Genomic DNA, 144179 nt, shown 5'->3' with positions numbered 1-144179 from the left:
CTATATAAGGAACATGTTGGTTCACCCCTTAGCCTCCTTATACTCATCCATAACCTCAGAAAAAACCCTAGAACTCGTATTCCCTCCATTATTGGGTGTGTTTGACCTTGGAAAGCTTATTTTGGCAAAAGAAAGGCTTAAAGGAGAAAAGAGAAGTTGTCAAGGAAGAAGAGGAACGATTGGAGCTTGTAAATCTGAAGAGATACCATCCACTGGAGCTTGTTTGAGGTATAAAGCTTCTTGCTTGACAATCATATTGTGTAGATCTATGTATTTTGAAGCTTTGACACCATTCTTGTCCCAAAAGTCCTCACCTTGTTGCATGTTCCGAATTAGTCAAGATTATCTGTCCTTTCAGACCTTTGGAGAGGTCTTAAGTGAGAAAAATGAGGTCCCAAGGGCTGTAGTTGTTCCATGTGTGAGATATATAGGTCTTAATGGATTAAGACCTTGGATTAGGAGCTTAAGGACGTCCCAAGTGATAAAGTTTGGGACTTTATGAGTTCTAATCATTTTTGGCTTAAGGATCTAAAGTTTGGGCTTAAGAGCTTAAACCATTAAGTCATTATGTGGATTTGTTGAGCATCAGAGTTACGCCCCACGTAGCCTTAGAGTACGCCCCACGTAACGGGCCAGTGCCTCGTTTTCTTTTTGTGAACATTGCAGTACGCCCAGCGTACCATAGAAAGTACGCCCAACGTACTCCCCCTGATTGGATCTTAATTTTGGGCCTTTGAGTTTGGGTCTTTTGTGGGTAGTTGATTATTGGGCCAAGTCTGGGAATTTATGGATAGAGTATTTTGGGCCCAATTATTGTTATGGACATTGGATCTAGGCCCATTTGGTGAGGTGGGCCCAATTTGGTAAATTGGGCCAATGTTGGACTTTGTATGAGATTTGGACTTTGGTCTTAGTCCCATAGGTGGATGTATGATTGGCCTAATGTTTATTTTGTTATGATGGTTAGTTCGGGATTTGCGGTGAGTTGGTGATTCGAGAGTCTGCTTCTTCAATTTAGAGTATCGGCATTCACGAGGTGAGTTATCCTCACTATATCAACAGGGTCTAAGGCACCAAGGCCGGCCCTTATCGGATTGAGATCCGGGTATTTGTGGTTATGTTATTGCTTTGATATGTTTGCATCATGGTAGCTAGGATGGTATATGATAGAGAATCGATTGAGATCGGTATCCTGAGAGGTAGGGTGATGCTATGCTAGTGACCGGTTAGGTCGGTATCCTGGTTAGGATGATGATATGTTACGTGATCTGTTTGATCGACTTGTTGACTGTAAATTGCTATATGATTGTATGTTTATGGGCAGATGGTTGTTTGGACTGGAGTTGGGTTGAGGCGGGTCCTGCTTTGTGCTGTAGGCCAAGATACCCAGGGCGGACCGGTTGTTCCGAAGGCCCAGCTAGCGGTCCGGATAGGCTGCAGGCCCCAAGAGGGCGGACCAGACGTGCCGAGGCTCGGAGAGTGGACCAAGCCGACTGAAGGCCCGGTATGGGCAGACCAGTCACATTGTAGACTCAGAGAGTGGACCAGGTGGATTGAAGGCCCGGTGCGGGCGGACCAATCACACTGTAGACTCGATGTATGTAGCCAGACTCGGAGGGTGGACCAGGTGGACTATTGGCCAGTGCGGCGGACCAGTCACACAGTAGACCCGAAGTGCATGGTTGTTCTGTGATTGTACCGCTCCTCATGTTTTTGGTCGTGATGTGATTCTGGGAATACTTTAAATAAATTGTATTGAAAACCTTTTTGTAATAATATTAATGGAATCGGGTGGTTTTGAAAAAAAAAATTAAATTGGTTGGAATTTTTCGGTCGTTACAGAGGCTCCAGTGGTTCGGAGCCGAGCTTTTCAGCTGACAGCCGAGGAGGCACACGCTGCACCCGATGTGGTGACGGGTATGATTCTTTCCCTCTGATTTATTTGTATGATGTTATGATATTGATATGTGCCCTGTGTATATGTGTTTAGGATCGTTCCATGTGAACGGTATCCCAATTCAGGTATTGTTTGATTTAGGTGCTACCCAATCATTTTGTCACACCCCAAAACCTAGAACAGCAGAATACATTCTGGGGTGGAGGACATCATGTACAGTATCATAACAATGCATAATAGTAAAAGCAAGCAACAGCATCCATTGCATTAATATAGTAATTGTAATACAAGCGTGTTCTATACAGTTTGTTAGACACCAAAAGTATAATCAAAATATAAAGAGGGGTCTTGTATTCACTCCGTCTTCTCAAAAACTGCATCTGTACCTGTCTATTGCCGACCTAAGAATACAAGTTATTTTGAAAATGAGTATCATCATAAAGTTGGTGAGTTCATAAGAATTTAGTGTCGTTGCTTGTATAAAAGTGTTTACAATCACGTAATATAAAAGCTGTGATTAATGTTTGAAAATAGTAAAATCCCTTGAAAATCCTATATTTTCCAGATTTGCAAATTTGTAAGTTTGATCCTTTGAGTGTGTAAAAGTTTTCCCATTGAGACTTTTAATCAAGAAAATAAGATTATAGATTTCATTCATGTAAAGTAAATGAGGAAAGATAATATCTTATTTTAGCAGTTTTACTGCCAGCTGGATATAGTAGTGTTGCAAACTTCAATTTCGTGATATATGTATATACATACGTAGTGTAGTGATGTTTCGTCACCCCTGGGCCTCGTCGGCTCGGATTGTAGTTAGCAGTCGGGATGTAATAGTGTCTGTCCTGTATAGATCTATACATGTAGTGGTTGCTTTCCCTTCAGGAAGCTCTGGTTACACGGTGTTTGCACAATAGAGTGTCGTATAAAGGAATAGTGTGTCACATTTTGGATTATTGTATTCTCTTGTATTATAGTATAATGAACTTTTTAGTATAGGATATAGAGTGTTCTATCTAACATGTATTAACTCGTAATAGTAGTAACTATAGTGAGCATCATAGGGATTGGTGTAATGAGCAGTAGTCTTAACTATACATATTACAGTAGATTAGTGTGGGATTGTATGCCTTTGATTTACGAAGACATTGAAGTTATTGAAGACTTTCATATCTATCACAAATATATATGATATATAACTAAGAATTCAACGACAGTCGGACAGATAACAGTATACCCTAAGACCACAATCAAACAAGAACAGGAAGTAAGGCGAGCTATCAGTCCTAAGTCCTTCAAGTCTTACTCATATAAATATATTGGTGTAGATATATTTTAAAAGAAAAGAGGTTTGAAAAACAATTTGAAATTAGTTGAATAACAATTTAATATAAAATGCGTTTGATAGTTATTTAAAACAGTTTTGTTGACAAGAAGCTAAGAGTATAGAAAATCCTTTTTGGTTGCAAGTTATGAATCACATGTGATTGATATTATAACTTGTTGTATTCAACTTTTATCCCCTCCCCACCATAAAAGCATTTAAAAACATTTGAAAGGTTAATTATGGGGTATGAACTCACTTGCAGCGAGTGGAGTGGATGGAATGTCAAGTAGGATGCTAGGTGTCAAGTAAAGACTTGAACACACTCTATGACCCTAGAAACATATGAAGACATATGTTTACATATAATTAGTGACTAAACACTAATTAAACAAGTATAGACATCCTAATGCGAAGAGAACGCTTTGGTCTAGTGTTAGGAGGCTATTAGGTTGCAAGGAAGGAGTGTAAGGCCTCACTATGGAGTTTACTCCTCAAATACTCACCCTAGGTGAGTTTACGGTTAAGGGACCAATTCCCCCATGAGTTTACGGTCGTAAACTCATGGGAGGAGTGTATTTGTGTGCTTTAAGGTCTCTTGCATCACTAAGAAGGGTTCTAAGGTTAAATCCATGTCTTGGGAAGTGGTTAGGGTTCAAAAGGGGCACTCCCTTGGAGTTTGCGGTCCTTGGACCACTCCTTGGGAGTTTACGGTCGTAAACACTAGGGTTTACGGCTGTAAACCCTTTGGCACACTATTTCCTTCGTGTTTCGTGGTCCTAAGCTCAATCATACAAGTTTCTAGTCCATGAAACATGCCAAGGAAGGAGTTAGGGACACCAAAACACCCTTTATGGTGTTTACGGTTTTGGTGTTTATGGTTCATGAATGTTCATGGACTGTAAACTCATGTTTACACTCCAAAAGGCACGATTTTCGGTTTCTAACTTCATGCATGTAAGTTTCTAAGTCAAAGATGAGCATTAGAAGGGTTTTGGAGGGATTTTGGGGCTTCAAAACCCCCTTTATGGGAGTTTACGAGTTTGGGAGGTGTTCCTAAACCGTAAACTCGAGTTTTTAAGGTGTTTGGGTGATTAAATCCCTGGTTTGTATGAATATAAAGCTAAACAACAAGTTAGGGAGTATTACTTATGATTTTGGAGCTTGAATGAGATGATTCTTGACAAAACCCAACTTCTAGAGAGAGAGAGTGTAAAGAGAGAAAGCTTTAGGAGTGGGGAAAGCCTCAAATGACGGCCACTCAACCCTTATATAGGGTCTGAGTTGGAGGCTAGGTGGGGATCCACCCCATACCGACGTTAAACGGAATTTAATTTTTTACCCGATTAAATGGTCGTAACCCGGCTGTGTTTTTAATTTATTTCATTTAGACAATAAAATAAATCATTATTTGATTTGTCTAACCCAAATGTTAACGGAAATCTTAATAACAATAATATAATAAAATATTCTATTAACGGAAATGGGTTACCGCAACGGAATAAATTTTGGGTTGTCAGATCATCCTCCCGTTAGAGGAAATTTCGTCCCGAAATTTAGAATTCAAGCAGCTAAGTTATTACAACACAACTAAGCGAAGAGATGACGATATTTAAGTTTCATTTGATTCTCGCGCTCCCAAGTGAACTCCGGTCCTCGCTTGGTGTTCCAGCGAACCTTCACAATTGGGATGCGGCTTTGTTTCATTCGTTTGACCTCTCAGTCCATAATCTCCACAGGTTCTTCCACGAAGTTAAGGCTCTCGTCGATCTCGATCTCATCTAGTGGAATTACGAGAGTCTCGTCGGATAGGCACTTTTTCAAGTTCGAGACGTGGAAGGTAGAGTGTATGTTACTGAGTTCCTGGGGTAGATTAAGTTTGTAAGCTATAGGGCCGATTCTGGCGAGAATCTCGAAACGCCCTATGTATCTTGGATTCAGCTTTCCACGCTTTCCAAAGCGTATTGTGCCTTTCCAGTGTGAGACTTTCAAAAGGACTCGGTCTCCCACCTGGAATTCCAAAGGTTTTCTTCGTTTGTCTGTGTAGCTTTTCTATCGATCTCCAGCGGCTTTTAATCGTTCGCGAATCTGTACAATCTTCTCGGTCTTTTCTCGAATGATTCCCGGACCCATGAGAGCGCTGTCAGGAACTCGTCCTTTAGCTAACTGAGTGTCACAGAGGGGATCTGCACTTTCGGCTGTAGAGGGCTTCGAACGGAGCTGCCTTGATGCTCGTGTGATAACTGTTATTGTAGGAAAACTCGACAAGGGGTAAGTGGGTATCCCATGCCTTACCAAAGTCGATCACATAGGCTCGCAGCATATCCTCCAGGGTTTGGATAGTCCTCTCACTTTGTCCGTCGGTCTGCGGATGGTAGGCTGTACTCATGTCCAGCCTCGTCCCTAAGGCGCGTTGTAGTGATTGCCAAAATCTCGAAGTGAACCTACTATCTCTGTCGGAGATTATAGATACAGGGACACCATGCAGTCGTACGATTTCCTTAATGTATATCCTTGTGAGTTTCTCCATCTTATCTGTCTCTTTGATGGGTAGGAAGTGCATGGACTTGGTCAATCTGTCGATGATGACCCATATGGTATCAAGCCCACCTATTATCTTGGGTAGCTTGGTTATGAAATCCATAGTGATCCGCTCCCACTTCCATTCAGGTATCTCCGGTTGCTGTAATAACCCTGATGGCTTTTGGTATTCGACCTTGACCTTCGCGCATGTAAGGCATTTACTCACGAAGGTAGCAACCTCTACTTTCATGTTAGGCCACCACTATGACTTTTTAAGATCCAAATACATCTTATCTAAACCTGGATGAACGGAATATCAAGAGTTGTGTGCTTCCTTCATGACCAAGTCTATGAAACCACCGTGTGTCCAGATTCGGTCCATGAGATATAAGGCTCCGTCACCCTTGACCTCCAAGTTCTTATCCATTCCACGTGGGGATTCTCCCACCATGTTCTCAGGCTTCAGAGCTTCGAGCTGAGACTCCTTAATCTGTGCGGATAGATGCGAATGAATAGTCATTGTTAATGACTTAACTCTTTGACCAGAATATTCCTTTCGACTTAGGGTGTCTGCTACTACATTGGCTTTTCCCGGGTGATAACGAATCTCACAGTCATAATCGTTGAGTAGCTCGACCCACCGTCGTTGTCTCATATTGAGCTCCTTCTGGTTCAGTATGTGTTGGAGGCTTTTGTGGTCAGTGTATATCATGCTCTTCGTACCGTACAGGTAGTGTCTCCAGATTTTGAGGGCGAATACAACTGCTCCTAATTTAAGGTCGTGTATGGTGTAGTTAACTTCATGTGTCTTTAGCTGTCTTGAGGCATAGGCGATGACCTTACCTCGTTGCATCAAGACACAACCGAGCCCCTGATTAGACGCATCGTAGTATACTACAAAATCTTTTGTCCCCTCGGGGAGGGACAGTATTGGTGCGGTGCATAAGGCTCGTTTCAAGGTCTGGAATGCTTTCTCCTATTTCTCTCCCCAGTCAAAGGTCATGCCCTTTCTGGGTCAATGTGGTAAGGGGTTTCGCGATCCTAGAGAAGTTCTGAATGAATCTGCGGTAGTAGCCAACGAGGCCTAGAATTTGACGAATTTCTGTAGGCGTCTTCGGTGCTGACCAGTTCTCAATAGCTTTAATCTTGGATGGGTCCACGTAGATTCCTTCTTCGCTAACCATGTGTCCCAAGAATTCGACTCTTTGGATCCAGAATTTGCACTTAGAGAACTTCGCATATAACTTCTCGGATCGTAGGGTTTCTAGGACACGTTGTAGATGATTGCTATGCTCCTCCTTACTCCGAGAGTAGACAAGTATGTCATCAATGAAGATGATGACGAACTGATCTAAGTAAGGACGGCACACCCTATTCATTAAGTCCATGAATACTGCGGGTGCGTTGGTCAGTCCGAAGGGCATCACTACGAACTCATAGTGTCCGTAACGAGTTCAGAAAGCTGTTTTCGGAACATCCTTCTCGAGTACTCCTAATTGATGATACCCGGACCTTAGATTAATCTTGGAAAAGTAACCTGCCCCTTGCAGTTGGTCGAACATGTCGTCTATACGAGGAAGAGGGTAGCGATTTTTGACCGTAAGTTTGTTGAGTTCCCTATAATCGATGCACATCCGTAAGGACCCGTCTTTCTTCTTTACGGACAAGACAGGTGCTCCCCAGGGCGAGAAGCTTGGTCTTATAAAACCCTTATTGAGCAGTTCGTTAAGTTGACCGGACAATTCTTGCATCTCAACCGGTGCTAGACGATAGGGCGATTTGGCTATAGGGGTAGCTCCTGGAATTAAGTCGATCCTGAACTCGACCTGACATTGCGGGGGTAAGCCTGGTAACTCTTCTGGGAAAACGTCGGGGTAGTCGCATACTACGGGGAAGTCTTTTAGATTTTTCACTTTCTGGCTCGTGTCAACGACGTGTGTAAGGAATACGCGATGTTCCTTACGTAAGTACTTCTGGGCTTGAATACTCGAGATGATACGAAGGCTCATACTAGGTTTGTATCTGTAGATTAACAGGGTTTCGCTATTCGGTAGATTTAGGCGGATATCTTTGTCGAAGCATAGGATATCAGCGAGATGGAGACTCAACCAGTCCATGCCCACAATGACATCGAAACTCTTGATCGATACTGGTATGAGGTCGAGTGGGAATGAATGATCATCTAGCGTGAGACTGCAACCTATGTAGATTTCGTTATAGCTCTCTGTCTTCCCGTTAGCCATTTCTACGACGAATGTTTCTTTTAGCGGCTGTGGGGATTGCTTAAGTAAGTGTTTAAAGTTTTGGTTGATGAAACTTCTTTCTGCTCCACTATCGAATAGGATACAAGCATAAGAGTTATCAAGAAGGAACACACCCGTGACTACTGTGGGGTCCGCTACTGCTTCATTGTTGCCAATAGCGAGTAGTCTTCCTGATCCTCCCATATTCCCGGCCTTCAGACAGTTTTTCTTGGAATGACCTACCTCACCGCAGCCATAGCAGGCCTGGCTCACTCCTGAGCTGGGGACTTGAGAGATAGGTTTGGGTTGATCCTTGCAAAACCGGGTTGTATGGCCCTTCCGGTCGTAGTTTCTGCAGTGCAATTCACGACAGGGGCCGTTATGATGGAAGGGGAACTTGGGGCACTTGGGTAAGTTTCCAACATAGGATTTGGTTCGCACAGGGGTAGCAGGAGTGGTAACAGCATGGACGGCCACCATCTGTTGGTTTTTGGAAGAGGATTGAGCTTTCTTACCCTTCTTTTGATCCCAACGCTTCCTCTTGTTGTCGGTTGATTTGGGTGGTGCAGTGGTAATCACCGTGGTTGTTGATGGGGTGGAGGGAGTTTCATGATCAATCAACCTTTGGGCCAATTCCTTGGCGCTGTCAAAGGTCATAGGGCGTGATGCTAAAACGTTCCCTCGATATGGGGGCACTAAACCCAGACGTATCGTTCTATCTTCTTGCTTTCAGTAGGGATCATGTTAGGACACATAGCTACCAGGTCGCAGAACCTAGCAGTATAAGCTATTATGTCGATCCCCTTCATCTTGAGGTTCCAAAGTTCTTCTTCGAGTTTCTAAACTTCACCCCTAGGGCAGTACTCCCTCATCAATAGGTCCTTCAGTGTGTCCCAGCCCATGACATTCGCTGTTCCCAAGGAGAGTGATTTGATATGGCCATTCCACCATGTCAAGGCCCTTTCAGTGAAAGTGGCAGCAACGAACTTTATGTTGCTTTCTTCGGGGCATGAGCACATTTCGAAGATAGCTTCAGTCCTTTCGAATCATTAGGAGAAAGCAAGGATTCCTCCGGTTCCATCAAAAAATGTCGGTTTGCAGTTCATGAAATCCTTATAAGTACACCCCTACGCACGTGAGGGAATTTCACCATGTCTGGAGTTGATGCCCATTCCAGACAAGTGCTCTACCGAGCATAGAAATATAAAAGGCTATTCCTTAAACAAAAGGGGAAAGATAAGTAGATATCCTCTACTGGCGACGGGTTCTCATTGGGCAAACCCTAAGATTAGCCAGTTGGCGTGCAACTTCCTGAAGATGTCTTTCCTGAACCCTTTGACACGCTTGGAGTTCCCTAACTTCGGCTTGGGATGCAGCTAGCTGTTGCTGCAAAGTCTCATTGGTCCTCCTAGTCCTATTCATGGCTTCTTCCAGTTGGCGGATACGAACAGTGTTAAGGTTGGAGTTGGCATCAATTTCCACGACTCTTCCAATGGTTGCTTGAACTTGCTCGGTGTTCCTAGCAATCCTACAGACCATGATGGGCAAAACTCGATCCATTATACCTCCCTCCCTTAAGTTCTAGAAGCTTCGGTCTCCATTGAAAGGTAAGGGCTGACCCTGCTCATTGCTCCATTGGTTCAAGGTTATTGCCCATATGGGGGTGGGACCTTGAAATGTCGGACATGAATTAGGGTTTGGAGCTACTGGGAGTAGGTTGTTAACTTCTGTTTCGGAGTCAGAGTTATCTGAAAAGCCTTCAGCACGGTGATCATCCAAAGGGATCGGGGGATCATCTTCTGGCTCCTCATCGAGCCATCCTCCATTGCCTTGGTTCGGATAATACAGATCGTCGGGAAGGTGGAACACAGCCATGCTATCTATGCGAGAATGGGGAAAGAAAGGTTAATAGACGTACTAATCTAAGATACTTATAAGATGATCGTTACTAGCCGACCCAATACTTGCATAGTGCATACCAATTACATGTAACCGAAGCAGGATAGACCTTCGAATAAGTGACCCTAACTCTAAGTCCACAATCAAACAAGAACAGGAAATGAAGCAAAGGTCACAGATTCTAAGTCTATAGCGCCCTAGTCACATGTAACCGTGGTGTATCCACTTAGCAACTATTTCCCTACTAGTAACGACCCTTTTTAGTTATCAGATATGAAGCTAATGAAATGCAGAATACTCCTATAGTATTCTTGTTCTAACGTTCTTGTGGTAGTGTTGTTAAGTTTTTAGACTTGTTGCAACATCACAATCACTCTTAGGCACATGCTAGTCACTTCTAGGAAAATGTAGTTGATCAGGCTACATCCACCCAGATGTGACTATATGTCTCTAAGCCTAATTGTGCTGCTCAACAATCTTAATACTTTTGTTCTGTTCTAGTATGATACTGGCCGTTTGTATTTATGAATGTATATATATATATATATATATATATATATATATATATATATATATATATATATATATACACATAATCAAATATTTTAGTATTTAAAAGTATATATTCTTGGTCAGAGTGTTTTAGTCCCGAAGTGTTTATAGTTCGTATATCTTTTATAGGTTGATATACTTGATTCACTATAAACAATGCTCTGATACCAATCTGTCACACCCCAAAACCTAGAACGGCGGAATACGTTTTAGGGTGGAGGACGTCATGTACACTATCATAACAATGCATAATAGTAAAAACAAGCAGCAACATCCATTGCATTAATATAGTAATTGTAATACAAGCGTGTTCTGTACAGTTTGTTAGACACCAAAAGTATAATCAAAATATAAAGAGGAGTCTTGTATTCTGTCTTCTCAAAAACTGCATCTGTACCTGTCTATTGCCGACCTGAGAATACTAGTTATTTTGAAAACGAGTATCAACATAACGCTGGTGAGTTCATAAGAATTTACTGTCGTTGCTTGTATAAAAGTGTTTACAATCATGTAATATAAAAGCTGTGATTAATGTTTGAAAATAGTAAAATCCCTTGAAAAAACTATATTTTCCAGATTTGCATATTTGTAAGTTTGATCCTTTGAGTGTGTAAAAGTTTTCCCATTGAGACTGTTAATCATCAAAATAAGATTATAGATTTCATTCATGTAAAGTAAATGAGGAAAGATAATATCTTATTTTAGCAGTTTTACTGCTGGCTGGATATAGTAGTGTTGCAAACTTCAATTTAGTAATATATGTATAGACATTCACTTCGGGAAGTTAGTTTAGCCTTTAATTCTTAGTGTGTTAATTTGGGTACGAATTTGATTTCTCATGTAACCAATCTTAGTGATTGTAGAGTGTCCGATGACCTTCCCGGTTATATGTAGTGTAGTGATGTTTCATCACCCCTAGGCCTAGTCGGCTCGGACTGTAGTTAGCAGTCGAGATGTAATAGTGTCTGTCCTATATAGATCTACACACGTAGTGGTTGCTTTCCCTTCAGGAAGCTCTGGTTACACGGTGTTTGCACAATAGAGTGTCGTATAGAGGAATAGTGTGTCACATTTTGGATTATTGTATTCTCTTGCATTATAGTATAATGAACTTTTTAGTATAGTAGATAGAGTGTTCTCTTTAACATGTATTAACTCGTAATAGTAGTAATTATAGTGAGCATCATAGGGATAGGGGTAATGAGCAGTAGTCTTAACTATACCTATTATAGTTAAATAGTGTGGGATTGTATGCCTTTGATTGATGAAGACATTGAAGTAATTGAAGACTTTCATATCTAACACAAATATATATGATATATAACTAAGAATTCAACGACAGTCGAACAGATAACAATATACCCTAAGACCACAATCAAACAAGAACAGCATGTAAGGCGAGCTATCAGTCCTAAGTCCTTCAAGTCTTACTTATATAAATATATTGTTGTAGATATATTTTAAAAGAAAAGTGGTTTGAAAAACAATTTGAAATTAGTTTAATAACAATTTAATATAAAATGCGTTTGATAGTTACATAAAACAGTTTTGTTGACAAGAAGCTAAGAGTATAGAAAATCCTTTTTGGTTGCAAGTTATAAATCACATGTTATTGATACTATAACTTGTTGTATTCAAATTTTATTCCCCCCTCCCCCATAAAAGAATTTATAAACATTTGAAAGGTTAATTAAGGGGTATGAACTCACCTACAGGGAGTGGAGTGGATGGAATGTCAAGTAGGATGCTAGGTGTCAAGTGAAGACTTGAACACACTCTATGACCCTAGAAACATATGAAGACATATGTTCACATATAATTAGTGACTAAACACTAATTAAACAAGTATAGACATCCTAATGAGAAGAAAACACTTTGGTCAAGTGTTAGGAGGCTATTAGGTTGCAAGGAAGGAGTGTAAGGCCTCACTATGGAGTTTACTCCTTAAATACTCACCCTAGGTGAGTTTACGGTTGATGGACCTATTCCCCCGTGAGTTTACGGCCGTAAACTCATGGGAAGAGTGTATTTGTGTGCTTTAAGGTCTCTTTCATCACTAAGAAGGGTTCTAAGGTTAAATCCATGTCTTGGGAAGTGGTTAGGGTTCAAAAGGGGCACTCCCTTGGAGTTTGCGGTCCTTGGACCACTCCTTGGGAGTTTACAGTCGTAAACACTAGGGTTTATAGCCGTAAACCCTTTGGCACACTATTTCCTTTGTGTTTCGTGGTCCTAGGCTCAATCATCCAAGTTTCTAGTCCATTAAACATGCTAAGGAAGGAGTTAGGGACACCAAAACACCCTTTATGGTGTTTACGGTTTTGGTGTTTATGGTTCATGAATGTTCATGGACCGTAAACTCATGTTTACACTCCTAAAGGCACGATTTTGGGTTTCTAACTTCATGCATGTAAGTTTCTAAGTCAAAGATGAGCATTAGAAGGGTTTTGGAGGGATTTTGGGGCTTCAAAACCCCCTTATGGGAGGTTACGATTTTGGGAGGTGTTCCCAAACCGTAAACTTGAGTTTTTATGGTGTTTGGGTGATTAAATCCCGGGTTTATATGAATACAATGCTAAACAACAAGCTAGGGAGGATTACTTACGATTTTGGAGCTTGAATGAGGTGATTCTTGACCAAACCCAACTTCTAGAGAGAGAGTGTAGAGAGAGAAAGCTTTAGGAGTGGGGAAAGCCTCAAAGAAGGCCACTCAACCCTTATATAGGGTCTGAGTTGGTGGCCAGGTGGGGATCCACCCCATACCGACGTTAAACGGAATTTAAATTTTTACCCGACTAAATGGTCGTAACCCGACTTAGTTGCAAACTAAAATTTTTCCCAAATAAATTTGAGGGTATTACACGTGTTTTTAATTTATGTCATTTCGACAATAAAATAAATCATTAGTTGATTTGTCAAACCCAAATGTTAACGGAAATCTTAATAACAATAATACAATAAAATATTCTATTAACGGAAATGGGTTACCGCAACAGAATAAATTTCGGTTTGTCACACATTTGTCTCTCTTGCGCTTAGCAAGAAATTTCATGAGTCTTTGGGCATGGTGGACTGGCCTCTAGAGATTTAGATTGCAAACGACCGATCAATGCGAGCATCAGAGGTCTACCGAGATTGTGTCATGAGGCTGTTCGAGGAACGTTACCTGGTAGACCTGGTTCCCATACCGTTGCGGGGGAACAAGGTTATTATAGCCATGGATTGGTTGAGCCCCAATGGGGCAGTGATAGATTGTGCACATCAGCTGGTATGGATCAGGACCCCAAGTGGGGGAGAGTTGGTAGTTCAGGGCGAGAGGCCACCGCGAGGACCAGCTGTATGTTCAGCAACGAGAGCCAGGTGCTACCTTCAGCAGGGTTGCGCAGGGTATATCGCATATGTTATGGACACCCGAGAGGTGGGTAAGGTGATAGTGGGCGATGTACACGTGGTGCGGGGGTTTATGGATGTATTCCCCGAGGAGTTGCCTTGGATACCTCTAGAGAGGCAGGTGGAGTTTAGGATCGACCTGGTCCCTGGCGCAGCTCCGATAGCCAAGGCGCCGTATCGGTTGGCTCCTCCTGAGATGCAGAAGTTGTCTACACAGCTGTAGGAGCTGTTAGACAAGGGATTCACTAGACCGAGCAGTTCACCTTGGGGAGCCCCGATTCTGTTTGTAAAGAAGAAGGACGGGTCGCATCGGATGTGTATAGACTAACGGGAGCTGAACAAGGTAACGGTGAAGAACCGTTACCCACTCCCGAGGATCGATGACCTCTTCGACCGACTTTAGGGAGCATCTTGGTTCTCCAAGATTCATTTGCGGTCAGGGTATCATCTGATGAGGGTCAGAGAGGAGGATGTGCAGAAGACTGCTTTTTGTACACGCTATGGTCATTATGAGTTTGTGGTGATGCCTTTCGGGCTCACCAATTCTCCTGTCATGTTCATGGATCTCATGAATTGCGTGTGTCAGCTGATGTTGGATCGGTCTGTGATTGTTTTAATTGACGATATCTTGGTTTATTCCAAGACGCGAGAGTAGCATGAGGAGCACTTGCGTGAGGTTCTGAGTACTTTGAGGAGGGAGAGCTTATATGCTAAGTTCTCCAAGTGTGAGTTCTGGTTGCATGAGGTGCAGTTTCTGGGGCAACTTGTCAACCAAGACGGGATATCAGTGGATCCGGCCAAGGTGGAGGTCGTGATGAGATGGGAGGTCCCGAGGTCTCCATCCGAGATTCAGAGCTTCCTAGGATTAACGGGCTACTATCAAAGATTTATTCAGGACTTCTCCAAGATAGCCATACCTCTGACCAGGCTGACGAGGAAAGTCGTGGTTTTTCATTGGGGGCCCGAATAGCTGGCCGCATTCGAGACGTTGAGACAGAGATTGTGTGAGGCACCAATCTTAGCCCTTCCAGAGGGCATGGAGGATTTTGTTGTGTATTGTGATGCATCCATCTTGGGTTTGGGCGCAGTGTTGATGCAGAGATGGCACGTTATTGCTTACGCTTTGAGGCAGCTGAAGCCTCACGAGGCGAACTACCCGACGCATGATTTGGAGTTGGGGGCTGTCGCGTCCGCCCTCAAGATTTGGCGTCATTACCTCTATGAGGTTCGTTTTACCATTTACACGGACCACAAGAGCCTAAGGTATCTCATGGACCAGCCGAATCTGAACATGAGGCAGCGTCGGTGGCTTGACGTGGTAAAGGATTATGATTATGAGATCCTCTACCATCCAGGGAAAGCCAATGTGGTGGCTGATGCGCTTAGCCGCAAGGCAGCACCGATTCGAGATATCTGCCTGAGGATGACAGTGGTGACTCTGCTTTTGGAGCGGATTCGGGAGGCCCAACAGGAGGCTATGAAGGAGGAACATCGGAAGAGTGAGCGGATTGTGGGGCATGTTTCCTCCTTCGACTATGATAGCCGAGGGTTGTTGACTCTTCACCATAGGGTGTGGGTCCCTTATCATGGAGGCGTACGTCAGGTTCTGATGGAGGAGACGCACATCCCGGTTCTCCATTCATCCCAGGGCAATGAAGATGTATAGGGATCTTCGTCTGGACTATTGGTGGCCCTGCATGAAGCGGGATATCGCTTGGTACGTGGAGCGATGCTTGACCTGCAGGAAGGTCGAGGCCGAGCACCAGAGGCCCCACGGCAAGATGCAGCCGTTGGAGATCCCGTTGTGGAAATGGGAAGACATCACGATGGATTTTATCACCAAGCTTCCCAGGACCGTGCGGGGAGTGGATTCGATTTGGGTCATCGTCGATCGATTGACCAAGAGCGCCCACTTTATCCCGATTCAGGAGAGCATATCGGCTGAGAAATTGGCCGATATCTATATCAGGGAGGTTGTGGCGCGACACGGAGTGCCAGTTTCGGTGATTTCGGACAGAGATGTATGGTTTACTTCCAGGTTCTGGAAGAAGTTCCATGACGAGCTGGGTACTCGTCTGCATTTTAGCCCTGCTTTTCACCCGCAGACAGATGGTCAGAGTGAGAGGACCATCCAGACTCTGGAGGATATGCTGCGGGCATGCGTTCTAGACTTCGGTGGTAGCTGGGATACCTATCTTCCTTTGGCTGAGTTCTCATACGACAACAACTACCACGCGAGTATTGACCGTCCTCCTTTTGAGATGTTATACGGAAGGAGGTGCAGGACCCCGATATGTTGGGGTGCGGTAGGACAAAGGGTCAAGGTGAGCACCAAAGTGGTGCTCAAGACGACCGAGAGGATTCAACAGGTTCGGAGCAGGCTTCAGACACCTCAGAGTCGGCAGAAGAGTTACGCCGACAAGCGTCGATCAGACCTGGAATTCCAGGTCGGGGATATGGTTCTCCTGAACGTGTCGCCATGGAATGGCGTCATCCGATTTAGGAAACGGGGCAACTTGGGCCCAAGATACATTGGACCTTTCAGGGTTCTGGCCAGGGTGGGCAAGGTGGCGTATAGGCTGGATCTGCCAGCCGAACTCAGTCAGATACATAGCATTTTCCATGTTTCTTAGTTGCGAAAGTGTCTGGTGGACGACTCAGTGGTGGTACCCCTGGAGTTTGATTTGAAGTGATCATATACCGAACCCTAACCCTCACCTTGTAAACTTGAAGCGATCATCACCCTCAGAGCATCATATACTGAACCCTAACCCTCTCCTTGTGATTTGAAGTGATCTTGTGCTTGTTCCTTGGAGTTTGAAAAAGAGAAGGAAGGAAAGACCAAAAGAGAAGGTGAAAAGCAAGAATCTAGGACTTAATCCTGAGTTCATTGAGGTACAATTTGGATCTATTCTGTTTCTATGCTCAAATCCCCATTAGAACACCATTAAGCTATCTTTGACCCATTTCCAAGCTTGTCAGTGGTATAGGGATCATAATGGGCTGAATAGCTGCTAGATCTGGCTATCTTCGAGTTCCAGAAGCCTAGATCTAATAACTTTATGGGGCCACATTGCATGAAAGCCCTAGATCTACCCCTTTTTTGTGTGTTTTGAGCCTTAGAATCCCCATGGATGATTATATATGAGTAAAGTTGGAAACTTTACGTGTTAACCGAGTCCTAGGAACCCAGATCTATGAATGGAATGCACTGGATTCAAGCAGAATGGAGTGTAGAGAGATTGTATGGATGCGAATTGGCGAGTTGTTCTTCGAACTCGGCGAGTCGAATCATGAGTCCCCGATTTTTTCCCCTTTTCGAGTAAGCGAGTAGAGCAATGAGCCATAGGTGGACTCAGTGGGTTGGAAGCCAGACTCATCAATGGAGGGACTTGGCGAGTCAATGCTCTGACTCGGCGGGTCCAAGGAAATCTTCATAAAACTTGGTGAGTTGTTCATCAACTCGGCCAGTCGAGGACAGAACGTGTTCATCGGATGAATATTAACTCGACGAGTTGTTCATACAACTCGGCGAGTTGGATGGAGGACCATTGTGCATTCAGTTAGGAAGAGAACTCATCGAGTTAATGCCTAAGTCGACGAGTAGAGACTGGAGTAAGGTCAATCGGCCGGATATGGACTCGACGAGTTGGCAAGCCAACTCGGCAAGTCGGGTCAACTGGAAGTTGACTTTGACTTAACTTTGGTTTGGAATCGGTCAGGGGTAAAATAGTCATTTTACCTTGGGATTAGTATCAATGTCTAATTAAGTGTTTTATGGGAATATAGTCGGGGGATCACTGGAGGCCGGAGCAGTTGTCAGACATTTGCGGATCAGCTTTTCAACAGTCAGCCTTTTGAGATGAGTTACCTTCCAATAAAGGTGGGTCTAAGGCCACAATACCGGCCCACCAAGTAGGAGTATTTTAGAAGATGATTGTCTTCGTGATAATTATCTTGATATGGATACGTGTTTGGTTATGAGATATTTCTGTATGATATGTTATGTGTGTGATAGGGATAGTTTTTCCCTGACAATGGTCTTTTAGGATGGAAGAGTACGTCAGTACTCGGATATGCCTAATCGTATGCTTATACCTTGTTGTTATATGTTAGTAGTAGTAGGGGGTGGAATAGACCCCATTTACCGATTGAAAGATACCGATGATGATTACTGGTTGTAAGATACCAAAGATGATTACCGGTTGAAAGATACCGATGGCATTGAATGGTATGTGGTATGATGGGGGAACTCACTAAGCTTCGTGCTTACAGTTTTAATTGTGGTTTTAGGTACCTCTTCGTCAAAGGGGAAAGAGCCAGTGGCGTAGCGGCGCATCACACACATGATTTCCGCACTGGATTTTCTGGGATCGTACTCTGATTTTTTTGTTCCGATGATATCGTTTTGAGACATGACCTTATGATTTATAATTAATGTAACTTTGAAAATGTTTTAATAACATGCCTTATTACATGCTAAATTCTAAAAATGAATTTTTTTTGGCCTCGAAATTTAGGATGTTTCACTATTGCAAGCAGCTAAGGTAAGGGATTGTCGTTCCCAGTATAGATCTATACACAACTATCACGCTCTCCCTACAAGAGACTCTGGTTATATTTAACAGGACTTTCATGTGTACTTTATAAGGTACCGTGAAGACAAAACTCACTAAATTTGATCAACGAGTTTACATGTTTTTGTGCCAAAAATGTTTGTCTAATGATCATCCCCTAAGACTGGGATAGCTATGAAAAATGACGTGAAATCTTTAGATATGCATTTGATAATATTTTACCCTTTGCTCAACGGGATACAAATGGGTAAAGTTTCGTAAATTATATTTGTATATTTTTGATGAAGAAGGAAAGTTTTTAAACAAAACATATATATGCAAATGGTTATATATATGTATAAATTTTAAAAGATGATTTGGTATGTTTCGTAATTGTTGTTCATATTCTTACGTTCTTATTAGAAACTTTGCATGAAATACTCCTTAAGTTTGATAGTAAAGATCTTTTTGTACTTATCACTTTTGTAAAAATTGTAATTAAACATATTTAAATAACCGTGTTTTAACTTCCTTAATGTATAAACATTGCTCAAAAATGTTAGACGGTGTTAATAAATCTATAAACCACTTTTGACAGTTATACCCTTTACTGTCCCTGTTTTTAGAAAACTTATAGAAAAATCATCGTAAGTTAAAAATTGAATCCGTCACCTCTGAGAGTTTATAAAACGAGTCTACTTTGTTCCTAATTTTTAGTCTCAAACTAGTGTGAAAATGAATATCTTCACAGACTGATCCGAAATCACTTCTGAAATGACAGGCAGTTTTATAAAAATCGCCACAAATTGTAGAAAAATCATATGAATGCGTGCGAGTAGTCCTTAGAAATTTATAAACCTGAACTATTTGCATATTGTATATTTTTGAAGGATATTAAGTTTAAGATGGTCAAAACAGTCCGTGAACAAGACTCAACTTTTCTGTAGAAAACGGTCTTTTAAATTTAAGTTATGTTTAGTGTTCTAACGTGTATTCCCCCCCCCCCCTTAAAACTTGAAGAAAACATGAAAATGTAGGGGTATGAACTCACCTTATGTGAATACTTGAAGAATGGAAGGTTGAAGATGAAGAACTTTTGGGTGTTGGTTTGATGCTCCAAAACAGCCACTGTTTTGGCTATGTTGCTGTCATGAAAACTTCACAGCAAAAGAGTAAGAAAAAAGGGTGGCTTACTCACTGTTTTGAATCTATAATTTTGAGTAGCATAACAACTAACTTCCAGGGGTATTTGGTGGTAAAAATATCAATCAAAAGGAAGGTGTAGATGGGTGAAATGGTGGCTGAAACACAAAAGGGACAACAACCCTTTAGTTCACGTTTTTGATGGCTTTGGAAGGAAGTTTTTGTGGCTGAAAATGAGATGAAGGTCAAGAGTAATTCCCTAGAGTATTGGCTGGTCAAATGAGGGTAAAATGAAGAGAAAATTTAGTGGATATGAAGGAGGAAAGAGTGGAAGAGGATAAGGGGACAAAACCTAGACTAGCTTGTGATGGGATATGAGTTTAAGTGATGTGATCTTGTCTAGCCACTTACTTGGGTGGTTTCTTAGAGATAGGGTTAGTTAACTAACTAACTACTAGTTATTTCGTTAGTTAGGAGTTCTAGTTAAGGAGAGGGAAGGTCTTAATCTGGAAAATTAGAAGAGGGATTAAGAAGCATTCTTAGTAAAATGTCTTAAGTGATTAAGCACTTATTAGTTAAGTTGGCACTTATCTCCACCAATTCTCTTATCTTAATTGATTTATACATCATATTCCTTACATGAAACCACTTTAATTCATGACCCATAACTAGTCATTCACTAGATAATAATACATATGTACAAATAAATCCATGTATACTTAGTATAAAATAACAATGTAGTTTTTTTTTTATTTTTTTTTTATTTTTTTTTTGTATTTGAACTTTAATGTTTATGTTTTATTCAAACACACTTAAATACATTCTAATTACACATTATAATAATTCATTTTATATTTTTATTTATTTAAATATAAAATTTATTGACCAATGTATAATTTCGTGACATTTAACCGGTTAACCATATCGTTAAACACTTTTTGTCACTTTCGTTCGTATATTTGTCAAATTTAGATCCTCCACAACTATTAAGCACACGTTTTACATAGAACCTAACTTACTTATCAACTAGAGACATGTTGATACAAAAATTAAGTTTGTTGCGTTCAAATGATGTTATATGCTAATTTTCCAAACCGGTGATGGTTCGTAGTCATACATCATAACGAAATTTATCAATAGCTACTTGTTTTATATTACACAAGAACTTATTTAGATAAAAGAGGTTAAATTCCTTCAACCATTCTTGATAAAATACTCATATTGCTTAATAATCAAAACATAGCATCGTACGATCGTTCCTATTTTTACCAATTGTTACACATTTCATGGAATAGACTTCGGTAGCTTCTTCTATAATGCCAACATAATTTGTAGCATGGGATATGGTTGCAGAAATTTGTCAAGAGACTACACATTATTGGTGTTGAAAGACCACTGAAGTTGTCACAATAAGTCAACAATGTTATATTCCAATAACATAAGTTCTATTGAGTCATAACATATTGACATCAAGTTTCCTTCTATATATATATATATATATATATATATATATATATATATATATATATATATATATATATATATATATATATATATATATATCACATATGAACAAACTCCATAAAAACGGATTTGCTCATAAAAGGATTACCCCCTAGGTCTTTCATAGCATACTACATACGTTGGTGTGATATTTGGTTTTAGTGGGAGTTGTATGGTGCTTTATGTGTTGTTTAACAACAATTATGTTTTTCTGTACATAATTGAGAATTTGGTTAACTCCATTATTAGTTGCACTTATTTGAAGTTTGATCTCACTTCAAGTTAAAGAGCAACTCATTGGAAATCTATTTAGATTTTAAAACCACGCATCATATTTAATCTAGACTAAATTGCAAAAATGGTCCCTGTGATATGCATTTTTTCGGGGTTTTAGTCCAAACCATGATTTTTTTGGATTGGTGGCCCTTTTGAGCTACTTTGCTTGCAGTTTTGGTCCATGTCCAAACTAAAAAGACTATTATACCTTTAATGAATTTATTTTTTATTTTTCTTTTACTTTTTAATAATAATATTGTTATTAAATATAAAAGTGGGTCCACTTAGTTATATATATATGTGTATATATATATATATATATATATATATATATATATATATATATATATATGACCATTGATATGTTTAGTTACGTAAATTGTAACGAAGGCCGCTTTGATACTACACTATTATAATGAGTAGATGAGATTGTTTAAGGGTACCAATATTATGATAACATTTATTAAAGCGCTTATACAGTTATACGTACATTTATATATTTGTGGTCCAGTGGGAGATTGTTAGATAATTATGGGACCATATCATATATATATATATATATATATATATATATATATATATATATATATATATATATATATATAAAAGGAAGAGTTATATGGAAAATGAATGATTAAGGCAACACATATTTGAACCAATGAAAACATGACAACACATCGCTTCCACAATAACTTCCACAATATATTACTTGTGAAGAAAGAAATGGACACGTGTCATTTGATTATTGGTTCCGGTAGATGTTGCCATAGTTATTTGTTTTCCATAGAACTCATTTCTATATATATATATATATATATATATATATATATATATATATATATATATATATATATATATATATATATATATATATATATATATATATATATATATATATATGTATATATATAGGTTCAAATGTGGATTGGCATCTATTGTGCGAATGTGTGGATAGTGTTATTCTTTAAGAATGACAAAAAAAATATGTTGTTTGGTAATATGAATATGTTTAATCTTATATAACTATTGTCATTATCACTTATTCTCACTATTTAAATTGTCTACAACGTTATTATAGATTTTATTTATTCATTTTCATTCTGTCAAAATATTGGCAGAATGTTTATTGAGTTGTATTTTATAAAAATGAAAATGACTAAAAAACGATGTGTGAGAACAAAAATAAATAAGAATTAGTGAGAATGCATGAAAATGACGATAGTTGTGTGAGGTTGAACGTATTCACGTTAGCAAACAACCTATTTTCTTAGTAATTCTCATAGTATAACATTATCCACACGTCTGCATAATAGTTGTCCATCCACATTATAACCTAGCGATATATATATATATATATATATATATATATATATATATATATAATGTTAGGTTTAAATCCAGTTATTATGATAAGAATATAAATTGTTGATTGATCGATTTATAGAATATTTACATACCTTGTGGGTTGAGTTCCCGATTTGACTCAAGATCCCTTCCATCTCTCACATTAGGGTTTATCTCCAGCTATAAATACATGTGAGGAGGAGCAAATCAAGACATACGAAATTACATAAAAAAAATTCATGAGTCTCATTGCTGAGGGTTCTTAGAGGTAGTATTGAGATTAACTGGAACACCCAACCCTAATTTTTCGGATCTGTTAGGGTCGAATTGTTGTAATGAGTCAAAGTTTGTCTTTAGTGTCTTCGAAATTTTTTTTAATATATTTTACTAGGGCATAATATTCGAAGCATCATGTTTAATCCTTAGTATATTTTCTGTACGCTTCCTTCTCCTATAAATAAGAGTGGTTACTAGTGTCTTAGTAATGAAGTCTTTACAAAATTTTCACTTGTACTCTGTAAAACTTAAAAGCGTAATAGAGCCAATCAGATCATATTTACATCAGTGTTCAAATCTTGCAATCATTCAAATTTTGATTGATTCAATTCTCGATTCTTTGTCTCATCAATTGGTATCACAATTGGTATCAGAGCAGGAATCATATCTCTGATCTGATTTTCACATTGTTGAAAAGGTTTTTGAATCAACTTTTTGATTCAAAAGTTTCCGCACTTTTTGAAAGTGAAAAATTGTCTAGATCTTAGTCTATGATTCGATTCTGCACTTAATTTTTTGAATCAAGTGTTGTAAGTGTGATTTTGATTTGAATCATATAGTTTGTTGTCAAATTCTCAAAGTTTCTTCAAAAAATCTCAAGGATTTATTCCGTACATCAATGGTTTCTTTCAATCTGAATTCCATGACTTCATTTTCTCATCTCCTAGGATCATCCACCAAAATTCCTATGCTCATCCGTGAGTATTACGATCAGTGGGCTGATCGTATGCAGGATTATCTCAATGGATTGGATGAAGAATTGTGGAATTGCATTTCTGGCAATCTCAATCCACCTTCTAATGTTCAACCAATTGGTTCTTTGTTTGGAAATTCTGAAATTAAAAATCAATTTATTCGTCCGAAAAAGTTGGAGAAGAGGTGTGTAAGAGAGCTAAGAGGAGCTTTGCCTCCAGTTGTTTACAACTATGTGAGGAGTTGTACAACTACAAAGGAAATCTAGAATAATCTCAAGGAAAAATTTCAGGGAAGTGAGAAGACAAAAGTTAACTCTATGAAGCAATGCTTAGTAGAACTGAAAGACTTCAGACAGAAAGATGGTGAAACAATTGAAGTTTATTATGATCGTCTTAATGAATTGATCTATCGATGCAATCGATATGGTATCACCAGATCAGCCAAGGAATTCAATCTGATTTTTGTTATGGGACTTCGTAAGGAGTGGCGTAGTGTGAGCATGATGGTTAAGAATCAATAGATCTTTGATACGTCAACATTGAATGACTTGTACAATCAACTGAAGACTCATGAAAGCGAAGTGAACGAAATAGCTGAAGAATCAAAGGCTATTTTGGGAGGTCCACTAGCTTTGGTTTCGAAGTTCTCTGAAAAAGAAGCTGAGAAAGACGCTTCGAATGAAGATGAAGGATTCATCGTGAAATCAGATTGAGGCAATAGCTTTTTATTCAAACAATCATGTGAAAAAGTTCTTCAAAAAGCCTTTTGAATCCGAAGGCAATGTCATCTGAGACAAAACGAAATTTTTTGAATAAAAGTGCTGGGGAAGAGAAAAAGAAGGAAGAGATGAAAGATATGAAGCTTGTTGAAGGAAAAACTGAGAAGAAGTTAAAAGGAAATGTTGGGATTGATTTTCATTATTGCAATGGTGCTAATCACCTTGCGAATGACTGTATGCTTCGAAAGAAGGATGAAAGAAAGAATAAGGTCAAGGATGAGGCGTACTATGCTGAGAAGTTGGAGGTGGTTCATGCGAAAGCCAAAAATTTGTCGCTAGTTGCAAAGGGTGCAAATGAGGATGATGAAGGTACTTATCAAATCTGGTCATCAGGATCAGATGATGAGGAAATGCGAAATCCAACCCATGGAGCAATGTTTGCAAAAATGGAGGAAGAATCAGAGGAGGAGACATACAAAGTGCATGGAAGATGCTTCACATCAAAAGCTGCTGATAAATCTCCGATGACCACAAAGGTACGAAATATTCTTGAATCTTTCAATATTCCAGTACGTGCTTATAATTCTGAATTAGTATCTTTTGATGAAACTATTACTTATTTTGATTCAATTGTGGTATCTGCTAGCAATGAGGCTAAGAAGCTGTCTATGCAGTTGCTAGAGACACAGAAGATATTAGATTCGAAAATCACTAAGATTGATTGTTTAGAACTTCAAATAATTAATATCATGGTTGATAGGGACAATTTGTCTAGTGATAATAAACTGTTGTTAGCACAGAGGAACATTTACTGTAATGCTGCTAAAAGAATGTATGGGAAAATAACTGAACTTCATCATTCATGCAAAATCAGTAAAGAACAACATAGAAAATTGCTGCCATTTTTAGCTTATGAAAGAGCTAAGGTAGATAACATTTCGTATGACTGTGAAAAGGAAATAGCTGATTTTAACAATGTTCTGAATGATAAGTATAGATATGGAATAGTCATAGTTGTTGAATGTCTTGATTCGGATGATTTAGTTAACATTGTAAATGATACTTTGACTAAATCTGAACAAATTCACATTTTGAAAAAGACTGAGAATTCAACATCTGATTCTCAATCTAATTTTGCTGATATTGAAGATAATTCTGATAATATTAGTGAAATTAGTGTGCTTGAAGATGTTGATTGTTCTAAGTTGTCTATTGTTAATGTTGCTTCGAATTTTAAAGGGAAAGAAAAAGTTAAGGATTTGATGGTTGACAATGAAACTGATAAACCCTCAATTTCGAAAGTTAGTGAAATGAACTTCATGGATCTCAAAGATTACCAAGCTGATGATAGTGATGATGAAGATGTTGAGAAAGTTTCGAAAGAAAAGGCATCCTCAAAGGAAGAAGAAATTCCACGAATAGTTGTTGATCAAGTGTTTGGTGATACACAAAAGTTCGAAAAAGTAATTAAAGAAAAAGGAAAACATTATCTTGAAACAAACATGGTGGTTTATCCAAATTTCAAAGCACAGATGATGTCATTTTTCCGAATCAACTTTTCGTAACTACAGGAAATATGGAGAATATCAAACCAGAGTTAAAGAAGATGGTTGAGGAGGATAATTCAAAAACAACTAAGGAAGGTTTTTTTGAAAATCAAAACATAGTTGAAAACAACTTAACAAAGAATTCGTATATTTTTCAACGACAAAAACCACAAAAACAATGGGTTGAAAAATCAAAAGTTAAAAAAGAGAAAATAATACGTGTTGAAAAGGAAAAGGAAAAAGTTGTCAAATTAAACTCTAAGGAATTTAAAGATCAAATTGACAAATTTTCGAAGGAAAACAACATTTCAAAAAGACAAGCAAGAAAGAAAATGTTTTGGCAAAATATTGAGTCTCAAAAGATGTCTGAATCACAATCAACCAAAAATGTTTACAAAACTAAAATGGCTTCTTTTTCAAAAACCCAACAATCATCTCAATCAAATCAAACAAGGTCTGAAGTAAATAAGCAACTAAAGTTTTCGAAAGTTTCTGAAACGAACAAATCAAGAGATTTTTCAAAAAGATCTAACTCAAATCAAAAAGTTTTTCAACGTCAAAATTTTAAATAAAAAGTTGATACATCTGATGCTTACTCTGATGTTACAAAACCCAAAGTTGATTTTGTACCTCAAAAGCCAAATTTTCCTAATTACACAAAGAAAGAAAATATGAGGATGTCTTGGGAAAAAGGAATGACTTCAAGGAAGAACATTGATCATTGGCTTGAAGGAAAAGGAAAAATGTATCAGTCGAATACATATTCAAAAATGAAAATTCATGAAGCATACGAAAAGTATGTCAATACTTTTTCGAATGGCAGCTCATCATCTAAGGATTCGAATATCTCGGTCAAAGCTTGGAGACCAATCACAAAAGCGAAGAAAGTTCAATCTCAAACTCAAAATGCGAAGGGTAATGTCAGTAAACATTCACAACTATCAAACACTTATGGTTCAGTTCCTTTAGTTGATGAAGTGAACTTAATTGATAGTCTCAAAACCAAAGTTTGCGATTGGGTTAAAAGTTCTTCATTTCATTCGAAATTGAAATCTAATTTCCAAGGACCCAAAAAGCCTTGCGTACCTAAAATTTTACATTGATTGCAGGTATTGTGTGACGAGCAATATGATAACAACTGGTACATTGATAGTGGTTGCTCTCGTCACATGACTGGGAAGAAGGAGAATTTAAGAGATTTTCGAAGTCTCAAAAACGCTGGGGTAGTAAAGTTTGGGAACAATCAGAAGTGTCAAGTCATGGGATATGGGAAAATCACAAATGGACAATTCACAGTGAATTGTGTTGCATATGTTGAAGGTCTTCAACATAACTTGATTAGTGTTTCTCAACTTGTTGTGGGCATTGGCAATCAAGTTCTTTTCAACGAAGAAGGAAGTGTTATTTCGAATGTTAACACAAACGAAATATTACTGAAATCTAAAAGGAAAGGTGACATGTTCACTCTGGACATCAATCCAATTGTAGGCAAACCAGCACTATGTCTACTTTCGAAAGCTACATTTGATTTAAGCTGGTTATGACATCGAAGACTTTCACATCTTAACTTTCGAAACCTAAATAAACTTGTGGTACAAGATCTGGTAAGAGGTTTACCTGTACTTAAAGTTGACAATGACTCTTTATGTGCAGCTTGTGAAGTTGGCAAGCAACATAAACAAGGTCATCCAATAAAAAATGATTCGAAAATTATTTCACCTTTGGAGTTGATACATATTGATTTGTGTGGTCCTTCGACTTTTCAACTCTCAACAATAAACGGTACATTTTAGTTATTGTTGATGATTTTTCCAGATTTATGTGGGCTTATTTTCTCGGGCTCAAATCTGAATTTGCACAAATTATGATTGACTTCATCAAAAAGATGGAAACCACGTTGAAGAAGATTGTTCGAAAAATCAAGAGTGATCATGGAACTGAATTTAAGAATAATATTCTTGATTCATTTTTTGTGGACAAAGCAATTTCGCATAATTTTTCATCTCCATACACACCACAACAAAATGGTGTTGTAGAACGAAGGAATCGCTCACTATGCGAAGCAGCAAGAACCATGTTGGCATATACGAATTTAAATCAATATCTATGGGATGAAGCCATTTCAACTGTATGTTTCGTTCAAAACAGATCGTTTATTCATCGTCGGTTTAATATTACACCATATGAAATTCTGAATAATCGTAAACCTAATGTGAAGTTCTTTCATGTTTTCGGATGTAGGTGCTTTATTATGAATCTCAAAGATCATCGTTCAAAATTTCAAGCAAAAGTTGATGAAGGGATTTTTCTTGGATATTCGCACAATTCTGTTGCATATCGAGTGTTAAATAAGCGAATACGAAAAGTGGAAGAAACTTTCAATCTCACATTCGATGATTACTATGTTAAACCAAATAAGCATAGATTTACAAATCATCCAATTTTACAAGAAACACAAGTTGAAACTGAATCTATACAAATGGATGATACTGATTATGATTTGATTTTTGGTATTTCAGATCATGCAGTTAATGCTGAAGTTCATGCTCCAGATAATCACATACTAGAATTTACAAAGCTAACTGATGATTCACCATTAACTCTTCAAGAAGGCGAAACAATGCTTGATAATCCACTGGAGGGGGAGCAATTGGTTTCGAATACTTTAAATGATGAAGAGCATTCTTTCGAGGGGGAGAAAAAACAAATGAATGCTGAAGTTGAGGGGGAGCATAATGTTGATGATGCTTGTTCGAATGCAGGCTCAGAAAATGATGAAATATACGAAGATGCACCTTTGGAATTTGATCCAGCATATCCACCCATGGAAAAATGGACAAAAGATCATCCGAAGGATCAAATAATTGGGAATCCACAAGAGGGAGTTATGACAAGAGCTCAAATTCGTGCAAAGAATGAGGTATTGAATACTCATCAAGAATTTTGCATGTTTAATGTTTTCATCTCTAAAATTGAACCAAAAAAAATTAAGAATGTAATGGAACACTCAGATTGGGTTGTTGCAGTGCAATCGGAATTGTCTGAATTCGAACGAAACAAGGTTTGGAAATTAATTCCTAAACCTAAAAATGTTTCGATTGTCGGGTTAAAATGGATTTTTAAAAATAAAACCGACAAAGATGGAAATATCATTCGAAATAAAGCCAGACTTGTTGTAAAAGGATATTCACAACAAGAAGGAATTGATTATGAAGAAACATTTTCCCCTGTCGCAAGACTCGAGGCAGTTCGAATATTTTTGGCTTATGCAGCTCACAAAGATTTTGATGTTTATCAAATGGATGTGAAATGTGAATTTCTCAATGGGGAGCTTGAAGAAACAGTTTATGTGGAACAACCTCCAGGTTTTATTAACGAAGAATATCCTAATCATGTTTATGTTTTAGATAAGGCAGTTTATGGTCTGAAACAAGCACCACGAGCATGGTATGCAACACTTACATCATTTTTGAAACAATCTAAATTTAAAAAAGGATCAATTGATCCCACATTATTTCGAAAGAAACTGGGGAATCATCTTATGCTTGTTCAAATTTATGTTGATGATATTATTTTTGGCTCGATTGACCCTGCTTTGTCTAAAGAATTCGAAGATTTGATGAAAAGGAAGTTTGAAATGAGCATGATGGGAAAAATCAATAATTTCCTTGGATTGAATATTCGTCAAAACAGAGAAGGGATTTTCATTAATCAAGAAAAATATACGAAAATTTTTCTAGAAAAGTTTGGATTGACGAATAGAACAATACTTCGTGTACCAATGGCAACAGGCATAAGGCTAAAACCATCATTAGACAAACCTGCTGTTGATGTAACGTTGTATAGAAGCATGATTGGATCATTACTTTATCATACAGCGAGTAGACCTGCTATCATGTTTTCTGTGTGTAATTGTGCTAGGTATCAGTCTAATCCACGCGAACCACATCTAACTGCTGTGAAGAATATTTTTCGTTATCTTAAAGGAACAATTTCGTTAGGATTGTGGTATCCTTCGAAAACTAGATTCTTCATTCAAGCATTCTCAGATGCAGACTTGGGTGGTTGTAATCTTGATTGAAAAAGCACAAGTGGTGGATGTCAATTTCTTGATGGCAAATTAGTCAGTTGGCAGTCGAAAAAGCAAACGTGTGTGTTCATTTCCACAGCTGAAGCAGAATATGTGGTTGCTGCTGCTTGCACTTCACAAATAATATGGATCCAAAGTCAATTACATGATTATGCAATTAATATGAAAAAGATTCCATTATATTGTGATTCTCAAAGTGCAATAAGAATTTGTCATAATATTGTGATTCTCAAAATGCAATAAGAATTTGTCATAATCATGTGCAACATTCAAAGACTAAACACATAGCTCTTCGCTATCATTTCATTAAAGATCACGTGGAGGATGGAAACATTGAAGTACATTTCATGAAAATAACTGATCAGCTAACTGATATACTCATGAAACCTTTGGATGAAAAGTCATTAATGCGAATAATAGAAGGTCTTGGAATGATTGACGGCAATTTTGTTCCATGCGAAAAAGAAGAATGATGGTCGATAAAGAATGAATCAGAGACGCTGAATAAAAGATAACACAAATTCATTTAGCATTCAACAGTTACTGTTCATGGTCAACTCTTCGACCGCTTCGAATTCGCATGTTTGATACTTATTTTCAGCATTGACTTTGCGGTTACTGTTCATGGTCAACGCTTCGACCACTTCGAATTCGCATGTTTGATACTTATTTTCAGTGTTGAGTTAGTGGTTATTGTTCATAGTCAACGCTTCGAATTCGTATATTTTTCACTCTTAAAGGAATGTCAAACATTCGTCTGTTTGCAACAAATTCAGTCTCCATGTTATATTTTCGAAAAATCAAAAAAATCCAAAAAGATTTTCTTTTGTTTTGTTTTTATATTTTCGAAAAATCAAAAATCCAAAAAGATTTTCTTTTGTTATGTCTTTATTTTTGAAAAATTCAAAACAACAAAAATATTTTTATTTATTTTAAATTTTTTTTTGCAGATTATGATGATGATTCAGTGGAGACAATGCAAGCAGTATAAGGGTCAGGTAAAAAAAATTCGTATGAATTGATATGTTTCTCATTATTCGAATTAGTTAGGTTGTCCCTAGAAGCATGTTGATGCATGTTGTCCAAAGCCTCAATGACTCAATGTATGTGTACGAAAGCCTTAAAGAAATTTATCATATGAAAATTTCTTCCCAATCAGGATTATATTCACAATAGTCTTTGAGCTACCTTACTCTTCTCAAAAGGAGTTAAGAGTTTCCTGTTTGGTCCAAAACATAACAAAGGTACTTTTCGTGTCTTATACCCATCTTTTTCATCCATAACATTCTTACACGATCACACACAAATACGTATGTCCGAGAGGTATCTGATTAAACCCATCGAGACTTAGATATATAACAACTCTGTGTTTATGATCTGCCATCATGAGTCCGTGATGAAAGTGAAACCCAAAAATCTTGCACATTAAGGAATTGACGGGGAACATTATTCCAGATATTTACAAAACTTTTGTTTATGTACCAAAGTTCGAAACTCCAATCATATTCATTTCGAATGAGTGGTCTTGTTCAAACATTCGAAACCCGCGATGTTTGTTACCCAACAAGATTCAGTACATAATTTTTTTTTCATGAATATGATTTCCGTGTGAGTTTCATTTGAATGTCCTAGTCATGTTAAAAAAATTTCAAAGCCGACTTGTCACTGACTACACTGGTCATACAAGTAATTTATGTTACAATTTATCACCTTATGTTTAGGTTGACATGTAACGAAATTTTGAACCTACCCACGAAGTATTCTTAAAAGAAGCCCTTTGATACTTATCAAAAAGTATTCGATTGTAATTCACGGGAACATACACAAGCTGTTGATCATCTCTCTTGATGATTAACAAAGCAACCTTTGTCCGGGGTTTAACTGCCTTCGTGTCAAATTAAATTTTTGACATCACAAAATTCCAAATTTTTTATTTTCATTGTTTCTTGTCTAACTTTCTTTGGAACACTACACACATGAAATCCTTGAGGTTCTGAGTAATACCAACTCAAGCTGATGAGTTCGAATATCTGGCATATGACTTCGCTTTTTATCCCAAAAGTGAAAGAGCCTTGCTTCCATTCGAAGGGTTCTAACGGTTATAATTCTCTTGCAGGGATAATGACAGGATGTTTATCTATGACGTATGGTATTTTGTTCGGTTTTCTAGGTGAAGTGACAGCTACTTTTTGACGCATGGCTACCTTTCCGCAGTAATGGTCCGATTTTCAAGGTGCCACATTGGATCTCGTTAAATGCATCCTGCTTCAAATTCAAAAATTCAGGGTTACATATAAAAGGGGGTTCAAGAGTGCTTTATACGTTTACGCGATCAAACTCAAAAATTCCCAAATACTCTGTTCATCATCATCTTCAAAGCCTAACAATGGCGACTTCTGCTCATGTAGATCCTTCTACTGAAGATATTTTGATCTGCACCAGTTATGAAGACACAATCCACTAACTACTATGTGGATGGTGAAGTTTCTCAATATCCCGAAGAATTGAAGATGCTTATTGTGGCCTTAAAGCATTCTGTGTTATCAACGGCGATGTTTAATTCGTTTTCTGTTCCATTATACTGGCTTTCTCAAGCAGGATCTACAGCAACATATAACAAAGCCACGGATACAATAACTTTCCACCTAGTGAATGACAAGAAGGTTAGGTTATCCAAGAAACTTTTCTGTCAGACTCTTGATATTCCAAATTCACCTCCGTTTGTTGAGTTTACATTCCCACAAATCGTTCTCATGTTCATTGAAATGGGATATCAGCCCCCATTGACAAAAATCGGTGATTTTAAGAAGTCAGGACTTCCATGTTTATGGAATTTCCTGTTTGGAATTTTTCTTCATTGTTTGACTGGAAGAACTGTTAGGCTATGGTTGCAGGTCTTTATTATGATCTTGAAGCAGATTATTTTACACAACTATGGAAGGAATTCCAAAAGGGTGTCGAACATACGAATGCTACTCATGGCATTTCGTGTGGAAGGTACTGGAGCCTTATTCTGCAATATTTTTACAATAAGGAAGGCATTTTGGTTCCAAATGACGATGAGAAATTTACTTTTCAATCTTATCATTATCGGAAGGAGGTTGTGGATGATGCTGATGAATTCTCCAATGTTGCTCGAATTATAGACGTAATGCTTAAGAGGGTGAATCCTTCGAATTCAGTGTTGGTAGCCTATTTGCAGTCCATCGACTCTTCTATTCCAACGGGAATTATGTTGCCACGGGAAGAAAAGAAGTCGAAAACGTCAAAGAAGGCTGTTCCTACATCACATGAAAAGAAAACAAAAGGTTCAACATCCTCCAAATCTCAAAAGAAGCAGACTGCAAATCTTGAAGTCACAGTTGATGAAACTCAAGTAATTGAGCCAATCGTTGAAGAAACTCAAGAGAATGTGATTATTCCTTCGAAAACTAGGATGTTTCGAAGAATCAAGATGAAATCTAATCACAAAAGCAAGTCTCTGTCATAGAAATTGGTTCGAAAACCTCAGATTACTCACCAAGGTGTTTTAATTCGTGAGGTACCTGTTCCTGTTTCTCCTGGGTCGAAGAAACGAGTAGCTAAGGATATGGAAAAACACTTGGCATAAGGAAAGAAAAAGAGGAAGACACGAAAACTTGTTATATCTACTGAATCCACAGAAGAAGATGAGAGAAACACTAGAATTCACTACTCTCATTACAAGTTCTACTCCTGAGAAGACAACTGTCATACCACCCAAAGTTTCGATTGCCGAATCAACTTTTGAGGAGGTTCGAACTTCAGGCATCCCTGCACACGTATCTGATACGGATGCAAATGTTGACATGGGTGAAGGAGGTTCGAAGAATGCAGCTCAAGGTCCACTTATCTCTACTCCCTTTGAATCAATTGTTTCTGTAACTCCATCATTTATTATTCCTATCACATCAACCACAGACTCTCCTACCTTCGAACATATTATTAATCAACCCATTACTTCCATGTTTTCTTCTCAATCCACTGATCACCCAAACAACCTTCACCTATTCACGAAAACATTGAAATAGAGACTGAAAAGGATAATGAAGGATTTGGGGGCACATTCGAAGAGTTGGAGTTTCATGACGAAGAAGAAGAATTTCCTGATCACATGCTGATGACTATGAAGTAGTATAAGATTCTTAATAAGAAATTAAACTCCATCATTCAGTCTCAAGCCGATCTTGGAGGCGGTTCATCTATTTTGAGTTTGGAGGTTGATTCCATGCTGAAGTTGTTAGAATCAACAATCATTACCAAAGTATCTGGATGTTGAAAGCTTCTTAATCAGTGATTATGGAGAAAGTTGATTACACGGATCAGAACAATCAATGATCTGATTTTATGGGAGAAGTTAAAAATCAACGATCTGATTTTATGGGAGAAGTTAATGAATTAAGAAGTATAGCAAAAGAACGACATGTTATTTTTGTTCAAGAGGTAAAGAAGGTGAAACGACCCAAAAATACGACCCAAAAAAAAGATTTCATTTTTCAATATAACCAAAAACCATAAATCTGAGTATCATATCACAAAACCACACACTATGTTTCTCAACCATAGTAAAAATACTGTGAGGAAAAATGTATCATAACTGTCACATATCCAAAATCAAGAAACTGAATCAACTCCCAGGATAAAAACTGAAGTTGTGGTGTGTGCGATGCCATCATCCCGAGCTCTTCCCTTTGCTTGCGGAAGTACCTGAAACCAAAATTGAAACTGTAAGCACGAAGCTTAGTGAGCTCCCCCAAACTACCACATACCATACAATAACATATAAAGCACATACTTGGGGCCTTGCCCCCTCCATCGGACCGGAGTCCGAAGCTGACTGACTGGGACCTTGTCCCCTACATCGGACCGAAGTCCGAAGCTGACTGTCTCGGACCTTGTCCCCTCCATCGGACCGAAATCTGAAGCTAACTGACTGGGACCTTGTCCCCTACATCGGACCGAAGTCCGAAGCTGACTGTCTGGGACCTTGTCCCCTCAATCGGACCGAAATCCGAAGCTAACTGACTGGGACCTTGTCCCCTCCATCGGACCGAAGTCCGAAGCTAACTGACTGGGACCTTGTCCCCTACATCGGACCAAAGTCCGAAGCTAACTGACTGGGACCTTGTCCCCTCTATCGGACCGAAGTCCGAAGCTAACTGAACACAACATAGCATAACATAACAACCGGCATAAACACGTAAATCCTGTCTGAGCCATGGAGGCGTCAAACATACTAACTACTGCATTGGACCGAAGTCCAGGAACTACTGCTAACTGAACGGGCCGGCATTGTGGCCTTAGACCCGTTCCTACTAGAAGGAAACTCACCTCGTGAACTGGCTGCTGTGTGTATGGCTCTGGAAGCTAACTGCTCCTGCTCTGGTATCTCCCCGGCTACAAATCCATAACACACTCAATCAAATTCTAATCACTGTACTGGGGTAAAATGACTCTTTTACCCTTGGTCAAAGTCAACTCTCCTGATCAAAGTCAACCCACAGTTGACCTGACTCGCTGAGTTGGGCCGCCAACCCGCCGAGTCCCTTTTCTCACTTCTCAATCCTACTCACTGCTACTCGTCGATTATGGCATCAACTCGACGAGTTCTCTTTCGAATCTAAAACTTTAGGCAATCTGCATCCGACTCGCCGAGTCATATGAACAACTCGACGAGTTCTTCTTCGAGCTAAGAAGATTGCCTTGGACTCGCCGAGTTGTATGAACAACTCGCCGAGTCCCTCCATTACTGAGTCTGACCTCAAACTCACTGAGTCCACTCTACCACTCACTGGTCCCACTCGGCATCACTCAAAAAGGGAAAATCGGGGACTCGCGACTCGACTCGCCGAGTCGTTCTTCCGACTCGCCGAGTCGCTTGCATGTAGCAACTCAAAACTCGATTCTGCTTGAATCCAGTGTATAAAACTTATAGATCTTGTAGGGTTAAAGATTCGTTTGAAGATTGCGTCATTGGGCTCGTCTGTTAGTCCATTTATTTTGTACTCCGGTTTGGGCCTGTCCAACCGAGAGCCTGTTAGGTTTATTATATAAGTATATGCTTGCATGCATAATTAGGTTAACGATCTAGATTACAAGAGAGAGAATTACGATAACTTTGATTTTCTTTATCGTTCCTGTAAACCTTTTAACCCTCTACAGTTGATGTTCTTGATCGAGCTCTTCTCAGGGTTTAAGTTTAATCATTCGACTCGTTTGATTCATTCTTGACTTGTTCTTTATTTTCGTGTTCTTGCTGTTTAATATTTATTTACCTATTTATGATCTAATCGATCTTCAAGATTAAGTTTTAATCTCATCAATTGGTATCAGAGCAGGAGGCTGTGTAATCGATACACATCTTTTCTGTGAAAAGGTTTCAATTAGGGTTTTTCCGCAATTACTGATATTTATTGAGCCGTCATCTCATTATTGACGTATCTTGATATTTATTGTTTTGCCGTAATCTGATTTATTACAAGTCTGATCTTTGAACAGGTTTTTCGATCATAATGGACGAGTCACAATAAAATCCCATCAATATTTCCAACAGCATCGGTTCAACCACGAAGATTCCAATCCTATATACCCATGATTATGAAGTCTGGGCGCATCACTTCGAAGACTACGTTATAGGATCTGAGGATAATGGATACCTCATATGGGAAGCAATCATTAATGGACCTTTTTCTCATTCTGCAACGTCAAGGATTATTAAAACTCAAAAGGAGTATAATGATCTGCTGAAGGATGTCAAAGATATTGTGCAAGATGAAAAGGATAAATTCCAGTGTAATATCAAGGCGTTAAGATTGATAAGATTCGCCCTTCAGTCCGACACCTTCAGGTTGGTCAGCTCATGCACGACGGCAAAGGAAGTTTGGGATAGACTTCACGAACTGTACTCTACAGACGAGGATCTTGAACATTCTATCCAAACCTTGCTCTTATCTGAGTTTGGAGAATTCAGGCAAGGAGCCGAAGAAACTGTGACCCAGACGTTCGATCACTTCAATCATCTTCTCAGCAGGATGATCAAACATGACATCGAAAGGAAGCTTATCGAGCAGAAAGTTACGTTCGTAAATGGTCTAAGGTCAAAATGGAGAGCAGTGGTGTCAACAGTTAAAGCCCATGAGCAATTTAAATCATACTCTTTGGCGAAACTGGTGGGTATTCTCAAGTCTCAGGAGAAGATTGTGCTGCAGGAAAAGAATGTTGTTTCAAGCCTAGGTTCGCTGGCCCTCCTGTCAAAAAGTAAAGCTGTGATGGAGGATGAAGACCTCAACTTGGAGGAGTATGACCTCACGTCTGAGGATTATGCTATGATGGTGTCTAACCCCAAGAGGTTCATTAAGAAGAGATTCCCCAGCAACAAAAACCGAAACTGGCAGGGGAGTTATAGTTCAGAAAAGGTTAATAATGAACCAAAGGTTGAAGAGCCCAAGAAGGAACCGAAAGAAGATGGTGATTCTGGAGTAAGCTGTTACTACTGTGGAGGGAAAAATCACTATGCTAAGGATTGTGTCCTCAAAAAGATGGCTGAAAAAGATGAGGATAAGGATGAGGAAGCTTTGCTACAGAAAAAGCTTGATGAGATGAGGAAGAAGAAATCTACCGCTAACCCTTCCATGAATGCTCTTATTGTGCAGGGTTCGGTTGCTGATGACGAGTTCGGTGGAGTGGAAGTTTGGTCAACCGACTCTGAAGACGATGAAGTGAGGAAGCCTTCTCATGGAAAGGCTTGCGTGGCAAAGGAGGAGAGCAGTGGAGGAAGGTGCTTCATGGTGTCCGATGTATCTCAGATGAGGGGATACAACACTGATGGTGGAAGCAATGAACCGAAGGAGCAGCAGGATATGTGCTTTACGGCCAAACCACTCAGCGTGCAGTTCAACGAGCTCGATGAACTGATCAAGAAGGTACAATCGGTTTTCGTTTCATTTAAAGTACCATAATCCTCATATGAGAAAGAACTAAAAAATGTTAATACAAGAATTTCTCATCTAGATAGTAGTTTAACTCAAACTCGAGTCACCAATTCTAACCTAACTGATCAATTAAGCAGGGTGTCATCGAAGAGTGAGGAGCGGCGCATGTGGATCGAGTTGAAGGAGTCTGAATCAGTTAAAATAAAAGACGAAAACATTTATTTACAAAGAGACAATTTAAAGTTGTTAAAATAGCGGAATGTTTTTTGTTTAATTGCAAAACGTCTTTATTCTAATATTACTCAGCTTCACTTGGACTGTGAAATAGGCCAAAAGATCCATCGCATGATTTTGCCCTTCCTTGAGTTTAAGGAGGATGAAATCAATGCTGAAGCTTATAATTGTGAGAGTGTGATATCATCTGATGACATTAATCCGACCTACATGTATGGACTGGACAAAATAGAATCTTTCATTAAATCCAAGGACCACAAGGACATGCTTAAAAACCTTTTGGATGAAAATGATAGACTTAAACTGAGAACCGAAACCATACAAAAATTTGACTCTTTAAACGCCAACTTGAGCTCAGAAAACAAAATTGATGTTGAAAATGCATCTGAGCTTAATGATGACGACAACATGAGTGAAATTTCTATAGAGGACACGGTTGACTGCTCAGAATTTGTAAAAAACGAACCTGAAAACCACAAGAATCTAATTTCTGAAAATTCAGTTGAGTTCGCTCGATTGTCCCAACAAAAGTCCCCGATCTTAGCAGAGAAAGCGGTTGTATATCAAAAGGTCAGGATCACTCCAAATCAAGTGTACAAGGTCACTGGAGTAACCGAACATCAGACCGCTGAACTCACAGCTATTGTAAACGAAGACAATGCTAATGGCTGCGATGAGTACTTCTGGTCAGCTCCAATAGATAATGCAAACGAAACGGTAGGCTTATCAGAAAGAACCTCATGGATGAGTAAAGGTAGATACATACCAGAACCCTTGAATAAGCCAGATAATTTCGATGAGCCAAGTACTAGTGGTACGAAAGACATTCCTCAAGAGAATGGAAGTTCGGCAAAAGAAGACATTCCCTCTAGTTCCTCAGTTCAAAGTGAAACTCCTACAGTTCAAAGTGAACCAGCCAAGGAGAAACCGAAAATGAAAGCCAATATTCATCATCAACCGAAGCAGATGAGGAATAAGAAACGTGAAAGGAACCAGAGATACAGGAAGAATCTCTCTGAAAGGAAACAATTATGGCAATCCCAAAATGCATATTTCTCACATCAAGACAAGAATCTGAAGTTTGAAAACAATCCTGTCAAAAAGCATGAAAGCCACAACAACCGAAAGCCAAGGTTCGGTTCAGAAGAGAATACCAACCGAAAGCAAAGGCTCGGTTCTGAGAATGACTCCAATCGAAAGCATTGGTTTAGTTCAGAGAACTGCTCCAACCGAAAGCAAAGGTTCGTTTCAGAAGTCAAAAGAGATCAAAACTCCAAGGTCAGTCCCACCAATGATCAAAAGCAAAAGGGTCACCTAGAGTCTCCAGCCAAGAAGTCATCTCAATCTAAGCCCACTCCTTCTCATTCATCTAATTCTTCTAATTCTTCCAATTCATCTCTATCTTGCTCTAAAGCTCATTCTGTTCGTTCTCAAAAATCTCATTCGTCAGCTGAACAAAAAGGCAAACAGAAGGTTAATGCATCCAATCCAGAGTCTAAACCGAACGCACCTAATCCTAATAAAATAAAAGTCTTTACCATCAAAAAGAAAGATGAAACAACACTTATAAAACGAACATATCTTGTTGACATCTCTCTTACTATTCCTGTTCCTATGAAAAGCTCACGTGGACCCAAGAAACTTTGGGTTCCTAAATCTGCTTAATTTTTGCAGGTTATAAGTGACGAGCAGTTCGACGAAGAATGGTACATCGATAGTGGCTGCTCGCGTCACATGACAGGAAGGAAAGAAGAGCTCAGGGAATACAGGTCTCTTTCAAACGGTGGCAACGTGAAGTTCGGAAACAACTCTTTCGGCACCGTAAAGGGATACGGAATGATAACTAATGGTGATTTTACTATAAGGAAGGTGGCTTATGTGGAAGGACTACAACATAACCTCATCAGTGTATCTCAGCTTGTTGGAGGTACAGGTCTCAAAGTCTCATTCGACGATGAAGGTTCTGAAATTATTGAGAAGAAGACGAAGAAAGTAATTCTGAAATCGGAGCGTAAGGGTGAAATGTTTCCTCTAAACCTTAAACCTATCAAAGGAAACCCAGCTATATGCTTGTTATCAAAAGCTCAATCTGACGAAAGCTGGTTGTGGCACCGAAGACTCTCTCATCTCAACTTTAAAGATATCAACAAACTTGTCACTGGAGGTCATGTTCGAGGCCTTCCATTGCTCAAGTTCGATAGAGATCATTTGTGTGCTGCATGCGAAATGGGGAAGCAGGGTCGTCAAAGTCATTCATCTATAATTAACACAAAAGTTGTCGAACCACTCGAATTACTTCATATTGATTTGTGTGGTCCATCATCTATCGAAAGGATCGGTAGTAGCAAGTATATTCTTGTTATTGTTGATGACTTTTCACGATTTACATGGGTGTTCTTTCTAAAGCTCAAATCTGAAGTGACTCATAAGCTGAAAGTGTTCATCAAGCAGATTGAAGTACAGCTCAAGAAGGTCGTTCGCAACATCAGAAGCGACAATGGTCTGGATTCAAGAACAGGGAATTTGAAGAATTTCTAGCAGAAAAGGGAATAAGTCACAACTTCTCAGCTCCCTACACACCTCAACAGAACGGAATTGTCGAAAGACGAAACCGATCTTTGTGTGAAGCTGCTCGAACTATGCTAAGTTTTCTTTCCTTACCTCTTTACTTTTGGGCTGATGCAATTTCTGCTGCTTGTTTTACACAGAACAGGTCTTATCTCAACAAACGATTCACGCTCACACCATACGAGATTCTCAACAATAGAAAGCCCAATGTGAAATTTTTCCATGTGTTCGGCTCACGGTGTTTCATCTTTAACTCTAAAGAACACCGCAACAAGTTCGATGTCAAAGCCGACGAGGGAATCTTTCTGGGTTACTCTCTAACTTCCAAAGCATACAGAGTCCTAAACAAGCGTTCAAGAAAAATCGAAGAGACCTATTACGTGACTTTTGACGATAGCTATGTCAAAAAGCTACAGGCCAAAGAAGACACAGCTGGGGAAATCTTTCCTCAAACTGGCCAAGTCACAGTCTCGATCGCTAATCTATACGAGAAATTTATGGAGCTCTTTGACAAACCAGAGAAAGCCACTCTCTCAGAAGCAGGCGCAGCAGACAACAAGGTAAACCACATGAAGCAAATTGTCGAAGAAGCTGCCAGGAGAATGAATGAAGGAGGATCGAATTTTGATGAACCTCCATCCAACGTTGCTTCAGTCGAGGGGGAGCCAAGCTCACATGTTGAGGGGGAGCCAAGCTCACATGTTGAGGGGGAACCAAGCTCTACAACTGCTACTGAAAGTCCAACTGCAACCGAAAGTGCTTCTCCAACCGAAGGTGCATCAACGCCTGAAAGTCCAGCACCACAAGAAACCTCTGAACCTCAAGCTTCTCATAGCTCATCAATCGAGGGGGAGCATGGTGATATGTCACTTGACTACGAAAGCCAATCCGAGCCAGAAGAAATGATCAATGCTGAACTAGACCCAATCTTTGATCCAAACTATCCTCCTCTTACCAAATGGACCAGAGATCATCCTATCTCTCAGGTGGTTGGTGATGTCTCCGAAAAGGTTCTGACCCGATCACAATTGAAGGCAAAACAGACATCCTTATTTTCAAAGGTTGAGTTTTGTATGTTTAACTCATTCGTATCAAAAGTTGAACCGAAGACAGTTAATACTGCTCTCGATCACTCCGATTGGATTCAAGCGATGCAAGACGAACTGAACGAATTTGAAAGGAACAAAGTCTGGCGCCTCATTCCAACTCCTCCAGATGCCTCGGTTGTTGGTCTCAAATGGGTCTTTAGGAATAAAATGGACAAGGAGGGGAATGTAATAAGGAACAAAGCTCGTCTGGTAGTAAAGGGATATTGTCAGGAGGAAGGGATTGATTATGAAGAGACTTTCGCTCCCATAGCTAGGCTGGAATCTGTTAGAATATTTCTTGCTTACACTGCCCACAAAAACTTTGAAGTTTTCCAAATGGACGTCAAGTGTGCATTTCTTAATGGAGAACTCGAAGAAACCGTGTATGTGGAGCAACCTCCTGGGTTCGTGAACGAAAAATATCCAAATCATTGCTACATTCTGGATAAAGCTGTGTATGGCCTCAAACAAGCTCCGAGAGCCTGGTATGAAACGCTAACTAAATTCTTAAAGATGTCTAAATTCAAACTAGGTTCGGTTGACCCAACCTTCTTTCGCAAAAAGGAAGGTAACCACCTTATGATAGTTCAAATTTATGTCAATGACATCATCTTTGGCTCTACGAATCCCAGCCTAACAGCTGAATTCAGAAAGCTGATGGAGACTAAATTTGAAATGAGCTCAATGGGTCGTATTAACTTTTTCCTTGGTTTAAATATTAGACAGGGATCCAAAGGCATCTTTATCAATCAGGAAGCTTACACGAAGACTCTCCTAACAAAGTTTGGTATGATGGGAGACTCCAAAGTCAAAGTCCCAATGGCATTCGGCACCAAGCTAACTCCATCTCTAGACAAACCGGCTGTGGATATCACGCTCTATCGTCAAATGATAGGCTCATTAATATATCCGACTGCTAGCAGGCCTGACATCATGTTTTCTGTGTGTTATTGTGCTCGATTTCTGGCAAACCCACGCGAACCTCACATGCTTGCAGTGAAGAACATTTTACGCTATCTCAAGCGAACCACCTCCTTAGGACTATGGTATCCTTCCAACTCAGGCTTCTTCATTCAAGCCTATTCAGATGCTGACCTTGGAGGATGTGGACTCGACCGAAAAAGCACCACTGGTGGCTGTCAATTCGTTAACGGGAAGTTGGTTAGCTGGCAATCCAAGAAACAAACGTGCGTGTCGTTGTCTACTGCCGAAGCAGAATACATAGCCGCTGCATCCTGCACCTCTCAAGTGATTTGGATCCAGAGTCAACTTCGAGACTATGGACTCAATATGAAGAAGATCCCATTATATTGTGACTCTGAAAGTGCAATTAGGATTTGTCATAACCCAGTGCAACACTCTAAAACCAAACACATAGCACTGAGGTATCACTTCATCAAAGATCACGTGGAAGATGGAAACGTCGAAGTACACTTTGTCAGAACCACTGATCAACTGGCTGACGTCTTTACCAAAGCTCTTCCTGAAGCATCATTCAACAGAATACTGCAAGGGCTAGGTATGATGGAATCAGAGTCAGTACCTCACACTACCTCTCAACCTCAAACGTAAGAAGCGAAATTAACCGAACGTTCAGGTTCGGTTAAATCATCTGACTCGCTCATCACCACAAAAGTAGTTTTCTTGGTTGTATATTTCTTGTACACAGTTGTTTATCTCATTGTTAATAGTATTTTCTGCTTCCATGTCTAAATTCCTTGGTTTTCTAAAATTTTTCAAAACCAAAACCTACCGAAGGTTCGGGTTTGGTTTTTCAAAATTCTCTTGAACCGAAACCAACCGAACGCTCGGGTTCGGTTTTTCACAATTTTCTTGAACCGAAACCAACCGAACGCTCGGGTTCGGTTTTTCACAATTTTCTTGAACCGAAACCAACCGAACGCTCGGGTTCGGTTTTTCAAAATTTTCTTGAACCGAAACCAACCGAACACTCGGGTTTGGTTTTTCAAAATTTTCTTGAACCGAAACCAACCGAACGCTCGGGTTCGGTTTTTAAAAATTTTCTTGAACCGAAACCAACCGAACGCTCGGGTTCGGTTTTTCAAATTTTTCCCAACCGAAACCAACCGAACGTTCGGGTTCGGTTTTTCAAAGTTTTCCAAAGTTTTTTTTTACTCTTTCCAAGTCTTATTTTCTTTGCTTACTTTTTATCATTTAATTTTTTATCTTTTTATTTTTTTTTATTATCTATTTCAAAAACTCCAAAAATATTTTTCTCTTTTAATTTTATTTGTGCTCGTTCGTTTATGGGGATATAATTGTTGGATTACTTAAGTGTCCCTAGAAGCATGCTGCTGTATGTGTCCCAAGCCTCATAAGATTTTGAATAATAGCCTTCATGACCTGGTATAAACAAACCTTGTCTTCCCAATAAGGCTACCACATTTATTCTAATCGTGAGCTACCTCACTCTCTTCTCACATGAGTTAAGAGTTTTCTGCTTGGTCCTTCTTTTTGCAGCTGAGGTACTTTATTTTCTTACACCATCTCCATTACATTTCTCCATTACATTCGTTTCATCAACGTAACCCTTGAGACTCTCAGAAATTACCACTGAGGTTTATGGTTACACAACAACTGTGTTTATGATCTTAGTTTCGTGCTACCACGAGCTGAGTGAAACCCAAAATTCAACACCAAATCTGAATTGACGGTGAACAATTATTTTGCTCAAGTTTTCACCAAAGAATTGACGGATGTACCCTCATGAAATCTCAAATTTTATTTTGTGTGATTCCTATGAAATTGTTAAACACCATAACATTTCTTCCCTTGGGATCCAGTTTTTAATTTTTTTTTTTGAGATTTTCTATCTTCCAAGCCAATTTCAAATTAATTCCTACCTACTTGTTCAACAGACTACACCGGTCTCACAAGTACTTTGATCACTTTCTTTCTTATTTCAAGATTAGAATTATTGCATCAAAGCGAAAGCCACCCTGAAGTAGCCTAATTAAAAGAAGTCTTTCAACATTTATTAATAAGTGTTTGATCGTAATTCAACGGGAATCCACATTAACACTTTAAGGTCTCTCTTGACCTTGAAGGAAGAGATTCGTGCCCGGGGTCATTTGTTTCGTGTCATTATTGACATCACATTTATTCCTACAAAGAGTTGCCTTATTTCTTTTGTTTTTACACTCTTAGCACGAAAATCCTTGATTTTCCAAAAATCTGGTTCTAATAATTTCAGGCTGATTTATTGCATTGGTGGTTAATTATTGAGACGTGATCAACAATCATCCACGTGGGCAATTTATTCAAAAGATGCGATTCAAAAGATAAGACGAAGGGTTGCTGACTCAGGCGGGAAACAAAAGGATTGAATTTCAACCGGTGGTACAAAAGGGGCGCGTGTGAATTTGAAATGCCCACTCTTTTACTGACATAATGGACGCGTGTGCGAATTTCAAGCGATTCCTCTCTGGCACTTAAAGGCGCGTGAGGATTTGAAACGGTTTGTTCTGAAACGACGCTTGTTGGGCAGCGTGTTCCTAGGAATCTGACACTCTCTCTCCTACGTGATCATCGCATGCCTTAACTGTCACGCATCTGTCATTCCGGGAAACCTTTTCGTATTTCCATAGAAGATTTGAACAAATTTTTCTCTCTCCTTACAATCACTATAAAAGGCAGTCTCCACTCCCATTTACCTCTTTACTGCATCCGGATTTCCAAGAGAGCAAAAATTTCCCTAAAGCTTTCCTGTTCATCTTCTTCTTCCTACCTTCAACAATGGCAGAATCATCATCCGTCCATGCCACCTCACACATCCTTCCCATTCGTCCTCAACAGTGCTTGGTGATTGACCTAACACCTCAGGCGTATGATTCTTACATGTTTCCGATCATCGAGTGCCTGAAGTACTTGCAAATCGCTCCTGCACTATCTCGGGTTGAGTCTGTGCCCATGGTGCTCCTATCGCAGGTGTATGCGACTGCTCATTACGATAAAGCAGTCGACAGGGTGTTCTTCGAGGTGTCTGATCACAAGACCTCGATTTCAAGGCAACGATTTGGTACACTGCTAGGGTTTGCTGCTGACCCTTCAAGAATCAATTCGGAGACGATTCCGGTGGGCCATCTTTACAATATGTTTTACAATATGGGGTATATGGAGGCGCTCACCTCCATCACAAAGTTCAAGAAATCCTACTTGCCGCCGCAGTGGAACGGCATGTTCACAGTCCTCTTCAAGGGCTTATCTGAACGGAGCTCAGGATCCGATGGTTCTAGTCGACTGTTCTTGTCGATTATGTATGGCGTCTACAACGGAGTCAATCTTGACTATGGGTTTGTTCTTTGGCAACAACTCATCCAGAGCCTCTCTTCTTCTTCACGACATTCAGGTGTCGTATGCCCGGTTCTGGACTCTCATCACAAAGTGGGCAATGGATAAGTTCGACGTCCCTACTGCTGATGGTGCATCGATGTCTTCGGTTGGTACTTTTCGTACCACGAAGATCATCGTCTTCGATGCATCCAAGTTTTCTTTCATTGGCTCTATTCCGGAGACAATGTACGGCGATGTTCCTTCTGACAGCAGGATCATCAGGACGATTAAGGAGTTCAAACAGTCAGGACCGAGGGAACTCACACAGGAAATGCTCAGGTCCATCCATGATGCTGACAAACCTGTTCATAGGGGTAAAAAGGCGGAAAAAGGGAAGCAAGTGACCAAAGCTCCTAAAGGTCCTTCTCCTAAGAAGAGGAAACAAACAAAACCTGCTTAGTCCCCGCAACCGAAGCGAAGGAAGACTCAACCGAAGCGAAAGCTTGTAATCCCTTCATCTTCGAGTGACTCAGAAAACGAGAGTTCGGATTCGGATGGCTCTCAACGAGGTGAAACCCCTCCAAGAGGCAACACCCCACCCCGATCTCTAACCCCAGACATGGAAATCCATAATTCACCCATTCCTTCACCCACTCACCCAATCCCTACTTCCATTCCCACCATAACCCTCACTACCACTATTCCTCCAACATCTTTCCCTATACTACCACCCATTTTCACACCTATAACCGAAACACCACCTGTAACCAAAACACCACCCATAACCGAACCACCTCAAACCGACACCCAGCATACAACCGAACCTACCCACACTCAACCACCACCCGAAACTAACCCAACCAACACTCAACCTGAACCTACAAAAACCACCACACCCCCAGCTTCACCACCCCCACCATCTCCAGATCATGCCTCTGATGGAGATAACCCATTTCTTGGCGGTGAAAACATGACCTTCGATTCGGTCTACTTTAGTCCGTTTCAGGTTCAAATTGACGATGAGGACGATGCTCTAGTAACAAAGAAGCATCTAAAGGAGCTAATCGAGAAGGTTGACTTACTTCTTGCGTCATCCACCAACTCTCAATCCTCTCTATCTGAAGCCGCACTTCAGAAGATTGTTGATGCCTTCTCCAGGGCTCAACATGATTCGGTAGCTTCAGCCACAGCCATCATAGACGCCTCCACAAAAGCCTGCGAGGCGGCGACCGCAAGAGTCGATAAACTATTCTCAGACGCCTCTTCCCTGTTCCAGTCCTTACAGGAGAGCGCTGATGCCACCAAGACAACTTTGGAACCAATCGTTCAGCAATTGGCAAAGTTCGTCTCAACGGAGTTACAGTCATTCGCTAACCTTCGCCAATCCATTAGCGATGACAACTCGGCCCTTCGTGCCTCCATTGATGAGCGCCTCGCTAAGCTTCAAGAGGATCTCGCAGCTGAAAACTCATTAATGGACGTTCTGGCAAGCAAAACCACTGCCCTCAAGGTCAACAGCACTCAGCTTTCAAACTCACAGCAACAGCTTGAAGCTCTTCGATCCGAACGGGAGGTCATAAAAACATGTGTTTCGGATGTACACGCTGCCCTATCTAACATCCTAGAAGCACACGATCGGATTCTCAATCATTCGGTGAGGCGAACCCTTGCTGAAAAACTTTCTCCCGCCATGGACCTTCTCAGCAAAATCGAAGGCTTACCTAGTTTCTTGTCCAATCCGAAACAAGGGGGAGACGGGAAGAACTCCGGATCGAAACCACCTCCTTCCTCCAAAGCTACTCACACAACCGAACCACCTCCGACTGGTCAAACTTCGGATTCGGGTGTGAAGGATAAAGGGAAGAACATAGCTGAGGAAGAAGATGAAGATGAAGATAAAGAAACCATTGCAGACATGTTGAAACGTAAAAACAGTCGCAATGTTGATTATGATATCAATCGTGTGGCGCGAGAGGCTGAAGAAGCCGAACGCAAGAAGAAAGAAGCCCACGATCTCCTTGAGAGCAGGAAGACTCTCTTCTCTGCCTGGACTCGGGAGCGAATGATTAAGGATGCCATAGATACTCCTAGCATCCTATGGCTCGAGCCGGTGATCTCCTTCGACTGCTATAACTCTGTCGATTCGCAGTTCGACATGCCGTTGACTCGAAAGGCGTTTATCTTCCACGCCTTCTCCAATATTTTTGAAGTTCCTCATCCGAACCTTGAGGTTGATAGGGAGCTGATCAAATTCTATCTGAAGGTTGCTCGTCCTCAGTATCAAACATGGAGCGCCCAGAAGATAGTGAATGTTCGGGTATTGAAGCCTTATACCGAAGGAAGATTCATCAATGTTCGGTTCAAGGTGATTCGAGGGTCTGCAAGAACTGAACATCCTATATCCCTGGCAGATCTACCGAACCTAAATCCTCATGATTGGATCGTTTTGCATAACATCCTCTTGACGAATGAAGCTGAATATGGTCCGATTATAGACCATCTCAAAAGGATGTTAGTCTGTTACATCATGGAGGTAGCCCTAATGGATCAGGAGGTAGCCACTGTCTTCAAGAAGAAACCGAAGATAGCTCCTGTGGGATCGGCCAGTGATCTCAATCAAATGAAAATGGGCAAGATCGACCCGAGACGCAATTCCGTCATGTTCACTAGAGCAGAAGGACAGAAATGTCTCTTTGCTTTAGCTGACAAACATCTTTACACCACTGCTTGTCTAGAGCACGTGTTGTCGATCATCCGAAGGTGTAAAGAGAATGCAGCGGATGATGTTAAATACTTCAACGATATGATCCAATGGTACATCAGGTTTAGACAGACGATACTGGCTCTTATCTCGCATCTGTTTAATACCGTGAAGAAGAAAGTACCTGCCACCGCTGCTGGCCCAAGTAACAAGTGAAGATCTCGCTCCAATTGACGCAAAGGGGGAGATTGTAGGGTTAAAGATTCTTTTGAAGATTGCGTCATTGGGCTCGTCTGTTAGTCCATTTATTTTGTACTCCGGTTTGGGCCTGTCCAACTGAGAGCCTGTTAGGTTTATTATATAAGTATATGCTTGCATGCATAATTAGGTTAACGATCTAGATTACAAGAGAGAGAATTACGATAGGTTTTATTTTCTTTATCGTTCCTGTAAACCTTTTAACCCTCTACAGTTGATGTTCTTGATCGAGCTCTTCTGAGGGTTTAAGTTTAATCATTCGACTTGTTTGATTCATTCTTGACTTGTTCTTTATTTTCGTGTTCTTGCTGTTTAATATTTATTTACCTGTTTAAGATCTAATTGATCTTCAAGATTAAGTTTTAATCTCATCAGATCTGGACTCCCTTAACTCGATTAGCACGTAAAGATTCTATCTTTACGTGCCCATATGCATCCATGAAGATAAAATGGCTCAAAAAGCATAATAAAGGCTAGATCTAGCGTTTTCATGCAAAGTATCATCAAAAGGCAATAGATTCGGGCTCTACAACTCCTAAATGAACAGATCTAAGGATATCTCGACCTATTAGGGCATCCATACAATCATAAGGCTTGAGAAAAGCATCAAACTAGATCTAGAAGAGTTCTAATGGAGGTTTAAAGCATAAAAGGGGAGGAAATCCGAAGAATACCTCAATGAACTCTGATTTGCCCTTGGATCTTTGCTCTACACCTCTTCTCCTTGCTCCTATCTTCTTCTTCTTCTTCAAGCCTTCAAAATTTCACACAAGAACACTTAGATCACTCAAGGATGGATTAGGGTTTTCTCACAGCTCTCTGAGGGTGAAGGAGGCGAGATTGGGGGCTATAAGGTGGTTTAAATAGTGAGCAACCCGGGGATTTAGGGTTTCTTCCAGGCAGGCAGACTCGCCGAGTCCCGAATATGGACTCGCCGAGTCGCCGACTAACACATGCTCGAAATCCCGTCCCTACTCGGCGAGTCAGGCTATGAACTCGCCGAGTCCCTCTTACAAACTTCTAATTAAATACTATGGAATCATCGTACCGGAGACGGGTCGTTACAATTCTCCCCCACTTGTCTCAGACTTCGTCCTTTAAGTCTGCTACGGCTGAATCTGCAAATATCTCCAGATAGTGTTCTCTCATCTCCTCCTCGGCCTCCCACGTCCACTCAGACCCCTTCCGGTGCTGCCACTGCACCTTCACTAACTGAATTTCCTTGTTCCTCAAGGTCTTTCTCTTCCGGTCCAGAATCGCGACCGGCCTCTCAATATAATTCAGGCTGCTATCAACTTGAATATCCTCTAGGGGAACGACTGCTGACTCATCCACCAAACACTTCCTCAACTGAGACACATGGAAAGTGTTGCGGATCTGACTAAGCTCCTTAGGAAGATCCAACCGATAAGCAACCCGACCCACCCGGGCCAAAACCCTGAAAGGACCAATAAACCTGGGACCCAACTTGCCCCTCTTCCGGAACCTGATGACACCCTTCCAAGGTGAGACCTTCAGAAGGACCATATCACCCACCCGGAACTCCAAGTCTGAACGCCTCCTGTCGGCGTAGCTCTTCTGCCAACTCTGCGTAGTCTGCAGTCTACTACGGACCTGCTGGATCAACTCGGTCGTCTTGAGCACCACCTCTGTGCTCCCGATGACTCGCTTACCGACCTCGCCCCAACAAATCGGGGTCCTACACTTCCTCCCATAAAGCATCTCAAAGGGAGGTCGATCAATGCTCGCATGATAACTGTTATTATACGAAAATTGCGCTAACGGAAGATACGTATCCCAACTGCCACCGAAATCTAAAACACATGCCCTGAGCATGTCCTCAAGAGTCTAAATCGTCCTCTCGCTCTGCCCGTCCGTCTGAGGGTGGAAAGCGGTGCTGAAATGGAGACGAGTACCCATCTCGTCGTGGAACCGCTTCCAGAATCTGGATGTAAAACGGACATCTCCGTCTGACACCACCGATACCGACACTCCATGACGTGCCACAATCTCTCGCACATAGATATCGGCTAACTTCTCTGCCAATATACTCTCCTGGATCGAGATAAAATGAGCACTTTTCGTCAACCGATCCACTACTACCCATATCGAATCTACTCCTCGTGCGGTCCTGGGAAGCTTGGTGACAAAATCCATGGTGCTGTCCTCCCATTTCCACACTAGAATGTCTAACGGCCGCATCTTGCCATGAGGCCTCTGGTGCTCCATCTTGACCTTCCTGCAGGTCATGCATCTCTCAACGTACCAGGCGACGCCCCGCTTCATGCAGGGCCACCAATAATCGGATCGAAAATCGAGACTTATGAGCCTCATCCATCAACACCTGCCGTACCCTACCCCAGTACGGTACCCACACTCTCCCGTGAAGCGTCAGCAACCCCCGACTGTCATAATCGAACGAAGCTACTCGACCCACTATCCTTTCACACTTTTGTCTCTCCTCCTTGAGGCCCTCAATCTGAGCCTCCTTGATCCGCTCCAACAATGGAGTGATCACTGTCATCCTCAAACACAGATCTCTGATAGGGGCTGCCGAAACTTTGCGGCTTAGGGCGTCGGCCACCACGTTGGCCTTCCCTGGATGGTAAAGGATCTCACAATCATAATCCTTTAGCACATCCAACCATCTCCTCTGCCTCATGTTCAGACTCGGCTGATCCATAAGGTACCTCAAACTCTTGTGATCCGTGTAGATAGTACAATGGACCCCATAAAGATAATGCCTCCAAATCTTGAGGGCAAACACAACCGCTCCCAGCTCTAAATCATGGGTAGGATAGTTAGCCTCGTGAGGCTTCAACTATCTTGAGGCGTAAGCTATCATATGGCCTCGCTGCATCAACATTGCTCCCATACCTGTGATCGAGGCATCACAGTAGACTACGAAGTCCTCTACTCCCTCTGGCAAGGTAAGGATCGGAGCCTCGCACAATCTCTGTCTGAGGGTCTCGAACGCTGCCTGCTGCTCAGGCCCCCAACAAAATACCACCGACTTCTTGGTCAGTCGGGTGAGCGGCACTGCTATCTTGGAGAAATCCTGAATGAATCTTCGGTAATACCCTGCCAACCCTAGGTAGCTCCGAATCTCAGATGGAGACTCCGGGACCTCCCACTGCATCACGACCTCTATCTTGGTCGAATCTACTAAAATGCCCTTCTGGTTGACGAGGTGACCAAGGAACTGCACCTCGCGCAACCAGAACTCACACTTGGAGAACTTTGCGAAAAGTCTCTCCCTCCTCAAAACCTCCAGCACCTCCTGCAGGTGCTCCTCGTGCTGCTCCTGCGTCTTGGAATACACCAAGATATCATCTATGAATACTATCACTGACCGATCCAGCGTTGGCCTGCACACCCGATTCATGAGATCCATGAACGCGGCTGGAGCATTGGTGAGCCCAAATGGCATCACCACAAACTCATAATGACCATACCTGGTCCTGAAAGCAGTCTTCTGCACATCCTCATCTCTAACCCGCATCTAATGGTAACCGGAGCGTAGATCGATCTTGGAGAACCAAGAAGCTCCCTGAAGCTGATCAAACAAATCATCTATCCTCGGAAGTGGGTAACGGTTCTTCACCGTTACCTTACAACTCCCGGTAATCTATAAACATACGATGCGACCCATCCTTCTTCCTTACAAACAGGATCGGCGCTCCCCAAGGCGAACTACTCGGCCGAATGAAACCCTTGTCTACCATCTCTTGCAGCTGCGTAGACAACTCTTGCATCTCAGGGGGAGCTAGGCGATACGGTGCCTTGGCTATCGGAGCCGCACCAGGAATCAGGTCGATCCTGAACTCAACCTGCCTCTTAGGAGGTATTCCTGGTAAATCCTTGGGAAATACATCCGGGTAGTCTCGCACTACCGGAACATCATCTACTGCTACCTTACCCTTCTCCCGGGCATCTACTACGTAAGCTATATACCCAGCGCAACCCTGCTAGAAATAACGTCTCACTCTCACGGCGGAACAAAAGGTCGGTCCGTGCTGTGGCCTCTCGCCCTGAATCACTAACTCTCCCCCACTGGGAGTGCGAACCCTCACTAACTGCTGCTCACAATCAATCACCGCCCCATTAGGGCTCAGCCAATCAATGCCTACTATAACCTTATTCCCTCGCAAGGGAATAGGAACCAGGTCCACTGAAAACTGCTCGTCAAACAACTGAAGCGAACACTCTCTATATACTCTGTCGACCCTCACGGTCCTGTCATCTTCTATCTCAACCTCTAATGGACAATCCAACTCCCCTGGAGCTCTACTAAATCTCTTGCTAAGCGCAAGTGATACGAATGATCGGGTAGCCGCCGAATCGAATAATACCATAGCAGAAATGTCGTTCACAGAGAACGACCCTATACAAAACATATAATCATAAGCAACAATCAATCAGTAAATAGAGATGAAGGGAAAATACATACCCGTCACCACATCAGGAGTCGCTCGCGCCTCTTCTGCTGCCATCTGAAACGCCCTACTCTTCGCCACTGGCGCCTCGGCTTGGCCCTGCCGGCCATCTGTAATCCTCAAAGTAGCAGGGGCAGGTGCAGCCACCTTCCCTGCTGCAGCTAAGCTCGGACACTGGGAATTTTTATGTCCCCTCTGATTGCATTGAAAGCAAATCAGATATGATGTTGCAACGGCAGTTGCAGGGGCCGTACAATCCCTGCTCAAATGCCCAATCCGACCACACTTGTAGCAGCCGGAACTCCCTGCCTTGCACACCCCATCGTGCATCTTCCCACACCTGCCACATCGACCGTGGCTCGGCTGACTCCTGAACCTGTGGTCTGAAACCTTGGGCTTTTTGCCCGAACTACCTGTACCCGAAACCGCCTCCGGTTTCCTCTTCTTCTCCATCTCGAGATCAATCTCCCTCTCCCGAGCCCTAGCAATCATGTCATCCAGCGTTTTACAGCTGGACCGGCTCACAAACTGGCGGATATCGCTCCGCAACATCTCATGATAACGGGCCTTCTTCATCTCCTCATCGGCTGCATACTGAGGAACGAGAAGAGCCCTCTCCCTGAACTTGGCGGTGATCTCCGCCACTGTCTCTGTAGTCTGGGTGAGGTCCTGAAACTCTCTAGCTAACTGCTGCACCTCAATAACCGGTGCAAACTCCGCCCTGAACCTGGTAGAGAAGTCAGTCCAGGTCAAGGCGTCCAATTTCACATCATCTCCAATGGTATGTCCGACCTCCTCCCACCAATCCCGTGCCCTGTCCTTCAGAAGACAGGACGCCAATCTGACCTTGTCCCCCTCGGGACACCTGCTAGTGCGGAAAGCGTTGGCCACATCCGCCAACCATCTAGTACTCGCTATGGGGTCTCGCGCCCCATGATAATCTGGAGCTCCACATGCCCTGAACTCCCTGAATGTAAGAGTGCGCGACCCCATCATGGCCGCCACCTCGGCACGGAAGGTGCCCAATCTCTCATCCATCAGCTCTAGGATTCCCTCCTTGATCGAACCGAAGATCACAGGAGTCTGCTCTATAATGATACGCGTAATCTCTGAAGAATGAAACTCTCGGGTCTGCTCATCCATGCGCTCGTCCCCCGAGCCTGAACCTAATCCCTCCCCGGCACCTCCACTGCTGGCTGCTGGTCTCGAACGCAAAACCACCATTCTGAAACACATCACAACGACATCAGAAAACTGAAATATCTCGAGGGATCATTGATACTACAACTAGCTTCCCGGTCTTGTCTCGACCTTTCTTGATTCGAGTACGGATCCTCTGCTTTCAGTAGTACGGGCCCATACTACCTTCCACATCTATCCGTACTTTCCTCAAGAACTGCCTTGACTCCACCAAGTCACTTCTACTACTACTGATCTCTTCTACTCTCATCCTAGGCTTGCCCTAGGGAAATCTCTGACTCCACTCAACCAGTCCTCAGCTGCTGAAGGCCTCCTTATAATGCTAATTAGCCACCACCTGAACACCATCACATGTGACGAGGCTCAGATAATCCTTCAGGTAAAAGACTCGTCCCTACAACGGTTGGACTCAGACAAGAGTTGCGCAATAGGGCCAATTCCAGCACTCTGAGATTATTCAACCCTGATCACATGTGGTGTGACGTATTCACCTAATGGCTAACTCCCATCACTCAGAGTCCCACAAAGCACAAAGCAAGCAGCATTCGAACACAAGAAACTACTCAAGCAATCCTATCCCCATAATGAGGAAACTGTACTAGCATACAATGCTAAGCTCATACTATCAGGCATAACCTAAATAGGCTATCCTACTGCTGTCTACTCAATACTAGCATGCAATACTCGTAGAGCTGAAACACATATAGCAGGCACATAAGGCATCCTCCTAGATCCTTAGTCCTATACTAGCATGTTGTTCTACTGAAACTGAAACTGAACAAATAACTTGTATGCGTAATTTGGGAGTACTTACTTGAGCTCGGCTGATTGCATGCACCACACCCTTATCTCGTTTAAAAATTTCTTTCTTTCTAAGTCCTTTCGAAATTCTTTAGAAAACATTTTCCTTTTTAAAAAATCTTTTTATCTTCCCCTTAGTTTGAGTTCAGATACACCTAGAAGTGTATCCGAATCGCTCAAACCAAGGCTCTGTACCAACATGAAACGACCCAAAAATACGACCCAAAAAAAAATTTCATTTTTCAATATAACCAAAAACCATAAATCTGAGTATCATATCATAAAACCACACACTATGTTTCTCAACCATAGTAAAAATACTATGAGGAAAACTATATCATAACTGTAACATATCCAAAATCAAGAAATTGAATCAACTCCCAAGATAAAAACTGAAGCTGTGGTGTGTGCGATGCCATCATCCCGAGCTCTTCCCTTTGCTTGCGGAAGTACCTGAAACCAAAACTGAAACTGTAAGCACGAAGCTTAGTGAGCTCCCCCAAACTACCACATACCATATAATAACATATAAAGCACATACTTGGGGCCTTGCCCCCTCCATCGGACCGGAGTCCGAAGCTGACTGACTGGGACCTTGTCCCCTACATCGGACCGAAGTCCGAAGCTGACTGTCTGGGACCTTGTCCCCTCCATCGGATCGAAATCCGAAGCTAACTGACTGGGACCTTGTCCCCTACATCGGACCGAAGTCCGAAGCTGACTGTCTGGGACCTTGTCCCCTCCATCGGACCGAAATCCGAAGTTAACTAATTGGGACCTTGTCCCCTCCATCAGACCGAAGTCCGAAGCTAACTGACTGGGACCTTGTCCCCTACATCGGACCAAAGTCCGAAGCTAACTGACTGGGACCTTGTCCCCTCCATCGGACCGAAGTCCGAAGCTAACTGAACACAACATAGCATAACATAACAACCAGCATAAACACGTAAATCTTGTTTGAGCCACGGAGGCGTCAAACATACTAACTACTGCATTGGACCGAAGTCCAAGAACTACTGCTAAATGAACGGGCCGGCATTGTGGCCTTAGACCCGTTCCTACTATAAGGAAACTCACCTCGTGAACTGGCTGCTGTTTGTATAGCTCTGGAATCTAACTGCTGCTGCTCCGGTAGCTCCCTGGCTACAAATCCATAACACACTCAATCAAATGCTAATCAATGTACTGGGGTAAAATGACTCTTTTACCCTTGGTCAAAGTCAACTCTCCTGATCAAAGTCAACCCACAGTTGACCTGACTCGCCGAGTTGGGCCGCCAACTCGCCGAGTCCCTTTTCTCACTTCTCAACCCTACTCGCTGCTACTCATCGAGTATGGGATCAACTCGACGAGTTCCCTTTCGAATCTAAAACTTCAGGCAATCTGCATCCGACTCGCCGAGTCGTATGAACAACTCGACGAGTTGTTCTTCGAGCTAAGAAGATTGCCTTGGACTCGCCGAGTTGTATGAACAACTCGCCGAGTCCCTCCATTACTGAGTCTGACCTCAAACTCGCTAAGTCCACTCTACCACTCACTGGTCCCACTCGGCATCACTCAAAAAGGGAAAATCGGGGACTCGCGACTCGACTCGCCGAGTTGTTCTTCCGACTCGCCGAGTCGCTTGCATGCAGCAACTCAAAACTCGATTCTGCTTGAATCCAGTGTACAAAACTTATAGATCTGGACTCCCTTAACTCGATTAGCACGTAAAGATTCTATCTTTACGTGCCCATATGGATCCATGAAGATAAAATGGCTCAAAAAGCATAATAAAGGCTAGATCTAGGGTTTTCATGCAAAGTATCATCAAAAGGCAATAGATCCGGGCTCTACAACTCCTAAATGAACAGATCTAAGGATATCTCGACCTATTAGGGCATCCATACAATCATAAGGCTTGAGAAAAGCATCAAACTAGATCTAGAAGAGTTCTAACGGAGGTTTAAAGCATAAAAGGGGAGGAAATCCGAAGAATACCTCAATGAACTCTGATTTGACCTTGGATCTTTGCTCTACACCTCTTCTCCTTGCTCCTATCTTCTTCTTCTTCTTCAAGCCTTCAAAATTTCACACAAGAACACTTAGATCACTCAAGGATGGATTAGGGTTTTCTCACAGCTCTCTGAGGGTGAAGGAGGCGAGATTGGGGGCTATAAGGTGGTTTAAATAGTGAGCAACCCGGGGATTTAGGGTTTCTTCCAGGCAGGCAGACTCGCCGAGTCCCGAATATGGACTCGCCGAGTCGCCGACTAACACGTGCTCGAAATCCCGTCCCTACTCGGCGAGTCAGGTTATGAACTCGCCGAGTCCCTCTTACAAACTTCTAATTAAATACTATGGAATCATCGTACCGGAGACGGGTCGTTACAGAAGGTGATGGAGGATGTTAACTCACAACTTCACGAACTTCATGAAGATATGAAAAAGGAAATTCTCTCTATTCAACGTGATTATGCGTCCTTGCATCAGAAGGTCGATATCATTTGTGATACTGACACTCGTTTTGTCAAGCTATATGAAGGTTTGAGTCCTCAAATAACTCAAATCTCAAAATCCGAAAGTGCAAATTTTGAAGAAGTGATAAAATTGCTCAAGGAGTTGAAGGAAATTTCAACAACACCGGTTTCGTCCTCGTCGATCACTCCAAAATTTTTATCTCAAAAGTTTGTTCAGTTCGAAGCCATACTCAACAAACAGCTAGCACCACTATTTCGCATCACAAGTCTCCTTTCCACAACAACTGCCCCTCCTGGTTTTACAGGGGTGCAAGAGGGAGAAAGGAAGTCAGCCGAAGAAGAAGCGAAAGTGGTGGGCAAATTATTTCCTTCGAACATCCCTTCAACAAAACCAGTGATTGTATCTGCTGAACCAGCGACTTCAACTATCGTAACAACGTTGCCAATTGCAAGGCCAATTTGAAAGGAATTGTAATTGGTAAACCACTGGAAACTAGTGGGAGTGGTTCGAAGCCAAAGGAGATTACTAACAAACCTGTTTCAAAAGACAAAGGGAAATCAATTCTCATTGAAAAATCAAAAGAAGAGAAGAAGGTAGAAACAGAGGCTGAATTAGAGAAAATGAGGCTGATTCAAAGCATCATGACTCAGAGGGCTAGTGATCCGAAGGGGATGGATAAAGGTGATCCAACAAAACATTATACTATGAAACAATCGATGCCAAGGTTGCTTTCAATCATATGTACTCATTCGAAAAGAAGCCAAAGCAGAGTTATGTGATTACAAATACTGATGTATGCCAGTTGGATTTCCCTATAAACGAAATGATGTTTATTATGCCACAGTTCAAAGCTGAAGGGAATTTCAAGGAGAAATATGAAGGCACACACATGAAAATTCGTTTTCATGCTGTTCTTGGTGAAGTCCCTAAAGAGGTTTGGTCATTGATTAAAATAAAAAAGGTGATAAGTATGAAAAGTGATGTGGTTTTTGAAAACATAGTTCAAAACATTAAGTATGTTGTGGCAAGGGCAAATGGAAAGACATGCGAATTCACGATTGCAGATTTTCCTTTGATGAACTTGTATGACCTTATACAAGTTGCATTGCTTTTAAAAGACAAATCCAGAGGAATTCAAGCTTGGAGTTGCTCACATCAAAATCTTCATTGAAAATTACTATGAGTGCGTTGCACTAACTGATGTGGAGCTGGCTACTGCCAAGGGAATGGAGATAAAAGGCCCAATGGCTCCTTAGAAGACTCAGACTAAATTGAAGAAATATGCCGATGGAGAAATTTGTTTAAAACCTTTTGGACTAGTCTTCGCTGGAAAGAATAAAGCTGGAAAAGCGAAGAGATTTTTGTTTCAAGCCAGTGAAGTGGAGAGATATTCTACATCTCAATATACGAACTTGATTGTCCGTATGAACCACTGCAAGAAGAACAATGAAGGAGACAAGAAGGAGTTGAAGAAAATTATCACTTGGTATACTGAGGTTCGAAGAGTTTTGCTATACTCCATTACATTTCTCACAAACTGAAAACTTCGAATTTGATTACAAAGGGGGAGATTGTTAGGGTCAAATTGTTGTAATGAGTCAAAGTTTGTCTTTAGTGTCTTCGAATTTTTTTAAAATATATTTTACTAGGGCATGATATTCGAAGCATCATGTTTAGTCCTTAGTATATTTTTTGTACGCTTCTTCTCCTTTAAATAGGAGTGGTTACTAGTGTCTTAGTAACGAAGTCTTTACAGAATTTTCACTTGTACTCTGTAAAACTTAAAAGCGTAATACAGCCAAACAGATCATATTTACATCGGTGTTCAAATCTCGCAATCACTTTTTTGAATTCACATTCTGATTGATTCAATTCTCGATTCTTTGTCTCATCAGGATCCGATGATCAAAATGAAATAAGATATGTAATCATTATTATATGTTTATGTTTTTTTTAATCAAATTCGAGATTAAAGATCCAAAGTTTATGCTTAACGAACAATCACAACTTATGTCATTTAGTATCATCAAATAGTAAAAAACAAAGTGAATTTTTATGTGTAGGAGTTCTATTCTTGTTAAGATCGACTATGTTTGAAGATGGTGGGTACTCTTTTAGGTTATTTTCTCAAAAATATTTTAATGACCAACTACTAAATAGTGATTTTATAACAACAATCAACTTGAATCGTATCACTTTTAAATTTTACAGAACAATTATGAGAATAATATGAGACAGACTTGGTTGTCTTTCATTACAAAATACTGAACTTTATTGACTCCATATAACAACATTCAACTTGGATCGTATCAGTGATATCACCATCAATCAAATTACTATACGGTTTGAGTTTATTTTTGACAAATTTCAAACCCGTTAATGAAATAACATATTCGATAAACATAAAGAATATATATGTGTAGTAAACATAAAGAATATATGTGTCAATAAATCATGTCTAATTGTCGTATAAACAAAAAATTTAGAATCTATATTGATTAAAATATGGACAGCGTTTTTCATGTTTAATGTTATTTTTACCTAAGACCATCTTTTTATGAAAAAACTTGAATATTACAATTACATTTTTATATAAACAAACATCTATTTAAGTTGTCTTAATTTATAACATGTCCATTCCCAAATCAGGTCATACCCAGTTATTTTGGATGCCGACTAAATCAGGCATCTAAATATACAGTTTGGGAACTTCTTATCAACTTTGGCCCTTGGGGATAGTTCTTGTAAATGTGTCAACCTTTGGGTACTTTAATTGATTTATCCAGCTTTTAAGGCTTTTAAGAGCCCAACTTTAGAGTTATGACATAATTAGCCGAATGTTGCTTGCAAAAGACGGATATATTTCATTATTCTATGATGTTAATTCAATGGAAAATGCGATAATTTTATCAAAACGTATCATGTATCTTAATTAACAACTTTTATTCGACCAAAAAGCACTTAGGAATTAATGTATCATCATCATGTCAAACGATGACATTGACACTAAATCATGATTCCTTTAGATGACAAAATCATATTATCAACTGGCTAATTGAATACGAAAGACATCCAATTAGATAGCAATGAACATAAGATGAGATAAGACAATCCCAAAAGATAGAAACATTTGGTGAACAAGCCTCGCAAGAAAGAAGCGCTAACTGGCGAAAAGGAACCGTTTTCACGATATCACTACAAAACTTGTAGTACAAATTAGCAGTGTTGTAAAAATTGGTCTAGGCGGCCGATTAATCGGTGCCTAGATGCTTGGCGGTCCCCAACCGCCTACGAATAAGTGTTTGAGGGTTGGCTAGGCGCTTTTGGTCAATATCGGTCAAAGTCGGACCAAATCGGTCCAAATCGAAAATAATCGGCCAACTCGGACTTCAATCGGTCCAAACAATTGTAGCCCACAATAAAGAACTCATCGGCCCAATGGAGCAAACTAGCCTAAAGCTCAACTGTCTTTATTTTTAAAGGAGATAGATGCCTCTTTTATAAAGTATTTGTGCCTTCTTTTATTTTCCCACAATCGATGTGGGATACGAGCAATACAATCTTTTGTGTAATCTTCCCCTGCTACAACCAAGAACCAGCACCTATATAGTCGATTATCACCAACTGGCAACCACCATCACTCGTAGTGGTTCACCTTCACAGCAGAGCAATCAACGCCACAACCTTCATCCGTCATCACCACCGTAGACCATCATCACCATAGTCTCACTGAACCACCTTAAAACAATTGGAAATTTCTTTCTTTCTTTTTGTTTCCATTAATCGACAGCCTCATAAAGCAATGAGATCATATAACCTTCTGTGTTTTTTCTTTCTTCTTTTTCTGTTTTGATGCTTAGATTTGTGTCTCGAATATAACAGGAAGGGAAGAAATGGTTGTGATGTTGGTTGGAATGAAAACGAAGAAGAATCATGAAAGACGCACACAAAGTTGTTTGATAAAAATCCTCAAAGACTTCATTATTATTATTGGCTTAAGAACAGGGGTTGTTTGAACAATACTTTTTACTAGAGTTTATTGAACATGGATGTTGATAGGAGAATCATATTGAGTTATTCGTTTAACCAACAATTTCTTACCAAATTGAATCTTGTTGGCTGATTATGAACATTCTAACTCGTGATTGTGTTTAACCATCAAATTTAGTTCTTCTTTTCTTTTCTATTTTAATATGTGTTACTAGTATCAACATTTAATGTTATATTATTTGGATTAATGTTATATTTATTAATTTTTTAATAATTAATGGTCCCCGATTAATCCCCGCCTAACCGATTAATCTCCGCCTAGCCGATTAATCCTTTGACCTCAGTCCACCGCCTAATCTACGTCGAGCGTTTTCTCCAACCTTGCAAATAAGTATATAGAATAGCCAAATTTGAAACTTAATAAAGAAAATATTTTTCTTACACAATATTCATTTAAAACTTTTTAATTCTTTCAAATTTAGTCTAATATATCTAATTTATTAACCTTTTATATTTAATTTGTTAGAACCAATATCAAAATATCAAATAAATTTAAAATACTTTTAGAAACAATTTTTTGAAATAGATTAGAAATATTTAAATGTATTAAACATAAAATATAAATCGACATTCATATTAACAAAAAAATGTCCAGAAAACTGATTTTTATAATAAATGATGTGTTTATAATAAATTATTTGTTTCAAGTAAATGGTTTTTTTTAATTATTTAAGGCAGAATTACATAAATTTATAAGTTACATCACAAATAATTGTTGATATTTTTCAAAAATTATCAAGTTCGAATTTTAAAAATATTCAAATAAGTAATTCATATATTAATTAATTATAATATTAAAAGTGACACCAAACCGAGAACAATTTTTAGTTTTTTTCATATGCAAACCTCAAAGTGATGTTATTGAATTATATGATTCTAATACATATTTACCTTATTATATTGATATCCAGACGAGCAGATTGAATGACCAAGTACAACCAATAAGAAAACAAAAAAAAATAAAGATAAATTCAAACAAAATATTATCTAATAATTGAAAACGGTCAAACAATCAATGCAAATGAAATATTTATAAGGAGGGGAAGATAACCTTCCTTCACTAACCTTAGAAGACAATAATTGGATAGGATATCATTCCTAATTAATTAAAAAAAAAAAATCAAATCTGAAAAATAATGTAACATCATGTTCTTCCAGGTATTTATCCTTTTTCCCTTAGTGTTTGATTATTTGCAAAGTGGCCATTTATGGCATTTTCATATTCTTAGGGGTAGCACGGGTGCGTTGGGCGCACCTGGTCTTGCGCAAGTACGTTGAGCATGCACTAGTACGTAGGGCATACGTGGCTTAGACCAAAACCTAATATTTAGGGTTTGTGCATTATTTAAACACCCTTATAGCCCCCAAAAACCTTCCTTTTATTAGCCTCCATCCCTCATATCGACCCCCTTGCAAATCCTAACCCATTTTGTCCATTTTGAGCTTTTGAGTGAGTTTTGGGCATTCTTGTTTATGAAGGAAGATCATCAAAGAAGTGGTTTTGCTCTCAAGTCCTTAGATCTAGCATATTCTCTTCGGACAAAACTGCAAGATTGGACCTTGTGGTATTCAAAAAAATTGGATGGGGTCCAAAAACTTTCCAATTTGCATGGAAAGTCCAAAATCAAAAGTTTTTTGTGGTTTTGGTCCTAAAAAATATGAAATGACTATTTTGCCCCTAATTAGGATACTGGGATTATTAGACCATTTACTATGGGTTTAAAAAAATGGATCATTGATTAGGGTTATTTTTGAAATTTATTTACTATGAGGAGCCATTTTAGCAGCAGCTCGAGTGTGTGGCTCGGTTATCTTCGTTTGGAGGTGAGTCTCCTCACTAGATCCATAGGTCGAAAGCACTAATGTCAACTTATTACTTTGTTGTGTAGAATGCTAATTGTCTTTGTGATACTACATGAAAGACCAGGATCTAACCTCTGACAATTGCATGAAATACCAGGATCTGGCCCCTGGCAATTGTATGGAAGATTAGGATCTGACCCATGACATTTGTATGAAAGATCGGGATTTGGCCCTTGGCATTGTAAGGAAAGTCCAAGATTTAACTCATGGCAGAATGTGACTGTAAGACTATGATTCGGTCCATAGCATTCGTTATATAATGTGTGGTATATGGTACTTTGGTGAGTTACACTAAGCTCTGTGCTTATAGGTTCGTTTATGGTTTCAACTACTCCTTGTTCGAAAGGGAAGGGCTCGATGTGATGGCATAGCATCCTCCCCTCATGATTTTCGCATTCCGAATAATTGTACACTGATGTTTTGAATATTATAATTGGGTGTTTGATTTTGAACAATTTATGATGACTTGATAAACTTCCAGATGAAAATTTTCATCACTATTTTTGGGACGTTATAAGTTGGTATCAGAGCCTTGGTTTGAGGGATTCGAGCACACTCTTAGGTGTGTCATAACTCCAACAGAGGAAATGATAATCTTTTTTAAAGAAAAATGAAATTGAACTTCTAAAAAGATTTTTACTAAGAAAAGGGGTGCGACACGTGCAATCAAACGAGCTCAAGTAAGTTGTTCTCAAGATTAACCATACATATATGTTATGAGTAGTATGCTTGATATGAGAATTTCATGTTAGATTAGGGCTAAGGATACCTTCAAGAATCATATGATAGAATTGTCTGATTTGTATGATGCCTGATAGCCTAGGAGAAATTGATGTTATGTATTATTTGGAATTAATATCGGCTCAATTAATTCCTAAGTGTATGCTTTCAAAGTTGTATACGACTAGGATCATATAGCCCTAGAATGATTAATTCGGCCTCTTTTCCTGTTCCTTGTTTAGTTGTGGACTTAAGGTAGACTCATCATTTAATAGCCTATGTGATTCTGTTTGTGTATAATTTGTATGCATAAAGCAACCAACGATGTTGATTCAGGTTCTTGGTATTGCGAGCGGTAGGAGTTGTAATTTCTTAGGAGACTCTTGGATATATATGTTGTTTAACATAATATTGTTATATGGTTGGTTTGGTGACTTAGAGGAATCAAGCCTGCTCTTTAGGAAGGTACAGATCGGTGTGAAATGTAGAATTGGGCCTATACTACTGGAAGCACGAGATCTGTACCTGAGATGATACCGGGCCTAGAAACTCTAAGGAGGCTTTTGTATTGAAAATCCCCTTAAGTCTTATGTTGATTATTTATATGTTGTGTTTCAGTTGAGGATGGTGATGATTACTTGAGGAGGTCCTGGCTCTGGTTCTGGTTCTAGTTTTGGCACAAGCAGAAAACTGATTGACGAACGGTTGCGCGAGTTCACGTAACATCCATAAAATTCATGACAAATTTAAAATTTTCAAACCAACCAAAAATCTAATTGTTTACAATGTAGCCTTCAAAACATGTTTAATATTAGATTTTTTCCAAAATCAGAAAACACAACATGAGGAGGTGCACGATCATGCCTTGGCCTTTCGGCGATCATCTGAGGTACCTGAAACATAACCCACAACTGTAATCCCAAAGCTTAGTGAGTTCCCCCAAAGTACCAACACAACAAATAAGCCATATACAATAACAACATACTATGGGTCCAATCAACCATCAGGTTGGAATACCCCAGGCCCCTCAGCCATTGGGTTGGAATGCCAACCTACTATGGGTCCAGTCAACCATCGGGTTTGAATTGTTGGATTAATGTCTAAGTCCATAACTATATTTGGTATGTAATTGACATGACCTGGCATGGTCCATTTGCGTTACACTTCACCGACACAATTTATATGGATAGTCTTTTGAGAATAGTATATTTATGATTTATATTAATATATTATAAGTTCTAATATATTAATATGGAATCATATTATTTAATTAGTATTGATCAAGAATTAATTTAAAATTAATTAAGTGATTAAAAGGAACAAATTAAATATGGACACACACACACACACACACACACACACATATATATATATATATATATATATATATATATATATATATATATATATATATATATATATATGGAATGGGCCAAGTTCATTTAGGTTGGGCTAAGCTATCATGGATAGTCCATGGAGTTTTAACCCATCGATCCTATGAAATGAAGGGTCATGGGTATTAGGGTTTACAAGGATCTAACCGTAATCCTCATTACTATATAAAGAGGCCTTTGGCACAAGAAATGGTACTAGTGTGTGCGGGCATAAGAGTGGGCCAACTTTAGTGTGCATACGTATTCTCTAAAGTTCTTCCAAGGTGTTTTGGTGATTTGTGATTCCACTTGAGGCTTCCACACTATTGGGGATAAGCTCTTAAAGCTTGAAGACATCAAGCTACATCAAAAGGTACATCATCTAACTAGAACTTTGTATTATAGGTGCTTCATAATATGCTAGTTAGGATGAAACCTTGGAATATTTAATATTTGCATGTATAATAGAGAAAACATAGATCCAAGGTTTATAAGGTTGCATGTACACCATAATAGTGTTAGAATACTCAAAACCCATCAGTAGTATCAGAGCCTAGGCTTGCTTTCTCTTATAATTGATGCAAATAGATTTTTCGAAGCCAAGAATCTGTCAGAGCCTGAAACTCGACGAGTTCGGGTAGAAAAATCGACGAGTTCATGTATTAGAGAATGAACTCGACGAGTTCCATGAAGAACTCGACGAGTTTGGCCTCCAGACAGCATATCTTCATGGTGGCAAAGGTTACAAAATGTGTTCATATGAGTTGCTTAGATTAATAGATAAGTTAATTGATTATGTGTTTTCAATGCATTTTAATCTAAGAGATGATTCTAAAAATGTGTTTGTGTAACTTGTCCTCAAGTTACATGAAAGGTCACATTTAAGTTTCTTAAAACTCATAAAAGATGGCAAAGGTAACAAAATGAAGAGTCTTATTCTCATTAAATGGTTTTATGACTCCATAACTTGTCCTCAAGTTATGGAGGTTCAAGAGTCACTTCATTAAGTAATAAGATGTGTAACCTTAATTAAATCCATAAGTTACAAAATAAAGAAAAGTTACATTCTTTTATCAGTTTAAAGTCTTCCATAACTTGTAGTCAAGTTAAGGAACTTGAAGAGTTTTTTTAATTAAAACTACTTTAAACACATAAGTTATGGAATTTATTAGTTTTGAATAGTTTAAAGCGTGCCCTCAAGTTTGGAATTTGAAAAGTTTTCACTTATGAATACTTTAGATCCATGTTAGCCCTTAGAATTTTAAAAGTTATAAGTTAATAAGTTAATAATATATATATATATATATATATGTATAAGAGTAAAGTCAGTCTTACCGTTAGTAGGCCTCATTCAGGAAGTCGGTCTATAAGGGGGGTATAAGGTTATTGCCTATAAAATGGCAGTTTAATGGGTGTCCACTCTCACCCACCGCTTCCTTGACCGGTGGAGGGTTGTTAGTCGAACGGGTAGGATAAAGACTATAAATTCTCCCTTCATTAAAAGTATTAATGATAAATACTAAGTAACTAAACATTTTATAAATACCCAATCTTAGTTACTTAGGAAAATGTGAATAAGGTGCTAATCCATGTAATTACACTTGGCACTTTGTTTAAGTCGGTTAGTGGAGCGTGTGTGGTTAACCAGCACACTAAATCATATTTAACAAGGTATACAAAGGGTAAATTAATGTTTATCATAGTATCGATGGCGTGTGTGTATTTAACCGACACATCGATAGAGGGGTAAACACTTAAGGGTACGACGTAATTTGCATGGTTACTTCACACCTTGTTTTGTGATCCTCGGCATCCCAGTCGCAAAACCTGAAGGGCACACTCGAGATTGAAACATGCCATTGAACAGTTCAATGAATCTCAAAAGATCTAGGAGTTTCAAATCCAAAACAAACCTAATAATTTATTTCGTTTTTCATGGTGGAAATTGGTGAATCGTCATTCACCTACCTTCAAATATTTTATAGCTTGGATTACGGCATCCCTCTTCCAAGTTATAAAATAGTTTGTTGGGTCCTAGCCTTAATATTTCATATTGGATGTTATATTAAGGACTTTAAATCAACTATCTTGAATATCTCCCAAAAGATGTCTAGTTCAGACATCTATGATCTTCTCAAATCTCTTAGAACTTCACCTCTTCCACCTCCTCCAGTTATTCTCCTTTACCCACAAGTTCAAGGTCACTCAAGCCCTACTGACAAGCAAGGTCTATATGTGGTCGCATCTTGGAGATGAAGTCACATATTGATATGCCGGGAGAGTTGGGTGTCAAAGTCTTGAGAAAGTTAGTGGTTCAATAACTTTCTGAGTCACATAATGAGTTCCTTTGGGACACCTACGAAACAGACTATGACATGACCTTTAATGATCTTATCTATTTGCTTGGTGTTGCTGAATCAGCAATGATTTAGAAGGCTAGTAAACCAAATTTGATTAGAAGATCAACTTCCGAAAACTTTATGGACATTAAAAATGGTGACACTGGAAATCTAGAAAAAGCATTCTCTTCCCAATGGAAGGGGATCGGCCATAGTCAACTCGGTTGAACAAACGGTAAAGAGAAATGCTAAGTCTGTGATAGTCCCATGTACCATTACCAAAGCATCCATATGTTACATTTCCAAAGGAAGGGGCATTGATTGCGAAGCTGCCAAATTTACCTAAGGATGTTAAAGTTAATAAGTTTGACTCTACTTCAGGTAAAGTCCATTGTCTAACTCTATTAAGCTCCTATTTGGATATTCTATTACATAATGTGACTGGGTCACCTAGTGATGTTATAAGAATCAAAGAAAGAGAAAAAGCTTAAAGGAAGTATATGATGATTCTGATCGCAAGATGGATTTCGATCGCATCAGAATTTTGAGCTGTTACTTAGGAGTTATGACACATTGCTTAGGAATATATAACAACAAGGTTTTCATTTGCACTGTAAGGATAAGTTTTCCGTAAAGTTATAAAATAAAAGGAAAATATTTGATTTTATTTATTTTAAGGATCCTTACAATGGCATTTATGAAAAAGTGTGGCTTATATGATTCCATTGATAGCAACAATGGAAAAATGGATTTGATTCTTTTGTTTGTGGTAGTGTCTAAATTTACCAAATAAGGAAAGAATCTCATTACCCAAGGTTTCAGTTGGATAGAAACTTTGAAATCATGCAAGTTGTATAGTATGATGAATGAGAATTTTCAACTTTGGAAAATTAAGACTAGTTCTGTGGTCACATGTATATGTGACTCAAGAGAAGGATTAAGGGATCAAGTACACTTTCTTATGCACTTGTCAAAGTCCACCACAAAATATGGATAAGACTATTCTTCATGATTTACAAAGGTTTAGTAAATATGATTATACTTACAAGCTTAAGTATAATTCCGAGACATTGGAAAAGTTTCAATGTATGACAGAATGAATAAGAAGAATGAAATTAGGCAGAAGGATAAATGTTTCTCAAATCTGAAAAGATGGGAGAGTACTTTAGTATCATGTTTTAAGATCATCTTAATGATTTTGAGACCTTATCACAATTCATCCTCTAATTGCATTCTGAAACTTCAGAAGAGGAGTTATGAATTGTTGAAGTGGTTAAATCAAGAAGATGATTCACACTTCATTCCAAAAACAATTCTTAGAGTTATACTCTAAGATTGTAACTTGAGTGACATGTCTTAAAGAAGGTTTAAAACACTTGGCAAATGTAAGAGTAAAAGTTTTCTACTCTTGTACATATGAAATTGGCAAGTTGTGATGTTTTGGATAAAACAAAGACTAACTTAGGCCAATTGTTTGAAGTGTTTGTCTTGACAAAGAATCCGCACTATCTCTTGAATATTTGTCAAGATAGTCGTATATGTCAAGAGGACAGTGGGAGTCTAAAAGATCCTGAAAGGGTTTTAAGAGGTAATGGAGAATAAAACTTGTATTTCATCACTAGCACACAACTAGAGGTTTGTAACCTATCGTGCTGACATTTTTGTGCCCATTCCAGTTAAGTTGGCTATACATTTGAGTTCTACATGTTCTCAATTGCTTGCATAGCTACCTGGAAGCAATGGCAAGCCCTTGAGCTGCCAGGTGGCAAGAAAATAAGATTAAACAAGTTTAATCCATATGAGTTAGGATCTGTCACTAATCTTGTCTTGTGATTAAGGTTATGACAAATTCACATGGATATGAACACTCACACCATAAAATCTAAGTGTCATAAGGTTTCTCTCCGATTCATGAAAATGATGGTGAGGAAATTTTTTCACTAAGTAGATAGCAAGTGTGATATATGCAGTTCTCAAAGTCGTTAGTGGAGCGTACGTGGTTAACCGGCACACTCTCATTGACTTATGAGAAATGGAAAAAAGTCTAAACAATTGAGACTATGATTACGAAATCCCTTTTCATAGTTTTGAAATTGTTTAGACACACCTATGATCTATCTAAGATAAGGTGTATGATTTTCATAAAATTTTATTAAAGCAATCTAGTATCAAAAATCTGAACTTTGGTAAGAAAGTCAATAAAGTATTGTTTTTCTAGAAGTCCAACTGATTTCTGAGTACATGCCAAAGCTAGTGGGAGCATAAGTGTTATGCTAATAATCATCATGTTAGTGGGAGCATGATAATTATGGTAAGTATTGCAAGTTAGCAATGTTAATTATAGAAAAACAAAAGTTTCAATTCGTGAGGTTGTAGGGGTTGGAAAAGTTATTTTGTTATAATTAAGGGAGAGGAAATTATACTTCATTTCGATTCTAAAAAGCTTAGATTGAGTTTATAATCATTCTAAAGAGCTTATATTGAGATTTTAATCACCTTTAGTCAAGAATATATATATATATATATATATATATATATATATATATATATATATATATATATATATATATATATATATATATATATGAATTTCATGTTGGATTGGTTCAAATTAAGAAAATTCTATATATTCCGCTCTCAAAATTCGATTATGATTACGACATCCCTTTTCATAGTCAAATCTTTAGAATATGGCAAACAAAAATTATTATCGCAAAATACTGGTCTAGAACCATGTCTTTATGTGAAACATCATGAATAGTGTCCCATTTACTTTGGGTACAAGATCGATTACATGTGCTATAATATTTATCCTTTCTGAATTTTCCAAATGCCTTGGGGCATTAAGGAGGAAAATGTCTAGAATTGGATATGACTAAAGTGATTAAGCAATTGTCGAGGACAATCTAAGGTTTACCGAAGATTGGTTGCTCCAGGACAATTGGAAGTATATTGTTAATATTGGAAGGACCATATTGACATAGTCTGAGGAGAGGCAACTCTTGTTCAGAAATGGTAGTCAAAATGGGAACATAGAGTTGTCTTCATAGGTGGAAGCAATCTATGTAAGGTTAAAGAAACTTAATGCAAGAAGCATGTTCAAAGCAATGCGCTTTGAATATGAGACATTGTTTTTGTGGAATTGCTTTCATTGGGATACTCTGTAATGATTGTTGCCAAGCCTGTGTGGCTTTGCGCATAATCACTACAAGAGGAATAGTGCATATAAGTTTAAAAATCTAAACAAATTTCGATAAATGATAGGAATTTGAAATTCTTACATTTTCGATAAGGATATGGGAGTGTGAAAAGAGAATCATTGAAATTATGTTCAATTGATCTAAGTTCACAAAGAAAAGAAAGATATTGTTTAGAAAACATAGTGTACATGCTTGGAGTATGGGACACCTAGTGTTTTAATTCAAGTATAAAGTTGATAAAACCGAAACAATGAATAATGTGTAATCAGTATGGTGATAAATAGAAAGTGTTTTATTAATATTCATAGGTTTTGATACCATATTAGATTCATTTATTCTTGTGTTTTAATTTGCATGTTTTGACTTCCATAATAACTAGGTTATTCTTCCGAAATGACTAACTTATTCAAACCATCCATAGTCGGTCATATGTTGGAAGTAGATATGAATCAAGACTGTCATGGGTTGGATTGTAGAGGTCCAAGTTGGTGGACAAAGTTGTGCTACAACACTCATGAGTGCTCATAAGTTCTAAGTATTGGATTCAACCCGCGCTCATTTGAATCACTTCATGGATTTTATCATGAGTGATCACGAGACGATAATATCTTATATTCTTCAAACCTAGAGATATGAGTTGTTACTATGAGTTGATAGTACATGTAACACCCATAAAATATACGCCAAATTTAAACTTTCAATACTAACAAAAGAGTCAAATAGTAATTGTTTTTACAAAACATTTCCAATTCATTTATCATCAGAGTGTCCCAAAATAGATCATGAGGATGAGGAGCGGTACGGTCACGCCTTCGCCTTCCCTCACTCTCCTGAAGTACCTAAAACAATAAACTGAAAACTGAAAGCCTGAGGGCTTAGTGAGCTACCCCCAAAATACCAATACCACGCTGGCAAAAACTATAGCCATAACAATCAATCAAACAACATGCATAATGGGCCATTTGCCGGACTGGTCCGCCCTACTTGGCCTATAGTCTATCTGGAACTATCCCGAGCCTTCGGCATGACTGGTCCGCCGCATGGGCCTACTGTCTCCACGGACCGCTCAAAGGGTGTGTTGGCCTTCAACTCAAAGCAAGACCGCCTCAACCCAACTAACAAGCAAATAACCATGTACGCATACTATCATATACTGGAACATACACATAGAAAACATATCTATCTCACTGACCATTAATCATAGAGTTTCACTCGTAACTAGAGCATCGACCTAACAGGTCACTAACATACCAATCCTTACGGATCATAAAAGCATAACATACTATCTATCCTGATTTCGATCTAACAGATCAGAATCATATGTAGCATGCCATGATAACCGATCTCTAGCATAGCAGCCATCCTAAACAAGATGAATTCTAACATAGCAATAACATAACACCCATCCTAAACCAGGATGAAATCTAACATGGCAATAACAAAGCAACCACCCTAAACCAGGATGTAAATCATAAGGGGCCGGCCTTGGTGCCGTAGACCCTATCAATATAGTGAGGATAACTCACCTCGCGGATGTCGATTCGAAAGGCAAACTCCAACTATCGGATCACTTGACACAGGCTCCACCACCTATAACCATAGCACAATATACTCATAAATCCTTACTCTTATGAGACACCCCATAAGCTCTTAGTAAATTCCTGATCAATGTCAAAGTCCTCAGTCAAGGTCAACAGTCCATGTTGACCTCAACTTGCCAAGTACACTCGGCCACTCGCCGAGTCCATGGAGCCCATTCCAACTCGCCGAGTCATCGGAGTGACTCGTCGAGTTCCTTCGAATCTCGATCAATCCTTAAGGCCACCCGTCGAGTTTCCTCCTTGCAACTCGACGGGTACACACGCAACCATATCCTTGGTTAAACTCATCCGACTAGTCGAGTTGTTATTCAACTCGTCGAGTTTCATGGCCATCTTCATCTAACTCGCCGAGTTGTTCAAACAACTCGTCGAGTTCACGGCTTCCTTCATCTGACTCACCAAGTTGTTCATCCAACTCGTCGAATCCAAGCACATCTTCATATGACTCGCCGAGTCATTACAGTCATTTTAACATGTAGATGTCTTTAAGCCATGGCAAGGCCCCAAATTGCAGATCCAACTTCCTTAGGCCTGCTTATCACGTAAAGTTGCAAACTTTACGTGCATGCATTGCTTCACAAGCTCCTAATGCCAAAACCAAACTTTTAATGGGTGTTCATGGACCAAGGGAACCTTAATCTTGCCTAAAGCTGAAACTTTATGCTTGAATGCTCCAAAGTGGGTCCAGATCTGAAGTTACAACTTTAGATCTTGCCCATAGATTGCCATACCAACTTGATACCCTCTTAAAACCCTTAAACTTATTCAAAGATAAGGTCTAAACTCAAATAACTGAGGGTAATGGTTTAATACCTTCCCAAGAGATGTCCACAGCAGAAGAATTCGGATCTCCTCCCAGCTTCTTGCCCCAAACACTTGTTTTCCCCAAACTTTTACACCAAAATCTTCTCTCAAAGCTTCAACACACAAGGCACACACACACACACATGAATTAGATATGCAAAGGGGGCTGCCAAGGAACTGAAAGAGGCTTGAACTTCTTTAAATAGAGGTGCAACCCCAGGAATTAGGGTTTCTATCACACCCCAAAACCGGAACGGCGGAAACGTTCAGGGGTGGAGGACGTCATGTTTAGTATCACAAGATATGTATATGGTAAGCAAGTAATGAACAACCATTTCATTTCGAAAGAAAGTGTTTACAATGTGTGTGTTCACACAACATAGAATTCATACACAAATAACAAAACAAGACTTGAAGCTATAATGCTTCATCTTTTGAATCCCTAGCACGAGCACCTGTCTAATAGTCTCCCGAGAATACAAGTTATTTGAAAGAGTTGATAATCAATTAAGTTGGTGAGTTCATAAGATTTTAGTGATGTGAGTAAGCTGTAAAATTTTGTTGAAAATGTGTATGTAAAAGTGGGATAAGCTGTAAGTTCTGTTTTGAAAAGTTCGTCTGTTCCTCTAGAAAATCCTATATTTCCTACTTGATTGAAAGTTAAGTAAAATTACACTACAAGCCTTTCTATGGGTACTAAGTGGGTACAAGTTATATATGACTCAGAGTAAGCAAACAATCGATTGTGCGCATCTGCCCTAAGCTCACAACCCAACGAGGAACAGAAAGTAACGCGGATAGCAAACATCCCATTGGTTGTTAGATCGTTGTCATATATAACCCTGGTGTATTCAGTTGTTACTCATGCAGTTAATTGTAATGGTTCTTTTATATCTAATGAAAAGTTCTTTAAGAAAACATATATTTCTTATAGTAAAAAATAGTGACCACAGTGACTACCTTTATAATAGCTTAGTTTATACTGCTATATATAATTTGATATTTGATAGAAAGTTAAGTGAGTAACTCTGCCCTAATCCCACAACCCAACGTGGAACAGGAAGTAGGGCGGAAAACACACATTTAACTACCTATTGGGTATTAGTTTTATATATAAACATGGTGTATAAACTAAGTTATTATAGAGTTACTCACCTAAAGTCTTTAAAATTGTACCGGTTTAATAAAATGGATTAAACCCTTTACTGGGAAGTTTCTAGTTTTCTATACCAAAAGTACTGACTTTGGAAAGTATGTTTTGTACTAGAAAATCTGTGCTTTGACTCTGTGTCCTATAACCTGACCCATACCTGGTACCCTTATGATGTCTTAATGTATACTAAGCTTACATGTATATAGAATCGGGTAGATAATAGATTGGGTGAATTTGTTCTAAGCCCACAACCCAATGAGGAATAGGAAATGAAGCGGATAGCACACATCCTATTAGCTGTCGGAACCTATTGGTATATATGTATCCTGTGATGTATATATTAACAAATCATAAGAGTAGCATTATGGTCCTAACTTTTAATCGTAGCCTTCTACCAAGGCATCTTCTGATATGTGCTAGACTCGACTGTTTTGAAAGTAGCCTTCTACCAAGACCCAACTGTTTTGAAAGTATCCTTCTACCAAGACCCGACTGTATGACTATTATTATTATTCTAATCTACCTCATCGATCATGTGAATATGCCACATTGTAAAGGTATTAATAATATATTATCTGGAGTTTTATATCCTTTTGTAATTGTCATAAGTACTGTAGTATTTGTATTAAGTGACTACTTCGTACTAATTTGCCTTAATTGAGGGTTAAGGCATAATGTGATGGCTAGATCCCATGCTAAACGCTCCCTGTCAAGAGATTATGGGAAACAAACGTGACCCCTGCAATGACTGCAAGCCGCGAACATCCACATTACTATGATCACGTATACCCAATATAACTATAAACTTTTGTTTAAAACAAGGAGTTAGTGATTCATTGGTATAATTAGATCCTGTGTGTGTGTTCTCATGTTATAGCAACTTAACTTTTTGTTATGTTCTGTATGGTATTGTTTGATTCTCTTCACTGTTTGTTTGACTCATGTATGAACTGACTCCTTGTGTGCTTCATTGTACTAGAAGTAATGAATAGTATTCTCCTAAACTATACCTATTATAGTTTACTAATGTTCTACTTGGACTGTTATTGAAAAGACTCATTTAATTACTAAGTTATGCTTGTACCTTAAAACAGAGTTTTTATATAACTGTAAAGTAACATTACTATAAAAGATTTTTCAAATGTTTTGACAACTTATAAATAATCATAAGTAACATTTTGAAAGATGTTTGTAGCAAAAAATTACACAATTATCATTATGTTCAACTTGTATTCCCTCCCCCTCCCCTTAAAATAGTTAAAAACAATTTAAAAGATTCATTACGGAGTATGAACTCACCTGATGTGGGTGATTCAAACGGGTATGCGTGTAACGATGAGAAGTTCCACGAATGAAGTCCCGAGACACAACAAGTCCTAAATGACATATAAGGACACATATTGACATGAATATAGTGTTTATAAACAACTATATGAAAGGAAACACCTTTCGGGACTAGCAAACACCTTAATTAAGTGTTGGAATCATATGTGATTCAACACAGGGAAGTGAAATGACATCATAAGGTGTTTATGGTTTTGTAACCATCACCTTTGGAGTTTACGGTCGTAAACCCATGAGTTTACGGCCGTAAACTCATGTTTTCTTGACCATTTCGTGTCTTGAAGTGTTACAAGTCATTCTAAGCATTCCTACTTCATGTCTTAAGCCTTAGGAAGTGATTAGGGCAACATTTCACTCCTAAATGGAGTTTACGGCCCATGGACCACTTCTCCATGTGTTTAGCACCGTAAACTCATGGTAAGAAGTACCATTTTGCATATTGAAGTCCTTAGATCAATGGTGTAAGGTCCTAGGCTACTATCCAAGGCTTAATAAGGTGTTTAGGGCATCAAAACACACTTTGGGGGTGTTTACGGTTTTTGGGAGATTCCCAAACTGTAAACCCATATTAATGGGGGGGGGGGGGGGGGGTTGGTGTTTTTCATGTGCTATACTCATCAAGGTAAGGTTCTAGGTTAGTTTCCAAGGCTTGTAAGGACATAGGGCACACTTTGGCACCATTTTTAGGGTTTACGGTCCAAGAACATCTTGGACCGTAAACACCTTTGATCTTGGCTTTCTTGGATGATTTCTTGATGTTTAGAAGTGTAACAAGTCTTATAATACTCTAGGATAGAAGTACTTACTAGTTAGAAGCTTGAAAAGGTGCTAAAACTCCAAGAACACTAGTGTGTGTTCTTGGTGAACTTGAAGATCTACACTTTTGGAATGATTTCACGGATGAAAGTGTGTTAGATCACTAGATTAAGGTAGATATCAACTAATTAGGGCTAGAAACACTTACAAGTTGAAGATCAAGAAGGAAAATTCGGATGCTACTTGAGAGGATTTGAGTTTGGATCTTCAAATTGTGAAAAAGTGGTAAAATTAACTAAGTCTTACTTATATAGTCATTAGGGTTTATAGCCCTAATACCATTTGGGCCGTAAACTCCAAACTCTTGGGGTTTTTGGAACCTAATTGATGTACAATAAACACTAGGGCATCCTTTCTCCAGTTATCTCTTGAAATACTAACTTTAAACCACTCAAACTTATTCCAAAAAGCTTGAAAGTTAGTAGAGACAGTTTTGACTTCAATTGAAGTGGATGGTTGTACAGAATAGAAATTTTTGGGTTGTCACAGTTTCACTTTTCAGCTCCTACTCGTCGATTCCCACAAGGACTCGCCGAGTAGATCACTTAACTCGTGATCCAACCCACTGCTACTCGACGAGTAGGGCAACCAACATGTCGAGTAGGGCCAAAACCCAAAAATATTATATTTAAAGTACTACCTAAGAGTCGGGGAGCTACAACTCTCCCCCACTTGAACTAGACTTTGCCCTCTAAGTCTGCTGAGGTAAACAATGTCGGGTAATGCTCGCGCATCTCCGCCTCCGGCTCCCACGTCCACTCAGATCCCTTCCAGTGTTCCCATTGTACCTCTACCAAAGGTATTTCCTTGTTTCGCAGAATCTTCTTCTTACTATCCAAAATCGCCACAGGCCTCTCCACATAGTTCAAGCGCTCGTCGTCCTGGATGTCATCCAATGATACCACTGCCTCATGATCCAGAATGCACTTTCGCAATTACGAAACATGAAATGTGTTGTGGGTCCGGCTAAGCTCTTTCGGCAGCTCTAGCCTATAAGCCACCTTGCCCACCCTGGCAACAATCCTGAACGGCCCAATATAGCGGGGACCCAGTTTTCCCCTCTTCCTGAAACGGATCACACCCTTTCAGGGTGAGACCTTCAGGAGAACCATGTCACCTTCCTAAAATTCCAACTCAGATCGGCATCGATCAGCATAACTCTTCTATCGACTCTGAGCGGTCTGCAGGCACTGTCTAATCTATTGTATCATCTCGGTAGTTTGCAGAACTACCTCTGTCCGACCCATCACCCTGTGCCCAACCTCGCTCCAACAGACTGGGGTCCTATACTTCCGCCCATACAACAGCTCGAAAGGAGAACTCTACAAGCGTAGGTGGGAATCCCAACTCCCATTGAAATCAATGACGCACGCCCTCAACATATCTTTAAGGGTCTGAATGGTCCGCTCACTCTGCCTATCAGTCTGCAGATGGAACGTTGTACTGAAATGCAGCCTCGTACCTAGTTCCTCGTGGAACTTCTACCAAAAACGAGAAGTAAATCGGACATCCCGATCGGAAACTATGGAAATTGGAACCCCATGGCGAGAGACAATCTCGCGGACGTATAGGTCGCGCAACTTCTCTGCCGACGAACTCTTCCGTATAGCTAGGAAATGGGCACTCTTGGTCAATCGATCCACGATGACCCATATAGCGTCAAATCCCTTTGCCATTCTTGGCAATTTCGTCATGAAATCCATCGCGATCCGTTCCCATTTCCACATGGGAATCTCCAGAGGCTGCAACTTACCATGCGGCCTCTAGTGCTCGGCCTTGACCATCCTACAGGTCAAGCACCTCTCAACGTACCAAGCGATATCTCACTTCATACCAGGCCACCAATAACTCAAACTCAAATCACGATACATCTTGGTAGCCCCCGAGTGAATAGAAAAACGAGACTTATGAGCCTCCTCCATCACTGTCTGCCTAACTCCTCCGGTCAATGGAACCCAAACCCGACCATATCGGGTCAATAGCCCGCGACTATCCTGAACAAACCGGGTGCTTTCGCCCTTGATCCTTTCTAATTTCCAGTTCTCCGGTTTCATACGCTCGATCTGAGCATCTCTGATCAAACCCACCAGCAGGGAATCCACCGCTATCCTCATACATCTGGCTGGGGTAGAAGACCCAGCTAACTTGCGGCTCAGAGCATCCGCAACCACATTCGCTTTACCAAGATGGTAAAGGATCTCACAATCATAGTCCTTGACTACATCTAGCCACCTACGCTGCCTCATATTCAAGTTCAGCTGATCCGTAATGTGCCTCAAACTCTTGTGATCCGTGTATATGGAATAACGGACCCCGTACAGATAGTGCCTCCAAATCTTGAGAGCGGAGACCACCGCTCCCAACTCAAGATCGTGCGTAGGGTACTCGTCTCATGCGGCTTCAACTATCGCGATGCCTAAGCTATCACCCGCCCGCTCTGCATGAGGACTGCCCCTAAGCCTGTGATGGACGCATCACAATATACCACGAAATCCTCCACTCCCTCGGGGACTCTCAACACTGGCGCCTTGCATAACCGCTATCAGAGGGTCTCAAACGCCCTCTGCTGCTCCGGGCCCCACCGGAAATCCACTCCCTTCCTCACTAGACGAGTGAGGGGTACGGCAACCTTGGAGAAATCACGAATGAATCTCCGATAATACCCTACTAAGCCAGAAAACTCTTGATGTCTAAGGGAGATCTCGGAGTCTCCCACTGCATAACCACCTCCACCATGGCCGAATCGACCAAAATCCCATCCTGGTTAACGAGATGTCCAAGGAACTGAACCTCTCGCAACCAGAACTCGCACTTCGAGAACTTGGCATAAAGTCGTTCTTGTCGCAGCACCTCCAACAGCTCCTTGAGATGCTCTTCATGCCGCTCTCGTGTCTTGGAATACACCAAGATATCATCCATAAACACAATGACCGAGCGATCGAGCATCAGTCTGCATACTCGGTTCATCAGATCCATGAATACTGCTGGCACGTTGGTGAGTCCAAACGACATCACCACGAACTCGTAATGACCATAACGAGTCCGGAACGCAGTCTTCTCCACGTCTTCCTCCCTCACCCTGACCTGGTGGTATCCTGATCGCATATCGATCTTAGAAAACCAAGATGCACCCTGCAGCTGGTCGAAAAGACCATCTATCCTTGGGAGCAGATAACGGTTCTTCACCGTTAACTTATTCAGCTCCCTATAGTCAATGCACATCCTGTGCGAACCATCCTTCTTCCTGACGAAGAGGATCGGTGCTCCCCAGGGTGAGCTACTCGGATGAATAAACTGCTTTCCTAGCAGTTCCTGCAGCTGAGATGATAGCTCCTGCATCTCTGGCGGTGCCAAATGGTGCGGCACCTTGGTGATTAGGGTTGCACCTGGCACTAGATCAATCCTAAACTCAACATGCCTTACCAGAGGCACTCCGAGTAACTCCTCCAGAAACACATCAACAAACTCTCTAATCACAGGGACCTCTGAAACTGAGAGCTGCTCTCTAACCCGCGTATCTACCACATACGCCAAATAACCGGCACACCCGTGCTGAATATACTGTCGAGCCCTGGCCACCGAACAAAACCATGATCCCGACCTGGTGCCCTCACCATATACTACCAGTTCTCCCCCACTTGGGGTTCAAACCACCACCCGCTGTCCCTCACAATCGATCATGGCGCCAAAACGGATAAGCTAATCCATCCCTACAATCACATATACATCCCCCATGGGGATAGGAATCAAATATATCGGAAATGACACCCCGAAAATTCCAACTCGCATCCTCGGTAGACCGAAGAAGCCAAAACCCCGTGCTCGTAGGTGATTGAAACTCGCAACGGACACTCAAGATCATCTATCAGCACACTGAACCCTCTAGAGAAGGTCTGAGATACGAACGACCGACTCGCCCCCGAGTCAAATAAAACCAAAGCAGGCAAAGAATTTACTAAAAATGTACCTGATCATAGGCACAACTAATAATCATAGTATAAATACAATAATTAAGATATAGAATAGAAGCATACCAACAACCACATCCGGTGCTGCCTTGGCCTCCTCGGCCATGAGTTGGAAGGCGCGACCCTGAGCCTTCGGAGGCTTCATCTTGACTGGCCTCCTATCTCCAATCCTCATAGGAGCTGGCGCGGAACCCTGCGCTGGCTTGGGGGCGAGCTGCGGACAGTTGGTCTTCACATGACCAACCTGATAACAATGGAAACAAATCCTCATATCTGCCGGAGGGGCGGACCGACGATAGTCCCTGGCATAGTGCTCCTCCTTGCCACATTTGTGGCACCCGCCTCCTGCTCTACAAACTCCCGAATGAACCCTGCCTCACTTTCCACAAGTGGGGCTCTGCTGACTCCCAGGCCGTGCATCAGTGGTCTTAGACCGCTTAGGCGCCGGCTGAGACTGTACCGGTGCTTGACGCTGCTCCTTCAGCTGTAGCTCTATATCCAACTCACGCCGCCTCGCGGCTTCCTGAAGATCCAGAAGGGTATCACAACGCTGTGTAGCCACAAACTGTCGTATATCCATCTTAAGCATACTCAATTAATGGGTCATCTGAGATTGATCCGACGTAAACTTCGGGCAAAACATAGCCCTCTCCGTGAACATCCGGGTAATCTCCATCACTGACTCCCCATCCTGTCTCAAAGTCAAAAATTCTTGAGCAAGCCACTCCCGTTCCATGCGTGGAACGTAGCGGGTGCGAAACATATCTCGGAACTACTCCCAGGTGATAGCAGCCCTCTGATCGTTAGTATACAACCCAGTTGTCAGCCTCCACGAGTCCTTCGCCCCAAGCCTCAGCAGGTTCAGGGCACACTTGACCTTATGGTCAACAGGGCATGAACACGTGAAGAAACATCCCTCCACATCAGATAACCACCTCGTAGCCCAAATAGCATCCTGTGTACCATTAAATGTCGGGGGCTTTGTATTGTCGAAGTCCCGGTACTGGAAAGCCCTGCCGACTCCTCCTCCAACCCCAGCAGCAATTACAGCCGAAGCGGTTGCAGTGGCAGCAGTCTCTGCTAGAGCGACATATCGCTCATCAAATACTCGACCATCACAGTCTTTGTTGGGTAGCGTAGCATTTTGATGTATTGCGTCCATTGGGCTCGGTTAATAGTCCAAGTTTTGTTACTCCGGTTTGGGCCTGTCCAACCGTGAGCTGATAGGGTTTAGTATAAATTAATGTGCTTGCATGCATATTAGGTTAACGATTAAGAGAAACGATTTAGAAGATGATAGCTATTACGATAGATCACATATTTATTTCTTCATCGTTCCTGTAAACCCTAAATCCTCTACAGTAGTAGTTCTTTATCGAGCTCTGCTGAGGATTGTTGATTAATCATTCGACATCTTTGATCCACTTTCGTGTTCTTGCTGTTTACTCGTTTATTATTTTACCTGTTTTAAAGATCTAATCGATCTTCAAGTTAGTTTTTAACTTATCAATTGGTATCAGAGCAGGAGGTTGTGTAATCGATACACTTCTTTTCTGTGAAAAAGGTTTCGATTAGGGTTATTCCGCATTTACTGATAATTATTGAGCCGTCATCCCATAATTGACGTAACTCGGTATTTATTGTTTTGCCCTAATTTAATACATTACAAGTCTGATCTTTTAACAGGTTATTCGATAAAGTATGGACGAGTCGCAATCCAATCCTATTAATATTTCGAACAGCATTGGATCAACAACGAAGATTCCCTTCCTGTACACCCATGATTATGAAGTCTGGGCGCGTCACTTTGAAGATTATGTTATAGGATCTAAGGATAATGGATACCTCATCTGGGAAGCAATCGTTTCTGGACCCTTTTCTCATTCAGCAACTTCAAGGATTATTAAAACTCAAAAGGAGTATAATGATCTTTTGAAAGACGTTAAAGACATTGCTCAAGACGAAAAAGATAAATTTCAGTGCAATATCAAAGCGTGAAGATTAATCAGATTCGCTCTTCAATCCGATACTTTCGGACTGGTGAGTTCATGCACGACTGCAAAAGTAATATGGGACAGGCTACGAGAATTGTACTCTACGGACGAAGATCTTGAACACTCCATTCAAACCTTACTCTTGTCCGAGTTTGGTGAATTCAAGCAGGGAGCCGAAGAAACAGTGACTCAAACGTTCGATCGCTTCAATCATCTTCTTAGCAAGATGATTAAACATGACATTGAAAGGAAGCTAATTGAGCAGAAGGTTACGTTTTTGAACGGTCTCAGATCTGAGTGGAGAGCAGTTGTGTCCACAGTTAAAGCGCATGAGCAATTCAAATCCTACTCTTTGGCGAAACTGGTGGGTATCCTAAAATCTCAAGAAAAGATCGTGTTACAGGAGAAAAATGTGGTTTCAAGCCTGGGTTCGTTGTCCCTCCTGTCCAAAAGCAAAGCGGTGATGGAAGAAGAAGACCTCAACTTGGAGGACTATGACCTCACTTCTGAGGACTATGCTATGATGGTGTCAAACCCCAAGAGGTTCATCAAGAAGAGATTCCCTACCAACAAAAACCGAAATTGGCAGGGGAGTTATAGTTCTGAAAAGGTCAAAGATGAACCGAAGGCTAAAGAATCAAAGAAGGAACCGAAAGCTGAAGGAGATTCGGGAGTGAGCTGCTATTACTGTGGAGGAAAGAACCACTATGCAAAAGATTGTGTCCTCCAGAAAATGGCAGAAAAGGATGATGAAAAGAATGAAGAAGCTTTGTTGCAGAAAAGCTGGATGAAATCAGGAAGAAGCAATCTACTGCTAACCCTTCTATGAATGCTTTAATTGTGCAGGGTTCGGTAGCTAATGATGAGTTCGGTGGCGTGGAGGTCTGGTCAACCGACTCTGAAGATGATGAAGTAAGGAAGCCTTCTCATGGAAAGGATTATGTGGTGAAAGAAGAGAGCAGTGGAGGAAGGTGCTTGATGGTGTCCGATGTATCTCAGATAAGGGGATACAACACAGATGGTGGGAATGAAGACACGAAGGAGCAACAGAATTTGTGCTTTATAGCTAAACCGCTCAGCATGCAGTTCAACGAGCTTGATGAACTGATGAAGAAGGTACAATCCATTTTTGTTTCATTCAAAGTCCCACAATGCTCATACGAAAAAGATTTAAAAAGTGTTAATTCAAGAAACTCTCATCTAGACAGTAGTTTAACTCAAACTCGAGTCACAAATTCTAACCTAACTGACCAATTAAGCAGGGTGTCTTCGAAGAGTGAGGAACGGCGGATGTGGATCGAACTGAAGGAGTCGGAGTTAATCAAAACAAAAGATGAAAACATTTATTTGCAAAGAGACAATTTAAAGCTTTTAAAACAGCGGAATGTTTTTTGTTTGATTGCTAAACGTCTTTACACTAATATTACTCAGCTTCATTTGGATTGTGAAATAGGACAAAAGATTCATCACATGATTTTGCCCTTCCTTGAGTTTAAGGAGGACAAAATTGATGCTGAAGCGTATAATTGTGAAAGTGTTATTTCATCTGAGGATGTTAATCCGACGTATATGTATGGACTGGACAAAATCGAATCTTTCATTAAGTCCAACGACCATAAGGACATGCTTAAAAACCTTTTGGATGAAAATGATAAACTGAAACTGAGGACTGAAACCATAAAAAAATTTGACTCATTGAACGCCAACTTGAGCTCATAAAATAAAGTTGATGTTGAAAATGCATCTGAGCTTAATGAGGACGACAATATGAGTGAAATTTCTGTAGAGGACACAGTTGACTGTTCAGAATTTGTCAAGAGCGAACCCGAAAACCACAAGAATCTCATTTCAGAAAATTCAGTGGAGTTTGCTCGTTTGTCCCAACAAAAGTCCCCGATCATTGCAGAAAAAGCAGTAGTATATCAAAAGGTCAGAACTACTCCAAATCAGGTGTACAAGGTCACTGGCGTAACCGAACATCAGACCACTGAACTCACAGCAATTGTAAACGAAGACAATGCTAATGGATGCAGCGAGTTTTTCTGGTCAGCTCCCAACGACAATGCTGATGAAACGGTAGGTTTGTCTGAATGGACTTCATGGAAAAGCAAAGGCAGATATGTGCCAGAACCTTTGAGTAAACCTGATAGCTTCGATGTGCCAAGTACTAGCGGTACGAAAGACATTCCTCAAGAAAAAGGAATTCCTACAAAAGAAGTCACTGCTTCAAGTGAAACTTCATCAGTTCAGAGTGAACCAACTAAAGAAAAACAGAAACCGAAAGCTAATATTCATCATCAACCGAAGCAGATGAGAAATCAAAAACAGCAAAGGAATTAGAGATACAGGAAGAATCTCTCTGAAAGAAAACAGTTTTGGCAATCTCAGAATCCCTATTTCTCACATCAAGACAGGAACTTAAAGTCAGAGAAAAGTCCTGTTGAATCACAAGAGAGCAATACCAACCGAAAGCAGAGGTTCGGTTCAGAGAAAAACATCAACCGAAAGCAAAGGTTCGGTTCTGAGAACGACTCCAACCGAAAGCAGAAGTTCGGTTCAGAGAACTACATCAACCGAAAGAAAAGGTTCGGTTCTGAGATCAAAAGAGATCAAAATTCTAGGGTCGGTCCCACTAATGATCAAAAGCAAAAGGGTCACCTAGAGTCTCCAACCAAGAAATCATCTCAATCCAAGCTCTCTCATTCTAATTCTTCTAATTCTTCAAACTCCTATAATTCTTCTCAACCCCATTCTAAATTCTATTCTGTTCCTTCTCAAAAATCTCAATCATCAACTGAACAAAAAGGAAAACAGAAGGTCTCATCAGTTAAACCAGAGTCTAAACCTAAAGCAACGAATCCCAATAAAATTAAGGTTTTCACCATCAAAAAGAAAGATGAAACCACACTAATAAAAAGAACATACCTTGTTGACATCTCTCTTACTATTCCTGTTCTTGTGAAAGGCTCACGTGGACCCAAGAAACTTTGGGTTCCTAAATCTGCTTAATTTTTGCAGGTTATCAGTGACGAGCAGTTTGACGAAGAATGGTACATTGACAGTGGCTGCTCGCGTCACATGACAGGAAGGAAGGAAGAGCTAAGGGAATATAGGTCTCTTTCAAACGGTGGAAACGTCAAGTTGGGGAACAACTCCTTCGGCACCATAAAAGGCTATGGAATGATTACAAACGGTGATTTCACGATAAGGAAGGTTACATACGTGGAAGGACTACAACACAACCTCATCAGTGTATCTCAGCTTGTTGGAGGTACCGGTCTCAAAGTTTCATTCGACAATGAGGGTTCTGAAATAATTGAGAAGAAGACGAAAAGAGTTATTCTCAAATCGGAGCGTAAAGGTGAAATGTTTCCCCTAAACCTCAAACCCATCAAAGGAAACCCAGCCATCTGCCTGTTATCCAAAGCACAATCTGACGAAAGCTGGTTGTGGCACCGAAGCCTATCTCCTCTTAACTTTAAGGATATCAACAAACTTGTCACTGGAGGACATGTTCGAGGTCTTCCATTGGTCAAGTTCGATAGAGATCATTTGTGTGCTGCATGTGAAATGGGAAAGCAGAGTCGTCAAAGTCATCCATCCATAATAAACACCAAAGTTGTTGAACCACTAGAATTACTTCATATTGATTTGTGTGGTCCATCATCTATCAAAAGTATCGGTGGTAGCAAGTACATTCTTGTTATTGTTGATGACTTTTCGCGTTTTACATGGGTGTTCTTTCTGAAGCTTGAATCTGAAGCGACTCACAAGCTAAAGGTGTTCATCAAGCAGATTGAAGTACAGCTGAAGAAAGTCGTTCGCAACATCAGGAGCGACAATGGACTAGAGTTCAAAAATAGAGAATTCGAAGAATTCCTGGCAGAAAAGGGAATTAGTCACAACTTCTCCGCTCCCTACACACCTCAACAGAACGGAATTGTCGAAAGACGAAACCGATCTTTGTGTGAAGCAGCCCGAACCATGCTAAGTTTCGCTTCCTTGCCTTTATATTTTTGGGCTGATGCTATTTCTGCTGCTTGTTTTACACAGAACAGGTCATATCTCAACAAGCGCTTTACTCTCACTCCTTATGAGATCATCAACAACAGGAAGCCGAATGTCAAGTTTTTCCATGTGTTCGGTTCACGGTGTTTCATCTTCAATTTTAAAGAACACCGCAACAAGTTTGATGTCAAAGCCGACAAAGGGATATTTCTGGGCTACTCTATTACTTCTAAAGCATACAGGGTATTAAACAAGCCTTCGAGGAAAATAGAAGAAACTTATTACGTGACCTGTGACGATAGCTATGTCAAAAAGCTAAAGGCCAACGAGGACACAGCTGGAGAAATCTTTCCTCAAACTGGCCAAGTCACAGCCTCGATCGCTAATCTATTTGAGAAGTTCGTTGAGCTATTTGATGAACCAGAGAAGGCCATTCTCTCAGAAGCCAACGCAGCTGACAATAGGGTCGATCACTTAAAGCAACTTGTCGACGATGCTGCAAGGAGAATGAATGAAGGAGAATCAAGTTCTGACGAACCTCCACAGCACACTGCTTCAGTCGAGGGGGAGGATCCACCATCATCATCACAGCCGAGCTCACATGTTGAGGGGGAGCTAAGGTCTCAAACTGCTCCCGAACACACTTTATCAACCGAAAGTACCACACCAACCGAAAGTGCCTCACCACCCGAAGGTGGTTCAACACCCGAAAGCTCAGCACCACCAGAAACCTCTGTAGCTCAAGATACTCAAGACATTCCTGAAAGCTTATCTGTCGAGGGGGAGCATGCTGATATGTCTTACGACTATGAAAGTCAATCCGAACCAGAAGAAATGATAAACGCTGAATTGGATCCAACCTTTGATCCAAACTACCCTCCTCTCGTTAAATGGACCAGAGATCATCCTGTCTCTCAAGTTGTTGGTGATGTATCTGAAAAGGTTCTGACTCGATCACAACTCAAGGCAAAACAAACTTCCTTGTTTTCAAAAGTAGAATTCTGTATGTTTAAGTCCTTCGTATCAAAAATTGAACCAAAGACAGTTAACACTGCTCTTGATCACTCCGATTGGGTTCAAGCTATGCAAGACGAACTGAATGAATTCGAAAGGAACAAAGTTTGGCGACTCATTCCAACTCCTACAGATGCCTTGGTTGTTGGTCTTAAATGGGTCTTCAGGAACATAATGGACAAGGAAGGGAACGTGATACGAAACAAAGCACGTCTGGTAGTGAAAGGATACTGTCAGGAGGAAGGAATTGACTATGAAGAGACTTTTGCTCCTGTAGCTAGGCTGGAATCAGTTAGAATATTTCTCGCCTATGTTGCACACAAAAACTTTGAGGTCTACCAAATGGACGTCAAGTGTGCATTTCTCAATGGAGAACTCGAAGAAACTGTGTACGTGGAGCAACCTCCTGGATTCGTGAATGAAAGGTATCCTAATCATTGTTACATTTTGGACAAAGCCGTGTATGGACTGAAACAAGCTCCGAGGGCCTGGTATGAAACGCTAACAAAGTTTTTAAAGATGTCCAAATTCAAACAAGGTTCGGTTGACCCAACCTTCTTTCGTAAGAAGGAAGGTAACCACCTTATGATTGTTCAAATTTACGTCGATGATATCATCTTTGGCTCAACGAATCCTAGCTTAACAGCTGAATTCAGAAAGCTGATGGAGACTAAATTTGAAATGAGCTCGACGAGTCCTATTAACTTTTTCCTTGGTTTAAATATTAGACAGGGACCCGAAGGCATCTTTATTAATCAGGAAGCTTACACGAAGACTCTCCTTGCAAAATTTGGCATGATGGGAGATTCAAAAGTCAAGGTTCCAATGGCGTTCGGCACCAAGCTCACTCCATCCTTGGATAAACCGGCTGTTGATATAACGCTTTATCGCCAGATGATCGGTTCTCTGATGTATCTCACTGCTAGCAGGCCTGACATAATGTTTTCTGTTTGTTACTGTGCTAGATTTCAGGCCAACCCATGCGAACCTCACATGCTTGCAGTGAAGAACATTCTACGATATCTCAAGCGAACTACCTCTTTAGGTCTATGGTATCCTTCCAACTCAGGCTTCTTTGTTCAAGCCTACTCAGATGCAGACCTTAGAGGTTGTGGACTAGACAGAAAAAGCACCACTGGAGGCTGCCAAATCCTTGACGGGAAGTTGGTTAGCTGTCAATCAAAGAAACAAACATGTGTGTCGTTGTCTACAGCTGAAGCAGAATACATTGCAGCTGCATCCTGTACCTCTCAAGTGATTTGGATCCAGAGTCAACTTCGAGACTATGGACTCAATATGAAAAAGATCCCACTATTTTCACTCTGAAAGTGCAATTAGAATCTGTCATAACCCAGTGCAACACTCCAAGACTAAGCACATAGCGCTGAGATATCACTTCATCAAAGATCATGTGGAAGATGGAAACGTTGAAATTCACTTTGTTAGAACCACTGATCAACTGGCTGATGTCTTTACCAAAGCTCTTCCTAAAGCGTCATTCAACAAAATTCTACAAGGGCTAGGTATGATGGAATCAGAGTCAGTACCACAAACTACCTCTCAAACTCACAAGTAAGAAGTGAAATAGACCGAACGTTCGGGTTCGGTTTTTGTACTCATGTACCGAAATGAACCGAACGCTCGGGTTCAGTTAGATAATCTGCACTTCGCTCATCAATCAAAGGTGGTTTTCTTGGTTGTAAATTTCATGTATAAGTGTTTCTATTTCATTTCTTTTTTGTCAAAAGTATTTCCTATTTGAAAATCTAATTTCTTCGATAACCGAAATAGACCGAACGTTCGGGTTCGGTTTTTCAAAATTTTTCAAAACCAAAACCAACCGCAGGTTTGGGTTCGGTTTTCCAAAATTTTTCAAAACTGAAACCAACCGAACCCGAGCGTTCGGTTTTTCAAAATTTTTCAAAACCGAAACCAACCGAAGGTTCGGGTTCGGTTTTCCAAAATTTTTCAAAACCGAAACCAACTGAACGCTCGGGTTCGGTTTTCCAAAATTTTTCAAAACCGAAACCAACCGAACGCTCGGGTTTGGTTTTCCAAAATTTCTCAAAACCGAAACCAACCGAACGCTCGGGTTCGGTTTTCCAAATTTTTTTTCAAAACCGAAATCAACCGAACGCTCAGGTTCGGTTTTTCAAAATTTTTCTCAACCGAAATCAACCGAACGCTCGGGTTCGGTTCCAAAGTTTTTTTAAAGTTTTTTTTATCTTTTTATTTTCTTTCTCAGTCTTATTTTTTTTTTATCATTTATTTTTTTTAGTATATCGAAAATTCCAAAAATATTTCTTTTCTTCTAATATCAAAAACACCAAAAATATTTTGTTCTTTATTTGCTTTTTGTCTTTAATTTTATTTTATATGTGTGGTTGTTTATGGGGAAATTGTTGAATTAGTTAAGTGTCCCTAGAAGCATGCTGCTGTATGTGCCCAAAGCCTCATCAGATTCTGAATAATAGCCTTAATGACTTGGTATACACAAACCTTGTCTTCCCAATTTGGCTACCACACTTATTCTAATCGTGAGCTACCTAACTCTCTTCTCACATGAGATAAGAGTTTTCTACTTGGTCCTACTTTTCACAGCAGAGGTACTTTGATTTCTTACACCATCTCTATTACATTTCTCCATTAAATTCGTTTCATCAACGTAACCCTTGAGACTCTCAGAAATTACCACTGAGGTTTATGGTTATTCAAAAACTGCGTTTATGATCTTAGTTTCGTGCCACTACGAGCTGAGTGAAACCCAAAATTCAATACCAAATCTGAATTGACGGTGAATAATTAATTTGCTCAAGTTTTCACTAACGAATTGACGGACGTATCTTCATGAAATCTCAAATTTTTATTTTGTGTGATTCCTATGAAATTGTTAAACACCATAACCTTTCTTCCCTTGGGATCCAGTTTTTAATTTTTTTTTTTTGAGATTTTATATTTTCCAAGCCACTTTAACATTATTTCCTACCTACTTGTTCAACAGACTACACCGATCTCACAAGTACTTTGTTCACTTTCTATCCTATTTCAAGATTAGAACTGTTGCATCAAAGCAAAAGCCACCCTAAGAAGCCTAATTAAAAGAAGCCTTTCATCACTTCTTAATAAGTGTTTGATCGTTATTCAACGGGAAACCACACTAACACTTTAAGGTCTCTCTTGACTTTGAAGGAAGAGATTCGTGCCCGGGATCATTTGTTTTGTGTCTTTATTGACATCACAATTTTTCCTAAAAAGAATTGCTTTATATCTTTTCTTTTACACCCTTAGCACGAAAATCTTTGATTTTCCAAAATTCTGGTTCTAATAATTACAACCTTTTTCATTGGATTGGTGATTAATTATAAGTTGTCGTCAATATTAATCCACGTGGGCGTATTATTCAAAAGATGTCGTTACACTTTAAAGGGATAAGATGAAGAGTTGCTGACTCAGGCGGGAGTTTAATTGATTTGATTTCAAACGGCGGAATAGGGAACGCGTGCGAATTTGAAACGTCTAATCTCTAACTGACGTCGCAGATGCGTGTGCGAATTTGAAACGGTTCCTCTCTGGCACATAAAGGGCGCGTGTGGATTTGAAACGGTTTATCAGAAACGGCGCTTGATGGGAGGCGTGTTCTTCGGAATCTGACACTCTCTCTCATGCGTGATCATCGGTTCCCCAACTGTCACGCATCAGTCACACTTCGGAAAACTCTTGGTATTTCGATAGAAGATTTGGGCAGATCTTTCTCTCTCCTTAAACCCACTATAAAAGGCGCCATCCTCTACCATTTACCTCTTTACTGCAATCAAAATTCCCAAGAGCGCAAGAATTCCCTGAACCCTAACTGTTCATCATCTTCTTCCCTCTCTTCAACAATGGCCGATTCATCCTCTGTTCATGCTACTTCTCACATCCTTCCCATTCGCCCTCAACAATGTCTCATCATCGACTTAACCCCTCACACATATGACTCCTACATGTTCCCAATCATCGAGTGTTTGAAGTATTCGCCGATTGCACCTGAACTTTCTAGGGTGGAATCAGTGCCAATGGGGTTCCTGTCACAGATCTATGCGACTGCTCATTACGATAAATTGGTCGACAGGATTTTCTTCGAGGTTTCTCATCACAAAGCATCCATCTCCAAGCAATGCTTTTGCTCACTGTTAGGGTTTGAAGCTGACCCTACGAGGGTTAATCCAAAGACAATTCCTATGGGGCACCTCTTCAACATGTTCTACAATATGGGGTATACGGAGGCGCTAACTTCCGTCGCTAAGTTCAAGAAATCGTGTTTGCCGCCACAGTGGAACGGAATGTTCATTGTGCTATTCAAGGGTCTCTCTGAAAGAAGCTCTCGTTTAGATGGCTCCAGTCGACTGTTCCTGTCCATCTTGTACGGTGTCTACAACGACATTAATGTCAATTATGGGTTTGTTCTCTGGCAACAACTCATCCAGAGTTTATCTTCTTCTTCACGGCATTCAGAGGTGTCGTATGCACGGTTTTGGACCCTAATTACGAAGTGGGTCATGGACAAGTACAACATTCCCACTGTCGCCGGCGCACCGATGTCTTCGATTGGTACCTTTCATACCACGAAGATCATCGTCTCAGATGCTTCAAAATTCCCATTCAATGGTTCCATTCTGGAAACCATGTATGCTGATGTTCCAGCTGACAGCAGGATCATCCGGACCTATAAGGAGTTCAAGCGGTCTGGTCCCAGGGATCTCACGCCGGAGATGCTGAAATCTATTCACGATGCCGATAAGCCTGCTCCGAGAGGCAAAAAGGCAGACAAAGGGAAACAAGTAGCGAAAGGCGCTAAAGGCCCTTCTCCTAAGAAGAGGAAACCCACTAAAGCTGCTCAGTCCCCGCAACAGAAAAGGCGAAAGCCTCAACCAAAGAGAAAGCTGATTATCGCTTCCTCTTCAAGTGAGTCGGAAGGTGAGAGTTCGGATTCTGACGACTCTCCAAGAGGCAACACACCTCTAAGAGGCAACACACCACCCAGATCACCTACCCCTGAAATGCAAATCCATACTTCTCTAATTCCCTCTCCTACTCAAACAATTCCTACTTCCATTCCCACCATAAACCCCTTTACCCACATTCCAAAAACCTCATTCCCAATGCCACCACCCATCTTCACCGATGCAACAACAACATCCACTGCAAAGGTTACAACCAACGTATCTGATACGGGGGTTCATACCGACGCAACCGAACCTCCACCAGCAACCGAACCCATACACACAACCGAAACCCAAAAAGCACCCGAACCTAGCCCTACTCAAACATAACCTGAACCTACCCCTACACCTACACCCGAAACAACCCAACCCGGACCCACCCACACAACCGAACCACCAGCTTCACCACCACCACCATCTCCTGGTCATGCCTCTGACGCGGATGATACTTTCCTTGGCGGGGAAAACATGACATTTGATTCGGTCTATTACAGTCCGTTTCAAGTGCATAGCGACGATGATGATGACGCTCCGGTCACCAAGAAGCATCTTAAGGAGCTACATGACAAAGTCGACTTGCTCATTGCTTCTTCCTCTACCTCTCAATCATCCCTCTCTGAAGCTGCTCTTCAGAAGATTGTTGATGCCTTCTCAAGGGCTCAGCAAGATTATGTTGCTTCTGCAACAGGCGTCATCGATGCCTCGACGAAAGCCTATGAGGCTGCGACCGAAAAAGTCGATAAACTATTCTCTGATGCCTCTACCCTGTTATAGTCTTTACAGGAGAGTGCAACTGCCATCAAGACTATGTTGGAACCAATTGTTCAACAGTTGGCCACGTTTGTCTCCACGGAGTTGAAGTCCTTTGCCACACTTCATCAATCGCTCACTGACGACAACTCAGCCCTCCGTGCCTCCATTGACGAGCGCCTCTCTAAACTTCAAGAGGATTTGGCCGTTGAGAACTCGTTAATGGATGTCTTGGCAAAGAAGACCACCGCCCTCAAGGTAAAGAGTGCTCAACTTTCCCACTCTCAACAACAAATTGACACTCTTCGATCCAAATGAGAGGTTATTAAATCGTGTGTTTCGGATGTACACTCAGCCCTCTCCAACATCCTCGAAGCGCAGATCCGATCCTAAACCATTTTGTGAGGCGTACCCTTGCAGAGAAGCTCGCTCCTGCCCTGGATCTGCTAAGTAAAATTGAAGGGCTACCCGATTTCGTGTCCAATCCGAAACAAGGGGGAGAAAAGGAGTTTGGATCGAAGCCACCTCATTCCTCAAAGGCAACTCACACAACCGAACCTCCTCCTGTAGGCCAAGCCTCTGGTTCGGGTGTGAAGGATAAAGGCAAGAAACTTGCTGATGAAGAAGAGGAAGAAGATAATGAAACCATTGCCGACTTGCTGAAACGCAAAAGTCGACGCAATGTTGATGATGATACTATTCGTGTGGCAAGAGAAGCTGAAGAAGCTGAGCGAAAGCAGAAGGAAGCCCATGACCTTCTCGAGAGTAGGAAGACTCTTTTTCCTGCTTGGACTCTCGAGAGGATGATAAAGGAGGCAATCGACACACCGAGCATCTTGTGGCTGGAACTAGTTATTTCGTTTGACTGTTCCAACACTGTCGACTCTCAGTTCAACAAGTCGGTCATCTTTCACGCCTTCTCCAATGTTGCCGAGTTCCCTCATCCTCATCCGGAGGTTGATCGGGACTTGATTGATTTTTATCTGAAGGCTGCTCATCCTCAATACCAAACCTGGAGCGCTCAGAAGATCATCAACGTTCGGGTCCTGAAACCATATACCGAAGGGAAGTTTATCAACGTTCGGTTCAAGGTGCTCAGGGGATCTGCAAAAACCGAACATGGCATTTCATTAGCAGATCTACCGAACCTCAATCCCCATGACTGGATCATCCTGCACAACATCCTATTGACTAATGAAGCTGAATATGGTCCGATCATCGACCATCTCAAAAGGATGCTGGTGTGCTACATCATGGAGGTAGCTCTAATGGATCAGGAGATTGCAAGTGTTTTCAAGAAGAAACCGAAGATCTCTCCTGTTGGCTCGGCCAGTGATCTAAACGAGATGCAGATGGGCAAGATTGACGCAAGGCGAAACTCTGTCATGTTCACTAGGGATGAAGTACAGAAATGTCTCCTTGCCTTAGCGGATAAACATATGTTCTGGGGATCATCCATAGATGCAAAGATAATACAGTGGATGATATCAAGTATTTTGACGATATGATACAATGGTACATTCGGTTCAGACAGACAATCCTGGCGCTTATCTCACGTCTATTTGATACTGTAAAGAAGAAGGTTCCCACTGCTGGCCCAAGCAAGAAGAAGAAGTGATCTCGCTCCAATTTGACGCAAAGGGGGAGATTGTTGGGTAGCGTAGCATTTTGATGTATTGTGTCCATTGGGCTCGGTTAATAGTCCAAGTTTTGTTACTCCGGTTTGGGCCTGTCCAACCGTGACCTGATAGGGTTTAGTATAAATTAATGTGCTTGCATGCATATTAGGTTAACGATTAAGAGAAACGATTTAGAAGACAATAGCTATTACGATAGATCACATATTTATTTCTTCATCGTTCCTGTAAACCCTAAATCCTCTACAGTAGAAGTTCTTTATCGAGCTCTGCTGAGGATTGTTGATTAATCATTCGACATCTTTGATCCACTTTTGTGTTCTTGCTATTTACTCGTTTATTATTTTACCTGTTTTAAAGATCTAATCGATCTTCAAGTTAGTTTTTAACTTATCAGTCTTAATCGACCCAAACATCTATGGCAGATGCACTCGGAACGCAGCAGCAATCTCGTCGTGCATGATCTCCCAAATCCAGGCATCCAACTCCACGGTCCCTATCTGAACCACGGGCTCAGGTGCTACCGGCACCTCCAATCCTCCGTCTCCTGACCCTGATCCTGATCCGGATCCCGAAGCAACATGTCTCGTCACTACCATACTGCAAACACACTCAATGTCTCAGACAAATCATATAATGATGGAAGACCAATACCCTCAATTCCTAAGGGTTGTGACTTCCTTGCTACGCGTATGGGTCCTGTGCTTTCGGTAGTATGGGCCCCTACTACCTTCCACACCTACCCATATTTGTCTCAAGTATCACCACAACGCCCTAAACTATATTCAACATAATATGCGATGTCCTCACTAACAGAGGACATCGCCTAACTAGCAACTGATCCGGCAATTCCGCACCACTCATACATCCATGAAACTTCCATCATCCCGTGCAGCGCTAGTGTATACTGGATGTACATAGTGCTGGACCCAATAGACTTTCGAATATCTGATCATACACTAAGGTCGAATCAAACATTCTCAGGATATAGGATCTCGACTACACACAACCGTGGTACATACGCTAAACATCTGCAGTTATGATGTCAATTCCATATACTAGGATCCCTAGGCTAATAGGCATCATATAATCAGGCAAATCTATCATGCAATTCATGAAGATCCCTAGCCTAGCACTAGCATGCTGTTCTAACATATCAGTATATCAAATAACTATATGGTATTTTGGGGCTTACTTACAGGTTCCGGTTGATCGTACCCTCTACATCCTCCATCCTTTATTTTGAAAACCATTTTAAAACTTATTTTTCCGAAAAATCTCCTTGATTTGAGACTGGATTCACACGAGTGTTCCTCCAATTCACTCAAACAAGGGCTCTGATACCAACTTCTAACACCCATAAAATTTACGCCAAATTTAAACTTTTAATACAAACAAAAGAGTCAAATAGTAATTGTTTTTACAAAACATTTCCAATTCATTTATCATAAGAGTGTCCCAAAATAGATCATGAGGATGAGGAGCGGTACGGTCATGCCTTCGCCTTCGCTCGCTCTCCTAAAGTACCTGAAACAATAAACTGAAAACTGTAAGCTCGAGGGCTTAGTGAGCTACCCCCAAAATACCAATACCACGCTGGCAGAAATCATAGCCATAACGATCAATCAAACAACATACATACTGGGCCATTGGTCGGACTGGTCCGCCCTACTAGGCCTATAGTCTATCTGGATCTATCCCGAGCCTTCGGCATGACTGGTCCGCCGCGTGGGCCTACATTCTCCACGGACCGTTCAGAGAGTGTGTTGGACTTCAGCACAAAGCAGGACCACCTCAACCCAACCAACAAGCAAATAACCATGTGTGCATACTATCATATACTGGCACATACACATATCAAACATATATATCTCACTGACCATCAATCATAGAGTTTCACTCGTAACTAGAGCATCGACCTAACAGGTCACTAACATACCAATCCTTACGGATCATAAAATCATAACATACTATCTATCCTGATTTCGATCTAACAGATCAGAATCATATGTAGCATACCATGACAATCGATCTAACCGATCTCTAGCATAGCAACCATCCTAAACAAGATGAATTCTAACATAGCAATAACATAACACCCATCCTAAACCAGGATGAAATCTAACATGGCAATAACAATGCAACCATCCTAAACGAGGATGTAAATCATAAAGGGCCGACCTTGGTGCCGTAGACCCTATCAATATAGTGAGGATGACTCACATCGTGGATGCTGATTCGAAAGGCAAACTCCAACTATCAGATCACTTGACACAGGCTCCACCACCTATAAACATAGCACAATATACTCACAAGACCTTACTCTTATGAGACACCCCATAACCTCTTAATAAATTCCTGATCAAGGTCAAAGTCCTCAGTCAAGCTCAACAGTCCATGTTGACCTCAACTCGCCAAGTACACTCGACCACTCGTCGAGTACATGGAGCACATTCCAACTCACCGAGTCATCGGAGTGACTCGTCGAGTTTCTTCGAATCCCGATCAATCCTTAAGGCCACCCGTCGATTTTCCTCCTTGCAACTCGACGGGTACACACGCAACCATATCCTTGGTTAAACTCATCCGACTCGCCGAGTTCTTCTTCAACTCGTCGAGTTTCATGGCCATCTTCATCTAACTCGTGGAGTTGTTCAAACAACTCGTCGATTTCACGGCTTCCTTCATCTGACTCACCGAGTTGTTCATCCAACTCGTCGAGTGCAAGCACATCTTCATATGACTCGCCGAGTCGGCTCCGCGACTCGCCGAGTCTTTACAGTCATTTTAACATGCAGACGTCTTTAAGCCATGACAAGGCCCCAAATTGTAGATCCAACTTCCTTAGGCCTGTTTATCACGTAAAGTTGCAAACTTTATGTGCATGCATTGCTTCACAAGATCTTAATGCCAAAACCAAAGTTTTAATGGGTGTTCATGGACCAAGGGAACCTTAATCTTGCCTAAAGCTGAAACTTTATGCTTGAATGCTCCAGAGAGGATCCATATCTGAAGTTACAACTTTAGATCTAGCCCATGGATTGCCATACCAACTTGATACCCTCTTAAAACCCTTAAACTCATTCAAAGATAAGGTCTAAACTGAAATAATTGAGGGTAATGGTTTAATACCTTCCCAAGAGATGTCCACAACAGAAGAATTCAGATCTCCTCCCAGCTCCTTGCCCCAAACACTTGTTTTGCCCATACTTTTACACCAAAATCTTCTCTCAAAGCTTCAACACACAAGGCACACACACACTCACGAGTTAGAGACGCAAAGGGGGCTGCCAAGGAACTGAAAGAGGCTTGAGCTTCTTTAAATAGGGGTGCAACCCCGGGAATTAGGGTTTCACTTTCCAGCTCCTACTCGACGAGTCCCACAAGGACTCGCCGAGTAGATCACTTTACTCGCGATCCAACTCGCTGCTACTCGACGAGTAGGGAAACCAACTCGTCGAGTAGGGCCAAAACCCAAAAATATTATATTAAAAGTACTACTTGAGAGTCGGGGCGCTACAGTACATTAATTGCACGAAAACGCATTGGTAACTTGATGGTATAAAAGGTTTTGTTGTGTATGATTCAACAACTAGCAGAACAAGCCATATGAGTCGAAGTTTATCCCTTCCTTTTACCTTCGGGATAAAAGTGATATCTATGGACCCCTCGATGATTTAATGATGACACATGTGAGTGCTTGGCCAAGCCAGGACTGATTTGATTTGTTCAATCAATCAGTCGTCATGAATCGGAAATTGGGAAACAACAAATGGACTGAGAGAGTGATTATAATCCATGTCTCAGTCCATATGATATCTAGAATGGAGGAATAAATGATCCCTTATCTAATGGACAAGTCATTGACAAAGGTCAGAGTTCGACAACGGCTTTAAGAGCTACGATTGCCAGTTAGGTTTTGAAGTCATACTCTATAATAGTTTTAGACTTATCCGAGTGGGAGACTGTTGGATTAATGTCTATGTCCATAACTATATTTGGTATGTACTTGACCCGACCCGGCATGGTCCATTTGGGTTGCATTTAACCGACACAATTTATATGGATAGTCTTTTGAGAATAGTATATTTATGATTTATATTAATATATTATAAGTTCTAATATATTAATATGAAATCATATTATTTAATTAGTATTGATCAAGAATTAATTTAGAATTAATTAAGTGATCAAAAGGAACTAATTAAATATGGACTCATATATATATATATATATATATATATATATATATATATATATATATATATATATATATATATATGGAATGGGCCAAGTTCATTTAGGTTGGGCTAAGCTATCATGGATAGTCCATGGAGTTTTCACCCACGGATCCTATGAAATGAAAGGTCATGGATATTAGGGTTTACAAGGATGTAACCCTAATCCTCCATACTATATAAAGAGGCCTTTGGCACAAGAAATGGTACTAGTGTGTGAGGACATAAGAGTGGGCCAATTTGAGTGTGCATACATATTCTCTCAAGTTCTTCCAAGGTGTTTTGGTGATTTGTGATTCCACTTGAGACTTCCACACTATTGGGGCTAAGCACTTAAAGTTTGAAGACATCAAGCTACATCAAAAGGTATGTCATCTAACTAGAACTTTGTAGTATAGGTGCTTCATAATATGCTAGTTAGGATGAAACCTTGGAATATTTAATATTTGCATGTATAATAGAGAAAACATAGGTCCAAGGTTTATAGGTTTGCATATACACCATAGGAGTGTTAGAATGCTCAAAACCCATCAAGAATACCCCAGGCCGCTCAACCATCAGGTTGGAATGCCAACATACTATGGGTCCAATCATCATCGGGATGGAATACCCTCGGGCCCATTCAATAATCGTGTTTGAATGCCCTGGTCTGTTGGCCTAGCACAAAGAAGTGAAGCCTTAGCCACCGACCAAACATGTGCACATATAACATAATCATGTAACAGTCTACAGCCAGTAAAACAAATGTGCATATCACTAAACATAGCAACATCATATCTACTAGGATACCGATCTAAGAAATCATTATGGAATAACAACATCCTATCTACCAAGATACCGATCTAACAGATCACAACAACGCAATAGCATACATAACAGGATATCAATCCAATGAGCCAACATTGGTGCATCCGACTCGCAAGTACAGTAAGGAAACCTCACCTCGCAAACTGAATAGAAATGATGAGGCCCGACTCTTTGTCTCAGCTCTCTACACGATACCTAATTCCATCAAATGAACGATTTCCATAAGAATTCCAAAGTACCCAAAGGTTAAGGTCAACAGTCCATGTTGACTCAACATGCCAGGTTTACTAGCAAACACGTCGTCTTCTGCCTGCATTCAGACGGTCGAGAAAACCTCACCCAAAACGCCATGTTGACTTCTAAACACATCGTGTTGGCCATGTTGACTTCCCAACATGCTGTGTTTATCTGTAATATCCCCATTTTCACGGACAAAAAAAACCGATTTTGTTTATGCTTTGTTTAAAAATCAGAGTAACATTTTAAATATAAGTGTTGCATAATTTGTCCCAAAACAAAATATGATAAAGATTTATCAAAAGCATTTCCATAGATATGTATTTCATTAAAAAGACTCGGGATGTCATGTTCGATACAAATCATAAGCATAAACAATACAACATAGGCCTTACTACATTATTCCGAATTTACAGGCCTAAAATTCCTTAATCTCTCATCCCAAGACATCACATCTATGCTCATGCACCAATACCTGTAATACAAGAAACTGAGTGGGTCAGGCTTGGGAGCCTGGTGAGCACATAGGGTTTTCAACCCACAATAAATAAGTTTATTAACTTTATCAAACCAAACAAACCCGATTACCCGTTCCCGTTATCCTCACTTTACGTCCCTAAAACATCTAACACAAGGGACCTAGTCTAAGGACTATCATCGGGATGGACACTACTGCTAAGGGGATTCCTCAGCAATAAATGTCCTTAAGACAACCATGTGGGGGATGGAGTACACCTGGTGAGCACATAGTTCAAATAAACACGCAGTTCAAATAAACACCTACAGGTTGCGAGCCTGCTAGTGCTCCACTGGACTGTCTACAATAGTCTGTGGTCATCATCTATACTCCGCTAGATGACTGGATCATCACTAACATCTATAACGAGGCCTCTCATTATTTTATTTTATCACACAACAACTATTACATCTACCCATGCTCTACCCAACACATTTTGTAGATAAAAAATACATATACAGTTTAAATCATTTAAAACGTATATAAAATTGTTCATCCAGCATAGATAGCAAGTATACAGATAATATGCACACAAAGCATGTAACTTAAATAAATACTTCATATCTATGTGTACACTTAAAGTAACTATGCACTCGCCTGAAAAAGGTGGTGATTCTGCCTTCGAGCAGCGCTTCGTTATCTCAAAACAATTATCCCTCGATAAAACCTAGGATCATTACCACTAGGGTTTAGTCTAACATTAACCGTGACTAATTAATAGTCTAGCTATTATTATTACTATATAAGCGTTAAACAACACTCTATATAACTCACAATAATAGCCCAAATAATTATTTTAAGGTCCTAATAATGTTACTATATTAGAACATAAGCTATACTAAAGATAGGTTAGGTCTAGCTCACTTATAGCGGGTTTCCTTGGAAACTGGGCTCCGCCGGAGTAGATTTTCTGAGCCGAAAGGCTCTTTTCTCGAGTCTTCGGGAGCCTCGGGGCTTCCTTCGGGTGCTAGGGCGTTTACCTAGACTTTAGGGGGGTTTGGGGCTTTAGAGAGAGAAACTAGAGAGAGAAAGAAGGGTTTGAAGGTGTGAGGAACTGAAGGAACCCGACACCTCTATTTATAGGGGTGCTGACTGATGAACTCGCTGAGTAGGAGGACCTACTCGCCGAGTTGGGGCATGTGGCAGCCTTCTGGTGGTGCCACGTCACCCCTATCGCGTATCAACCTTCAAACCTTGAAAAATCATACCTCTCGCATACGAGCTCCGTTTTCAACGTTCATTTTTTCAACGCGTAGGTAAAATCAAGATCTACAACTTTCATTCAAACTGAGTCAGCTAATTCTCGGCCGATCTCAAATTTAACAGTAGGAGGCGTTTAGACTGTTAAATGACCGCGGAGAATTCGTAACTCCTTCATACGAACTCCATTTTCGTCTATCTTTTTACTGTTAAGTTCTTATTAATGAGATCTTCAACTCTCATTTAGGTCGCATAAGCCAAAAACCACTCAAACTAAAATTCGAGTTTCGGGTCGTGCACTGCTAAGCCAAATCTTAGAAAAATCATAACTTCCTCATACGAAGTCAGATTTGGGCGTTCTTTTGCTGTATGTTCTCGGTTTAACATATACTACAACTTTTTTTAGAACACTAAGGCTAAAAGTCGCTCCATCGTAAATTCACTATTTACGCTTCCCGGAGTTGTGTCGGTTCCGTCGCGAAACTTCGACGGGTCATAACTTCTTCGTTATAACTCGGATTTCGGTGTTCTTTACATCCCCGGAATCCTTGTTGTGACCACTACAACTTCATGTAAAGATATCAGACTTATCTGACACTTTAATTTTGATGCTTATTTTTATTCTTTATTAATTATATCTTTATAATTAAGTAATAAGCACACAAATACACATAATTCACATATAATTCAAATATTTCATCTTTATTACTTCAAAAAGAGTTACAATACTTGACCTAGACTATTAGATCTCCCAAAAATGCTTAGCCCTGAAACCCGGGCGTTACATTATCCCCTAGGACTACGCAAAGGGTCCAAAACCCATCCATAAGGCTTTATAGACATGCATGTCTAATGCATGTCTTGAACCCTTATTAGGTCAAAATGGGGACTTCAAAATCTGAAGCCCATCCTTTATAGAACGGATTCTAGCACCAAAACCATCTCAAATGTCAGTGCTTTATAGACATGCATGTCTAATGCATGTCTTGAACCCTTATTAGGTCAAAATGGGGACTTTTGATTCAATCTTTATGCATGGCATCAAGACTCGACTATAGGCCAGATCCAAGACTCTATTAGGTCATCTTGACTTGTAGATTCATGAAGTTGCAAACTTTATGAGATCTAACCATTCCAACCTTCAAAGGTAAGAAGCTAAAGGGGAAAAACTCAAGATTTAGCAACATGGATGGATAAAAATCAGATATTGGACACTTACAAAGGTCCAGAAGAGTGCCAAACCGAAAGATAAGGGCTTGCTTGTTGGATCTTTGCTTCATTTTTCAAACTTATTCCTTTTTTGGCTTCAAAAGAAACACACTAGATCACAAATGAGAGAGAAAGGTAATTAGGGTTTTCAAGGATCGATTTGGGGAAATCGAGGCTCATAAAAGGCCAACTCTTAAAACTTCTTCTTTCTTCCTTCTTTGGCTTCAACTGCCAACACGCCGTGTCGGTCCATAAAATTACACGACCCAAGAGTTCCTCAACATGCCATGGTAAGGCTTCATTATGTCGTGTTCCAAAGGAAAGTCATGCATAAATGGAAATAAATTTCATGCCTGGAAATCGAGATGTTGTAATTCTCCCCCACTTGAACTAGACTTCATCCTCGAAGTCTGTCGCGGTAAATAACTCGAGATAATGCTCCTGTATCTCCGCCTCCGACTCCCAGGTCCATTCGGAGCCTCTGCAGTGTTGCACCAGCACCTTTACCAAAGGTATCTACTTGTTGTACATCACCTTCATCCTTTTTTCCAAAATAGCCACTGGTCTCTCAACATAGTTCAGCTACTCGTCGACCTGAATGTCATCCAAGGAAACTACTACATCCTCATCCAAAACACACTTTCACAACTGCAAAACATGGAAAGTGCTGTGAATCTGACTGAGCTCCTCGGGAAGCTCCAACATGTAAGCCACCTTGCCAACCTTGTAGATCACTCGAAACGCCCCAATATACCGAGGACCCAATTTCCCCTTCTTCCTGAAGCGTATCACACCTTTCCAAGGTGAGACCTTCATTAGTACCTTGCCGTCGACCTGAAACTCTGTCACACCCCCAAACCGAAACTGCGGAAACGTTCGGGGGTGGAGGACGTCATGTATAGTATCACAACAATTGCATCATAGTAATCAAAGTAAACACAAGCATTATATTAAGATATGAATATTTACATTTGTTTGATACATAGTATGTATACATCAAAAGTATGATAAAATAAGTAAAAGATATGTCTCTATACGCTCCGTCTTCTCAAAGTGTTGCAGGAGTACCTGATTATAGATTTCCTGAGAATACAAGTTATTTTTGAAAGAGTATCATCATCAAGCTCGTGAGTTCATAATAATGTTTTTGTAGTGAAAACCAGCCATTGAATTCTGTAAAAATGTTTGTATGCGTCCCAAGAAAATCCAATATTTTCTAACATATATGTCTGTTATTGTGTTCTGTTTGAAAACCCTGATTATCACTAGTATGTATAGTATGTTATGTTCTAAAACCATGGTTACCACCAGTATGTATAGTATGTTCTGTTCAAAAACCATGGTTACCACCAGTATGTGTAGTAGTTTTATTATTTAAAATAAAACCGAGTATTGTATCCCTAAAATCCTCTAGTGTAATGTATAGTAGTTCTATCTATTAAAATAAAACCAGTGAAGAATGAAATCTCATAAACAAAGGTTAGTTTATACTATTGTGAGTTCATATAACCATGCTTGATATGACTGATGCCCTCAGCGACGTTCTTCAGGCGTCGTACGGTATGATATTTGTCACCCCAGGCATGCCTTCCTAACTATAGCTAGCAGTTTAGGTATGGGATTCTCAGTCCCGAATAGATCTATTCACAAATCTCACGCTCTCCCTCCAGGAGACTCTGGTTACACTAAATGTTGAGGATTTTACCAGTACCCCGAAGGTTACAATTGAAGAGTTGTCTCACAATCATATATTAACTAGTTTACGTGTAGTTCTATATTGTTTTCTCGTAATTGAAACCATTTATATACCTGGTAGAGTATTAATAATTATACTTAAATAATTATTTGGTGTTATACTCTTGTTATTCGAACGTAGTAATGAATATCATAAACTAAAGTTGTCATAGTTTATATTTTTGTCCATGTATATAGTCTGAATCAGTAAAAAATGTGTAATTAATTCCCCAAACTATACCCATTATAGTTTGCTTGAAATGTTATGTACTTGGTTTGTGAATTCTTCTGAAAACTATCCAATTATGTTTTCAATTTGAAAGTGTCCCTTATACTCAACATAGTAGAAAGGGATAAAATATCTAAATATAAATTGTGGAAATTGTTTGACTGTATCAATTGCACAAGTTTTAAACTTGTTGAAATCCTTTAGTTTTGATTCACAAAATCATTTGTGTTTGGCTTGTATTCCCCACCTTGACAACGTTAAAAAATCATAAAAGCGTAGGGGTTTTAACTTACTATTAGTTGTGTGCAAGCGTCGAATGGACAAACTGAAAATGAAGACCCTCGAATTGTTGTATGTGGCACTTAACGAAATCTGAGAATTGATGGAATCGGAGAAGATGGGTTTCCAGCCTAATTCACCACTTAGGGAGGGTTTGCGGCCATGAAGGGGGTTTACCGTAGTGAACTGTTTACGACCGTGAACTGCCTCATGAAGGGTTTACGGTCGTAAACGTGTGTCACACCCCAAACAAGAATGGCGGAAACATTCGAGGGTGGATGACTTCACGTAGTATCACAACAATTGAATATTGTAAAGAAAGTAACACAACCATCATATATATATAATGAAAACGTATATTGTTGCATTATACATATTAGCAAAACAATATTACAATATGATGATAAATGTTCATAAACGAAACGTCCTTAGCGTTCTTTCTTCAAAAGCCGGCAGTTACCTGTATTACTGATTCCCTGAGAAATACAAGTGGTTTTGAAAAAGTGTCAAGAATTAAGTTGGTGAGTTCATGAGTGTTTCGAGTTGAAAAGTATATCCTTTTTGGTAGCAAATCGGTAAACGAGGTTTTCAGAAAATCCAATATTTTCTATAAATGATTCGAAAAGTTTCCAAAGTTGGAATGTGTTGGTATCTTTCGTACTTGAATGATAAAGATAACTTTGTATGCAAAATAATGTAGAAAACTGCAATGCACATATGAATCTCGTAAATCAATCTTGTTTTATACTTTTTATGTGAGTTTTATAACCATGCTATTGACACTAACGGCCTGTAACAACATTCTTTAGGTGTTGTAGTGTTATGACATTTGTCACCCTAGACCTGCCGGTCTAACTATAGCTAGTAGTTTAGGTGCGGGGTTGTCAATCCCGTATAGATCTATACACAAGTATCATGCTCTCCCTCCAAGAGATTATGGTATATAATACAGGACTTGAAATGCATACATACGAGTACGTTGAAGTTTGAAATTCTCACATTACTTTGTATAAACAGATTTACGATAGAAATGTCTTTACTCCATTTGAAAAGTATTTCATTTGTCAAGATGTATATGTGAAATGTATGAATAACTTCTTAACTATACTCATTATAGTTCCTCAAAAGTATGTTTCCATTTAGTAAGAATAACTAATTGATATAATAGCTCTTTTTAAACATAAAGATGTTTGTATCAATATGCTATAAAATAGATGTTATAATTTGCTTATAAAATGATACTTTGACTTGTAATGTACTTGTATCCCCCCCCCCTAAAACATGAAAAGAATTTAAAAGTAGGGGTATGAACTCACTCGTTAAGTTTGAAGAGAGAGGTTAGAGTTGAGCAAAATTTCGACAGCGGAAAGTTGCGTCTTCGGGCTCTTCGGGGATCTCTGCAGCGTAGATCTTTCGTCGGGGGCTCGAGTGCGGAAACTAAGGTGATGGAATGGTCTCTGGAGCTTAGAAGTATGGGAGAATGACTGAGGAATTGAGAATGGTGTGCAAAAACTCGAAGCTCAACCTCTCTATTTATAGGCTGGAAACTCCTCGTACGCGGCGTGTACCTCCGAAGTACGCTAGGCGTATGCAGTACGCGGGGGGTAATAATGCGTTATGGCTTACGACTCCGGTCTAGCTAAGCGTAGAGGGGCAGCCGATGGGACTCGACTCTGGGCCTAGTACGCGGGGCGTACTCCCATATTACGCAGGGAATAATTCTAGCTTCCGTCTTCTAAATTCCATAACTTTTGCGTACGAGCTCCGTTTTTCATGTTCTTTATATCCACGCGTAGGTGAGATTATGCTCTACAACTTTCATTTAGACTCCGTCGGCTAGTTTTGACTTTATTTTTAATGATATAATTTTAATAGGTCGGGACTCCTAAAGTCCGTTAAAAATTCATAGGTTCTTTATTCGACGTCAATTTTCGTTTGTGTTTTTATCGTTTTATTACTGCTGTGGAGATCTTCAACTTCCGTTTAGGTGGCGATAGCTAAATAACACTCAATCTTCAATTTGAGTTTTTAGCCCTCTAGTACTGTTACGAAACTTAGGATATTCGTAACTTCTTCATACAAAGTCCAATTTGGGCGATCTTTTTATGCACGCTCACCTTTCAACGAGATCTACGACTTTTGTTTAAATACTTAAGGCTAAAATGCATTTTATTGAGATTTTACTTTTTACGTCAAATAATGTTTTAACGGCGTGTCGTAAATATACGAGTGGTTATAATTTCTTCAATATAACCCGGTTTTGAGCGTTCTTTATGTTTTTGGAAACCTTGGCATGATACCTAATATTTATGCATCCCAACATAGATAATTAAACGCCTTTATTTTTTAGATTAATTTCGTTGTATTTGACTTTTGAGCGTTACACTGCTTTTGGAAAATATAGGGTTGTCACCTCATCCCCCTGTTAAGGGAATTTCGTCCCGAAATTTAATCTAAGATAGAGTTTACAGTTTTAGGAAAAAGATGCGGGTACTTTTGTTTCATCTGATCCTCGTGTTCCCAGGTGTATTCAGGTCCTCGCTTGGCGTTCCAGCGGACCTTTACAATAGGTATGCAGCTTTGTTTAGTCCTTTTGATTTCCCGATCCATGATCTCTACTGGTTCCTCTACAAATTGGAGGTTTTCATTTATTGCAATTTCGTCTAGAGGGACGACAAGGGTCTCGTTGGATAAGCACTTCTTTAAGTTTGATACGTGAAAGGTAGGGTGTACGTTGTGGAGCTCCTGAGGTAGTCTTAGCTTGTAAGCCACTGGACCGATCCTGGCAAGGATCTCGAATGGTCCGATGTATCTAGGGTTCAGTTTCCCACGTTTTCTGAAGCGTATTAATCCTTTCCAAGGCGAGACTTTTAGTAGGACATGGTCTCCAACCTAGAATTCCAAGGTTTTTCGTCTCTTATCTGCATAACTCTTTTGTCTATCCCTTGATGCTTTTAGACGTTCTCGGATTTGAACAATCTTTTCCGTAGTTTCCCTTATGATTTCCGGTCCAGTGAGCGTGTTGTCAGTTGCTTGTCCTTTTGCTAGTTGTGTGTCCCCCACTTCGGCCCAGCACAAAGGTGACCTGCACTTGCGGCCATAAAGGGCTTCGAACGGGGTAGCTTTGATACTGGTGTGGTAGCTATTGTTGTACGAGATTTCGACCAAGGGTAGATGTGTGCCCCATGCTTTACCAAAATCGATTATGCAGGACCTCAACATATCTTCTAGGGTTTGTATGGTTCTCTCGCTCTGGCCGTCGGTTTGTGGGTGATAAGCGGTACTCATGTCTAGCCTTGTCCCCAAAGCTTTTTGTAGCGACTACCAGAACCTTGAGGTGAATCTACTATCTCGGTCCGAGATAATGGATACGGGCACACCATGCAGTCGTACAACTTCTCTGAGGTATGTCCTTGTTAACTTCTCCAATTTATCCGTCTCTTTGATCGGTAGGAAATGCGCTGATTTAGTTAACATGTCGACAATTACCCAAATGGTGTCGAGTCCGCTTGTTGTTTTGGGTAATTTGGTTATGAAATCCATGGTTATCCGCTCCCACTTCCATTCGGGTATTTCTGGTTGTTGTAATAAACCCGAAGGCTTTTGGTATTCCACCTTGACTTCGGCACATGTCAGGCATTTGCTCACGTAGGTAGCAATTTCGACTTTCATGTTCGGCCACCAGTACAACTTCTTGAGGTCGAGATACATCTTATCGGAGCCGGGATGTATGGAGTATCATGTCTTATGGGCTTCATCCATGATGATTTCTCTGAATCCACCAAACTTCGGTGTCCAGATTCGATCCATGAAATAACGAACTCCGTCGCTCTTGGTCTCAAGGTTCTTATCCATTCCCCTTAGGGCTTCTCCTGTCACATTTTCGGATTTCAAGGCTTTTATTTGGGATTCCTTGATTTGCGTGGACAGGTGTGAATGGATCGTCATAGTTAGGGACTTCACTCGGCGACATGAGTATTCCTTCCGACTGAGTGCATTAGCCACTACATTAGCCTTTCCGGGGTGATATCGAATTTCGCATTCGTAATCACTTAGTAGTTCTACCCATCGTTTCTGTCTCATGTTGAGTTCCTTCTGGTTGAGGATATGTTGGAGGCTTTTATGATCGGTGAAGATTGTATATTTTGTGCCGTAGAGGTACTGCCTCCATATCTTCAAAGCGAAGACGACTGCCCCTGGCTCAAGATCGTGCGTTGTGTAGTTCACTTCATGCGTCTTTAGTTGCCTTGAAGCGTAGGCGATGACCTTCCCTCTTTGCATCAGGACACACCCAATTCCTTGGTTTGATGCATCACAATAGACCACGAAGTCCTCCATTCCCTCTAGCAGGGTTAGGATGGGCGCACTACATAAGGCTCGCTTTAGTGTCTGAAATGCGCTGTCTTGTTTTTCTCCCCAGTCGAAGGTCACATTTTTCTGAGTTAGGGTGGTAAGTGGCTTGGCAATCTTTGAAAAGTTCGGTATGAATCTTCGGTAATACCCGACGAGTCCCAAAAATTGCCGAATTTCGGTAGGGGTCCTTGGAGTAGTCCAACTATCTATTGCCTTTATCTTGGAAAGGTCCACGTGTATTCCTTCTTTGCTTACAACATGTCCTAGCAAATCCACTTCCCGAATCCAAAATTCGCACTTGGAAAATTTTGCGTAAAGTTTCTCTGCCCCTAATGTTTCCAGGACTTGGCGGAGATGTTGGCTGTGTTCTTCCTGGCTTCTTGAACAGATGAGTATATCATCTATGAACACGATCACAAATTTATCCAGGAAGGGACAACATACTCGGTTCATCAAGTCCATGAACATTGCTGGAGCATTTGTCAATCCGAAGGGCATTACCACAAATTCGTAGTGACCATAACGTGTTCGGAAATCCGTTTTGGGGATGTCTCCTTCCAGTACTTGCAGTTGATGATAACCAGATCTTAGATCAATCTTTGAGAAGTAGCTTGTTCCTTGTAGTTGGTCGAATAGATCGTCTATGTGCGGTAAGGGATATCGATTCTTGATCGTGAGTTTGTTTAGTTCCTGATAATCGATGCACATGCGAAAGGATCCATCCTTCTTTTTCACGAATAGGATTGGTGCTCCCCATGGTGAGAAGCTTGGTCTGATGAATCCTGACTAGACAGTTCCTGCATCTCGGCTGGGGCTAAACGGTAAGGTGACTTTGCTACTAGGGTAGCTCCGGGGATTAAGTCGATTCTGAACTCGACTTGACGTTCCAGTGGGATTCCTGGAAGATCTTCTGGGAAGATGTCTGGGAAATTACAGACTTCCGGAATGTCTTTAATGTTTTTCGATTCTCGTTTCTTGTCTACTACGTGGGCTAGAAAGGCATGATATTCTTTGCGAATATATTTTTATGCTTTAATATAGGAAATGATTTGTAAATTTGAACTAGGTTTTCCGCCATAAATGACAAGAGTTTCGCCGTTTGGCAGATTTAGGCGAACGGCCCTTTCGTGACAAAGTATATCGGCATGGTGAAGGCTCAACCAGTCCATACCGATGATGACATCGAAACTTCTTATGGAAATGGGCATAAGATCGACTCGAAACAAGTGCTCGTTTAAATTTAGTGTGCAGCTTACGTACAAGTCACTTGTGTTTTCCGTTTTACCGTTTGCCATTTCTACAGTGAATATTTTATTGAGTGGTTGGGGTTTTTGACTAAGTAGGTGTTCGAATTTATGACTCACAAAACTTCTCTCCGCTCCGCAGTCAAAGAGTATGCATGCATAAATGTTGTCGAGTAGAAACGTACCTGTAACCACCGTGGGGTCTGCTATTGCTTCATTCTGTCCTATTGCCAGCACTCTCCCCACACCGCCAGCATTCTTTTCCTTGGGAAAATTCCTCCTGAAGTGTCCAGTTTCTCCGCACCCATAACACGCCTGGCTTAATCCAGTACCAGAAACTTGAGTGATTGGTCGTGCCGGTGCTTTATAGAAACGGGCTGTGTGCCCTTTCCTGTCACAGTTCTTGCAGTGCATCTCGTGACAAATACCATGGTGATGGTAGTTGCACTTGCTTCACTTGGTCAGATTCCCCGCATATGGTTTTGTTGGCGCAGGGGTAGTAGGAGTTGTGGTGGGAGCAGTAGCAGCATGAACCGCAACTATTTGTTTCTTCGAAGGTTCTTGCGAAGTTTGCCCCTTTCTCTTGTTCCAGAATTTCTTCTTCTTGTTGTTGTTGGCATTGATCTCGTTGTTGTTGTTCCCTTTTGTTGGTTCAGCCATGATAGCCGTGACTCCTTGACAGACACCATGATCAACGAGAGATTGCGCCAGTTCCTTGGCGCTGTCGAAGGTCATGGGTTTTGAAGCTAACACACTTCCTCGAAATTGGGGTGATAGTCCCCAAATGTACCTCTCGACCCTTTGGCTTTCCAGGGTCAATATTCCTAGGCAAAGTGTTATCAAATCACTAAACTTGTTGGTGTAACCTGCTATGTCCGAGCCTACCATCGAAAGGCTCCACAGTTCCTGTTCAAGCTTCTGAATCTCGCCTCTTGGGCAGTACTCTCGAAGGAGCATTCGCTTTAAGTTTTCCCAACCCATGGAGTTCGCCACCACTAGGGTTAGTGTCTTGACATGGCCCTTCCACCATGTCAGGGCGCGTTCAGAGAAAGTACAAGCAGCAAACTTTACTTTGCTCTCTTCAGGGCATCCGCAAATTTCGAATACAGCTTCCGTTTTCTCTATCCATTGAGATAGAGCCAATACTCCCCTAGTTCCATGAAAGGAAATAGGTTTTCCGTTTGTGAAGTCCTTGTAAGTGCATACCCCTGAACGGCCTTGACCTTGGCCATTTGTAAAGCTGTTTGTTCCTCCTCCTGCTCCGTTGTTGCTTATTTGAGCCATTGCTGCAATTACAGCAGCGGTTACAGCAGTCTGGAACATAACGGCGTCCATAATTGGAGGAGGTGGTGGAGGTGGTGGTTAAGTTGAGTTTCTGCGTGTTGATCTACGAGGAGGCATGTTCTGGTAGAGAAAATAAGAATGAATACTATAAGTTTCTAATGTTCGGACAATAGTGTGTTAGTTGTATTTTGTAATTTGTTTTGACCTTAGTTTATGGTTCTAAGGTAAGTATAGAAATTTTTAGTTAAACCCATAAGTTTTCGAGAGGTATTATAAAGAAGTACTTCATATTAATATATATTGGTCACACCTGAGGTGTGTTACATATCTTGTTTGGAAAATTTGACCTACCTATAGGTCTCCGATTACAGTTACAAAAGCAAATAAGTGAAAAGAAAAACTTTTATCCGAAATCCTATTTTATAACAAAATTGTTGGGGCTTGAACAAGCTCTATTTGCGGCGTTTGGAGCTAGATTCGGCATCCGACCGTTTGACTCCCATCAGTCGCCTCTCTAGATCTGCTTATTGTTCCTTCATCTCTCTTATTTCTGCTAGAGCCGTTATCATTTGGTTCTGAAGTGTCCCTGTGTAGATTTGGGTATTCTCATGTAGTCCTTCCAAACGGCGGATGTCAGTGGCGTTACCTTGGGTAGCAGCATTGATCTCGCGAACACTGGCTGCTTGCTGGTCCGCCTGGTAGTTCTGGTTAGCTATAGCGTTCACGACGACAGGAAGTGCTCGATTAGCTGAGCCTCCCCCACTGACGTTGTAAAAATCCCGACACATTCCAAATGGAGGGCGTACACCTTGCTGGCGGCTCCAGTAGTAGAGGTGGCTTCCTCACACGGGAATGGGTCCCGGTTGATATGGTCTGATTTCGGGAGGATGAGGGATGGGAGGGTCGATTACTTCCGGCTCGGAGTCTGTTCCACTAGAAATTTCCTTGATCTCTTCGTCGACTTCGAATTCCTCTCCGACTTCGACTTTGAATTCTTCTTCGATAACCCCTTCGGGTACTTCCTCGACCTCCTCCTCGATTTCTTCTAGGTCTTCCTCCGGGTCCTCTTCTATCCAGCCGCCGTTACCTTGGTTTGGGTAGTAGGGATCTCCTGGTAAATGGAATCCGGCCATTTGTCTGTACTAGGATAGAGGTATGAGAATTTTAATAAGAAAAGAAATTTCTATTTAATGACTTCCTATGTCTAACTATATTTTTACGGAGCGCAAATATTTTATTGTACACTTATTTTTAACAATACACCTATAGTATTTCAATTTAGCGAAATAATTTGTATTTGGTAAGTTTTTGGCTTATTGTCCACTACGACCATTCCTCGACGTACATTGGTCAAACCTAGGATAAATATAGTTGATCAGGCTATATTTATTCTCGATTTGATTACATACCTCGAGGCCCAATCATAGTGTCGCAACTTGCCTTAATACTTTATTTAGAAAACTTGTCATGACACGAGACTGATGCATGCGAGTAAAATGTATATTGTTTATGTAAAACATTTTGTCAGAGGGTTTTTGGTCCCCTTTGCATTTATAGTTTGTATATCTTATGTGGTTTGATATACTTAGTTCACTATAAACAATGCTCTGATAACAATCTGTCACACCCCCAAACCAGAATGGCGGAAACATTCGAGGGTGGATGACTTCACGTAGTATCACAACAATTGAATATTGTAAAGAAAGTAACACAACCATCATATATATAATGAAAACGTATATTGTTGCGTTATACATATTAGCAAAAAAATATTACAATATGATGATAAATGTTCATAAATGAAACGTCCTTAGCGTTCTTTCTTCAAAAGCCGGCAGTTACCTGTATTACTGATTCCCTGAGAAATACAATTGGTTTTGAAAAAGTGTCAACAATTAAGTTGGTGAGTTCATGAGTGTTTCGAGTTGAAAAGTATATCCTTTTTGGTAGCAAATCGGTAAACGAGGTTTTCAGAAAATCCAATATTTTCTATAAATGATTTGAAAAGTTTCCAAAGTTGGAATGTGTTGGTATCTTTCGTACTTGAATGATAAAGATAACTTTGTATGAAAAATAATGTAGAAAACTGCAATGCACATATGAATCTCGTAAATCAATCTTGTTTTATACTTTTTATGTGAGTTTTATAACCATGCTATTGACACTAACGGCCTGTAACAACATTCTTCAGGTGTTGTAGTGTTATGACATTTGTCACCCTAGACCTGCCGGTCTAACTATAGCTAGTAGTTTAGGTGCGGGGTTGTCAATCCCGTATAGATCTATACACAAGTATCACGCTCTCCCTCCAAGAGATTATGGTATATAATACAGGACTTGAAATGCATACATACGAGTACGTTGAAGTTTGAAATTCTCACATTACTTTGTATAAACAGATTTACGATAGAAATGTCCTTACTCCATTTGAAAAGTATTTCATTTGTCAAGATGTATATGTGAAATGTATGAATAACTTGTTAACTATACTCATTATAGTTCCTCAAAAGTATGTTTCCATTTAGTAAGAATAACTAATTGACATAATAGCTCTTTTTAAACATAAAGATGTTTGTATCAATATGCTATAAAATAGATGTTATAATTTGCTTATAAAACGATACTTTGACTTGTAATGTACTTGTATTCCCCCCCCCCCTAAAACATGAAAAGTATTTAAAAGTAGGGGTATGAACTCACTCGTTAAGTTTGAAGAGACAGGCTAGAGTTGAGCAAAATTTCGACAGCGGAAAGTTGCGTCTTCGGGCTCTTCGGGGATCTCTGCAGCGTAGATCTTTCGTCGGGGGCTCGAGTGCGGAAACCGAGGTGATGGAATGGTCTCTGGAGCTTAGAAGTATGGGAGAATGACTGAGGAATTGAGAATGGTGTGCAAAAACTCGAAGCTCAACCTCTTTATTTATAGGCTGGAAACTCCTCGTACGCGGCGCGTACCTCCGAAGTACGCTGGGCGTACGCAGTACGCGGGGCGTACCTCGGTTACGTGGGGTGTAATAATGCGTTATGGCTTACGACTCCGGTCTAGCTAAGCGTAGAGGAGCAGCCGATGGGACTCGACTCTGGGCCTAGTACGCGGGGCGTACTCCCATATTACGCGGTGCGTAATTCTGGCTTCCGTCTTCTAAATTCCGTAACTTTTGCGTACGAGCTCCGTTTTTCGTGTTCATTATATCCACGCGTAGGTGAGATTATGCTCTACAACTTTCATTTAGACTCCGTCGGCTAGTTTTGACTTTATTTTTAATGATATAATTTTAATAGGTCGGGACTCCTAAAGTCCGTTAAAAATTCATAGGTTCTTTATTCGACGTCAATTTTCGTTTGTGTTTTTATCGTTTTATTACTGCTGTGGAGATCTTCAACTTCCGTTTAGGTGGCGATAGCTAAATAACACTCAATCATCAATTTGAGTTTTTAGCCCTCTAGTACTGTTACGAAACTTAGGATATTCGTAACTTCTTCATACAAAGTCCAATTTGGGCGATCTTTTTATGCACGCTCACCTTTCAACGAGATCTACGACTTTTGTTTAAATACTTAAGGCTAAAATGCATTTTATTGAGATTTTACTTTTTACGTCAAATAATGTTTTAACGGCGTGTCGTAAATATACGAGTGGTTATAATTTCTTCAATATAACCCGGTTTTGAGCGTACTTTATGTTTTTGGAAACCTTGGCATGATATCTAATATTTATGTATCCCAACTTAGATAATTAAACGCCTTTATTTTTTAGGTTAATTTCGTTGTATTTGACTTTTGAGCGTTACACTGCTTTTGGAAAATATAGGTTTGTCACCTCATCCCCCTGTTAAGGGAATTTCGTCTCGAAATTTAATCTAAGATAGAGTTTACAGTTTTAGGAAAAAGATGCGGGTACTTTTGTTTCATCTGATCCTCGCGTTCCCAGGTGTATTCAGGTCCTCGCTTGGCGTTCCAGCGGACCTTTACAATAGGTATGCGGCTTTGTTTAGTCCTTTTGATTTCCCGATCCATGATCTCAACTGGTTCTTCTACAAATTGGAGGTTTTCATTTTTTGCAATTTCGTCTAGAGGGACGACAAGGGTCTCGTCGGATAAGCACTTCTTTAAGTTTCATACATGAAACGTAGGGTGTACGTTGTGGAGCTCCTGAGGTAGTCTAAGCTTGTAAGCCACTGGACCGATCCTGGCAAGGATCTCGAATGGTCCGATGTATCTAGGGTTCAGTTTCCCACGTTTTCCGAAGCGTATTAATCCTTTCCAAGGCGAGACTTTTAGTAGGACACGGTCTCCAACCTGGAATTCCAAGGTTTTTCGTCTCTTATCTGCGTAACTCTTTTGTCTATCCCTTGATGCTTTTAGACGTTCTCGGATTTGAACAATCTTTTCCGTAGTTTCCCTTATGATTTCCAGTCCAGTGAGCGTGTTGTCAGTTGCTTGTCCTTTTGCTAGTTGTGTGTCCCCCACTTCGGCCCAGCACAAAGGTGACCTGCACTTGCGGCCATAAAGGGCTTCGAACGGGGTAGCTTTGATACTGGTGTGGTAGCTATTGTTGTACGAGATTTCGACCAAGGGTAGATGTGTGCCCCATGCTTTACCAAAATCGATTATGCAGGACCTCAGCAAATCTTCTAGGGTTTGTATGGTTCTCTCGCTCTGGCCGTCGGTTTGTGGGTGATAAGCGGTACTCATGTCTAGCCTTGTCCCCAAAGCTTTTTGTAGCGACTACCAGAACCTTGAGGTGAATCTACTATCTCGGTCCGAGATAATGGATACGGGCACACCATGCAGTCGTACAACTTCTCTGAGGTATGTCCTTGTTAACTTCTCCAATTTATCCGTCTCTTTGATCGGTAGGAAATGCGCTGATTTAGTTAACCTGTCGACAATTACCCAAATGGTGTCGAGTCCGCTTGTTGTTTTGGGTAATTTGGTTATGAAATCCATGGTTATCCGCTCCCACTTCCATTCGGGTATTTCTGGTTGTTGTAATAAACCCGAAGGCTTTTGGTATTCCACCTTGACTTCGGCACATGTCAGGCATTTGCTCACGTAGGTAGCAATTTCGACTTTCATGTTCGGCCACCAGTACAACTTCTTGAGGTCGAGATACATCTTATCGGAGCCGGGATGTATGGAGTATCGTGTCTTATGGGCTTCGTCCATGACGATTTCTCTGAATCCACCAAACTTCGGTGTCCAGATTCGATCCATGAAATAACGAACTCTATCGCTCTTGGTCTCAAGGTTCTTATCCATTCCCCTTAGGGCTTCTCCTGTCACATTTTCGGATTTCAAGGCTTTTATTTGGGATTCCTTGATTTGCGTGGACAGGTGTGAATGGATCGTCATAGTTAGGGACTTCACTCGGCGACATGAGTATTCCTTCCGACTGAGTAGATCAGCAACTACATTAGCCTTTCCAGGGTGATATCGAATTTCGCATTCGTAATCACTTAGTAGTTCTACCCATCGTTTCTGTCTCATGTTGAGTTCCTTCTGGTTGAGGATATGTTGGAGGCTTTTATGATCGGTGCTCAAGATCGTGCGTTGTGTAGTTCACTTCATGTGTCTTTAGTTGCCTTCAAGCGTAGGCGATGACCTTCCCTCTTTGCATCAGGACACACCCAAGTCCTTGGTTTGATGCATCACAATAGACCACGAAGTCCTCCATTCCCTCTAGCAGGGTTAGGATGGGCGCACTACATAAGGCTCGCTTTAGTGTCTGAAATGCGCTGTCTTGTTTTTCTCCCCAGTCGAAGGTCACATTTTTCTGAGTTTGGGTGGTAAGTGGCTTGGCAATCTTTGAAAAGTTCGGTATGAATCTTCGGTAATACCCGGCGAGTCCCAAAAATTGCTGGATTTCTGTAGGGGTCCTTGGAGTAGTCCAACTATCTATTGCCTTTATCTTGGAAGGGTCCATGTGTATTCCTTCTTTGCTTACAACATGTCCTAGAAGACGGGATGAATATTGTTAAGCTCATGGGGTAAACAAAGTTTATATGCTACGGGCCCGATCCTGGAAAGGATCTGGAATGGTCCTATGTATCTCGGATTCAGCTTTCCCCGCTTTCCAAAGCGTATCATGCCTTTTCATGGTGAGACCTTCAATAAAACATGGTCGCCAATCTGGAACTCCAAGGGTTTTCGTCTCTTATCGGCGTAGCTCTTTTTTCTATCTCTCGAAGCCTTTAGTCGTTCCCGGATTTGTACGATCTTTTCTGTGGTTTCACGGATGATTTTTGGGCCTGTGAGAGTGTTGTCAGGGACTTACCCCTTGGCTAGATGTGTGTCACTCACCTCAGCCCAGCACAGAGGGGATCTGCATTTACGGCCATATAGGGCTTCAAACGGCGCAGCCTTGATACTAGCATGATAACTGTTGTTGTAGGAGAACTCAACCAATGGAAGTTGGTTTCCCATGACTTACCAAAGTCTATGACACATTCCCTCAACATGTCTTCAGATGTTTGAATGGTTCTCTCACTATGCCCATCGATTTGCGGATGGTAAGTTGTGCTCATATCCAGCTTAGTTCCAAGAGCCTTCTGCAGTGACTGCCAAAATCTCGATGTGAATCTGCTATCTCGATCGGAGATAATGGACATAGGCACACCATGAAGGCGAACTATCTCTTGAATGTATATTCGTGTAAGTCTCTCCATCTTGAATGTCTCTTTGATTGGCAGGAAGTGGGCGGATTTAGTCAGTCGATTGACAATTACCCAGATGGCATCGTACCCACTCGGAGACTTGGGCAACTTAGTGATGAAATCCATTGTAATGCTTTCCCACTTCCACTCAAGTATTTCTGGTTGCTGAAGTAGGCCTGAGGGCTTTTGATATTCCACCTTCACCTTGTTGCAAGTCAGGCACTTGCCCATGAAGATAACGATCTCTACTTTCATTTCCGGCCACCAATAAAGCTTTTTAAGATCCAGGTACGTCTTATTCAAACCTAGGTGAATGGATTATTGAGTCTTGTGACCTTCGTTCATGAAAAACTCCTTGTAATTGCCGAACTTTGGGGTCCAGATCCGGTCCATGAAATAGTAATCCCCATCTCCTCTGATCTCCAAGTTCTTTTCCATCCCCCTCAAGGCTTCATCTGACACATTCTCTAGTTTTAAGGCTTCCAGATGTGCCTCTCTGATTTGACCATACAGATGGGAATGGATGGTCATTGCCAGTGCCTTCACTCTAAGACATGAATACTCCTTCCGGCTGATGGCATCCGCTACCACATTGGCCCTGTCAGGATGGTAGCGTATTTCACACTCGCAATCACTGAGTAGCTCTACCCATCGCAGTTACCTCATGTTCAAATCTTTCTTATTGAAGATATGTTGTAGGCTCTTATGGTCGGCGAAGAGAGTACACTTGGCTCCGTAGAGATAATGTCTCCAAATCTTTAACGCAAAGACCACTACTCCCAACTCTAGTTCGTGAGTTGTGTAGTTGACTTGGTGAGCTTTCAGCTATCTCGAGGCATAGGCTATAACCTTTCCTCGTTGCATGAGCACACAGCCTAGGCCTTGATTGGATGCATCACAGAAGACTACGAAGTCCTCCATCCCTTCAGGCAGGGAAAAGTTAGGTGTGCTACATAGGGTCTGCTTCAATGTTTCAAACACAGTGTCTTGCTTTTCTTCCCAACTAAAGGGTACACCTTTCTGCGTCAGGTGGTTAATGGCTTAGCAATCCTGGAGACATTTTGGATAAATCTGTGATAGTAGCCAGCAAGACCCAAGAATTGACGGATTTCTATGCGTGTCTTCGGTGCTGACCAGTTCTCAATCACTTTGATTTTGGAAGGGTCTACGCGTATGCCTTCCTCGCTAACCATGTGACCAAGGAAAGTTACTCTTGTGATCCAGACTTTGCACTTTGAAAACTTTACATATAGTTTCTCCGCCCTTAGTGTTTCTAACACTAGCCTTAAGTGTTGTCTATGATCTTCCTCACTCCGAGAGTAGACAAGTATATCATCAATGAACACTATTACAAACTTTTCCAGGAAAGGGCGGTAGGCCCGATTCATCAGATCCATGAATACCGCCAGTGTGTTGGTTAGACCAAAGGGCATTACTACAAACTCATAGTGACCATAGCGAGATCAGAATGCTGTCTTGGGAACATCATTCTCATGAACTCGCAACTGATGGTACCCTGATATCGGGTCTATTTTTTGAGAAATAGCCGGCTCCTTGGAGTTGATCGAAGAGGTCATCGATTCTAGGTAGGGGATAATGGTTTTTGATGGTATGCTTGTTCAGTTCATGATAATCTATACACATCCAAAAAGATCCATATTTCTTCTTCGCAAACAAGACCGGGGCTCCCCAAGGTGAGGAACTTGGTCTGATGAATCCCTTGTTGAGTAGTTCAATGAGCTGGTTGGATAACTCTTGCATTTCTGTCGGCGCTAGATGGTATGGGGATTTAGCTACGGGCGTAGCTCCAGGGATTAAGTCGATACGAAACTCGACTTGTCGCTCAGGATGGATTCTGGGAAGATCTTCGGGGAAGACATCTGGAAAGTTGCAGACATCGGGGATGCTCTCGAGGTCTTTAACTTTGTGCTTCTCATTAACAACATGGGCTAGGATTACATGACACTCCTTTTGCAGATATTTTTGGGCCTTAATGCATGAAATGATACGAAGGTTTTAGTTGAGTTTATCACTGTAGACTATGAGGGTTTCACCCGAGAGCAGATTGAGACGAATGGATTTTTTTCATAGCAAAGGATATCAGCATGATTGGGGATCAACCAGTCCATGCAAATGATGACGTCGAAGCTTTTTATGGAAACTGGCATAAGGTCTATTGGAAAGGAATAGTCATTTAGGGTAAGGGTACAACCTATGAATATGTCGTTAGTGCTCTCTTTCTTTCCGTTAGCCATCTCAACTGTAAATGTTTTGGTTAATGTTTGCGGTTTATGCTGAGGTAGATGCTTAAATGCATGACTAACAAAACTTCTCTCCGTACTAGAATTGAAAAGAATGCATGCATAAGAGTTGTCGAGGAGGAACGTACCCGTAACAATGGTGGGATCAACAACTGCCTCTTCTTGGCCCATCGCTAGCACTCTCCCTGTGTTGCCAGTTGTTGTTGCCTTGGAGAAATTCCTCTTGAAGTTCCCGATCTCCCCATAGCCATAACAGGCTTGACCAACGCCCGCTCTAGGAGCCTGATTGGTTGGTTGGGCTGGTGTCTTGGAAACTCGAGTTGTGTGCCTCTTCTTTCCACAAATGTTGCACATCATTTCACGACATGGCCCCTTGATGGTGATAATTGCACTTGTCTGTAAGGTCCTGGATGGAAGGATCTTCACCAATGATCAACCAAGCATAAGAAAACAAAGAAGAAATGGAGTAGAAGATGAATGAAACCGAGCTTGCATATGATTAAACACTCGAAACCATATGATACAACACCCCGACCGAAAACTAGGAAAAGTACAACTGTGATATCATACTGACAACCTGACATCTATATATACTGACAAGAATCAAAAACAGTTTTTGGTTAGCAGACCAAAAACTGGTTTTCGGTCACACCTTAACCAAAAGCATCCTAGACCAAAAACATTAAGCATACACAAAAGACTCCAAAATACATTGAAAAATGCCCTAACTCATCCATACATTGATGCCTAGCCCAAACCATATATATTGGCCCTTCAATCTCCTCCTTGGTTTGGGGCTAACATGATTCAGTCTTTATCAACCACCAGCACGTTTGACCTTCCCATAGCTCCATTCCACATCTCCTTTTCAATAATATCAGCAACCATGGCAGTGTACTCCTTAGCAACAGACTCAAAAATGTCTTCAGACACCTTGATCTGATGAATAGAAAGCTGATGTATATCCCACTTTCCAAATTGTAGCAGATCCTTCTTGTCATAAAGACGAATACAACCATGTTTAAGTTTGATGACAGCAGAAGCTGTAGATTCATCAAACACCCAGTATTGCATGGATTGTAAAGATCCATCTGGATGGTCTTGAAGGATAGGAATCTGCTTTACTTTATTGGTAGCGGGCCACATCACAGCCCGAATAGGTTGATTGGTTTTGGGATCAATGACATTCGGGTATACCTTTATGATAGACTCTGCAGTCTTCATTGAGGGAAAGCCCTTTACAACTTGACCTTCCAAAAATAACCTGAACTGTGTCTCCTTGGCTTCATTTGTTGGATTTGAAAAAAGAGCCTTAGACAATTCCGTAAGATTAACCATGGTTCAAATGTTGAAGTCGTGAGCATCTTTATACAATTCGGTATTTCCACTCTTTCTTTTTACAATCCACATTTTCAGAGGGTTATGGAATCCCCATGAGATGATCCTAGACCTATCACTATAAACGTCTCTGAAGCGATTTTCTCCAAGATCCGTAACGGTGATGTTTGGTTGATCCACGGGAGCATTCTGATCCGAGTTCCTCTTGAACAAAAATTGACCCTTCTCAGCAGACTTGGCTAGTTTAGCACGTTTTAACGCCACGACATTTGGAGCCTGCACTGGTTCTTTGTCAAAATGATTGACAGTCGTGGTTGTTCTTGTAGGAGGTGGAACTATGGGAGCGTCTTGATTGGGAAGATAGACTCTTGGCTCATTGACAGATGATTTGAATTTGTCACCAAATTCTTCTTCCAGCTTCTTCTTCAAATCATAATAGTTGGAGGTCAACAAACTAAAATACATCTGAAGATCGGAGATCTACTTTGTTTTCTGAGCTTTATCTTCAAGAAGATCAGCAACTTGAATATTGAGCTTGGCATTCTCAGTTTGAAGGTCTGCAACCTTGATATCAAGCTCGATATTTTTCTGGTTCAGCACACTAATCTCCTTTCTCAGCTCAGGCAGTGAGGCGTCATCATCTCCAGATATACCTTCCTCAAATGATATTCCTTTTCCGCGTGTGGGGTGAATTGGACTTGATGGCTGGGCCAAATGAATAGCTAGTCTCTCAGAGACAGTATCATGATAAGGCCTTGGAGAAGACAATCTCAGGCCAGCAGATAAACCACCAGCTTCATAGATAGAGTCGGGATTTTCTTGAATGGGCACAGATGAAGATAGAGCAGATGTATTAGATGGAGGAGTCTCTGTGGTTTGAGTTGGGTCAGGAAAAACTGGTCTCACCCTTGGATCAATTATGTGTCTTTTCATCGGGGACTGAGAGGTCAAGACAAACTAGGTATCACTTGTAATTGGCTCAGATGTAGGAACCACATTATCAAGGGGAGAAATCACTGATGATGTGTTCATATGAATTGAAGAATCAGTCGCTTGAACGGTAACCGGAGGCTCAACTTCTCGATCGTCAGCTTTCTCCCTTATCTCCGGTGTTGAATTGCCACCATCATCGATATCTTTGAGGAAGTCATCGAGGTCTTCATTTGGCAAAGGGTGCTCAAGTCTAGTGAATTGCATCGAAATATCATCTTCGTCGTAACCAGACAAATCAAGATTCTCATACTCATCTTCTTCTCCTCCTTCACTCTCAGTAACTTCTTCTGTAGTTCCCTCACCGAAGTCACTCTGAACCGCCACATTTGTGAGATCATGCTCTTCAGCAACAATGGTGGACAGAGTAACATTCTCAATCTCATGGTCTGAAACGGTGATAACATCTTCATTCACATTTGCATGTTCAGATGATGCTTGATTAGTTGACATTGGTTCAGATGATCCATGGGATTTTGAAGAGTCTGGCAGCTCAATAAACTTTCCAAATTTCATGGGAGGGTACCTCCCATGAAAAATGATTTTCTCTTTATGGTTCTGCTTGATTAAGCTCATAGTGTTTGGTCCGAAGGCCTTCATGTCAAGTATTTCTCCTGTCTTGATTAGATCGGGAAATATGTGACATCCCCAAAATCACGGCTAGAAAAGACCGATTTTGTTTATGCTTTATGAAAATCAGAGTACTTCGTTTTATAAAAAGGTTGTGGAATTTGTTCCCAGAAAAACATGGTAAATACGTTATTAAAACATTTTCGAGGAAACGTATTTATTTCATTTTAAAATGTTTGGGATGTCATCGTTAATACCGAAACATAAGCATAAACAGAACTTACAATGATTTACACTAGTGATCTACATCTCTTTAAATCTATCAGTGTAATGTCACTTCACTTCGTCACCTGTGATATACATAAACTGAGTGGGTCAGGTTGGGAAACCTGGTGAGTACATAGGGTTTTCAACCCACAATAATATAATTGTTATGTTCAATCATCAAACAATTAACCCAATTACCCATCCCCGTTATCTTCTTTACTCTTAAGGATTTAACCTAAGAGTCGTCTATCCTGCATTCGTTTATTCCGAAGTCCCTTACTTCCAGGGTTATAGGACTGGCACTAAGTCCATAGCTGCCAATGTTCGTTCATAAAGCACTAATTCCATAGCTGCTATGGTCTATTCATCGGGTACTAAATCCATAGCTACCAGTCTTTATCTAATAGGTACTAAGTCCATAGCTACCAATGTTCAACAGGTACTAAGTCCATAGCTACCAATTCCTATAGGTACTAAATCCTTAGCTACCAGCGTCTAACTAATAGGTACTAAGTCCATAGCTACCAATTCCCAACAGGTACTAAATCCATAGCTACCAACGTCTAACAGGTACTAAGTCCATAGCTACCGGTGTTTGTCCCATAGGCACTAAGTCTATAGCTGCCAATGTATACTCACATCATCTTCTATCTCTCATCATTCATCTACCCATCTCATACCCAACATATTCGTATATATAAAATACGTATACAGTTTAAATTCTTTAAAACATGTATAAAACGTTCATCCAGCATAGACAGCAAGTATTCAGATAATATGCACACATAGCATGTAGTTTATATAAAATACTTCATATCTATGTGTAAGCTGAAAGGGACTATGCACTCACTTGAGTAGGTGGTGACTCAACACTCGAACAGCGCTTCGATACTCTCAAAACAATTTCCTTCGATAAAACCTAGTATCAATACCACTAGGGTTTAGTCCAACGATAACCGCGACAAAGTAATAGTCTGACTATTATTATTATTATATAAATGTTAAATAATACTCAGTATAACTCATAATAATAGCCCAAATACTTATTATAAGTTCCTAATAATGTTACTATATTAAAACATAAGCTATACTAAAGATGGGTTAGGCGTAGCTCACTTACAGCGGGTTTTCTTGAAAACCGGGCTTCGCTGGAGCAGCGTTCCCGAGCCGAAAGGCTCTTTTCTCGGAGCCGTCGGGCGCTCCGGGGCTTCCGCCTCGTGCTAGGGAGTTACCCTAGGCTTTGGGGGGTTAGGGAGGCTTAGAGAGAGAGTTTAGAGAGAGAAAGAAGGGTTTGAAGGTGTGAGAATGAATGGAACCCGGCACCTCTATTTATAGGGTGAAATCCTGATCGACTCGCTGAGTCGGTTCACTGACTCTCCGAGAGTCAATGCCACGTGTCATCATCTGATGGCTTTCCTTGGGGAGAAAGCCTTGGCACATATTCAGCCACGTCACCCCTTTTGCAGCAGCACCCTACCGACTTCTAAACCTCGTAACGTTCGCATACGAGCTCCGTTTTCGACGTTCTTTTTTTCCACGCGTAGGTAAAAACAAGATCTACAAACTTCGTTTAGACTTCATCAGCTAATTCTCGACCGATCTCAAATTTAACAGTAGGAGGCGTTTAGACTGTTAAATGACCGCGAAGAATTCGTAACTCCTTCATACGAACTCCGTTTTCGTCCATCTTTTTACCGTTGAGTTCCTATTAATGAGATCTTCAACTCTCATTTAGGTCGCGTAAGCCAAAAACCGCTCGAACTAAAATTCGAGTTTCGGGCCGTGCACTGCTAAGCCGAATCTTAGAAAAATCATAACTTCCTCATACGAAGTCAGATTTGGGCGTTCTTTTTATCGACGCTCTTAGTTTAACATATTCTACAACTTTCATTTATATTTCTAAGGCTAAATCTCGCTCTATCATAAATTCACTATTTATGCTTCCCGGTGCCGTGCCGGTTTTGCCGTAAAACTTCGACGGGCCATAACTTCTTCGTTATAACTCGGATTTTGGCGTTCTTTATATATACGGAAACCTTGTGAAATATTCTACAACTTGATTAAGATTATTTATTTTAAATAACCTTTTGTCGAAAAGTCATTTTCGACCCCTATTGCCTCTAAATTGACTAGCCCGGATCTACGGGCGTTACAATTATCTCCCCCTTAGGATGATTACATCCCGGAATCAACAACAAAACAGGGTCGTATAATGACTCCATACATCATCTCTTCATCCTAGGTGATAATTATAACTTCTACATTCCTTCAATTCTATCTCTTAAACTCATTGATTGTAAGAGTACTCGATCGTGCACCTGCTCTCTACCTCAGGGTAACTCCAAATTGTGACCTTCAAGTCACAATCTCGATCCTTGCTGGATACAGACTTGAGATAAGTTCTTTTATTACTACTATAGATCGATATGTTATATTCTAATGACCTATCATCGTATGTTGCAACACTTAGACTTAGGTCTCTTAGAGTTAAATTCTAAAATAGACTATGCCTTCCTTCATGTTGTAATGTGATATAATCACACTTTAACATTAGGCATTTCTAGCTATCAACTTCTTTAACAACGAGTGCGATACTTCTATTGATCGCTTTGATTTCAACCGTTTGGGTTAAGTCGGACGCTACATCAAACTTGTTTCTCTGAATCACACAACATACTCATCGTAGTCGGACTCGATTCGATATGACCACAAGGGTCGGAATATCAACAATCTTCTTAGTCATTACCGAAACAATGGTAACAACACACTTGAATAAAACGAAATCAATTACTAGCTTCTTGGTAACCTTGTGACTTTCCTTGATCCAAGTGTGAGTCCTGTGCTTCCGGTAGTATAGGCCTCTACTACCATTCACACCTACTCATACTTGTCCCAAGTATTGTCTCGCAGTTTCCCAAGTCACTATGCAGCAAATCACACAATCATTCAACACATCAGATAACAAAACGAAGGTTTTATATTATTTCTTGAAACGATTACATAGGTGTTCAAGTTCACCCTAGACTATGCCTTTACTAGGCTACATCATACTTAACTATGGCTACTGCATAATCCGATCTTTAGGTAAGAAGTCCTCATTCTTGATTCCTTGCATGGTTCTCTGCTTCGTCAAGGATCATGTTAAAATGCCCTCGGCCTTGGTGGCGTTTCTGGTCTCGCTGCTTTATTTTTTCCTTGGGCAGTCTCTGGACATGTGCCCCTTGCCTCCACATCCGTAGCATACTTTGTCATTATGTGTGCAGTCTTTGGAATACTGACCAGTCCTCCCACACTTGTAACAAGTCACTTCTTCGTTGCACTTTCCACCATGCTTCTTCTTGCATTTATCACACCATCTTGCTTTACATCCATCTACTCCTCCAAACTTTGAGAATTTGCTTTCCTTGTTGGACCTTGAAGATCCTTCAAACTTCCGCTTCTCTCCTGCCTTATCTTTTTCTAGACCCTTTTCTTTTATCTTGGCCTCTACGTTCTTAGCTGCCCTAACAGCTGCTTTCAAGGTAGTTGCCATTTTGACCATTGGGCCAAAGTCAGTGGGCAGTCCGTTAGCAAACCTATCAATCTTGGAGAGTTCAGTAGGTACCAAGTAGGGGAATAGCTTCATCCTCTCGGTGAATGCGGTGGCATACTCATCAATACTCATCTTCCCTTTCTTTAGGTTCTGAAACTCGTTGTTTAGGTCTATCAGATCTACCTCCGAGCAGTACTGCATTTTCAACTGTTCCAAGAACTCTTCCCATGACATCCTTAAGGCTTCTCCTCGTGGCATCGTATCTGCCAATAGCTTCCACCAGCTCAAGACTCCAGTTTTCAGCTGTCTTACTACAAAGACAGTCTTCTGTTTCTCATTACAGCTGCAGCTCTCAAACACCATCTCCATCTCAGAGATCCATTCCATAATCTCAACCGGCTTTGGGCTTCCTGAGAGGCTTGGTGGTTTTGCACCCATGAAATTCTTGTACATCCGCCCATCCTTGTTGTTTCTCCCTTCTGGGCCATCCCTTTGCTCACCTTGAGTCCCTCCTTGACTCACTTGGCGGTTGTAGTTCCCTTCCTCAGATTGCTCGGGAATTGGCTCCGTCGGTTCAACATGTACGGTAGGTTCGTCCCTATTTTCGTGGAGCATCTGTATCATTTCTTCCCTTTGTTCAACTAACATAGCCCGAATCGTGGCTTGAACTCCAGCCATGGTGACTGGCTCAAGCGCAACTTCTTCTACAACAGGTATTTGCTGAACCACTGGGGGTTGGTTCCTGTTCCCATTTGCGTTTACGTTTCCGCTACGGGTCCTTACCATCTCGATCTATACACCGAATGAGGTGAATTTAGACCTTTACTTGACGTTTAAATCATCCTTATCACTCCGAAACGTTTACATGCTAGTTCTAATACCGTAGTCGTACGTGTAGAATCCTAAACACATAAGGTTTCCAGATCCGGTCGGCAATAGACCATAGATCCGAACAATTAACAACATATCATGCACAAAGCATTTAGCACATAAAAGCATTTTAGGCACAATTCCTAAAATAAGCTAGTGCTCACACCTCACAATCATCACTTAGCATTCTAAGTTTAAGTCTAGAAATAAATCCATATTCCTAGTTCGCTTAATCTAATGCTCTGATACCAACTGTGACATCCCCAAAATCACGACTAGAAAATACTGATTTTGTTTATGGTTTATGAAAATCAGAGTACTTCGTTTTATAAAAAGGTTGCGGAATTTGTTCCCAGAAAAACATGGTAAATACGTTATTAAAACATTTTCGAGGAAACGTATTTATTTCATTTTAAAACGTTCGGGATGTCATCGTTAATACCGAAACGTAAGCATAAACAGAACTTACAATGATTTACACTAGTGATCTACATCTCTTTAAATCTCTCAGTGTAATGTCACTTCACTTCGTCACCTGTGATATACATAAACTGAGTGGGTCAGGTTGGGAAACCTGGTGAGTACATAGGGTTTTCAACCCACAATAATATAATTGTTATGTTCAATCATCAAATAATTAACCCAATTACCCATCCCCGTTATCTTCTTTACTCTTAAGGATTTAACCTAAGAGTCGTCTATCCTGCATTCGATTATTCCGAAGTCCCTTACTTCCAGGGTTATAGGACTGGCACTAAGTCCATAGCTGCCAATGTTTGTTCATAAAGCACTAATTCCATAGCTGCTATGGTCTATTCATCGGGTACTAAATCCATAGCTACCAGTCTTTATCTAATAGGTACTAAGTCCATAGCTACCAATGTTCAACAGGTACTAAGTCCATAGCTACCAATTCCTATAGGTACTAAATCCTTAGCTACCAGCGTCTAACTAATAGGTACTAAGTCAATAGCTACCAATTCCCAACAGGTACTAAATCCATAGCTACCAACGTCTAACAGGTACTAAGTCCATAGCTACCGGTGTTTGTCCCATAGGCACTAAGTCTATAGCTGCCAATGTATACTCACATCATCTTCTATCTCTCATCATTCATCTACCCATCTCATACCCAACATATTCGTATATATAAAATACGTATACAGTTCAAATTCTTTAAAACATGTATAAAACGTTCATCCAGCATAGACAGCAAGTATTCAGATAATATGCACACATAGCATGTAGTTTATATAAAATACTTCATATCTATGTGTAAGATGAAAGGGACTATGCACTCACTTGAGTAGGTGGTGACTCAACACTCGAACAACGCTTCGATACTCTCAAAACAATTTCCTTCGATAAAACCTAGTATCAATACCACTAGGGTTTAGTCCAACGATAACCGCGACAAAGTAATAGTCTGACTATTATTATTATTATATAAGCGTTAAATAATACTCAGTATAACTCATAATAATAGCCCAAATACTCATTATAAGTTCCTAATAGTGTTACTATATTAAAACATAAGCTATACTAAAGATGGGTTAGGCGTAGCTCACTTACAGCGGGTTTTCTTGAAAACCGGGCTTCGCTGGAGCAGCGTTCCCGAGCCAAAAGGCTCTTTTCTCGGAGCCGTCGGGCGCTCCGGGGCTTCCGCCTCGTGCTAGGGAGTTACCCTAGGCTTTGAGGGGTTAGGGAGGCTTAGAGAGAGAGTTTAGAGAGAGAAAGAAGGGTTTGAAGGTGTGAGAATGAATGGAACCCGGCACCTCTATTTATAGGGTGAAATCCTGACGGACTCGCCGAGTCAGTGCCACGTGTCATCATCTGATGGCTTTCCTTGGGGAGAAAGCCTTGGCCCATATTCAGCCATGTCACCCCTTTTGCAGCAGCACCCTGCCGACTTCTAAACCCCGTAACGTTCGCATACGAGCTCCGTTTTCGACGTTCTTTTTATCCACGCATAGGTAAAAACAAGATCTACAACTTTCATTTAGACTTCATCGGCTAATTCTCGACCGATCTCAAATTTAACAGTAGGAGGCGTTTAGACTGTTAAATGACCGCGAAGAATTCGTAACTCCTTCATACGAACTCCATTTTCGTCCATCTTTTTACCGTTGAGTTCCTATTAATGATATCTTCAACTCTCATTTAGGTCGCGTAAGCCAAAAACCGCTCGAACTAAAATTCGAGATTCGGGTCGTGCTCTGCTAAGCTGAATCTTAGAAAAATCATAACTTCCTCATACGAAGTCAGATTTGGGCGTTCTTTTTATCGACGCTTTTAGTTTAACATATTCTACAACTTTCATTTATATTTCTAAGGCTAAATCTCGCTCTATCATAAATTCACTATTTACGCTTCCCGGTGCCATGCCGGTTTTGCCGTAAAACTTCGACGGGCCATAACTTCTTCGTTATAACTCGGATTTCGGCGTTCTTTATATGTACGGAAACCTTGTGAAATATTCTACAACTTGATTAAGATTATTTATTTTAAATAACCTTTTGTCGAAAAGTCATTTTCGACCCATATTGCCTCTAAATTGACTAGCCCGGATCTACGGGCGTTACAATTATCTCCCCCTTAGGATGATTACGTCCCGGAATCATCAACGAAACAGGGTCGTATAATGACTCCATACATCATCTCTTCATCCTAGGTGTTAATTATAACTTCTACATTCCTTCAATTCTATCTCTTAAACTCATTGATTGTAAGAGTACTCGATCGTGCACCTGCTCTCTACCTCAGGGTAGACTCCAAATTATGACCTTCAAGTCACAATCTCGATCCTTGCTGGATACAGACTTGAGATAAGTTCTTTTATTACTACTATAGATCGATATGGTATATTCTAATGACCTATCATCGTATGTTGCAACACTTAGACTTAGGTCTCTTAGAGTTAAATTCTAAAATAGACTATGCCTTCCTTCATGTTCTAATGTGATATAATCACACTTTAACATTAGGCATTTCTAGCTATCAACTTCTTTAACAACGAGTGCGATACTTCTATTGATCGCTTTGATTTCAACCGTTTGGTTTAAGTCGGACGCTACATCAAACTTGTTTCTCTGAATCACACAACATAGTCATCGTAGTCGGACTCGATTCGATATGACCACAAGGGTCGGAATATCAACAATCTTCTTAGTCATTACCGAAACAATGGTAACAACACACTTAAATAAAACGAAATCAATTACTAGCTTCTTGGTAACCTTGTGACTTTCCTTGATCCAAGTGTGAGTCCTGTGCTTCCGGTAGTATAGGCCTCTACTACCATTCACACCTACTCATACTTGTCCCAAGTATTGTCTCGCAGTTTCCCAAGTCACTATGCAGCAAATCACACAATCATTCAACACATCAGATAACAAAACGAAGGTTTTATATTATTTCTTGAAACGATTACATAGGTGTTCAAGTTCACCCTAGACTATGCCTTTACTAGGCTACATCATACGAAACTATGGCTACTGCATAATCCGATCTTTAGGTAAGAAGTCCTCATTCTTGATTCCTTGCATGGTTCTCTGCTTCGTCAAGGATCATGTGAAATACCCTCGGCCTTGGTGGCGTTTCTGGTCTTGCTGCTTTATTTTTTCCTTGGGCAGTCTCTGGACATGTGCCCCTTGCCTCCACATCCGTAGCATACTTTGTCATTATGTGTGCAGTCTTTGGAATACTGACCAGTCCTCCCACACTTGTAACAAGTCACTTCTTCGTTGCACTTTCCACCATGCTTCTTCTTGCATTTATCACACCATCTTGCTTCACATCCATCTACTCCTCCAGACTTTGAGAATTTGCTTTCCTTGTAGGACCTTGAAGATCCTTCAAACTTCCGCTTCTCTCCTACCTTATCTTTTTCTAGACCCTTTTCTCTTATCTGGGCCTCTACGTTCATAGCTGCCCTAACAGTTGCTTTCAAGGTAGTTGCCATTTTGACCATTGGGCCAAAGTCAGTGGGCAGTCCGTTAGCAAACCTATCAATCTTGGAGAGTTCAGTAGGTACCAAGTAGGGGAATAGCTTCATCCTCTCGGTGAATGCGGTGGCATACTCATCAATACTCATCTTTCCTTTCTTTAGGTTCTGAAACTCGTTGTTTAGGTCTATCAGATCTACCTCCGAGCAGTACTGCATTTTCAACTGTTCCAAGAACTCTTCCCATGACATCCTTAAGGCTTCTCCTCGTGGCATCGTATCTGCCAATAGCTTCCACCAGCTCAAGACTCCAGTTTTCAGCTGTCTTACTGCAAAGACAGTCTTCTATTTCTCATTACAGCTGCAGCTCTCAAACACCATCTCCATCTCAGAGATCCAATCCATAATCTCAACCGGCTTTGGGCTTCCTGAGAGGCTTGGTGGTTTCGCACCAAAGAAATTCTTGTACATCCGCCCATCCTTGTTGTTTCTCCCTTCTGGGCCATCCCTTTGCTCACCTTGAGTCCGTCCTTGACTCACTGGACGGCTGGAGTTCCCTTCCTCAGATTGCTCGGGAATTGGCTCCGTCGGTTCAACATGTACGGTAGGTTCGTCCCTATTTTCGTGGAGCATCTGTATCATTTCTTCCCTTTGTTCAGCTAACATAGCCCGAATCATGGCTTGAACTCCAGCCATGGTGACTGGCTCAAGCGCAACTTCTTCTACAACAGGTATTTGCTGAACCACTAGGGGTTGGTTCCTGTTCCCATTTGCGTTTACGTTTCCGCTACGGGTCCTTACCATCTCGATCTATACACCGAATAAGGTGAATTTAGACCTTTACTTGACGTTTAAATCATCCTTATCACTCCGAAACGTTTACATGCTAGTTCTAATACCGTAGTCGTACGTGTAGAATCCTAAACACATAAGGTTTCCAGATCCGGTCGGCAATAGACCATAGATCCGAACAATTAACAACATATCATGCACAAAACATTTAGCACATAAAAGCATTTTAGGCACAATTCCTAAAATAAGCTAGTGCTCACACCTCACAATCATCGCTTAGCATTCTAAGTTTATGTCTAGAAATAAATCCATATTCCTAGTTCGCTTAATCTAATGCTCTGATACCAACTGTGACATCCCCAAAATCACGGCTAGAAAAGACCGATTTTGTTTATGCTTTATGAAAATCAGAGTACTTCGTTTTATAAAAAGGTTGCGGAATTTGTTCCCAGAAAAACATGGTAAATACATTATTAAAACATTTTCGAGGAAACGTATTTATTTCATTTTAAAACGTTCGGGATGTCATCGTTAATACCGAAACGTAAGCATAAACAGAACTTACAATGATTTACACTAGTGATCTACATCTCTTTAAATCTCTCAGTATAATGTCACTTCACTTCGTCACCTGTGATATACATAAACTGAGTGGGTCAGGTTGGGAAACCTGGTGAGTACATAGGGTTTTCAACCCACAATAATATAATTGTTATGTTCAATCATCAAACAATTAACCCAATTACCCATCCCCGTTATCTTCTTTACTCTTAAGGATTTAACCTAAGAGTCGTCTATCCTGCATTCGTTTATTCCAAAGTCCCTTACTTCCAGGGTTATAGGACTGGCACTAAGTCCATAGCTGCCAATGTTTGTTCATAAAGCACTAATTCCATAGCTGCTATGGTCTATTCATCGGGTACTAAATCCATAGCTACCAATCTTTATCTAATAGGTACTAAGTCCATAGCTACCAATGTTCAACAGGTACTAAGTCCATAGCTACCAATTCCTGTAGGTACTAAATCCTTAGCTACCAGCGTCTAACTAATAGGTACTAAGTCCATAGCTACCAATTCCCAACAGGTACTAAATCCATAGCTACCAACGTCTAACAGGTACTAAGTCCATAGCTACCGGTGTTTGTCCCATAGGCACTAAGTCTATAGCTGCCAATGTATACTCACATCATCTTCTATCTCTCATCATTCATCTACCCATCTCATACCCAACATATTCGTATATATAAAATACGTATACAGTTCAAATTCTTTAAAACATGTATAAAACGTTCATCCAGCATAGACAGCAAGTATTCAGATAATATGCACACATAGCATGTAGTTTATATAAAATACTTCATATCTATGTGTAAGATGAAAGGGACTATGCACTCACTTGAGTAGGTGGTGACTCAACACTCGAACAACGCTTCGATACTCTCAAAACAATTTCCTTCGATAAAACCTAGTATCAATACCACTAGGGTTTAGTCCAACGATAACCGCGACAAAGTAATAGTCTGACTATTATTATTATTATATAAGCGTTAAATAATACTCAGTATAACTCATAATAATAGCCCAAATACTCATTATAAGTTCCTAATAATGTTACTATATTAAAACATAAGCTATACTAAAGATGGGTTAGGCGTAGCTCACTTACAGCGGGTTTTCTTGAAAACCGGGCTTCGCTGGAGCAGCGTTCCCGAGCCGAAAGGCTCTTTTCTCGGAGCCGTCGGGCGCTCCGGGGCTTCCGCCTCGTGCTAGGGAGTTACCCTAGGCTTTGGGGGGTTAGGGAGGCTTAGAGAGAGAGTTTAGAGAGAGAAAGAAGGGTTTGAAGGTGTGAGAATGAATGGAACCCGGCACCTCTATTTATAGGGTGAAATCCTGACGGACTCGCCGAGTCGGTTCACTGACTCGCCGAGTCAGTGCCACGTGTCATCATCTGATGGCTTTCCTTGGGGAGAAAGCCTTGGCCCATATTCAGCCATGTCACCCCTTTTGCAGCAGCACCCTGCCGACTTCTAAACCCCGTAACGTTCGCATACGAGCTCCGTTTTCGACGTTCTTTTTATCCACGCATAGGTAAAAACAAGATCTACAACTTTCATTTAGACTTCATCGGCTAATTCTCGACCGATCTCAAATTTAACAGTAGGAGGCGTTTAGACTGTTAAATGACCGCGAAGAATTCGTAACTCCTTCATACGAACTCCGTTTTCGTCCATCTTTTTACCGTTGAGTTCCTATTAATGATATCTTCAACTCTCATTTAGGTCGCGTAAGCCAAAAACCGCTCGAACTAAAATTCGAGATTCGGGTCGTGCACTGCTTAGCTGAATCTTAGAAAAATCATAACTTCCTCATACGAAGTCAGATTTGGGCGTTCTTTTTATCGACGCTTTTAGTTTAACATATTCTACAACTTTCATTTATATTTCTAAGGCTAAATCTCGCTCTATCATAAATTCACTATTTACGCTTCCCGGTGCCGTGCCGGTTTTGCCGTAAAACTTCGACGGGCCATAACTTCTTCGTTATAACTCGGATTTCGGCGTTCTTTATATGTACGGAAACCTTGTGAAATATTATACAACTTGATTAAGATTATTTATTTTAAATAACCTTTTGTCGAAAAGTCATTTTCGACCCCTATTGCCTCTAAATTGACTAGCCCGGATCTACGGGCGTTACAATTATCTCCCCCTTAGGATGATTACGTCCCGGAATCATCAACGAAACAGGGTCGTATAATGACTCCATACATCATCTCTTCATCCTAGGTGTTAATTATAACTTCTACATTCCTTCAATTCTATCTCTTAAACTCATTGATTGTAAGAGTACTCGATCGTGCACCTGCTCTCTACCTCAGGGTAGACTCCAAATTATGACCTTCAAGTCACAATCTCGATCCTTGCTGGATACAGACTTGAGATAAGTTCTTTTATTACTACTATAGATCGATATGGTATATTCTAATGACCTATCATCGTATGTTGCAACACTTAGACTTAGGTCTCTTAGAGTTAAATTCTAAAATAGACTATGCCTTCCTTCATGTTCTAATGTGATATAATCACACTTTAACATTAGGCATTTCTAGCTATCAACTTCTTTAACAACGAGTGCGATACTTCTATTGATCGCTTTGATTTCAACCGTTTGGTTTAAGTCGGACGCTACATCAAACTTGTTTCTCTGAATCACACAACATAGTCATCGTAGTCGGACTCGATTCGATATGAGCACAAGGGTCGGAATATCAACAATCTTCTTAGTCATTACCGAAACAATGGTAACAACACACTTGAATAAAACGAAATCAATTACTAGCTTCTTGGTAACCTTGTGACTTTCCTTGATCCAAGTGTGAGTCCTGTGCTTCCGGTAGTATAGGCCTCTACTACCATTCACACCTACTCATACTTGTCCCAAGTATTGTCTCGCAGTTTCCCAAGTCACTATGCAGCAAATCACACAATCATTCAACACATCAGATAACAAAACGAAGGTTTTATATTATTTCTTGAAACGATTACATAGGTGTTCAAGTTCACCCTAGACTATGCCTTTACTAGGCTACATCATACGAAACTATGGCTACTGCATAATCCGATCTTTAGGTAAGAAGTCCTCATTCTTGATTCCTTGCATGGTTCTCTGCTTCGTCAAGGATCATGTGAAATACCCTCGGCCTTGGTGGCGTTTCTGGTCTTGCTGCTTTATTTTTTCCTTGGGCAGTCTCTGGACATGTGCCCCTTGCCTCCACATCCGTAGCATACTTTGTCATTATGTGTGCAGTCTTTGGAATACTGACCAGTCCTCCCACACTTGTAACAAGTCACTTCTTCGTTGCACTTTCCACCATGCTTCTTCTTGCATTTATCACACCATCTTGCTTCACATCCATCTACTCCTCCAGACTTTGAGAATTTGCTTTCCTTGTAGGACCTTGAAGATCCTTCAAACTTCCGCTTCTCTCCTACCTTATCTTTTTCTAGACCCTTTTCTCTTATCTGGGCCTCTACGTTCTTAGCTGCCCTAACAGTTGCTTTCAAGGTAGTTGCCATTTTGACCATTGGGCCAAAGTCAGTGGGCAGTCCGTTAGCAAACCTATCAATCTTGGAGAGTTCAGTAGGTACCAAGTAGGGGAATAGCTTCATCCTCTCGGTGAATGCGGTGGCATACTCATCAATACTCATCTTCCCTTTCTTTAGGTTCTGAAACTCGTTGTTTAGGTCTATCAGATCTACCTCCGAGCAGTACTGCATTTTCAACTGTTCCAAGAACTCTTCCCATGACATCCTTAAGGCTTCTCCTCGTGGCATCGTATCTGCCAATAGCTTCCACCAGCTCAAGACTCCAGTTTTCAGCTGTCTTACTGCAAAGACAGTCTTCTATTTCTCATTACAGCTGCAGCTCTCAAACACCATCTCCATCTCAGAGATCCAATCCATAATCTCAACCGGCTTTGGGCTTCCTGAGAGGCTTGGTGGTTTCGCACCAAAGAAATTCTTGTACATCCGCCCATCCTTGTTGTTTCTCCCTTCTGGGCCATCCCTTTGCTCACCTTGAGTCCGTCCTTGACTCACTGGACGGCTGGAGTTCCCTTCCTCAGATTGCTCGGGAATTGGCTCCGTCGGTTCAACATGTACGGTAGGTTCGTCCCTATTTTCGTGGAGCATCTGTATCATTTCTTCCCTTTGTTCAGCTAACATAGCCCGAATCATGGCTTGAACTCCAGCCATGGTGACTGGCTCAAGCGCAACTTCTTCTACAACAGGTATTTGCTGAACCACTAGGGGTTGGTTCCTGTTCCCATTTGCGTTTACGTTTCCGCTACGGGTCCTTACCATCTCGATCTATACATTGAATAAGGTGAATTTAGACCTTTACTTGACGTTTAAATCATCCTTATCACTCCGAAACGTTTACATGCTAGTTCTAATACCGTAGTCGTACGTGTAGAATCCTAAACACATAAGGTTTCCAGATCCGGTCGGCAATAGACCATAGATCCGAACAATTAACAACATATCATGCACAAAACATTTAGCACATAAAAGCATTTTAGGCACAATTCCTAAAATAAGCTAGTGCTCACACCTCACAATCATCGTTTAGCATTCTAAGTTTATGTCTAGAAATAAATCCATATTCCTAGTTCGCTTAATCTAATGCTCGGATACCAACTGTGACATCCCCAAAATCACGGCTAGAAAAGACCGATTTTGTTTATGCTTTATGAAAATCAGAGTACTTCGTTTTATAAAAAGGTTGCGGAATTTGTTCCCAGAAAAACATGGTAAATACGTTATTAAAACATTTTCGAGGAAACGTATTTATTTCATTTTAAAACGTTCGGGATGTCATCGTTAATACCAAAACATAAGCATAAACAAAACTTACAATGATTTACACTAGTGATCTACATCTCTTTAAATCTCTCAGTATAATGTCACTTCACTTCGTCACCTGTGATATACATAAACTGAGTGGGTCAGGTTGGGAAACCTGGTGAGTACATAGGGTTTTCAACCCACAATAATATAATTGTTATGTTCAATCATCAAACAATTAACCCAATTACCCATCCCCGTTATCTTCTTTACTCTTAAGGATTTAACCTAAGAGTCGTCTATCCTGCATTCGTTTATTCCAAAGTCCCTTACTTCCAGGGTTATAGGACTGGCACTAAGTCCATAGCTCCCAATGTTTGTTCATAAAGCACTAATTCCATAGCTGCTATGGTCTATTCATCGGGTACTAAATCCATAGCTACCAATCTTTATCTAATAGGTACTAAGTCCATAGCTACCAATGTTCAACAGGTACTAAGTCCATAGCTACCAATTCCTGTAGGTACTAAATCCTTAGCTACCAGCGTCTAACTAATAGGTACTAAGTCCATAGCTACCAATTCCCAACAGGTACTAAATCCATAGCTACCAACGTCTAACAGGTACTAAGTCCATAGCTACCGGTGTTTGTCCCATAGGCACTAAGTCTATAGCTGCCAATGTATACTCACATCATCTTCTATCTCTCATCATTCATCTACCCATCTCATACCCAACATATTCGTATATATAAAATACGTATACAGTTCAAATTCTTTAAAACATGTATAAAACGTTCATCCAGCATAGACAGCAAGTATTCAGATAATATGCACACATAGCATGTAGTTTATATAAAATACTTCATATCTATGTGTAAGATGAAAGGGACTATGCACTCACTTGAGTAGGTGGTGACTCAACACTCGAACAACGCTTCGATACTCTCAAAACAATTTCCTTCGATAAAACCTAGTATCAATACCACTAGGGTTTAGTCCAACGATAACCGCGACAAAGTAATAGTCTGACTATTATTATTATTATATAAGCGTTAAATAATACTCAGTATAACTCATAATAATAGCCCAAATACTCATTATAAGTTCCTAATAATGTTACTATATTAAAACATAAGCTATATTAAAGATGGGTTAGGCGTAGCTCACTTACAGCGGGTTTTCTTGAAAACCGGGCTTCGCTCGAGCAGCGTTCCCGAGCCGAAAGGCTCTTTTCTCGGAGCCGTCGGGCGCTCCGGGGCTTCCGCCTCGTGCTAGGGAGTTACCCTAGGCTTTGGGGGGTTAGGGAGGCTTAGAGAGAGAGTTTAGAGAGAGAAAGAAGGGTTTGAAGGTGTGAGAATGAATGGAACCCGGCACCTCTATTTATAGGGTGAAATCCTGACGGACTCGCCGAGTCGGTTCACTGACTCGCCGAGTCAGTGCCACGTGTCATCATCTGATGGCTTTCCTTGGGGAGAAAGCCTTGGCCCATATTCAGCCATGTCACCCCTTTTGCAGCAGCACCCTGCCGACTTCTAAACCCCGTAACGTTCGCATACGAGCTCCGTTTTCGACGTTCTTTTTATCCACGCATAGGTAAAAACAAGATCTACAACTTTCATTTAGACTTCATCGGCTAATTCTCGACCGATCTCAAATTTAACAGTAGGAGGCGTTTAGACTGTTAAATGACCGCGAAGAATTCGTAACTCCTTCATACGAACTCCGTTTTCGTCCATCTTTTTACCGTTGAGTTCCTATTAATGATATCTTCAACTCTCATTTAGGTCGCGTAAGCCAAAAACCGCTCGAACTAAAATTCGAGATTCGGGTCGTGCACTGCTAAGCTGAATCTTAGAAAAATCATAACTTCCTCATACGAAGTCAGATTTGGGCGTTCTTTTTATAGACGCTTTTATTTTAACATATTCTACAACTTTCATTTATATTTCTAAGGCTAAATCTCGCTCTATCATAAATTCACTATTTACGCTTCCCAGTGCCGTGCCGGTTTTGCCGTAAAACTTCGACGGGCCATAACTTCTTCGTTATAACTCGGATTTCGGCGTTCTTTATATGTACGGAAACCTTGTGAAATATTCTACAACTTGATTAAGATTATTTATTTTAAATAACCTTTTGTCGAAAAGTCATTTTCGACCCCTATTGCCTCTAAATTGACTAGCCCGGATCTAGGGGCGTTACAATTATCTCCCCCTTAGGATGATTACGTCCCGGAATCATCAACGAAACAGGGTCGTATAATGACTCCATACATCATCTCTTCATCCTAGGTGTTAATTATAACTTCTACATTCCTTCAATTCTATCTCTTAAACTCATTGATTGTAAGAGTACTCGATCGTGCACCTGCTCTCTACCTCAGGGTAGACTCCAAATTATGACCTTCAAGTCACAATCTCGATCCTTGCTGGATACAGACTTGAGATAAGTTCTTTTATTACTACTATAGATCGATATGGTATATTATAATGACCTATCATCGTATGTTGCAACACTTAGACTTAGGTCTCTTAGAGTTAAATTCTAAAATAGACTATGCCTTCCTTCATGTTCTAATGTGATATAATCACACTTTAACATTAGGCATTTCTAGCTATCAACTTCTTTAACAACGAGTGCGATACTTCTATTGATCGCTTTGATTTCAACCGTTTGGTTTAAGTCGGACGCTACATCAAACTTGTTTCTCTGAATCACACAACATAGTCATCGTAGTCGGACTCGATTCGATATGAGCACAAGGGTCGGAATATCAACAATCTTCTTAGTCATTACCGAAACAATGGTAACAACACACTTGAATAAAACGAAATCAATTACTAGCTTCTTGGTAACCTTGTGACTTTCCTTGATCCAAGTGTGAGTCCTGTGCTTCCGGTAGTATAGGCCTCTACTACCATTCACACCTACTCATACTTGTCCCAAGTATTGTCTCGCAGTTTCCCAAGTCACTATGCAGCAAATCACACAATCATTCAACACATCAGATAACAAAACGAAGGTTTTATATTATTTCTTGAAACGATTACATAGGTGTTCAAGTTCACCCTAGACTATGCCTTTACTAGGCTACATCATACGAAACTATGGCTACTGCATAATCCGATCTTTAGGTAAGAAGTCCTCATTCTTGATTCCTTGCATGGTTCTCTGCTTCGTCAAGGATCATGTGAAATACCCTTGGCCTTGGTGGCGTTTCTGGTCTTGCTGCTTTATTTTTTCCTTGGGCAGTCTCTGGACATGTGCCCCTTGCCTCCACATCTGTAGCATACTTTGTCATTATGTGTGCAGTCTTTGGAATACTGACCAGTCCTCCCACACTTGTAACAAGTCACTTCTTTGTTGCACTTTCCACCATGCTTCTTCTTGCATTTATCACACCATCTTGCTTCACATCCATCTACTCCTCCAGACTTTGAGAATTTGCTTTCCTTGTAGGACCTTGAAGATCCTTCAAACTTCCGCTTCTCTCCTACCTTATCTTTTTCTAGACCCTTTTCTCTTATCTGGGCCTCTACGTTCTTAGCTGCCCTAACAGCTGCTTTCAAGGTAGTTGCCATTTTGACCATTGGGCCAAAGTCAGTGGGCGGTCCGTTAGCAAACCTATCAATCTTGGAGAGTTCAGTAGGTACCAAGTAGGGGAATAGCTTCATCCTCTCGGTGAATGCGGTGGCATACTCATCAATACTCATCTTCCCTTTCTTTAGGTTCTGAAACTCGTTGTTTAGGTCTATCAGATCTACCTCCGAGCAGTACTGCATTTTCAACTGTTCCAAGAACTCTTCCCATGACATCCTTAAGGCTTCTCCTCGTGGCATCGTATCTGCCAATAGCTTCCACCAGCTCAAGACTCCAGTTTTCAGCTGTCTTACTGCAAAGACAGTCTTCTATTTCTCATTACAGCTGCAGCTCTCAAACACCATCTCCATCTCAGAGATCCAATCCATAATCTCAACCGGCTTTGGGCTTCCTGAGAGGCTTGGTGGTTTCGCACCAAAGAAATTCTTGTACATCCGCCCATCCTTGTTGTTTCTCCCTTCTGGGCCATCCCTTTGCTCACCTTGAGTCCGTCCTTGACTCACTGGACGGCTGGAGTTCCCTTCCTCAGATTGCTCGGGAATTGGCTCCGTCGGTTCAACATGTACGGTAGGTTCGTCCCTATTTTCGTGGAGCATCTGTATCATTTCTTCCCTTTGTTCAGCTAACATAGCCCGAATCATGGCTTGAACTCCAGCCATGGTGACTGGCTCAAGCGCAACTTCTTCTACAACAGCTATTTGCTGAACCACTAGGGGTTGGTTCCTGTTCCCATTTGCGTTTACGTTTCCGCTACGGGTCCTTACCATCTCGATCTATACACCGAATAAGGTGAATTTAGACCTTTACTTGACGTTTAAATCATCCTTATCACTCCGAAACGTTTACATGCTAGTTCTAATACCGTAGTCGTACGTGTAGAATCCTAAACACATAAGGTTTCCAGATCCGGTCGGCAATAGACCATAGATCCGAACAATTAACAACATATCATGCACAAAACATTTAGCACATAAAAGCATTTTAGGCACAATTCCTAAAATAAGCTAGTGCTCACACCTCACAATCATCGCTTAGCATTCTAAGTTTAAGTCTAGAAATAAATCCATATTCCTAGTTCGCTTAATCTAATGCTCTGATACCAACTGTG

This window comes from Lactuca sativa, chromosome 3 (assembly GCF_002870075.4).
Source record: "Lactuca sativa cultivar Salinas chromosome 3, Lsat_Salinas_v11, whole genome shotgun sequence".
NCBI lineage: Eukaryota > Viridiplantae > Streptophyta > Magnoliopsida > Asterales > Asteraceae > Lactuca > Lactuca sativa.
This window is presented reverse-complemented; position numbering follows the sequence as displayed.